Here is a 127,674-nt window from a genome sequence, read left to right as displayed (position 1 = left end):
AGCCACAGCTGCTGGTGAAACGTCAGGAACTACAATGCCAAGACCACGGCAATACAGCCCGGAAAACCCCCAACAACCATGTGTTCATTTGTTTGTGGTGCCGGTTTTCTATCTGCAAGAAGTTCTTAACTCAGGGCAGCTTTCCAAAATATGTTGCACCCCAAAACTGGAGTATTCCATGATACTGCTTGCCTCTGAGACCCATCCTTAAGAAAATCTTCCAGAGAGTCTGTTGACCTTTAGCTTGATTGGTTTTATTGTCTGTGGAATCCTAAATTATGGATTTAGGGCGTAACTTGCTTTATGGCAGGTTTGTGCTTCTTAATATGCTACTGTGGTTCCCAAGTTTGGGAAAGAGACCCCGATTCACAGTAGCATTGATGCCTGAGGTTTGGAAGAAGGTCGATTGATAGGTGGTGTGTGGTCATTTGAGTTTCTGTACAGAATTTGTTTAGATTGTTAGGTAGGGTTGCTGACTAGAGATGGGCACGAAACGGGGAAAAAACAAGTTTCGTGGTTCATCACGAACCATGAACTTTAACGAAATTGTCCGACTTTGCAAAACAATTCGTTAGGTTTGTGATTTGTCAGATCCCGGGGGGCCCTACAATGGCCCCTTTCATATCCAGAGATGCCGAACTCTCAGGGAGACTTCAGCAGGCTCTCCTCCAGCCACGCTCCAAGTTTGGTGAAGATTGCAATACATTGACTGGGAGACCGCCTCCCTTCTGTCCCCCCCGGGTGCAATGGGGTCAGGAGTGGGGAGCGGCCCACAGCATCCTCCCTTCCTTGTGCCCTAATGGGCGCTTACCAGTTTCACCAGATGGATTCTGTTGGTGGCTCATAGTACAGAATGGGAGCTCTCAGGTTGGCAGAGAGAGCTGCCTGTCAAGGTTATGTGGGCTAAGATTGGGGGTTTCCACAACAACAAAAGATTTGCAGACATTCTGGGCCTATGTTGCCTAGGGAATCAATGGATCAGTGCCAGCCTATCTGGCATCACGAAGCATTCACAGATCAAACAAATTGGCCCCAAAAGTTGTGGATTTCATGAAACGCATTTTTGCAATACACAAATTGGCACAATTCATCATAAAATTTGATTCGTGTTTCGATTCATGCCCATGTCTATTGCTGACTTTTAAACTGCTCTGCCCAACTGCCCTTTAAAATCAGTTTAATCTGCAAGCAATTATCAGGTGGTGATATTTTATCTTTTTTAAAAATAAAATTTATTTCACATACAATATAACAGATACAAGAATAAGCACATACAATAAAAATTTTTAAAATTCTTAAATAACATTGTAAAAACCAAACTTTTCCCTTATATTTTCAAAAATCGTTCCCATCTTGAAGATATAACTTCTCGATTATTTAAATAGCGTACCACAGGTGCTCATGTATCTTTATACTCTTAAGGAGAGAAATTTACTTTAGTCTAAAAAAAGCATTATTTATAATTCTACCCATGACATAGCTGTGCCAGAATTTTTCCTGCCACAATGAAATGGAGGGAGGGAAAGGTGATTTCCATCTAGCAGTTATAGTAAGTCTACTAGTATAGAGATCAAATTCTTCTGCTGTTTAGGGACAGCTGAAGAGGGCCAAAGAGCTAACAAAAAAAATTCTAGGGTAAACGGTACCACAAAATTCAACACCCTTTCAATTTGCACCGTCACCTCTTTCCAAAATGCTTGAATAACAGGTCAAGACCACCAAGTGTGTAAATAAGAACCTTCTTACTTAGGTGATGTTATTTTATCATAGTTTCATGCCATTAAAAGCTTCAGTTGCCCGTGACCGAAATAGAAGGGGCAGAACACTTTGTTTTCCTGTCCACTTGGCAGTCTATCACACGAAGCTGTCTTCTACTGCATCAGTCCATCAGAGTCAGCATTGTCTACTCAGCCTGGCAGGGTTCTCCAAGCACTCAGACAGAGGTTTTTTGTATAACCTGATACTAAATGGATTGAACTTGGTCCTTCATGCCAAGCAGATAATCTACCAGTGAGCCATGCCCCCTTCCCAGACTACAGATGCTTGGTGATTAAAGGAGATTACTAAAAACTCCCATTCATGAGAAAAGTCCAAATTTCTTACATCTTTGACATATTGTGCTGTTGTATTACAAACTAATAACATTAGATTCAAAATACAATGCCGTTGACAGATGGGCTCGGTTAGGGATCCCATTCCCCCGGTGGAGGCGGGGGTCCCTCGCTTTCACCCTCTACCCCCCTGCCACCACTTACCTGGCTGGCAGGGTGGGGGGAAGGTGTGGGAAAGGGTCTCCCAGATACGCTCCTGGGATGGCATGACGATGTCACTTTTGGGAGTGATGCCATCACACTGCCCCGAGAGCGCTCCCGTGCTTTGCAGTGGGCCCCTGCACCTGTGCGATCATGTCACTTTCGGGAAGTGACATTGTCAGATGCGTGTGCGCAGGGAGCATGATGAGACCGCTGTGCAGGTAAGTGCTGGGTTCCCCCCTCCTGCCCGGAGGATAAGGAGACGTGGTAATGCTAGTCTCGGTTCAGAGGCAAGGCAAAAACATGGTTTGTTTTAACTATGGTTAATTCACCTCACGAAACTCAGATTTGGCTGACAGAGCCTCATACAGATTCTGGTTCGAACTCTAACCGTAATTATTGAGACAGTCTATGTTTGAACAATCATGATCATAAATAGTTTAATTCAACTGTGGTTTCACCTGGCATCTGGACCACATCACAATATAATATGTACGTCAACGTGACTTCTTTCCTCAGCCTTACTCCAGGGGCTGTCTGGCCAGTAGCGTGCCTTGGCATTGCCTGAGGATATATGAAAACCTTGCTCAACTCCCTCCCCACTTGGAGTCTTGGTTTCCTTTGGGGCCTACAGTTTTGAGCAAACATTCTATTTCCAAAGGCAGAGTTTTGTTTCTGGCACCTGTTTCTCTAGTTAGGAGATATAAAATAGATAACATAGGGGCACGCTTCTAAAATCAGTATGTTTCCTTCCCAGCAGCCTACATTTATTTTTAAATGGGTATTGCTAAAACAAGAGACAAAATAGGAAGACGGGAGGTGCAGAAATGATGTCTGAGCAAGCAGTGAACTAGAGGATGGCATTTGGATCAACAGATGGTTTTCATGAGTGCTGAAGGTAAAAAAAAAACCTTTTAAAAAAAGTTTCAGTCTAGTGCATTTTAATCTATACTTCTATTAATCTTTAATCTTCTTTAATCTGTACTTGAATTTTGAATATTGAAAGGCAGTATAACTTGAGTCAAATTAAAGGTCATCTCCTGGGAACAGGAAATTTAAACCAAGTGATAATAATGCCTTGCTTACAAAATTTGGATAAAGCTGACTATAGGAGAACAGTTACCCTCCTTAGAATGGATATGTTACCGTCAGCGGTCATAGAGGATAAATACACAAAACAACCACTCGAGAAAAGAGTATGCGTATGTGGGGCTGGGAAGATAGAAACAAGGGGACATGTGCTTCTTGAGTGTGAGCTTTGTCAAAATATTAGAGCAACCTTCATAACTCCAATCTGCAATCAATTCTCAGGAAGAAATGATAGATTTTATCTAGATAAACTTTTAGTCGACAAGGACCAAGAAATTACTTTAAAGGTGGCAAAATTTGCTGTGCAGGCCATACAAATCAGTAAGTATTTTACAGGGGGAAATATTTAAATATATAACTTTAGGGATTTAAGTATTTAACAATTTAGTTTTAGGGAACTCGGGTCTTAAAGTTTTAAATATTTAAGAATCCGAATTCTGGAAATTTTATTGGACAGCTCTGTAAATAATATGACTTACCTTGATTGTAGGTTGTAATTACTTTTGGTCTCTGACCATAATAAATATACTACTACAACTACTTCTCCAAGGAGTTCAAGATAGTTTATGTTGCTACCCCCCTCTGCCATTTTTATCCTCACAACTCCTCTTTGAAATAGGTTAGGTTAGGTTAGATTGAGCATGTATGACTAGTCGAAGGTCACCCAGCATGAGTCTCCTAGATCCTAGTTCAGCGCTCACCACTATGCAGCACCATTACTTTTAAATTTCTAGTGCATTTCTTTGAAGGCCAAATGAGAAAATAGGCTTCAACAAATCTACTGTTTTTGGTGACAAGCTGAATTATATATAAAGTTTATCAAAATGGCTTGAACAACTAGCTGTCCCATCAGCGTGTGTCTCCCATGACCTCCCTTATGCACTTAAGTATTGTGCTTTAGTGCTAGAATCCATTTTTGCAATTTTGCAAGTTTCAGCTCTAGTGTGTTACTTGTTCTCAAGTCGCTTCCAACAGATAGTGACCCTATAAATTAATGACCTCCAAAACATCCTATCATTGACAACCTTGCTCAGGTCATGCAAACTGAAGGCCATGTCTTCCTGTATCGAGTCAATCCGTCTCATATTGGATCCTCCTATTCGGTTTTTCCTAGTATTATTGTCTTTTCCAGCGAGTCTTGGCTTTTCATAATGTGACCAAAGTATGATAGCCTCAGTTTTGTGATTTATAGCTTCTTGGGAGAATTCAGGCTTGATTTGATCTGGGGAAGTGCTGTCAATCATGCCAGACCTATGGAGACCCCTGATGGGTCTTTCAAGGCAAGAGACTAACAGAGGTGGTTTGCCATTTCCTGCCTCTACAGCTTGGTCTTTGTTGGAGGTCTCTCATCCAGTTAATAACCAAGGTTGACCTTGATGAGATCAGGCTTGCCCTGGTTATCCAGGTCAGGGCTGATTGGATCTAGAACCCACTTCTTTGTATCTTCATTAAACTCCTCCCACACTACATCACTTCGTAATTTTCAGCTCTTACCTGTTGTGAATGAAAGGAACTAGTTTATTTCGGGGTATTGGAAATCCTATGCATTGCTGTCATAATGTGAATTTTAATCCTCTATATTATTTTCACTGATTTAATAAATGCACTCTCCACGCTGTTGTGTTTGCTTTCTTTTTTAGCCACTTGAATTATATCTTGGTGTTTCTTCCAGATTGCATATGGAGCCAAGACGCCGTCTCGGTTAAGTCCAAACTCAGATCCAAGTATATGGAATTCAGCAATCCCTGAAGACAACACTATAAAGTGGTGTGCATGGAGACATCATCTTTGGGACTCAAATTATTCACAAACTTTGGGTTAACCAAGCTGTGGTCCTGAAACCATTTACTCGGGAGGGATTATCTCTGATGAAAGGTCTCGTTGGGATTGTGTTCCACCAGAAGCACTCTGAAAGGTGGGCTAGATCCAAAGGTCCTCTTCCAGTAAAAAGGAAGCCATCCTCTGGTTCAAGGAGACTTTCACCACAGGAATGATCCTTTTCTATTGGAGGACACCTCTTTATCCCAGAGCAAGAGTCCATTGTCAGTGGGAGAGGACCTTTGGATCCAATATTCAGAAACAGCAATGGGTGCAAACTTCGGCAGCGAATCTTGTTGCGAATGGGCCGGCCCCAGTTCTCTGTCAGCCTCATTGGGTACCATTTTGTTTCTGGGCATAAGTCAGAAGTGTTGATATGACCTTTAATGCTGCTAAGTAACCTAGGACTAGGGTACCTGATGGGCTGCTGCCACCACCTGGCTGGAGCCCTCCTCTGTATCAATCACAGCAGAGTGGGTATGTTGAGCAGGGCTTTGCCAGTGATCGTGCCCAGATTATGGAATGCTCACCCTCAGGGGAACCTGCTCATCTTCAGGTGACAGGTTCAGATGTTTATACTTCAAAAGGAGTTTTAGAACGGGGGAGGGGGGACGATTTTTGTTGGCACTGGAAGCTGCTCTGCCGCTGCTGTATTATCATTTAAATGCTGTACTCTTTTCATAGCTGATACCGTTTTTGAATTGTACTTTTTGAGTGCTTTGTTTTTAAATTAAAAGCTTGCTGGGTGATCTTGAGCCGTTTGCATGCTCTCACCCTGACCTACCTCACAGGGTTGTTGTGAGGATAAATGGAGGGGAGGAGAAGGCTGTAAGTGGCTTTGGATCCCTACAAGGGAGAAAGGCAGGGTATGCGTATAAATTAGTACAATCAATCTTAGGTGATACTTGTTTAGTGAAAAAGTAAGGTACAGGTGTTGTGAACAAATAAAACAAGTCTTGTATTTTGATTATTAAGGCTGCAGCCCGATGTGTATATACTTGAGAATAAGCCCTTTGGGAGACCACTTACTAATTAAACACACAGGGGACTGGGTTATGGAACTGCAGTCGTATTCAGGAGGATCAAATTCCACTGAATCTACTGGAACTTACTTTTGAGTAAACAGGGCTAGGATTAGATTAAAAACAGGGCTTTTGTTGTTTTTGGTGTTCTCTGTTTCTTTGTAAATAAAAGTTTCTTCTGGAACTTCAGTGATAAAATTTTTTAAAAGTATTTATTGTATATGTTGATTTTGAATGAGATAATGTGAAACAAAACTTGAAAATTGTTAATTAAGAGAACTTAACACCAATTTGAACCAACTCTTGTATTGAATTGAGTGTATGAACTACATCCAGTTTATTAGTCTGTTAAAGTTCACTTGCACTGTGTAATCCACCTTGGATCTCAGTGAGAAAGTCAGACTATAAATAAATAATAAAATAAATAAAAAGTTTGATGAACTCTATTATTTAATTATTAAGAGATAATTTTTTTAAAAAAGTTTCAAGCAATTTTTAAAAATGAAACATTACAGAGGGTTTTCTGTGGTGGACGAAGGAGAGAAACAAGGACGGAAAAAAGGGGGTGGGTGGGGGAAAAATCCCCAGAAACTGAACCCAAACAAGTAGAGGAACAAAATAGAGGGTTTAAGTAACAACACACACATTGCAGAAGGGCTGCGTTTCTTGTTTCTCTCTTCCCTCCGGGGGAACAAGATAGAGGGGTTAAGTAACTTAGTAAGTTACTTAAGTAAGTTACTTAACCCCTCTATTTTGTTCCCCCGGAGGGAAGAGAGGAACAAGGAACGCAGCCCTTCTGCAATAATCCATAAAGCAAGTATTTGGTTGGTATCCATAGTATAATTCAAGCGCCCTTGAAATATAGCCGCGAAAAGAACTCTACTAAACACCGCCCCTGTCCCGCATGCGCAGTACGATCAACGAAGCCGCCGGAGGAAACCTTTCCCTTTTTGGGCAAGCGCGAAGAGGGTGGTGGGGGGGGACGTCGGCGAGTTGTCCCTCGCCGGCGCTCGTAGGTGGCGGATGCTCCTGTCTTCGCTCCCCCTCCCCTCCGGACCAGTTTCCTGTGAGGAGCGAATGGCTGAAGCTGGGCCCGGCTTCGAGGCGGTAAGGGAGACGCTTGAGCCGAAGCCGGCGGGGTTGGGACTCGCCCCAGGCTCCTCGAGAAGGGGTTAGGGTAGAGCGGGCCGGCTGTGTGAGGGAGGAACGGGCGGAGGGTGCAGGCCGCGCTTCGCTCCGGCCCGCCTGAGGGGACCGACCGGGCCTGGAACGCGCCCCCCCCCCCCGCGGTGGCCTTTCGTTAACGGGGGCCGCAGAGGGACAAGAAAGGCCGCGGCTGTTGCAAACGCCTCCTTGGGGAGAGGAGGGTGCTTGGGAGGCGAAAGGAACGCGAGGGAGAGGAGAGCCGGTTGGGTGCAGCGGCTGGAGCGTCGGTTCGGAGGGACACGGGTTCGAATCCCCACGCTGCCCCGTGGTCGCTGGGTGACATCGGGCCGCTCGCTGTCAGCTTCACGCCCCTTACAGGGTTGTTCGGAGGATAAAATGGGGCGGAGAGAGCCATAAAGACACACATAATCCCCCTTATTTCATCTTCACAACAGCCCTGTCAGGTAGATGCTAGAGAGACAGACAATATTCGGTACAGGGCTGCTGTGGGGATAAAATGAGGCAAGGGAAGCCATAAAGGCTCACATGATCCTCCCTTTCCGTTTTTATTTTCACAACAACCCAGTGAGGTAGATTCTAGAGAACTAGGCATTTTCATTACAAGGTTGTTGTGGAAATAAAATGGGGTGAGGAGAGCCATGAAGATACACAAAATTCCCCTTAGTTCATCTTCATAACAGCCCTGTCAGGTAGATTCTGAAGGGCCTGGCATGCTCATTACAGGGTTGTGGTGGAAATAAAATGGAGTGGGGAGAGACATAAAAACATACATAATTCCCCCTTTGCTATTTCATTTTCACAACAATCCTGTGAGGTAGATTCTAGAGGGCCAGGCATGCTCATTACAGGGTTGTTGTGAGGATAAAGTAGGGCAAGGAGAGCCATAGAGACTCACATAATTCTCCCTCTCCTGCTTCATTTTCAGAGCATCCCTGCAAAGTAGATTATAAGGGGGCAGATAATGCTCATTACAGGGTTGTTGTGGGGATAGAGGAGAGGGGAGAGCCAGGAAGACACACATAATTCAGCATCTTAAAAGTTAGCCTGTTTATTATGGCACAAAAGGCTTTTTGTGAGCCAGTGCGCCTGATAGTTTCAAATGGGTAGCCTTGTTGGTCTGCAGTAGAAGAGCAAGATTCAGGTCCAGTTGCATCTTAAAGACCAACGAGATTTCCAGGGTAAGAGTTTGGGAACTTCAACTCTCAAAAGCTCATACCTTGGGAATCTGACAGGAGAGACAGACAAAAAAAATTGGTTCTTCTAGTCAGATGTACTGGCTTACAGAAGCTGTTGTGCCACAATATTATTATTATTATTATTATGTTGCTTAGTCTTTGAGGCACTGAGACCCTTGTTAGTTATTTTGGCTGCAGCTGATGAAGACAGCTGGCCCTCTAGAATGTACTGCGCATTGTTGTTGTGAGCGTTAGGTGGAGAAGGTGGAGTCAGGAGCTCCTTAGCAGAAGGGCAGGATGAAAATCCAAGAAACAGTTAAAATAGAGGAGGGGAGATTTATGTATGCTGCCTTATATTCCATGGAAGAAGAATGGGATTTTTAAAAAGATAAATAAAAACTGGGGTGGGATTTAGATATCATCAATGCCATCCTGTGTTCATTGGAAGAAGGGCAGGATAAATTGTGGCATGCCTCTCCCACCATTTCTTGTGTGTTTTATTATCCCCACTCGCTGCTGGCTGTTATCAAAGGTTGCTGTGCTTACATAGCTGTACTCCTCAGAAAAGTCACACCTTGTGCTACTTGCATTTCATGATCATTTGGCCCCACTGTTTACATTTTTCTTTATGGCATTGTGTGAATGTGTATATATGCAGTGTTACTATTAGTCTAGGCTGGAGCAGGAATAACCGCACAGAGTTGCCCTATTAGTTTTTACAGAGCCATCTCTTCATAGTTTTAGTTAGTTTCAAGATAGATGGATATAAAAGAAAAATTCAAAGAGAAAAACATATTGAAGATCATCAGTTTTATGTTCTTTCATACCATTAAAAATTTCTGTCCCATCTCCCTTCATTTTTCTATTTTTTCTGCCTTGAATTACTTGAATACTTGAATTAGTTATAGTAGTTTATAAATAGGCATATTTAACTTGCTAGAAAAAACATCACAGTAAAAGTGAGCATGCTTACACTTCGACTTGTCACATCAACTGTGAAATTCCTTAGAATTTGGTTGTCTGGAAAGTCACTATGAAGTATAACAGCCGACTGGCATGCTAGAAATGGTAGCTCTGAATCAAAGTGAAAGCCACGTTTTTTTCTAGGCATTTTTGTTGCACGTTGTCAGTTGCAAATTTGGCAGTCGAAAAATGTGAGAGACTTAAGGGTCCTCGGTAACATGTGCAAAGCTTTAGGGCACCTAGAAAACAGTAAGAAAACTTGACTTCTGTGAAACTCAGTATAATGTTAGGGACAAAACTCTGCCTGTATCCTGGAGAGTTTTGGGTTGATAGGTGACCACTAATTTAGGCTTGCTATGAAGATCTTAAAAAAAAAAACACAGTTCCCATTCTTTTGTGTCAGAAATTCTGAAGAGACACAGGCTTTGTAGATAACAAAAGAGTGAAAGTGAAAATTTCCCTTGTTTTCGGAGCAATTTGAATAGCACCTTCACATAGCACATATGTTCAGATAATTATTCTAATTAGTTTTGTGTTAACAGTAAAGCCAATTTAGTGGCATGTGTATACACAGACAGATGGAAATTAAGGAAAAAATGTTTACATGGTGCTTTATAGGGTAACACTCAAAATAGGAGGTTTGTATTCTGAGGAACTTAGAGTTTAACTTTTTACAGTAGCTTAGAAGATAGAGAAGGCAAAGGTAAGAGTGACAAATGGAGAAATAAGAGAATTATGTGGCCAAATGCAATATCTTTACTCTGTCAGAAGACTCTTTCCCTTAACAGAATTTTTAAAATTTCTTTTTAGAATTTGAGAACATTAAAAAGGTGATAATGCATCATGGAAACGGACCTCAAAATGCGCAACGCCAACTCCAAAGGTCCCGGTCTTTCACCGGCAGCGAGAGTGAAGATCAGCAGGGAAATCTGCCGCAGTCTCCTGCTGCACCGTTCGCTCCTTCGGCCAGCCCGTCTGCGCCACAGTCTCCCAGTTACCAAATCCAACAGTTCATAATGAGTAGAAGTCCAGTGGCTGGCCAGAATGTTAATATCACTCTGCAAAATGTTGGATCGGTAACTGCAGGAAGCCAGCAGATCACACTTACCCCTCTGCCGATCCCAAGTCCAACATCCCCAAGTTTCCAGTTTAGTCCTCAGCAAAGGAGGTTTGAGCATGGATCCCCCTCCTATATCCAAGTTACTTCACCGTTGCCCCCTCAGGTTCAGTCTCAAAGCCCCACCCAGCCAAGCCCTGTGCCAGTTCAGTCCATATCGAATGTTCGGACAGGTACCCCAGGACCCAGCTTGGGCATGTGCAGCCAGAGTCCAACGCGAGGCTTCGTAGATGCAAGCGTGCTTGTCAGACAGATCAGCTTGAGTCCTTCAAATGGTGGGCACTTTGTGTATCAGGAAGGGTCCGGCATCACCCAGATCTCTCAAGGCGCTGCAGCTCAGGTACAACTTTCCTCTCCAGGAGCACCGGCTACGGTGAGAGAACGCAGGCTGTCACAGCCCCACTCGCAAACTGGTGGCACCATTCACCATCTTGGACCGCAGAGCCCTGTTGCTAGCGGGGCAAATATCCAGCCTTTACCGAGCTCGGGTCACATTGCGACAAATAACCTGCCGCCGCAAATAAGCAATATTATCCAAGGCATGCAGCAGCAGCAGCAAGTCCTGCAAGGGCAGCAGCTGAGCAGACCCTTGGGATATGATAGGACTCCCAGCGGTCTGATCGCTGGTGTGGGAGGACCGTCTGCATTTGGGATGACATCGCCACCCCCTCCCACGAGTCCTTCCCGAGCCAGCATGGCCCAGGGGCTGACGAGTCTCCCCCTTGCTCCATCGGTGTGCGCCGTGGTGAAAAAGCCCAAGAAGTTGGAGGAGATCCCGCCTGCAACCCAAGAGGCAGCTCAGATGAGAAAACAATGCTTGGAGCACCACCTGAAGCAAATGGAGGTCCTGAAAGAAGCTTTCAAGGAGTACCTGATTGAGTTGTTTTTCCTCCAACACCTTCAAGGGAATATGATGGATTTCTTAGCATTTAAGAAGAAGCACTGTTTGCCGCTGCAAGCGTACCTGCGGCAGAATGACTTGGATTTGGAGGAGGAGGAGGAGGAGGAGCAATCCGAAGTGATCAACGACGAGGTAAGACTGTTCTTCATCATTTAAAAGTGTCTCTGTACATTTAGAATTGACGCTGGTTCTCTGATTCCGCAGTCCTAGGGATGCTGACTTGTTGGGACCAGTTGAAATCGGTTAGATTTCTTCTAATGAAAAAGGTTAGGATCGACTCGCAAGACTTTCTAGGCCAGGCGAAACCCCTTTGGCTGCTACTGCAGTGACGTGTTACTCTTTTGTGTCAACCAGATGTTCTGGGAAAGTGTTTAATGTATTCATTTTATTTAGTGTATTTGTAGGTTGCCTTTTAACCCCAGAAGCTCCCAAGGCAGTTTAGAGTACAACAAAAAAAGGAAAGATAAATCAGCCGTGGTATTAAGAGGCCGCACCAGGATGTGTGTGATGGCCTGCCCTTCTAGCTTTTTGGAGTGCTTCTGTTTTCCTGCTCAGAGAACCCGTGAGAAATCCACCCCACTCGCCCCCCCCCCCAAAGTGTGCTGCAGAGCAAAGCCCTAACAGGGTACAACTGGATCACAATGTAAACATTAGATATAACACCATGCTATGGACTAATGAAACTCAGTACAAAGTTTACCAGTAACAATGCTTAATTGTCTTATACAAAATATGCAGGCAGATATACAACCACAAACCAAAATCATACACAACGTACAGTCTTCAATCTTGAGAACTTGTGTTGATGAACACACGACCTATGTACATCCGATTGAAGCTTGCATTTCAGTGCCTTCCTCAGAGTCGTGTTTCACAAGGTGCCTGCCCACAGCAAACCTACGACTTCTAAGCCTGCTTGTGAGTTGTGTTAGAGCTGTTTAGCCTCTCCTTTCCTTTCACACTGCTCAAGTCGTTAACTCCAGAAATCTGCAGTACTGAAGACTGATATTGTGGACAGAATATTTTCTGTCTATTGTGAACGATTTTGGTTTGTGGTTGTATATCTGCCTGCATATTGTGTATCAGACAATTAAGCATTGTTACTAGTGAACTTTGTATTGTGTTTCATTAGTCCACAGCATGGAGCAACGCCCTAAAGCAGCAAATGTTGTTCTTACCTTGGAGGCAGTGTAACTTTGTTATAAAGACGCCACTGATTTTCAAGTTGATTGTCTGCATGCTTACATTCCTGGAGAGCCAGTGTGTTGGGCTTATATTACCCCAAGAACTGGGACTCAGCTCTTGGGGTAACTATTAAGTTTGATGGGGGACCTCAGGCTAGCTGCCATCTCTTAGCCTAACCTACCTTGCAGAGGTATAAAATGGGATAAGTAGGGGAAATTCTGTCCTCAACTCCTGGGAGAAAAGGGCAGGATATAAGTGAAGCAAATAAAAGTAATACTTGAAGGAAAGTATTTTTAGACCAAAGAAAATAAATAATAAGGCCTCAACTTTATGATGTTGAGATTTTTCTTCTTTTGATTTTCAGTTTCAGCCCAAAGAGTGTCCTGTCAACAGAAGGGATTTTAACATGTAAACAAAGTTTGTGGTGTTTTAATGCATAATTACATTCTCATCGATCACATGTGTTTATATGCGCTCTTGTAGTTCCTTTATAGAAACTTTTAAAATGGCAAACTTAACTGAATATTTTTTAAATGATGTGTTGATACTTCTTCCATAGTGACAAGAACAACAAGAAAGAACCTGGAACTGGTTTTCATTTAGGTTTCAAATTCTGCAAATATAAATTTTATTCCCAAGAACAATATCTGAAGAATCCTTTGATTTGTTCCATGTGCCCCATTGGATTTGTGCCTTTCAAATAGCAGCCCCACCCCAGTTGCATGGAAAAATCACATCTAGAAGCAGGCAGGGAAGAAACGTTTTACTTTTTAAATTTCCACTGGGGCCATTTGAGCCTGAAGATGCCGTTCCTGAAGATGACAAGCCTAAAGCCTGTTATTTTTAAAAACAGTAGTAATAATAATAATATAATATATAATAACATTCGATTTGTATATCACCCTTCTAGGCAACTTAATGCCAACTCAGAGCGGTTTACAAAGTGTGTTGTTATTATCCTCACGACAATCACCCTGTGAGGTGGGTGGGGCTGAGAGAGCTCTGAGAGAGCTGTGACTGACCCAAGCTCAGCCAGCTGGCTTCAAGCGGAGGAGTGGGGAATCAAACCCGGTTCTCCTGATTACAGTCCTGCCGCTTTTCACCACTACACTAGACTAAAGTAATTTGCATACATGTGTGAACTTGGCAGTGAACTAACCATAAGATTCCTTGAGCAGGCCTCTAAGAGGCAGCATAAAAATATCCTAAATAAGTAAATAACGTCTCTATAGAAGCTTATTTGGTCATCTCCATCTTGTCCCATAATTTTACAGCATTACAGTCCCATGGAACATAATGGAGTAAAACCTCTGTGGGTCATAAGAAATGTTCTTTACGTGATGCTGCAGCTCCAGACACTTTTTCAGATGGCTGAGCTACAGTTCAGTCTGGCAGCCTTACTAGTGTGTTGCCGATTCCTGAATTGTAAATCCATTCAGTTTTCTAGCTTGGAGTGGAACTACCACCCATTGCCGGAGGTTGTGATCACCCATCCCATCCATGTACATAGCTATTTTTATTTCAGTGGTTTGTTTTAACTTTCTGGTTATGGTTGTATGAATTAAAATACCACTTCAAAATTTTAGTGTGCATGGTGGTTGATTTGCAGGCAGTTGTTTCTGGAGAGGCATGTGTTTTGTTTGCAATCTGTTATAACGATGCTTCCAATTAAATATTCTAAATATGTTGCTGTTTTCAGTGAAATCTTGTGGAGCTCTTTAATGACGGAACTGCTAGGAGCTTAATGACCTATTTATGTCCATTAAAGTGGAAGTGGTGTTCCCTCACAGTTAAGAACATTGAATTAGGGAGGTGATATTCTTGGGTCGAGTCTCAGGGAGATGTGTGAATGGATTTGGCCAGCACTTCAGAAGAAAGAGCGGGCTTGGCCGGACCCTTGGTTAGTATCAGGGTTGTGATGGAAGGTGCTTTCCTAAATTCGAGCTGTATGTCTTCTCCAGGTGTCAGGTCAGGAGAGTAGCAATCGTATCTCACTGATATTATGTGCCTCTTTGATTTAAAACTTTTTAATATTTAGAGGCGGAGGCGCTCTGTGTTTTAAAAACATTAGACAGTAAAGTCTATTGAAATCCGTAGCAGGGTTTGAGTCAGTGTGTTGAAGATCATCCGAGTAGGTCAGATGATCTGTAAGAATAAATGATACCTTTTCTGTGGTCTGAATTTTTTTTTTTAAAGTAATCATTTCTTTATACACATGCTAAATGGGCTGGCTGTAACATTAACTTTTTTTCCTACGTGGTGTCAATCTATGCTTGTCAATGCTGAGTATGACGTTCAAGTCTTTTTGAGGCTTTTTAAAAAAAAAGTGCAGCAGAATTCAGCCACAATTCATCAAAATGTTTTTTTCGCTCCTGTATCCCTCTCTGATGCTGTTGTTCATAGGTCAGTTGCCAAGGCAGGTCTCCATTTTACTCTATAGTATTAGATGAGCTGTGTAATTAAGGCTTTTAAACAATACATCTGGTTGAGAGGTTTCATATAATTTATATAATCACGTGGAAGGATTTTGCAAAATAATAAAATGAACTTGTGTGTGTGCTGATCAGATTTCATTACCTTTTATTGCAGGGCAAGGGGCTTTCGGGGCACCTGCACCTCCTTTCTTTGTATTTTGTGGTCTTCTTCTCTTCCCCCCTCCCCCTTCTTTATCACCTTCTGCTAAAGCAATGCACCTCATCCTTTGCCTGGGTGGGCTGGTCACTGTGGGGTTTTGTTCGGGTGGGGGGAGAGAATGGAGGCTCTGCTCATTGCTTAATAAATGTTTGGGCTCCTCTGAGTGTGGACTGTCTGTCGTGCTAATTTTGTTGTCTGTTAAGAAAGCCAAGATGTCAGAGATTTACCCATGTTATTGCCCAGACTAAAACTGGAAACTTTTGGTGGCGAGAAGGGACAGTAGCTCCCGCTAGCCTGTCCCTCACTTCATGCTGCTATTTAATTGCAAAGCAGAACTCTTCATTTTTTTAAAAAAAAGGTTAATGGAACTGCACTGATAGATATATTGTTATAAACCCCTCTTCAATGAGAAACGATGACTACAGTGCAAAGCAGGGTGTGTTGACCGGATTTTAACCACAAAAACAAAAGAAAAATGATTTCCCTTTTTGTTTTTCCCCAAAATATCTTCTCTCAGGTAAAGGTTGTAACAGGAAAGGATGGGCAGACTGGTACTCCTGTTGCTATAGCAACCCAGCTTCCTCCAAATGTTTCTGCTGCTTTTTCATCCCAGCAGCAACCATTTCAGGTACTTTTCAACAGTTCTAAACTTGTAGTTTCATCCCAGATTATTTTTTTTCTTCATTCAGATTTGATATTGGATAGTGGAATTTATATTTCCCCAAGAGCCCATCCCGTCTCATCTCAAAATCAAAATCAAGCAATAAAAGACCTTTAAATTTCAGATGCATGAGTGTTTATGGAGCGCTGAGGAAGTTTATTTTTTTTCCTTGTCTCAAAGTTGCTGGCTTGTTTCATTAACTTTCAGCTTTTAATGTATTTCACTTTGGTTTGCCCGTCTTTTGATTTCCTTGTGCGTTCTGCCTAGTAACAGTGTGGGTCCCTCTGTCTGTGGCATTGTGACTGTGGATTCCTTCTAAAATTCTGTTCTTTTAAAAATTCAGACACAAAATGATGTCAGTTTAATATCAGCACCGTCTGTCTTTCTGGGACATTTGAGCTACCATGGTTTTGTATAAATAAATAATCAAATGGTTTTAATTTAGCATTGAACATTCAAACAGTCAAAGCAAGTTAGGTCTATGTATTGCCGAAGGCTATTATCAGTCAGGTATTTTTAATATTAACTTCACAACAGAAAGACACTTGAATCAATAACAAGAGTTGGTTCTCATCTAATGGGTTTTAAAAATTAAATGCTTTGCCGTGCTGTTAGCATTGTTCATTCAGCTACTGCAGAGCTAGAAGCAGTGATGCGGAATTTCTGGAAATGTCGAAGTCATGGGGAAGAAGCCTGGAAACTTGGGGGAAAATTGAAATACATGCAATACATATATTCTTATCAAGTCTAATCTTATTTTATGGCGTTAACAACGTAACAGACATCATTTAGAACTTAGCATGTAACATTGTACAATTGGGCATATTTATGAAATAGAAAAGTGTAAATGCCTTAATTTTTTGCAAGCAATATAGTGACTGGGGGAGGGCCCATGGCTTAGTGGTAGAGCATCTGCTTTGTGTGCGGACAGTTCCAGGGTCAGTCTCTGGCATCTCGAGCGAAGTGAACGACTTTTACCTGAGACTTTAGAGAGCTGTTGCCGGTCTGAATAGAAAATACTGATCTTGATGGACCAATGAGCCTATTCAGTATAAGGCAGTTTCATGTGCGATTAAGACTAAATACTGAAGAGAGACAGCTGCAGATTGCTTCACTCTTTGTTCCTTTCGCCATCTGAAAAATGGAAGTTGAAAATATTATTGTTGTAGTTATTTATTTGATTTATAGCCCGCCCTTCCCACAAGTGGGCTCTGGGTGGGTTACAACACTATAATAATACAAAAATAAACCATTGGATACATTAAAACCACAATCATCATTGTGTGTATACACACACACACGAAGTCCCAAGATGGCAGCACCTTCCACTCTTTCCCAATCAAAAGGTGGAGGAAAGGGGAATATAAACTGGTGTCGCCACAGTGGCTACACAAATGGGGGTCAGATGATCATGTAGCCCCTCCCCCGCCTTGACAGGAGACCACAGTAGGGAGGCATTTCTAAAGACCTTAGACTGGCCTCAGCTGTACGCCTGGTAGAACATCTCTGTCTTATAGGCCCGCTGAAAGGATATAAAGTCTTGGCGGGCCCAATTGTCCTCCGATAAAGAATTCCACCAGGTTGGGGCCAGCACTGAAAAAGCCCTGGCCCTGGTCGAGGCCAGCCAAAACTCCCTGGGACCGGGGACCACCAGTAGATGTTTTCCTGCTGATCTAAGCACTCTCCAGGGAGAGAGGCAGTATGATTATCAATAATATATCAAATATATTAATATAACATATTAATTGTGGACAAAATTAGTCACATTTAAGCCAATATATATGCTTGAAAATGTACTGCGCTTGTCTACCATGTACACAGGAATTATCATTATCTAATCCTCCAGATCGTCTTCATACTATGCATTGGCTTTTTCTTGAAAAGCATTTTGCACATGTAAAGACAGGAACTATATCAGAGGAGCCTCTTTAGTGCTCCTCCAAACTTTGGGCAGAAAAAAACCTGGAACCTTCTCTAGCTCCTTCCTCCCAACTGAACCTTCTCCCCCCCCCCCCCCCCCGCCCAAGTCTAAGTAGCCGCTACATACTGGCAGTTTTGGCTCTGTGAGACATTTAACAATATTGGACTGTAGTCAAATAATGGGCAGTCAGTTAACCTCTGTGCCAATCCTGGTTTTACTTTCAGATGCTTACACTATAGTGCCCTGGCAATTAATAGAAGTTTATCAAAAAAACAGTGTAGCTTCCACAAGCAAGTAGTAGGACTTAACTATTGTTTTTGCAGAAATTGCAGGTAACCAATTACATTGAGTTTGCTGCACTTTCAGGTATGCTTTAGAATTTGTTTTCAGCCCTTAGATATGAAAGAGATATAGTAAAATATTGAGTTTTAAGGTTTTAGAAATACATTTAATTAATTATAGAAATGAGAAAAAGGAAATGCAGATTCATTATCTCCCCTTTTCAATATTCCAGCTTCTACCTTTTTTTTTACATTTTAAAAAACTTTTTAAAACTTTTGAAAGCTTTCACAAATGTGACACTGTGCCCATGCTGCATGGATCTCACATTTCCCCTGCTTCCTCACTTAGCTGTATCAGTTATATAAATAAGGCCGCCAAACTTATCGCTTGTCCATGAGCTCCTTTATTAGAGATGTGTCTCCTAAAATAGGAAGAAAAACCTGCGAAGCTTTCTAAGTTTCGTTCCATGGGGGATTTGCAGGCAGTTCTTGTAGCTTGAGCTTCCTTTAAGGGTTCCATAAGGATTAGAGTATCTAAACTCTTTTTTAAAAAGGTGGGGGAAGCCCTCTATATCTCAACAGTATCAATGGCTGAAACAAATGACGACAGAAATACAATTGCACTTTATTTGATCAATAGATAAAACTGTTTATTTCCCTCCTCCCCCTCCCTTGGCTCTAGATGGGTTAAATACAAAGATACAAAAATTACTGAGAGGCATATGATCAATTGACCAAAGGAATCCATAGACTGACAACAAACTTCACCTTTAAAACAAAGCATCAGAATAGCCAAACAGTCCCAGATTTCCAAAAAAAATCCCTACATTAAGCTCTGTAAAAAGCCCTTCTGGATAGCACTACTTTACAGGACATTTCTAAACTTGAGACTGTCTTTTGACCTCCTCTAGGAGGCTGTTTTGAAGAATAAGACCTGCAACAGAAAAGACCTGCAAACAGACTGAGGCAGATCTCAGAGCACTGGTGGAATGACAGTAACAGCTGTTGGGAGGAGCACAGGAGTCAATGTGGATCCAGAATGCTGAATACTTCGAAGAGTATAGCCTTCATTCTGATAAGCTGACACTTGAAATGGAGACTAAACTGGTGGCAGACATTGACGAAAGGAAGAGCAAGTCAAAAAAAGGGCTCGGGAGGTAGATGTAGAGGAGGCCAGGTGGTCGTTAGAAGATAAATGATATAGAGGATACCTAAAGGGAGTGCTTGAGTTGCATCTGTGATCCAATGTACTTGTATGTGGGGATATTTTATTATTACAATGTGCATTTCTGCAAATGCTGAGTTGATAGAGTACATGTTTTACGTACAGGCAGTCCTGTGTTCAGTCCCTGCCATCTACCAGGGATTTTGGGGAGCAAATTTGGAGAAAGACAGCTTCATTCTTCCAAAATAGTTTTAATACAGTTTTAAATTGCAGATTCACAGATATTAAGAACTCTTTGTTCTGCATGTTCCGTTTTACTAGAGGAGAAAGACTTGGTTTGCTCTTACTGTTTTACTTGTTATTTTGAGCAAACTTACTCCCTTGTTGGTTGTTGTGGATTTTCTGGGCTGTATAGCCGTGGTCTTGGCATTGTAGTTCCTGATGTTTCACCTGCAGCTGTGACTGGCATCTTCAGAGGTGTAGCACCAAAAGACAGAGATCTCTCAGTGTCACAGTGTGGAAAAGAAGTTGGCAGGTAATTTATATCTACTCAGGAAGGTAGGGTTGGACTGAGTCATCCTGTAAGAGTTTCCCAGGGTGTGGAATGCTAATGGAGGGAGGCTTCACTGTATCCTGAAGAGGTTCTTTTGCATATGGATTGGTGCTTGATATGCTAATCTTCTCTGCCGGGCTATTGTCGGGTATAGAGTATTTTGTTAGCCTGATGTTTTTCAGGACTGGAAACCATGTTCTATTCATTCATACTAAGGTTCCGGTAAAAGACACAATCGCACTTATTAATCAGATTTTTCCAGAGGATGTAACAGCCTTATTCCACCATTGTCTGACAACCAGTTGCTTCCAATGGGATAACGAATTCTATGAACAGATGGATGGGGTGGCCATGGGAAGCCCTCTCAGCCCAGTTATAGCAAACCTTTACATGGAACATTTTGAAAAAACAGCTCTAGAATCAGCACCCCACAAACCTACAGTCTGGTTCCGGTTTGTGAATGATACCTTTATCATTTGGAGCCATGATGAGGAAGAATTGATGGAGTTTTTAAACCACCTCAACAATATCCACCTGAACATACAATTCACCATGGAGAAAGAAATCGGGGGGAAACTTCCATTTCTAGATACCGTGGTCATCCGCAAAACAAACTTTAAGTTAGGTCACAAGGTCTACAGGAAACCAACTCACACAAATCGATACTTACACGGAATGAATAGAGCGTGGTTTCCAGTCCTGAAAAACACCAGGCTAACAAAATGGCAAGATCCAGGTTGGACCATTTTAGCTTTGTGTTTCATCCTTGCTAAGGCATCTACTTCAGCATGAGGGGAAGGAATTGAATGGCTCTTCATATGCTTGGGAAAGTATATTGGGTTTTGGTGGTAATCACATACTATTTTAAGTTTATTTTTAGTGCAAAACAGATTTATGACTTGAGTACATGACCAAGTAGATGAGGGTTTTGAGCTCTTAACAGCAAATTTGTTTTGTTAGGAAAGAGTTTTTAAAAGACAAACATATTTATTTCCCTGAAACTTTAAATGTGTCATTTCGATCATAAGTGTTCTTTGTCAAACTGGGTGCTGTCCCTGTAAGTAATAAAAGCTGGGCTGAGAGCATTAGGAAGTGCCTTACGTTTGAGGTATTGTAGATGTTTTCAAATTCGCCAGCAGCTCTTGGACAATTTTTTTATCCTCATGCAGCTTTTTTAAAAAAAGAGGAATTTGTTGTAAAAATAGTCTCTGGGGCTTATGTAAAAGAAAAAAAATGTGAAGATTAAACTGTATTTTGACTTTTCTGTTTTCTCTTATAATAGCAGGCACATGCGGGGGCTCCGGTAACAGGAACAGTGAATGCCATAGAAATTGAAGCGTTTAAGAGACAGCAAGCACTTTCTTCAGCAGGTATGGTCCCTTAAGTAGAACGAAATTATCCTTTTAGGCTAACATGAGGATTGGTGCTGTCCAGCATTTGCTAAAAATGCTTGCTCCAGGTTGACCATTTTGCCAAAGCCTTCAGGCTGTTCGTTGCGATAGGAAGCTCGTTGTTTGTCATGTTCTCCCCTCGCAGCCAATAGACTGGATTTGGTGCTATTTTCTGTGTTTTGGGCATCTCCTTCCATGGTGCTGTACTCACACTGTAGAACTGTAGATATCAAAGCTGGGGCATCTTTGTAAACAGTATAACCTTGAACCCCTTCCGCTGTGCCGTAAACGGAATTTGAATATCACAGATTCGTCTAAGAGACCACGAATTGAAGTGGGCCGTCATGGGATGGTTTTTCAGCATCCAGGTGTGGCTTCAGGAGTCCCTCTTCAACAACTCATGCCAACAGCACAAGGTACTGTGTCACCACACGCCAGCTGCAGATTAATTAGCAAGTGGGATGTTAGTGCTGGAACCAGAAACCATGGAACATTTTTTGAGGTCTCTTGTTCCATCATGAGCTTCCCTCTTGTAAATTAATACTTGGTGTGAAATGCCTGGTTTGTGTCAGGAGCCAAGTAACGGGCTTTAGTGGTGCATGTGGGCATGTGAAAACCTGTTACAGGAATCATTGTGAACTCATGCGTTGTGGAGCCTGCCAGTTTGCAAATGGTCGGCGCTTGGATAGCGGACATGATTTTAATTGAGTGTTAGTTATTACATTTGTGCTGTTTTTTTAAAATTAACTGTCACCTGCATAGGAAGTATTAGATAAGTCCTTTCCCCCCCATTCTGTGTGTACTGACTCATTGCAAAACCCCATCTGTCTCTATGCATGATAGACTGTGGTATTGATTTCTTTTTAAACTTGTGTTTGTCTTACACCATTCTTTGAGAACGATGGTGTTGTGTGGGCAAAGTAAGTAGATAGTCGTTTCCTCAGTGTTCTCTGTGAAGTCCCAAGAGTCTAAAAGGCTTTGGAAATTCACCTCTTCTCCTTCTCTTCTTGCTTTGCAGGAGGAATGCCACCCACCCCTCAAGCAGTACAGCTGACAGGGCAAAAGCAAAGCCAGCAGCAGTATGACCCTTCCAAAGGCCCTCCAGTGCAGAATGCAGCAAGTTTGCACACTCCCCCACCGCAGCTGCCGGGGAGGCTGCAGCCAACCAACGTTCCCATCACGTCTCTCCCAGCCGCTCTGCAGCTTACCCAGCAGCCGCCCCAGATCACAGAGGCTCCTGTACAGCCTCAGGTTCACGTGAAGGCCCTGCCGCAAAACATATCCGTCAGTGCTGCTGTGTCACATGGCCAGGTTCAAACACCGCTTCAGCAGCAGGTTCAGCCAGCGGTGCATGTCCAAGGACCCGTCGCAGCGCAAATATCCCAGCCTCAAGCTCCAGTCCAGCAGCAGGTATTTGGACACACGTGTGAGCCCTTTGGCTATGGGCATGGTTGGGGGCGGGGATCTGTTGCTAAGGCCGAAGACAGAGAGAAAAGAAAAGGACCTCCAGTAAGAAGGAACAGGAGGAAAGTATCACGTACTAAAGAGCAAACTATAAAAGTGATCGATGGAGAATATCACTTGGAAAGTCAAGAGAGAAAACGCAAGTGCCAGTGGAACAAACATGTAGAGCCTGATGCCAATTAACGCCACACTGTCAAGTGCCAGTGGTGTCTATGTGATGAATACACTTTATCAAATACGGAACGAGAACAAGCATCACATCATCTGTCAGTAGTGAAAATAGACAGTATGTCCATTGGCAAGAGTTGACATTATATCACTGACAGAAAGCTAGCGAAAATCAGTTTGGATCAGTGTGTTCCTCCAAGGTGGAATATGTACACGAGGGCCTCCAGGGTCAGCTGATGCGTGTTGTCTGGCTATAACATTACTTCACAGCATTCGGATCAGTAGGCAAAATTCAAATGAACGTAATCACTTCAGCGCCCTGGAAGGGGGAACTGTATCTGCTAGTTCCTCATTCTTGCAGGGTCAGGTCAAAAGTGAATCCAAAGTGCTAATTCTTAAATTGCAGATATTATACATCGTATACGTGAGTCTAATATTTTCAGTGATATTAGCAGTACATCATATTCATGTTTTGACCTCTAGTACTTAGTGCTTTTTACTATTCCTTCTATGGATGGCATTTCTACAGGCGTGGGATGCAACATTAGAAATGGCAAACTTTGCAATTTGGAAACTTCGAGTTTGTATGGAGATCGAGAAGGTTATGCGAATGTGCTTCAACGGGTCTTCCTTTTAACGGGTGTTTTGTTGTGGGGATAATAGTAACATACTTTGTAAACCGCTCTGAGTGGGTGTTAAGTCATCCTGAAGGGCGGCATATAAATCAAATATTATTATTAGAATATGATATCAAACTGGGGATGCTTCTCTTTCAACCTGCCTCCCCTGGACCTGTTGCATACATTGTGCAATCAAGAGGGCACTTTCATTGATCTGTGAATGTGCCTGTTGACTTGGCACATTCCCTTTCAAGTGAAAGTCCGTGTTCCTTAGAATTGGGAGAGAGAGAGGTGAGAGAAAGCAGCACCCCACTTCTCTCTCTCTCGTTTATCTCACCTTCCATAATCTCCCTGACGTGATGATGTCACTTGAGCAATGGAATGGATAAGACAGAGCTCCATGTTGCTCAAAGTGACACTTGAAATACTTCCTAGAAGATCCCCTGACGAAGCTTTTAAGTTAAACTTGTAGGGATCTACAAAACTTGAATAACTTTTTTCACCTTGCACCTGGTTCTTCTTGTCTTCTGCATACTGATGCGGCCATTGTTTCAGCGGCTTCTGGTTTCACACCAGAAGTGCCATTGTATGCTGGCCCTATGCTGACACGCCTATCCCTGTCCCTCAGTTTCTGCTTGTGCACATTTCACGCATCCTATATACAGACATTTCAGTTTCATGAAAGATGCGCGTGAAGCAGGGTTGCCTGTTTCTGGGATGGTCCTTGGGGTTGCAAAGTTTGGGGCTGCTCCCCTTCTATTTTGGGAGGCCGGTGCCTCCTGAAAGCTATAGGGAGGGGGGTTCAGTGACTCTGTTTTCCTCCTCCCCGCATAGCTTGGCACAATCTTCAGCTTGCATTCTGGGGGTTGCTTCCTGGCCTCTGTCAGCAGGCTTTGCAGATTCCCATCTTCTTCCCTTCTTACCATTGAGCTCTTAAATGCTCTATGAGAAGACAGCCACAGAACCATGGCTATCAATTCCTCTGACCTCATCATCTGACCTTGCCCGCCCCCCCCAGTTGCCAGAATAACCAATGTTTTACAGGCCAAGTGGCTGGTGGCTTCTATATACTGCGGCTGCTGACCACAAATTGTCCGTAGGTAGAGTGCATTGGCCCCAGGTGGCAAGCTGGGGTTGAATTCCAGAAAGCTAGCATTTCATATACACCACTGCTCTAATTCCCTTCCCTTCCCTTCCCTTCCCTTCCCTTCCCTTCCCTTCCCTTCCCTTCCCTTCCCTTCCCTTCCCTTCCCTTCCCTTCCCTTCCCTTTCCTTTCCTTTCCTTGTACAGCTCTTTTGACCATAGCCTTAAGCCTGAGTCTAATACTCTAGCACAACCATGTCAAGAAACAGTAATATTTCCTTTGAAACAGCCTGAATTTACATAGTATATTTAATCAGTGCTTTTTGTACTGTAGACAGCATATAACAACAACAACAACATTCTATTTATATACTACCCTTCAGGACAACTTAACACCCACTCAGAGTGATTTACAAAGTATGTTGTTATTATCCCCACAACAAAACACCCTGTGAGGTGGGTGGGGCTGAGAGAGCTCCTAGAAGCTGTGACTGGCCCAAGGTCACCCAGCTGGCTTCAAGTGGAGGAGTGAGGAATCAAACCTGGCTCTCCAGATTAGAGTCCTGCCGCTCTTAAGTGACTGACCCAAGGTCACCCAGCTGGCTTCAAGTGGAGGAGTGGGGAATCAAACCTAGTTCTCCAGATTAGAGTCCCGCGCTCTTAACCACTACACCAAACTGGTTTTCCCCCTTACACTTTTAAACCTCCCCCTTTACACTTTTAAAAAAGAAGTCTGCCACTTAATAGATGTGTGTTCCTTTACAGACTGTGACCCTGGCAAGAGCTTCTGTAGACTCTGTCCAAAATTCCCAGCGTCTTCCAGCAAGCACCCTTCCTCCTACCTCATCCAACCCACCAGCAGCTGTCTCTGCAACAGCGCCGCAGTCCGCCTACCCGGTGCAGACCTCTCGAACCTCGCCAGCCACGAACAAGTCTGTGTCTCCTGTTGCCTCCAAACCCCCAGGCTTGGCAGTGGCGGCAGCACCCAAGACTCAGAGTCCAGCTCAGAACGCAAGTGTTCTGCCACAGGACAGTTCCCAAGAGAAGCTGGTGGAGCAAGTTAAACTGGTAGGAATTCTTCCCTCCGATGGTGGCAGTCCCGGTGTGCAAAAAGACTGAAACGTGCACACGCATGTCTAATAACTGCAATTCGCATGACTCTTGTTTGTTTTTCTGCTCCCTCTTTACAGCAATGTTTTCTGCATCTAGTAATATTGAGCAAGGAATAGCATTTGGTAACATGTTTTTTTTTTTTTTAAACAAATCTCAGATCCCACAGCAACAAAAAACATAATGTCTCACACCTGCTTAACGGGGGAGTGGCTGAGGAGGTTACTTGCTTAAGGCTACGCTACCCTAAGCGAAGTTATACCCTTCTAAGTCAGTTGAAGTCAGTGGGGTTAGAAGGATGTACCTCTGCTTGGGATTGCATGTAGGTGCAGCCAGCCTTGGATGGGTTTTGTAAATTAGCCTTTCTCTCTCATTTTTAGTCTATTTTGTAACTGTGAGAGCTCATCGGTGACAGCTGTTGCAGTCCGTGATAGACCTGTCAGCTTAGATTGTTTTGATCAGGCTTTCAATTTTTATTTATTTATAGTCTCCTGCTGAGACTAAAGATGGATTACATGATATAAAATAGTGCATTCAGACAGCACAAAACAACTCATGAACAACACAGTAGGGCTAGGATTACAGAGTTAGGGAACAGTACAAAAAACGAACTACCTGGGGGCAAGGTATACTATAAACAATACAGTATGTGGATTGAAAGGTATAAAACAATGCAAGAAAGGCGGGTGATCTTAGCACTGTCGATTTCCTGTAAGATATTTTTCCTCCCCATTCTTTCATTGAAAGGAAAACCAAGTCCACCAACGAATAGCAGAACTGAGAAAGGAGGGGTTGTGGTCTCTGAGACGGCTGCCCAAACTTCAAGAGGCCCCCAGACCCAAATCTCATTGGGACTATCTTCTGGAGGAAATGCAGTGGATGGCGACTGATTTTGCACAGGAGCGGAGGTGGAAGATGGCAGCAGCTAAGAAGGTATGCTGGGTTCCATGGGCTCTGCCTTGGCAGAATTTGAAATGGGGCTGGCCAGATACAACGTTCCTGGGGCTTTTTTTGCCTCTGAACGGGATTGCTTCACCGCTGGTTGGGCATTATCACAAAGGCACTACCATGTAGCAACCAGAAGTTCCAATTATGGAATTGATGCAGTCAGACATAAAATGGTATACACTGGCCTATAAAATTAAAGACAGTGATTATGCACATGAGTGTATCATCTCCCTTTATTTTTTACAAAAACGTTTTCCTCCATTAATGGAACCGTGAGCAAACTTTTTTAGTACTTTAACTATCCTATCTGTCAATTACATGCTTATCTCCTCCTTCCTCCAAGAAGCTGAGAGCAGTTCCCCCCTCCTGTGTTTTATTATCATAGATACCCTAGTAGGACACATTAGGTGACAGTGACTTGGCCCCAGGTTACCCAATGCACTTCATAGGTGGCAGGGTGGAGGTATAATCCCCAGTTCGAATCAAACCATAACAATGCTCTGGATTTTTGTCTCTGTAGTTTATTATAAACTGTAATTTGATCAGGTAAAAACACCTTGTGGGTTGTATCTGGCCTGCAGGCTGTTTCTTGTCTATCCCACATCTAGAGGATCATTTTAATCAAGTGGAGGCTTTTCCTGCTGGTTATCAGAACTGGATTTGTGGTCACTACTGATGGTCACACCTCTGGACCTCTGTACAGAATTAAATGTGAGGCCTCATATGGCTAATGATGAAGAGCAACATGTAGCATTTTCTGAAAACTGGCAAAATAATGGACGAGAAGAGCTCTGTGTCACTCTCCATAGGGACCTTGTACAGTAATTTGAGAAGTAACAGCTTATATGCTATATATAACATTGGTGAGAGAACCAGGACCTTTGTTGCTTTCTCTTCCCACTGTGACTCACTGCTACCCCCTTGCCATTTACAGCAGACAGGATGCAGTTAGAGTTTGCAATGGGAAGGTAAAATTGTATCCCCCCCATTGGTAACAGGAGTGCCCTTCCATCATTAGAAAATGGACAATAGGATACAAGTCAACTTGGACACATGTTTTGGGTTTTCCTTTTTCAGTCAGTTTTGCTGAGGTAGATTGCTTGATTGCTAAAGTGACTTCAGAAGATACGCCGTAAAGGATAGAAACCGTTCTTTCTAAAGAAAACTCCCGTCAACGGTTTTATTTTGTTAGATGGTCCGAACTGTGGCTCGCTACCACGAAGAGAAGAAACTGAACGAGGAGAGAGCTAAGAAAGAGGAGCAGAACAAACTCCGGCGTATTGCTGCATCGATTGCAAGAGAAATCGAGTATTTCTGGTCCAATATTGAACAGGTGAGGAGCCCCGTGGCACAAGAGTGGTAAGCTGCAGTACTGCAGTCCAAACTCTGCTCACGACCTGAGTTCAATCCTGGCGGTAACCGGCTCAGGGTTGACTCAGCCTTCCATTCTTCGGTAAAACGAGCACCCCGTTTCCTGGGGGTAAAGTGTAGATGACTGGGGAGCAAATGGCAAACCACCCCGTAAAAAGTCTGCCAAGAAAATGTTGTGATGTTATGTCCCCCCATGGGTTAGTAATGACCTGGTGCTTGCACAGGGGACTACCTTTACCTTTTCTAAAACCTATTGAACAGGTGACTTCTCTACCCCACTTTTCCAGCCAGCTGTCAAACATCTGTGTCTTATAAGCTCTTGTGCTGGGATCAGTCAAGCTCTCCCCATTTGTCATAATTAGATGATTCAGAGGGTGATTTCCTCTATACACAGGGAGCCAGGATTTTTTTTTAAAGGTTTGGGCAGGACTAGGAGTCACTTCCCACTTGCTCTCCAGAGCTGGTCTCTCTCCTGCCTCTGTAGCAAATGGTCACAGGCTAAAAAAGCTTTGTTGCCTAGTGGAGAGACCATATTTTTGCAGTCAGGGCAAAAGGTTATCTGTGCCCTCTTTCCATGATTTTACACTGCTATTGAGTAGCCCTGGGCTTTGGAATATGATCTGGCCCCAATTTTCAGCAGCAGCAAGACTTAGAAATTAAGTTTTATGCCTGCTGCATCTGTTGTGATGCTAGTTACCAGCTTCTTTCACTTCCACTGCCCTAGTTTAAGGGACTTAAATAGTTGTCTGTCTCATGCATGCTGCTTTATGTGTTTTAGGTTGTGGAAATAAAGCTGCAGGTTGAATTTCAAGAGAAAAGGAGAAAAGCATTAAATTTAAAGAGGCGTTCAAGGAAAGGTAATTTTCTTATGCAGGTAGCTTTTTTTAAATGGTGATTTTGGGTTTTTGCTGAAATGTAAGCTGCCAGCTGGTAACTACTGGATTGTAAAATAAGACGGGCGGTAAAGATATTTATATTCTGCAGGACATTTAGTATTGGTTAAGGAAGGCTGTTGGAATTTTCCCTATTCCTCTGTTGCTTTTGTATATTGGGAATGGTGGTTTTATATGACACTATTGATGTGTCCAGTGCTTTCAAGAGAATATGAAGTCCATGCTCTGAGGATCTAAAATTTGCGTGCATTTAGTTTTTAAGCATCGAATATACTGGGGCAGCTGGCAAGAAACTTTTTTTGCCCCCTTTCAGGGCTCTTTCTTTTAAAAAAAGATACATTAACATTAAGAAAAAAAGAAACTCCTAGTCTAGAAGTCTCCATTATCCTGATGAAATGATTAGTAGGGTGTTGTTTGGGCCTGTGTTGGCCTGCGCGGTCCCCACCCCACCATAGTGGCATTCATGCCTTATCCCCACCACTACTGTTTGCGAGACCCAAACATCCTATTACTTCTTCTCTGAGTCAGTGGCGTGGCCCAATCCTTCAGCTCTGCGTTAAGATCCAGTATTTACTCAAATGCCTTAACCTGGATAGCCCAGGCTAGCCCGATCTCATCAGCTGTTGGAAGCTAAGCAGGGTTAGCCCCGGATAGTACTTGAGATGAGAGACCACCAAGGAAGTCCTTGGGTTAGTACATGGAGGCAGCATTGGCAATCCACTTCCGTTCATCTCTTGCCTTGAAAACCCCACGAAGGGTCACCATAAATCAGTTGCAATTTTTAAAATGTCATTTATGACATGACAGCACTTCATTCAAACGCAAGACTACCTTGTTCCCCAGGTATGGATAAAAGGCAGGGTTTTTTTAAAAAAAAAATTTGCATACAGTTTACAGTTAAAGCCAATAATATTTTTTGGTGTATAATATTTGTAAGAGGGTTGTCTTGCATTCACAGTCATCTTCCTTTCAAATGAATCTGGTACTTTTCTTTGCTGGAGGCCGTGAAGGAGACTGGAATGTTTATACTGAGTGGACTTCATGATCTGGGTTGAATATCGTGCAAAGGAGATAACTTTGCCCATGAGAACTCACAGATAGTACAGCCCCCCCGCCCACCTCCGTTTTAGCATTTCCTGAATTTTGTACATCTGCCTTTGAATCAACAGCTTGCTTTTTTCTTTGATTTGCTTATTCGGTTGTTGTTTATGAGTAGATATTAGGCCTGAAAAAATGGGGAGCATGTTGGGAAATTTGAAGCATGTTGAGTGATTTACAGGTCACATAAAGCCTTCCCAATATTACAGACAAAGCTACAAGGCATCTGGAAGAAATTCTCTTGGAGAAAGAAAGTGACTTGGTAAGCCCCCTCTTTCTTTATTTTATGTTCTCAGTTTCTTTGATATTGGAAATATCAAGGCACATCATGGTAATTTTCCCCACTTAAATTAGTATATTATCATTTATATACATCATAACAAGGTAGCTGTGGATAAAATGAGTTACATTTAAACAATAAATACATTCTTGAAAATATTGTGTGTATGTCTACAGCATACACAGGGATTATCCTTAACGAAAGCTGTAGATTGTCTTGCGTCGACATCATCCTACACACTTTGAATGAGTAAACCTTTGTCTTAAATGGCATTTCACTCATTACAAAATAGAATGTTTCATTTGAATTTTTTCCATTGGAAAACAGGAATGTGTAGGGGTTGGGGGGCGTTGTCCCCAAATTTTTCTGGGCTTTTACACCTGTGCTTGTCAGGAGGCACAGGCTGGGAGGGATTTTGTAGGATGAGTGTTTGCACTCCTCCCGGTTTCTCTTTTCTTCTGCCGTAAAGGTGGAATGAGCTTCTACTTTTTGAGAATAGCTCCTGCTAAGCTTGTGTTCCTGCATAGCTTCAAGACAGGATCATTTGACAGGGGAGGTGAAATTAACTGGAAGAAGAGAGCATCATGTCTGAGTTTAAATTGGAGGGGCTATCGTTGTTTCAGTAAGGAACTGTTGATTGATATATCCTCCAAGGATTGCCGTCTTTTGTTTCGTAGTGCAAGCTATAAACACTTATGATGAAGAATGCTTCTGAGCGCGCTTTGTACAGTTTTGAAATATTTATATCTGTTATTATAGGGTTCCTGGCCATCCGGAAGGAAGAGGAAGGCAAGCACATCATTGACAGATGATGAAGGTTGGCTACTTCCTCGGTCTATTGAACTGCAGGCTAAACCGGTGCTACCTCTTCTGCTGGGGTCGCCCAGTTTTTCTGTAAAGATAAAATAGACAAATTGGTGGAATGAATCTTCTGTATCATTGGCATCCCCCCACCCTTGAGTCTCTCTTGCAGCTCTTCTTTGCTAGTCAGTGGGTGACTCACGTTCAGCGAAAGTATCTTAGTTTCCTAATCCCTCCAAATTAATACTTCAAGGGGAAAAACGTAGGCACTGGAAGTGTACATTACCTGTGGAAGTAATAGCATCTTAACCTGAAGCTCAGTATTGTGTGCTGTGGTTGGCAGTGGTTCTCCAGGGTCTCAGACAATGGAACATAGTACCTATTACCTGCTCCCTGTAACTGAGGATGCTGGGAGGTGAACTAGGGACCATTTTCACACAACGCATGCGCTCTGCCATGGAGCCATGGCCTCTCTTCATAAACATCATCATATGTTCATATGAAACTGCTTTGCCAAGTCAGATCTTTGTTCCACCCTGCTAAATATTTCCTCCTTTGATTGGTGGTAAGAGGCTGATGTCTCAGGTGGAGAAAGGTCTTTCCCAGCAACTGTTGCCTGAGATCTTTTATCTGGAGATGTTGATAACAGAACCTTTGGCCTGCAAAGAAGATTCTTTGACACTATGCTGCAGTCCCTGCCTTTTGTGGTCTCCCATTTTGGAGGGAAAGGAAGACGAACAATGTAACACATCTTTCTAACATTAGGTCCAATGTTAATCCATCCTGCATATATGTAGGTCTCATTGATGACAGCTGAACTTCAGCAAAGATCAAGCGGGGGATTCTTTCTTCTGGCTAGAACATGCCATTTCCTACCTTTATCCCATCTGTTTAATGTGTCTGTGTGCACTAGTTGAAGATGAAGAAGAGACCATTGAAGAGCAAGAAATGAAAGAAGGAAACATAAACCATCAGATAGAGCTGTCCAATTTGGCCAAGGAAGGTGAGCTCACAGATTTCGATGCATTTGGAATCAAATGTGATCACTGTTGAGAATGTGTCGGGGTGTGAAAGCTATTGTCGGAGCTGGATTCATTCAGCTTTTATTTTAAACATTATTATTCCTGTTTGCTTGGTATTTTTTTAATTTGGAGAAGTATTGTATTGAACAAAGATGAATTGCCATTATTTTGATAGCTATCCAGCACACAGAATGCTTTCTAATAATGTCAACATATTGTGTGGCTATGAAATACATTATAGGTCTGTGGTAAGGGGCATTAGCAGATGCTGTCTGGTTGGGTACTGTTGTGTGGATGGCAGGTGGAGTTGTAGGAATGTGGTTTTCTCCTCTCTGGACAGAATTCAGTAATGGAGTTCTTTACTCTGCCCCCTCTGGCATGATTTTAAAAATATTCTGCCTTTCCTCCAAGGAGCTCAGAGGATCATAGATGGTTCCTTGTTTTATCCTCAACAGCTCCGTGGCACTGCTTTACAGGGGCAGTGAAAGTTCTAGTGTCACCCAGGGAGTTTCACAGCAGAGTGGGGATTTAAACCTGGGTCCCCCACATCTTTGTCCAACTCTCTGACCATTTCCTCAGACTGGCCTTGCCCTTGTAATGTTGTGTACCGTTCTGTGGTGGACTGTTAAGTCTAATTTCATTTGAGATTTTCCTTACATTGGATTTTGAGCATCAAAGCGTTCTTAATCCCTTAAAAGGTCATATTCTTGGTTCGTGCTGCTTTGCTTTGGTGTTCAGACTGTGCAGTCCTCTCATGATTTCCTTCCGCATCATGTGCAGCTGAACTGCCTTTGGACGATTTGGTCAAGATGTATGAAGGTGCCTTTGCCGAGAATTTCCATTGGCCCCAGATGAAGAGGGACGAGGAAGAGACCAGTGAAGAAGGTATAAGTTGACACTGGTGTTTTGTGCAGATAAGTCCCTAGAAAGGCACTGAATTATTTGAGAGAAAATTACAGTGGGCTTGTTTTCTTGGTCCCATGGGGCTTTTTGTCCATGCGCTTAATGTAATTCTTGTCTGGATTTGCTGTCCTGGATTTTGACCGCAAGATTTGTTGATGGGTTGGATCCAGACAGCTTTTCCATTCAGTCTTCATCGTTTCCTTTCCTTCCTGTCGTCTTGGTCCCGTGTGGCTTTTGTCCACACAGGTCCTGTGATCCCTGGCATAGTCTTTGGGGTGGTCAAAGTGAACCCCTCCCTTCCTACCTCCCTTCCCTGCCAGCGGAAAAGCCGGTTGGCGCCAACCCAACATGTCAGATATTACAAATAAATTACAGCTTGTGCAAATAAATTGTCCGATGTTTGCTTGGCTAGAAATGGAAGACCATGCCGATGAAAGGGAATTTCTTCCAAAGGAGATTATTCTGATAGACTCCCTCCTCAGCATTGATCAGTATAAGGGCGTAGAGAGAGCGATCCCTCCCAAGAAACATGGCAGAGACATAGCAGAAGTGGCGGCTGCAGCCGAAACCCTGTTGCCGAAAGGCAGCGCCCGGATTACAACTGCAGTAAGTGTTCTCCATTTCATTTTTATTTATTTATTTATTTATTCAATTTATATGCCGCCCATCCCCAGGGGCTCTTGTAGTGGCGTGCAACTGTCTGTGCTTAGACGCGTCTACTACAGAATTTAATTGTTTTCATTCTCACAGGCTTCCTTCATACTTACAGTTTTCCTATGCAAAATTCTCAGACTCGTAGTTTTGTGAGTGCGGTAGTGTTCTCAAGAGAGGATTATCAGCACCTGCAACAAATAATTATTTAATTATTATTATTTATGTATTGGTTGAAGCCATAGCAATTAAAACGATGTGCTTCTGTGTTAGAATACTTTTCTCCGTTCTGTTGGTCTAATAGATTTTATTCATCCTGCCCTTCCTCCAAAGAGCTCAGTGCAGCATGCATGGGTTCTCCCGTGCTCATCTTATGAAGTAGGTTAGGGTGAGAGTGACCTGTCACTCAGTGGATTTAGGTTCACATTTTTGAACCTGCTGTGTATTTGAAATAGTCTTTCAGTTGTTGGACAGTAAGCTTGAAAGTAAATGGCTTCATCTATTGGTTTAACTCTAGGAGCTGAAATCACATTTTTGCTCCTTTGTTACTTTGCACCAACCGAAGGGGACACCAAGTCCAAACAGACCCAATTGTGTTACTTGAGTGAATATTTTCATTTACATGAATTAAACAGAAGTTGTATGGAAAAACGATTGGGTCTGTTTGGACTTGGTGACCCCTTCGGTTGGTGATATACGCAGACCTTCCCCTGATGCTTTATCCTTTGTTACTTTGGCCTCAGTTCCTTAGTTTTTCTAGTTTTTCACTTTTGTGTCCTGAAAGGGTTTGGAGGCAGGTTTGTTAAAGAGAAAGTGAAAAAAAGATCTCATTCTGTGAAAGAACTGCAGACCTTGTGAAGTGAAATTTCAGCAAGAGAAGGTAATAATTTCTTTGGAAAAATGCTTTGGCTGCCCTTGATCCATAAAAGCAAAGGGGGTTTATATTGTTGACAAGAATCCATCTGTCTTGGAGAGGTAAATCTGGATCAAAAACCCACATGTGATTTCGTTGCAGGTGAAATACAACACTCCGCCTCTTCTGTATGGCTCTCTTCGAGAGTATCAGAAGATTGGCTTAGACTGGCTAGCAAAGCTCTACAAGAAGAATCTCAACGGCATTTTGGCAGATGAGGCCGGCCTTGGGAAAACAGTGCAAGTCATTGCGTTTTTTGCGCATTTGGCATGCAATGAGGGTAAGCTGGCTTTGCTGTGCTCTCTGGTTTGGCTTTGTTGTTTCAGTTTGTCCAAATCCAGGGCGAGCAGTCGGCAAATTGCACACCAGGAGTGACCTTGTGGTGGGAGTTTTTTATCTGTTCTGCTCATTTTGGTTCTCTCACAGGCGATTGGGGTCCTCACCTTGTTGTCGTTCGAAGCTGTAACATATTAAAGTGGGAACTCGAACTGAAGCGTTGGTGCCCCGGGTTGAAAATCCTTCTCTATATTGGCAGCCAGCGAGAACTTAGAGCAAAGAGACAGGTATTGCGCTCTAGAGCTGTTGTGCCATTCTTTGCCAAGCGAGGCTCTTTTAATTTTCTTGTTAGATTTGTATCCCTCCCCTTTCTCAGACTGTGGCTTCAGCCCCACAACAACCTTGTGAGGTGGTTAGGCTGAGAAATCCTGACTTGCCCAAGGCCTCTTTCTGAGCAGAGTGGCTGGATTTTCACAGTATATTAAGTTTCCACAGGACTCTGTGTTCAGAGGTCTAGACAAAGGTGGACAGGATTCCTAGGCCCAGGGGATCTTGAGGTGGACAGGATTCCTAGGCCCAGGGGATCTTGAGGTGGACAGGATTCCTAGGCCCAGGGGATCTTGAGGTCCCTTTCTTCTCCTTACAAGGACTTCAGCAAAGAATGGCAGTATATTCTGGTTGTCAAATAATGCCTAGAGAAGCTGCTGTTCAGCAAGAGTCAGTGTAGCAACCTCTCCTCCCCAGCAAAGCTTCAAATGCGTTGCATTTGTCAAGAGGTGAACATAAGGATAGCCCTGCGGGACCAGACCAAAGACCCATAAGGGCAACCTCCTTTTTTCAACGATGGTCACTCAGATATTTCTGAGAAGTACTGGAATTCTGTAGCATTTTCTGAACCCGGAGGCTCTAGTTAGCTATAGTGTCTTGATAGATCTATAGTCGATATTTATTTAAAGCCTGCAGTTCAACAAAAAGCCTTGAAGGTGCCTTGCAGCAGAGCAATGAAACACAATAATAGAAATCAATAAAATGTCAGCATTAGAATTCAGAGTGTTGTAAATTTATGGATTTGCAGCGGTGCATTAAGTGCTCAGTTTTGTAAATATGGGTTAAGGTGCTAGAATAGGCAAGGGAGGGCTACGCACGGGAAGCATTCATAGGAATGCTGTATGAGGTTGCCCTTGCTCTCAGATAGAAAAGTCACCAGGAAAGCTGTTTTTCTTTAGCTTTTCAGCTGTCTCCCATGGTGACTACTACCTCTTCTTTAAACGTCTTTGAAAGGGGTCATATGTTCTGTTAGTTCTTCACCTGTTTTGAGAACTTGAACTTGTAGGGATTTGTTTGTTTTCTTTTTTTTTTGTAGGAGTGGCTGGAACCCAACAACTTTAACATTTGCATCACCTCCTACAAGCAGCTTTTCAAAGGCCACCAGGCATTCATGAAAATGCGGTGGAAATACCTGGTTGTCGATGAGATGCAGCAGATCAAAAACATGACCGAGAAGCACTGGGAAGCCCTTCTCTGTCTCCGCAGGTCCAAAGCCTCTAAAAGTCTCTCTTTCCTCTTTCTTCCTCTCCGACTGTGCTTTTGGATTTACTGATTCTTCTTTGTGAACAATATTTTCCACTGATCTGGGCCCCTGGCTGTGGCAAAACTCCTGAACTTTAGTATGGCTCAAATGTCACCTATTGCATCTGGGATCCTGGTTCCTTGGGGTTTAAATTAGAATAACCCCTTCATTCCCATTCCACATCAGGCAACCTTGCCAAACTTAATCCCTTTTGGACAAAGGACAAGCCAGTTTGGACTGGACCAACTGTTTGCCCTGGTAGCTCAGAGCCACGAGCAGCTACTTGGTGGGAGGGACTGTCATTTTAGAAATTTTTTGATAAGTAACTTTGGCCTCTGACATCAGAGATGGGGGCTTTACATTTGATTGGCTCAATCAGCTAGTCAGTACTACAGTGGAAGCCTGGCTTAGGTCAGATTCAATTACCTATACATTTCTGGGAGTTTGAGATCTGCTCTTGGTCATCATTGGAACAGCATGTGAAATCCGGTGACCCCAGGAGTTTAGAACTCCTCCATCATCCTGTTAACTACAAGGAACTCTGCACATGCTCTGAGGAATCTATGACAGCCTAGGGTAACATGTAACTAGCTATGTTAGGTCAGCTTTTTAAATATGAAAGTCCATATGCTGTGTTGTTGTGTGTTTTCCCCCTGCCTTTTTTGTCCCCTTTTTCTATCTAACCCTCCCCCTTTCCTCCCTCCATCCAATAACAAGCTTTTTTAAAAGACAGATTTCTTTCAACTTAGTTTGGGGCAGTATATTTTTGTGGAATATTTCTCTTAGTCTCTTCCCTATATGCCAGACTACACAGGATGCTGCATAGTTCCTGTAAGATATTCTCCTGAGTTTACACACTGTTAATTCTGTATTGGTCTAGGACCATGCCAGAAGGAAACCACCTTAGCAGGTCAGTCTAGACGTTCTCATGAGATTCTTGAGAAGCAGCAGCTATTACCAGGTCCCTTTCCAGGAACCCTTCGTCTAAGGGAGTTTCCCAGTCAAAGAAAGGCACTCTTCCCCCTTCATACTATCACACCGGTAATTGTAGTGTTGCCTTTTGAAAGCATAATTGGTGTGAGCCTGGTTTGGGTCAGTGACCCCTCTGTATGTGCAGATAGCAAGTGGAAGGAGATCCTGGGGCCTAATTTACTGGGCCAGTTTTGTTGTTCTGCGTGGCGGAGGTGAAATGTAGAGGTGCACAGATCAATGGCTTTCTACCAGAGTCATCTCTAACTGGCCTCTTGAATGCACGTTCCCCTTTGATACATGGATTCTTTTAACCCTGATCTACTTGCTACTTCTCCGAGAGTTCCCTGCTTGCCTGCCATTAAGTCCTATGATAAGATGCTTTTAGATAACTGGAACATTTAACGGATTAAGCTTGTGTTTCTTCACAGTCAGCACCGCTTGCTCCTGATAGATACGCCTCTGCACAACACCTTGATGGAATTGTGGACCATGGTACACTTCTTGATCCCAGGGATTTCCAAAGCTTACCTGGACTTCCCGGTAAAAGCAGCCAATGAGGAGAATCAGGATTATTGCCACAAGCTTGTCATAAGGTTGCACAGAGTGAGTCTTGCATTTTTGTTTGGAGTTTTCTGCGGCCACCTCAGCTTCATTCAAATAATGTTTATTTAACAAAAGATTATTTTTCCGTTTACTGGGATTTCCCCTTTTCCCCCTTCACCAGATGATCCAGCCGTTTATTTTACGAAGGTCAAAAAGAGACGTCGAAAAGCAGTTGACGAAGAAATACGAGCATGTGCTGAAATGTCGGCTTTCAAACCGACAAAAAGCCATGTATGAAGATGTCATATTGCAGCCAGGGTATGCAGCTGACTGCCTGATTATGAAATTTTAACCCTCCCTAAGTATTTCACCCAACAGAATCATCCTTGTCAACTTTTATATAGTATTCTGTGAATAAGGTCCGTCTGTGGAATGTGGCTTCAGCCGATCCGTGAAAAAATTGCTTGTTAACTCATTTGCACGAACACCTTTACGTTTATGCAACCCAATGAATTGGCTGCAGAAACCCACCTGCGGATATAATTTGTTACATTCCAGCTCCTGTCAGCTAACTTTTCTGTAGAATGGTGTTTGATACTCTACACCAAAGGCCTAGGTTTGTTTTCCTCCGTCCCTCCATCCCTCCCTCCCTCCAAGGAGCAGATGGGATCTGCCCTCACAATTTTGTCCTTACAACAATCCTGTGAGGTAGTTTATGCTGAGAGAATGTTACTGGCCTGAAGTCAGGTAGTGAACTTCATGATTAGGTGGGCATTTGATCCTGAGTTTCCCAAGACTTGGTCCGACATTCTTAACTGCTATGCCACATGGGCTCATTCCTTATGTAACTAATCATTCATACATAATGCAACTGTGAGCAAATCACTTGCCCACATAGATCTCTGCACGTCATTTAAAATGCCTCTTCCCTGTGTGCCGCTCCATTTACATGCATCGTTTATCTGCCATCAGGCTTGAAGCCCAGAGGAAAACTGTAAAAAACTTTTAAATAAGATATTGAGCCACATAAAACCCTGCACAGGAAGGCAGGGTTGCAACCAGTTCTAAAACTTAGAAAGGCTTCACGTTCATACAGAGAGCAGAAAGTAGCAGGCGCAAGCTAATATAGTTAGCGTAGTCCCTTCCCTTCCTCAGCATCCCCCCTCCAATCTTGAAACTTCTTCCTTGTATGTAAGGCCTTGTCATTGCCATGACCGTGGCCTTTATGATCCTAATGAAGCTTTATCATGGCTGTGGCCCCTTCCTTTATAGTCTGTGCTGACACAGTGGATCTATGAAGCAGTACAGGGGGAGCAGTTGAGAAGAGAACCTGGTACTGTAGGACGGCATGAGCTAAGCTAATGTGGGTTTGGTCATTGCCTGGATGGGGCTGGGCTTTCCAAAGCAGAAAGAGAAATAAATATTAGACAACAGCCATAATAGCTTGCAGTCCAGCAGTAAGATGCTGGCTGTAGTGATGAGTGACATGTCATGGGGCTCTATAAAATTCTTTGAACCTGACAGACGTCCCCCTCTCCCCCTGCTTTTGTTTCTGGCAGAACTCAAGATGCCCTTAAAAGTGGGCATTTTGTCAGCGTCCTTCACGTCCTGATGCAACTTCAAAAGATCTGCAATCATCCTGACTTGATCAATCCCCGGCTTTCCAGCTCCTCCTTCGTTTCGGACACATTGCAATACAGAACCACCTCCCTGGTCTTAAAAGCGCTCGAACGTGACCTTTGGAAGGTTAGTTAGTTGAATCATAGACCTTGAAGCAAAGTCTCCCTTCGAGATCATAGTTTTTTTAAGCCTGAGGTTCTCGCTTGCGGATCTAATATTACAAGTCGATCTACAGCATCTTACAGTATTGAAGTCCCTGGTTAGTCACCACTTCTATTTGAGGGAGGGCACATTAATGTGGAGATTGGTAATTGTAGGCTAGGGCTCTATAACTATCCCCGGAACAGATTGTCGACAAGTCCCTAGGTTGGGGCCTGTACTGGACATGTCAGGGGGGCTGAATTTGGCCTACTGGCCCTCCTCCGTGAAGGCACAGTATGCTACAGAGAACTGCAGAGTAGGACATCCAGCCTTCGTAGAAGGGTCTTGTATGATTTCAGAAGCTTGCACCCAGTGTTCTGAGCTCAGACTTCTTAAACTCGGCGAAATCTTTCCACATCAATCAGTCTGCCAGGCGATTCTTGTGCAATGCAGAGAGGATTCTGGGGAACACGCTGGAGTGTTCCCTCAGTTCAGAAGCAGTACTTCTGAATCTGTCTGGGCCTCACTGACAGCAAGTGCAAACCTCTAGGAGGCCCCGGGACTTGCCACAGTAATCCCGTGTGCTTCAGAGAAGACGTCATTAAGGGCAGGCAGAATATTGATTTTGATGCAGCAGAGGTGCAGAGCACAGTTTGAAAAAGCTCTGATTTATATGGGTATTAGGGGTGGGGGTGGAGAGTACTATTCCTATCTGCATAGTGTTGTTCCTCCATCCCGTAGTATCATCCTGGGTTGTGTTTCTTGGTCTTGTGCTGGAACAGTTGGATGACTGGTACAGCAGGTGAGTAATTTTGGCTTTTTAAAATGTGTGCTCAAATGCACACTTGCCCTTGACGTTTCTCTGCAACAATCCTTCAGGATGCAGACTTGAGCCTTTTTGATTTGATCGGGATCGAGGACAAAGTGACCCGGTACGAGTCGCAAGTGCTACCCAAACAAAAGGTCACCCGGAAGCTCATAGAAGAAATCTATACCTCTCCTCCGCCTCCCCCAAGACCTAATCCGGTAAAGCTGAAGCCACGCAGGTAAGCAGTGTTGCAAAGAAACAAAACAAAACCCACACAAAGACAACACAAGATTTTTTTTCCCATTTCTCTAATAATTAGGATAGGAAATGCAATTTTGCTACTGCTGAAAGAAGAGTGTTCAAAGTACCATTTGTATTAAGTTGGACCCCACGTATCCTTTCCACTGAGGGTGGTGCTTACCCTGTCCGAGAGGCTCTCTTACAAGAGGGGGGGAAGCACCACCATGAATAGGATGGGTCTGCAGCATCCAACCTGCTGCAGGGTAGGCCCTCCTCCAAATGCATCTGTCCTGTGAAGTCTTTGGCCTTTTGCTGTCCTTTACTGAAAGTGTGTGGAACTCCACCCCTCTTTTCTTCTGGAAGTGGTAAAACATGTATCTGGGCTGTCCTGCTTCATGCGAGGCCTGAATTTTTCTCCCTTTTGTGGAAGTTCTCTGCATATAGAAAACTAGGAGGAGTCCCAACTAGGCTTCTTTTTGATATTTTTCTAAGTGAAATGAACATTTTTCCTAATCAGGAGATTCTAATCCCAGGCTTGCCCTGCAGTCTAAAGGAGAACATTTTAGAGGCAAGTTTATCAATGCAGCAAGAATGAGACCTGAAACAAAGCTGCCCGCCTGTTTAGATTCATACCTCATGCCCTCTTCCCCACTCTGGCAAAATTTTATTTTATGAACTCCATGGGACTTGTCCTTTTGCGGGGGTTACTCTATAACAACGCGTATGCATTGACAGTCTTGTGTATATAAATTGCAGTAACAATGAACAGAAATAATTAGTTGGTCAAACTCTGACTTGGTTCAGATGTTATAGGGCCAAGTTTGTGAATCGATTTAGTAATCAGGAGCTCATGTGCTTCTCTTATGGTCTTCTCCCACAGGCTCTTGGGTGCCTTTTGCCAGACTTCTATGGTTTGAGACAACCGATGTCCATTTTAGGCAAATTGTGGTTGATTACTAACCGGACATTGACTCCATACTGGGTTTTTTAAGCCTGGAAGAGAGCTTCCAAACCGTGGTTTGGCAGTCGGACTCTGTGATCAGGTCTAGGGGTATGATTATGACACCATACCAGTATTTAGTAATAACAGTGTGGTTATACATCGCCCTTCTGGACAGATTAGTGCTACACTCAGAGCAGTGAACAAAGTATTCATTTTCAAGTCATGGGAAGTGTTTTTTGTCACTCACCTCCAGGCCTAAAAACATAACACCAGAGAAGATTTATATCCATTTTTAATTTATTGAGCTTGCATTCTTTCTCTTGATCTCCTGAGATTTTTTATGTTTTGCTGGATAATTAACATTATGCCTCTACTTGTCTCAGACTATTCCAACCAGTTCAATATGGACAGAAGCCTGAAGGCAGGACTGCGGCGTTTCCAAGTGCTCAGCAAGTGCAACGAGCGGCAGCCACAGCAACGGTGGCTCAGCAGGGACAAATGCGGGGAAGGTCGCCAGTAGCTACCGTGTCTGCAAATCAAGGTAAGAAAGGTATTGTGAATCTTGTTCTCTCCTGTCTGTGGATGCCATGCACTAGCCTGTTACATTTTTAAAATCCTCTGCTTTCCTCCCAGTTGATGGGCCAGTTCTTTCAACCAGGTTGGCGCGTTGAGGCTGCGGGTTGCAATGGACAAACAGAAAGTTCAGTATATTATATGGCAGTTTAGCAGTTGCATCCCTCTATGCCCAGCTTGTGATTGTACGCATGTGTGCAAGACCATCATAGAGCAGACCCAAAAAGGGTTGGCTGTTTGCTGTTGGTAAAGGTTGGCCTAGTTTATGATCTGGGCAGAGGGTGAAGCATTCAGAAAACCGGCTCCACTTCCTGATGACCTTTGCAAGGGTCCCGCCAATCCACCTTCTGAATGCACAAATCCAAATTGATGCTTAGTGGTTTAGAATTGTGATTTTCAACATGGTAGGTGAGCCTCCCCAAAGAGACCTTGTCCTGACCCTGCCATGTTGGTTTTTGTTTTGATGTCTTGGTTGGGTCAGGGGACAGAGTGCCGACTTTCTTCCCCTCCCTGTATCAAAAATCCAGGTCATTGTAGGCCCCCATGCATGACTGTTTATCTTGACTGATGGAGGGTACCATTCCAGAATGGTTCACGGGTCCCTCTTTTTGCAAGGTGCTTCTAGGCAGCTGTTTGACTCTGAGGTCCTTGGTGAACTGACATACGGGAACGATTCTCCTGGGACTATACTGATTGAGGATCTCATTAGGCAACCAAATGCCTGAATACCTTTTCACAGCTAAACCTCCGTGTCTGAAAAGCAGCAAAGCGTTCCAGCCAAGCCTTTTTTGTTGATAAGTTGTGTGCAAGAAATCCTCAGTGCTGGAACAGCGGAACACTTGAGCAGTTTCTCTCCTGCATTCTCCTGGGAGAACTGTATCATATACCTTTCTTTGAGGTGTTTAAGTATGTTCTGAAACGGAGAACTCCAGGCCATGCAAAGCTGCCATACGCTTGGTCATTGGATGGCTCTAACCTACAGTGGGTTTCTGGCAGAAGAAAGATCTTTTCCCAATACTAGCTACTTGAGTCCTGTAACTGGAGATTTAGCCTGAGGTCTTCTGCACAAAAAAACCTATATTGACCGCAGAGCCACTGCCTATCACTCTTTTTTGGTTTGTCTTGGTTGTGCTGGGTGGTTGGGGCAATCAAAGTTTTGAAGGCATGTCTCGGTATTTGCGCTAGGCTCACCGATGCCAGCGATTGAGAACTCCAGCGTTCTAGAATACTAATGGCTTTGACATCCAAACTAATAGCCAAGAAATGTGTCTGTCTATGGCTGCAGTGGGGTGCCCCAAACTGCGCGTAATACACTGGCCGAGCAAATCGATAATGCATGGAATAACCTATGACACGGTTTGTATTTAGCTCCTGATTTTGGGTGCGTGTGTGTGAATATAAAGTTTGCAGAGATTTCACAGGCTCTGACTCAATAAATAAAAGCGATCCAGTAATATATAAGCTCCAAATCTGGGACGTGAGTCTAACGGGTTGCACAACCCCACCTTATTGATTGCAGCAGCCGTCGCCGCACCCCAGTTTCAGACCTCTCAGGCTTCCGTCAATGCTCCGAGGCAGCAGGCAGCAGCGACCTTCGCCACGGCACCTAGCCCAGCCCATCCTGCCAAACAGCGGGCTCAGACCACTGCGCAGGCCTTACAGCTAGGCCAGGCCCAACCACAAGCCCCCCCACACACCATCCAACAGAATGTGCTGCCTCAGAGGCTGGTATTGACCTCTCAGGCCCAGGCACGGTTGCCTAGTAAGTGCCGTCACCCTCCCCCCCCCCCAAACCTCCCTTCTAGGTTTCTCCCACCTCTTTATTTTTGAAACTTCCCTGAGGTTAAGTTATTGGGCACCCTAAAAATGTGTACAGAACAATTTGTCGTTGTCTCTCTCTTCCCATTCTCTCCCCTGCCACCAACTCTTCTGAGAAGCCTTGCTCACCATTCCCATTGCTTATAGCACCAAGTCTAAAATTCGGATAAGAGAACAATGGAAATGTGCTGTGGACATACGTTAGTGGTGTCAACTTAATCTCCCTGTTTCTGCATGCTTTCCTCTGCTGGCTGGACTTCCTTTGGACCCGGAGTCTTTATACTTTTAAAGCTCTTTTCCTAATTTTATACTCCCCCCCCCTTCCTTTTTTGGAAACACTAACCTCCCAAACTGCTAAGAAGTCCTCTAGACTTTCTTGGAGACGAGCTGTGACCGTTAGGCAGATGGGGACAAGAGAGCCCTGAGGTGGCTTTGCTTCCGACTCGTACGTGCACTGCCTATTAGCATGTCTAGAAAATCTCCAGCACTGTTGTACTAATGTTTTAATTCCTGGGGGGTGACGAAGCCTGCCTTTGCAAAAGCCAAACATCTCATAAGCTTGGGAGACCGTTCCTCTAGAAGCTTGATCAATGTATCAAAGCACCAAGCAATCGTTCAGATTTAAAACATACGACTAAGGTGTTTTCAGTTGACATGAAATGCCGTTTTACGTATACAGATCTTAAAAAGGTCAGACAAACCCCGATAGTGAAAGGCATTGCAAAATGCTTTCCACAGAAGTTCTGTCTTTTTCCTAGCCTGGACCAGCAAATCTATAATTACATCAGTTGTGATCCCCCCTCCTCAAAAGTCTGTTTACAGGCAACCTCTTGCTTCAGCCGCAAGTGACTAACCTCGACATACCCATTGGCCACCTTTTGAGCTTTTGCCGGTCTCTTGAACAGGTCCTGTGTTGCTTTTGAAAAGGCAGTAGAGGTTGACCTTAATGACTTTCTGCTCTCTGGTTTTTATAAAGTGTCACATGAGTTTTGCCAGGTCGCTCTTGTCGCCCGTAAAAGTGGAAGACTTAACTTTTTTTTTCTTATCTAAAACATTTTCCATCTTTTAAAAACCAGAACACTCTTTTTTTTGTCTGTCAACTGGATAAAGCCAGTACCTGTGTAATGTTTATATGACACTTTTCTCCATGCTACACATAACTTTCTGCATGAGGGGTGGGTGGGTGACTTCAGCATTGGTTTTACTAACCCAAAAGGAGAAGGCAGGCACCAGCCACATCTGGAAGATGTACCCTGAATGTGTGCTTCTGTCCCCCTCCTGCAGGCGGCGAAGTGGTAAAAATAGCCCAGCTGGCTTCCATTGCAGGCTCACAGGGCAGGATTGCGCAACCGGAGACTCCCGTAACACTGCAGTTCCAAGGGAACAAATTCACTTTATCTCACAGCCAGCTGCGTCAGCTCACGGCAGGACAACCTCTGCAGCTACAAGGTAACGCACACACCTTTGCACACACCATACTTCTCTCCTTCTCGGGATGATGTTGTTGTCAATCTATCCATAGGTCTGTTTAATTTTTATCCCTCCCTTTCTCCGTGGAGTTGTTCAGGGTAGCATCCCCTGCCACCTTGTCTATACAAGAACCACGTGAGGTAGGTTAGGCTGCGAGGGCTCACCCAGGGAACTTTATGGCTGAGTGGGGATTGAAACCTGGGTTTAAGACAGGTGAGGGTTTGAACTGGGAACTGAATTTCTGGTTTGCAGATCTTCTTGAGATTGAAGCTGAGCCAGTTGCGGAAACCGCTAATGAAAGCTGATTTTGGCTTTGTTCATCAGCATGTGCTCCGTTGCATATCCCAAGTTTTTTCCCCAAAAAGATGACTTTCACCTTGTTGGATTCTACCTTTTTTCATGCCTAGATAGTCCCCCCACCCTTTCATTATTATTGCCTTTGTTGCCATTTGCACTGTCTTCTAGTTCTTTAATCTTAGCCCTTGTTTGTCAGAGGCCCTGCTGTCTAACTGAAGAGTTTTTAAAATGTAATGGTCCACCTTGAGTCCCGAGAAAGGCAGGCTGTACGTAAATTGTCCTGGCGAGCCTTTCAGGAAGCCATGCAGATAGAGAGGCTGGTGTAGTGCAGTGGCTAAGAGACTGAGCTTTGCGTTGGGAAGTCCCTGGTTTGAATCTGACCTCTGCCATAAGGGGGTCCTCAGGTGGCCTTCAGCAAGCTGCTCTCTCTCAGTCTCCACTCTTGCCCCCCCTCATCTGCAAAATAGTGGGGATTGATAATAGTGACCTACCCCATAAGACTGTTGTAAGGGCTGTAGCAAGAGAACACAAGTAGTTTTGAATACTTGAAAGCACTATACAAATATTATGATTATTACTGATGGAAAGTGCCATCAAGTCACAGCCAATATGGTGCCCCTTGCTGGGGTTTTCAAGACAAGAAACTAACAGAGGTGGCTTGCCATTGCCTGCTTGTATGTAGCAACCCTGGTCTTCCTTGGTAGTCTCTCATTCAGGTACTAACCAGGGCTGACCCTGCTTAGCTTCTGAGATCTGATGAGATTGGGCTTGCCTACTAGGCCATCCAGGTCAGGACGTGATTATTATGACCATCACCAGATTTCGAGGATGGAAATCTGACAACCTTTTCCTTACCTTTAAGTGATATTTCTGTTGTTACAATTTTGAGAGCCACACTGGTCCCCTGTACAGTACATCTTTTTAAATGTGGTTTCCCTAAGAGTCTCTTTCCTTAGTCTAGGGAGTCATTTTTTCTCTTCTCTGCCCCCTGCCCCCATTGAGGAAGAATTTAGGCTTCCTTTACTCCTGGCAAAAAGTCTTGAATTTATAAACATGGTAAATCAATAATACTAATTAGTATTATTGGCTGCTACTGATAAAGGGCCAGAAATCAATCTGATACAGTTGTGGCTACACGTTGCTCCCCCCCCCCCCGCCCAAGATGATTTCCTTGAAATCCCCAAATTATATGCTGAATGCAACATTTTTTAAAAAACAAAAAGATACATAATATTTGTATATAGTAAAGAATTTCTCCCCCTTAATTTACACGATCCACAGGCAGCGTTCTGCAAATTGTTTCGGCTCCCGGCCAGCAATATGTCCGTCCTCAGGCTCCGGTTGTGATGCAGACGGTGTCTCAAGCTGGCACCATACAAAATGCACTGAATGCTTTGGGAAATCAGCATCAAGCCAGCTTGCCAACTTCAGCAATGACCCCTCAAAGTAAGGGTTCCCCCCACCCCTGCAAATCTGTCCCTAGGACATTGTAAATAGCAGTTTGAGATTATTTGCATGTGGTGGGTTGGATCCAGCGGGAATTTCCACTGCAGCTCAAAATACCCTTCAAAATGCTGCTCTTGGGAGACCTCCAGGAAATGGAGTCAGAAATCTTCAGTGGGAAGTGGGGATATGGAAAAAATGTCCCACCCCCAACCCCTTTCATTAGCACAAATCAACTGCTGTGGCCTGGAAAGTCTTTGTATTGTTTTGGGTGGCAGTCGTTTGTTATCTGCGGGGCTAAATCAGGCCCCTCAAACAATAGTTTGCAATGTCTTTTGGAAAGTGTTATTCGCAATGGGTGTAAACACGTGCTTTATCCTTAAGTGTATGTTCCAGGTAGAACAGTGGGTTCTAATTTATCATCGGGGGACTGCGCTTCTGCTCTGAAATCTGGCCTTATCCATGGAGGACATTCACAGGTATGAGAAAGTTGTCAGATTAAGATTCTTCCCTTTCAACTTTGTGGGCAAGAGTTGCGGGATACACAATCTCTGTTCTTATGTTTGTGTGTAGAGAGAGAGAGATTGGAAAAATGGTGACAAAATTTCAGGTGCTTTCGTAACAAAGAAAAAAGAATGACGTTAAAAAGTTTACAAGTGAGATGTTGAACAGGTGCATAAAAACTTGAGAGAAGCAACGATGCATTCTGAAAAAAGAATGTCTAGAAAGTATCTTCTGAAAGTATCTTTGGAAGTAGCATAATGTTTGGTGTGCTAAAAATATATTTACGCTATTTATTTATTTAAAATAGTTCTGTGCTGTCTTTCCACCCGATTTCGAGCTCCCAAGATAGCGAATAATTAAAACAGCCATTAAAACCTGTCTGTGTGATGTGCTATCAAGTCGCTTCTTATGGCAACCTTATGAATTAATGACCTCCAAAACATCCTGCCATTAGCTGCTTTGCTCAGATCTTGAAAACTGGGGGCCGTGGCTTCCTTTATTGAGTCAAGCCATCTCGTTTTGGGGTCTTCCTCTTTTCCTGCTGCCTTCCACTTTCCCTTGCATTATTGTCTTTTCCATTGAGTCTTGTCATTTAATGATGTGACCAAAGCACAATAGCTTTAGTTTCATCATTTTAGCTTCTAGGGAGAATTCAGGCTTGACTTGATCTAGGACCCACTTACTTGTCTTTTTGGCCATCCATGGTACCTGTAAAACTCTCCTCCAACACCGTATTTCCAACGCCCCATTAAAACAATTAAAAAGACAATTAAAGACATTAAAACAATTAAAAAGACAATTAAAGACATTAAAACAATTAAAAAGAACAATTAAAAAGACACAAAAACAACAGAGCCCAGACCATTGGCCTATCTAGGCCAGGTTTCTCTGCTCTGGCTGGCAGCTGCTCTCCATTGGATCAGGCGGAGGAAGGTCTTGAGATTGCCAGGGACTGAACATGTCACGTTAGTGAGTCTGCCACTGGTCCTGAGTCAGACCATGGGTCCACCTAACTTCAGCATTGTCTGCTCTGACCATCAGTGGCTCTCTGGGCTCTCACAACTTAGAAGGTTCTTTTCCCAGCACCTGCTGTCTGAGATCCTTTAATTGGGAGTTGCACATGGGGCTTTCTGCATGAAAAGCACGTGCTCTGTCCGTGAGCTATAGTCCCTCCTCAGCTGAAGCCTGGAACAAAATACAGTGTGCGTAATTTTAGAACTTAATTTGAGAGAAGTAGAGCAAGGTGGTCCATAAACTTGCCCTTTCAGCTAGGAATGCATTTGGCTATTTTGGACAGAGTCTACGTGGAGGACTTCATCTGTGAAAGCCCCACGGAAATCAGCGGGAACGGAGCGGCATCAGTCCGATTTCCGTTGCACTTGCAAATGCGGCAACTGATAGTTCTGGATTAAAAGTATGTGACTCTTTTTTTTTGCCTCAATAGTAACAAAAAATAGACGTTATATCTTTGGCATTCTTTTTTTGGCAAAAGGAATCATTTGAAGAGAAGAACAGGCTTCTAAAGGAGCGCCTGGATAGGATATTTTCTTGCAACGAGCGTCGCTGTTTCAGGACACCCATCTATGGCAAAGACCTCGTCGGAGTATGTTCTGTAGTGACCGACAGAAAGATGCTCCCTCAGTTCTCCACCGGAGTCAGCAAATGGAGATGGGCTGGCTCCACAAATTGTTCTCTCTCTTTGAATGCCTCTGTGGACTGCAACAATCCACTGCGGGAATTGATGTGGACGTTGACACAGCAGCAGGAGTCCCTGACCGATGCTGTTAAGAGGTGACTTAATAACTTTTGTGCATAATTTGAATTTCGGCCAAGTACTAAGCTTTCAAGGTCATCCTGTCATCATTCCTGAGACGGGTGCTCGAAATATGAGTCAGCAGTATCCCAGTTTTCCATCCTGTGCCTTTCCTTCCTGTCCCGGAAACCTTTTTGTCCCTTTCCTTTACCTTCTCAAGTTTTCCCCTGCCTTTGCCTCCTTTGTCCTTCTTCCACATGGAGCACTTTGTGGGAGGGCTGTTCTCTCCTGTTCCCTACCCACCGCTGAGGGAGAGCAGGGTACCAGAAACTGGAGTCTGACCCAGATTTGTTGCAGATGGCCTGTGTAAAATGCATCTCTGCAAATGAGCACTCTCACATGCTGCTTTTGCCCTGGGTGGTGATGCCCTGCCTTGCCCCAGGTTGGCACAAACCTCAGGACTCTGGCAAAATCAGAGGGATGTATTCTACTGTTTCATGTGCCCTGCCCACTCCCAGATGCACTTCCTTCCCTTCAGGAAGTATAGGGGACGAATAGGGACAGGGTAGCTCTTGAAGGTGCGTCAGGTCCTGCTTTGTGGCCTAGCAGAAGCATTTGCAATGTTTTTCTTTTTTTTCCCTTAGAGGGCTCTCTGTGCTGCCAGCGGCTGTAGCTGCGCCTCCATCTTTGCATGCAGCAAAGCTTCCTGCCTTGTATAGCCACAGAATGAAACTCCTCAGGTGTCGTCTGAAAGAAGAGGCCTCCCCTTACGTGTGTCAGCTGCAGCGGATCACTGCTCCGCAGTTGCTTCAGTTTCCTGACCTTCGATTGGTGCAGTGTGACGCAGGTACTGGGAAAACCATTTTTTCCCCCTTGCCAGAGTTCCAGAGGCCTGTCCCGTATTGAACGTCCCGTGAGAAGGCTTTGTGCTTTCTTTCTGAACTGTAGGGAAGTTGGAAGCTCTGGCCATCTTGCTTCAGAAGCTGAAGTCGGAAGGGCGTCGGGTGCTGATCTTGTCTCAGATGATTCTCATGTTGGATATCCTGGAACTGTTCTTGAATTTCCATTTTCTCACCTACGTGAGGATTGATGAATTCGCTAATCAGGAAGAGCGCCAGGTAAGCCTGGCGGGGGCGGTTGCATCGTTCTTGCGCCCCTTAAGAAGAGTTGAAGCATGGCGCTCTTCCTTTATGCTGCTTTGCTCTGATCCACACCATTGCAAGGGTTCTGTTGTGCATTGCTTGAACTGGTGCTGATGAGTTTCTTCTCTTCGCTAGTAGTTTTTGAGAAGCTGCTAGTTTGCATTTCAGTGTACTATTGAGATACTGACCTGCTGGGAGAGTTTAGGTGGGAAAGCGGAGAAGAGGGCCTCTACAGTATTTCTGCTTGGGATGTGAAACTCCCTCCTTTCAGAGACTCATGGACTAAACTTTTTATTTTTCTCATGTTTTTCGGGACCTCCTCTTTGGTGAAGTTTTCACCCATCTTTGTTTTTACATTCCCGCTTTCATTATGCCATCATGGTTTTAGAAAGGGATGTGGGTTTTTTTAAGGCTGTTTTAAGATTGCTATCCTCATTTTAATATGATGTTTCAGTGGCTGTATATTTCATTCAGCGTGTGTGTACAGTCACTGTTTTTATCGTTTCAGGAGGGTGGCTGTGTGGGTCTGCAGTAGCGGATCCAGATTTCAGTCCAGTAGCACCTACTTGTGTCTGACGAAGGGAGTTTGACCCTCAAAATCTTCTTGGTCTTTAAGGCACTACGGCCTAAAATCTTGTTGCGTTTTGGTTGTGTTTAGCATTTTATTGTGTATTGTGAGGCCTCTTACAGATATATGGCAAGGCAGAGTATACATCTTGGTTGGATCTGGACTAAATTTTCTATCAGCAAAATAGAACTTTCTTGCCTTCTCTGTATCACTACAGCCTACTGATCTCTGCAAAGTGCTGCTCTTGGGGGACAGGAGAGAGAAGATGGGGATGGGTTGTCTTCAGTGGGAAGAGGAAATCAGTGGGAATGGCCTATTTAGTCTGGATCCTACCTATTATAAATAAATATGTGGTTGCATCCAGAGAGCTCTTCTAGTCTAATCCATATTTTGCACGTTCAAGTTTCACTGTAGCAGGATCTTATTTCAGACATCAGTCCTAAGCCCCACAGTGGTAATATTTCTCGATAAATACCACATGATTGCCAAATCATCAGCAAGTGCTGAACACCGTGTAGTCCGCCCTGCTTTTGCTTGACAGTTTTGCTTTTTCCTCCCCTTCTGAACCAGGAACTGATGAAGACGTTCAACAGAGACAAGCGCATCTTCTGCGCCATCCTGTCCTCCCACAGCCGTTCCACGGGAGTCAACCTGGTTGAGGCTGACACCGTTGTGTTCTATGATAACGATCTAAATCCAGTGATGGACGCTAAGGCTCAGGAATGGTGCGATCGAATCGGCAGGTGCAAGGACATCCATATCTACAGGTGGTCCTCAAAAAGTTTTTAAATAAATAAATGTCCATGCCTTGAACTCCATGATGGAAGAAAGGCATAATAAAATAATATAATTTGATCCCCCTTTTTTGCTGGGGTTTCCCATCTTTTAGAAACACAGTTCTATCCCAGTAGAATCGCCCTGCCTGTACTCTTAAAATGCCCACATGTTAGCCTTTTCTGCTGTAAATTTTTTAAAGACACCCCGACCCCTCCAGTCCAGGGCTGCACCTCTAGGCTTTAAGATTTTGGCTGATATCTCTCTTCTCCAGGCTTGTCAGCGGGAACTCAGTAGAAGAGAAGCTTTTGAAGAATGGCACAAAAGATTTGATCCGGGAAGTTGCGGCTCAGGGAAATGACTACTCGATGGCCTTTTTAACACAGGTATGATAAAAGAGAGGTTGCTTGATGGGTGAGAAGGAGAGAAGAAAACTGGGAAGGGGGAGAGGGTACAGGGGCTGCCAGGAGGAGAGGAGGAGGGCGGTGTATGGATAAGGGATGTGTGGCAAAATGAAGTGTCCCCTGCAAGTCCCCTTGCGGGTTCCCCACTTGGTTTTTTTTTCTGGTTTTTTTTTAATTGTCTGTCTTTGTTTTAAAGCAGAGGCTCCTGAGTCTCTTTCTTGTTCCCTGGCTAACAGAACTTTGGTTTCCGTGGCCTGTGTGAGAGCCTTCTTCTTGAGTCAATTCACTTCCCTCACCCCTTGTCCAGTATTAACCTCCCAACCGAAACTCGGAAGCCCCTCCCTCCAGTGGCGTGATAAGCCCCACACCCCACCCTGGGGAATACCAAACACCTGGCCCTAGTTAACTGCACTGGAGCACTTGCTTCTAGTGCCACACGTGGCTTTTGCCTGTTTGTGGGGCAGTGGAATCGGCCACCTGCAGATGAGGCGCAGGTTTCTGTCTGCTTGTGAGGGTATGGTAGAAACGGAGAGTTAACCTCCCTTTTTTTTCTGGCCCATAAGCTTCCCCCAGAAGATGGTTGTTGTGGGTTTTCCGGGCTGTATTGCCGTGGTCTTGGCATTGTAGTTCCTGACGTTTCGCCAGCAGCTGTGGCTGGCATCTTCAGAGGTGTAGCACCAAAAGACAAGAGATCTAGAGACTGTGACACTGACTGTGACACTGAGAGATCTCTGTCTCAGATCTCTTTGGAATATTTCCAAAGAGGGTTTTGTTTTGTTTTTAAAGGAAGCTCTCCTTTTTCTTTTTTCCTCAGCAAACAATTCAGGAACTTTTTGAGGTCCATTCTCCAATGGAAGATTCTGGCTTCCGAGTGAAAGCGGAAGAGTTTGTGGTGCTTTCGCAGGAGCCCTCCCCGGCAGAAACGATCTCTCCCAAAGTCGCAAGGCCTTTCATAGAGGTAATTAAGTGCAAATTACATTAACAAGAATGACAGAAGAAGGTATTGTCTTTCTGGAGTAAATGTTGCCATTTGTCTATTGAGACGTTCTGAATGGTCTGTGCCGCAGGATAATCTTGTCATGATTTGCTGGATCTCTTTTCAAGGTATATTGAAAGTTTATGAAGTATTCATGGCGGTAACACATAGGGTTCCCCTGAGAACCATTAGAGCCTGTTTAAAAATGCATATGTTCAATTTGTGTGTGTTCAGAATATAAACAGAGCAATTTTCTTAACACATTAAGGAGATAAACAGGGAAATCTTTCATGACAGAGGTGTCGATATGCTCCATGCAGCTTGGACGCAGCAGCATGATCAAAAGCTTAGGATGGGGCATGCTATTGCGGACTACCACAAAAGCTATAAAAGGGCCTGCCCATGCAACATGCAAAATGAATATCCTTGAAAGGATGAGCGCTGCAGGTTTTGTAACTAGCTTATTACCCAAGAAACAAGTGCCTTGAGTATTTCCGCTGGTGCTTCATCTGCCATCAAGGTGCATGATGCTTTACAGATTACTACAAAATGGGTCCCTGCCCTGAGAAGCTGACTGTCTAAAAAAAGAAAACCTCAACAGTGGGTGGGGATAAGGCATGAAAAAGAACAGTAGCCTGTGCTGAGATGTAATTTCAGTACAGGATCAAGCTCTCTGGCCTGTACTCCACCCAACAAAGAACAGATCTAATGCAGAAAGATGGTGAAGCCTGAGCAAGACCATATGCTGTGTGCACCAAGCCATGTGCGAGGATCGACATACGTGATTTAGGATCTTACAGCTTGTGCCCACAGCTGCCTGTATGCTCCTCACAGCTGTTAAGTTCGGTGACGGGTACAGATTTTACCCTGGGATTCTGGGCTTTCATTTTTTGAAAAGCAAGCTTCTAGTTCCACTGGCAAGCAAGATGGATTTGAAAGCATATGGGCAATGCATGGTGAAATCTTGACAGGTGGCGGGGTGATTCACTAAGGGGAAGGGCCTAATTGCTCTTGGCTTCTCCTTGCAAGTGACCTCAGTTTGCATAATGTATTGGATAACTCAGCTGTTTTGGACACACAATTTTTTTTAGCATGGTACACAAACAGCTCTGTCAGTCATATATATACACAGATATATCTTTATGTTTTTCGAAGGCTCTCAAAAGTACAGAGCGAGAAGAGGAAGAGGAGCCCCACAGCTGTGTTCAGTACACGGAGACTGAATTGGCTTTAGAACCTCTCATTTCGGAGCTCAGCAGGTCCCGCTATATTTATGAGCCCTCTCAACTGCAGGAGTTGGTTACTGTTGTGGATCAGGTACCGTCCCTTTCCATTGATACCTACCCTAAGTAGCTTCCTGATGGATCAGGCTAAAGGTCCATCTAGACCAGCATCTTGTTTACACAGGGGCCAACCAGATGCTCCTGGAAGCCCCCAGGCCAGGAAAGAAGAGACCCCAACCGCTGGTGTACATACATGCACTGCTTCTGGATATTGGGGTTCCATTGATTGATGTGTCCTCTATGAGTTCATCTAGTCCCCTTTTAGCAGCTTCCAAACTAGTGGTCATCTACCACATCCTGTGCTTTGTGTGGAAACAGTACTTCTTTTTTTCTGTAGGGAATCTATTCATCGAGTGCCCCTTAAGTTCTGTTATTATGGGAGATGGACAGAAAGTTCTCTGCTTTTTTTTACATAATTTTTTTTCAAACTGCTGACTGAAGTCAGTGTAGTGAGGCAAGAGGTTGTCCAAATGTACGGTATCCGAGAACTGGGAAATTCCAAATGCCCTTTATGTTTCCTAAAATGGCCGGTGGAACTGTGTGGAGGATGCGCTTATTGTGTTGTAAAATAAATGGGGAAATAAAAAATAAACCCACAGAGACTTCCTACAGGTTTACAGTTTTTTTTCATTCAGTACCATGAATCTGTTGCAAATAACACATTAATAAATAATTTGCACCTGGTTCTCATAAAATCTTGCACGGTGTTTTTCTGTAGTAATCCATACAGTAATAATTTTGACGAAGACAGTAATCTGCAAGCAGAGGGAAATGGTATAATAAAAAAAACCCATTTATAATTAAAAGAGTGGTTTTAGCTGTGACTAACAGTGCAGTCTTATGCAGGGTTACTTAAGTCCATTGAAACCAGTGGGCTTAAACTGGAGTAAATGCGTAGGATTTCACTGCAAGTCTCTTAAAAAGCACATCTCCGGACTGTTCAGCTGGTCGGAGATAATCTTTTTAAATTATTTAGGTCATTATTTAACATTAATTAAAAAAAAACTTGCATGAAGCTTGCCCTTAGTCTGGATTTCTCTCTGCTACACAGCACACTCTTGTAAAAGTTTTTTTTTTTTACAGACATAACAAATATTGCAGCATCTAGCATTGTCTGTGCAGCCTGGTGAGATGGATGCCTCCGGACTGTTTGGCAGCAGCTTCTTAGTTTGCTGTGGAACTGTAGTGTAGCAGCTAGCGTGTTAGACCTGGGACCAAGGAGACCCCAGCTCAGTGGGAGACTTTGAGCCAATGACAGTCTCTCTCAGACTTCCTTGCAGGGTTGCTGTTGAGGAGAGAATTGGGGCAGGAGATCATGTCCTGGGACCCAATCTCCTTGAAAGAAGGGTGGGATAAAAATGTATGAAAAGCGAGACATAAGATGAATCCCAGTGGATCAGATCAATGGTCCATTTAGTCCAGCATCCCGTTTCTGCAGCAGCCACCCAAATGCCTGGGAAGCTCTTAAGAAAGGCTCTCTTCTCAATCCCTGCTGACCCTCTGTTTCTCATTTAAATACTGTTTGCTGGACTTTTTAAATCTAAAAGATGGTAATTTCTGCTGCAGCTCCCTAATGTTATGTTGGACTGACAGTCCCTTCTCTGTATCTTCTCTTAGCTCACCCCCATTGAAAAGTATGCCTTGAATTATCTGGAGCTCTTCCATATTTCCACGGATGAAAGTGAAACGAAAGAGAATCAGGTATAATAAATATAAGTTTGGCCCCGGCAAGCAATCATGGGGGGAAATAAATAATTGGGAAATCCCTCTCCCAACACAAAGGTTCTCCAGAATATTTTATAATGCTGACAAAGCCTTATTTTCATCCCCCTCTGTTCCCCCCTGCTGTTGCTTACCTGCCTTTGCCAGTCCCTGGCAGTTAGGTCCCTCAAGTTCTCCACAGTTAACACACAGGTGTTCCAGTTGAAGCAACTTTAGTAGAGATCCATACAGTCCAAGGTGTTCACACAAAGGTAGCAATTGGCAGAAGTGACTATTCAAAAAAGTGTACTACTAATTATAGGGAAACTTCCCACCCTTTGGGTCCCTTGACATTCTGGCGCGAAAACCCCAAAGGGTTACATGGGGACTGATTAGTTTACACTAGACATAGTACAGAATGAAATCATCCCACACTCTGAGAAAAGATACATTGCTCGCTGCCTGCAGCTTGCGTCCAAGGACACTTACCCTCAGGGGTCGTTTTGTAGAAAAAGAGCTGGAGGAACTCATTAGCATAACTCATTAGCGTAACTGATTTGCATATGCCACACCCCCTGACATCATCTATCTTGGCTGTTTTGGACAGAGTTCTGGCCATTCAGGGCCGAAATTGGGCCCAAAATGGTCAGGATCGGGCCGCTGCTGAGTGGGAGAGTGATCCACCACCCGTCAGAGGCCTGATGCAGGCCGTTTCGGCCCCAATCCAGGCTGAAACGGGCCAAAAATGGCCGAGAGTCAGGTGGGCGGGGCCACCTGACATGCGACCTCTTTAGGGAACTGCCAGAACTGCATTCCTGTGCGTTCTCCCTCGAAATGAGCCCTGCTTACCCTAGAAGTGAAAGTAAATACTTTCACGAGGTAACAGCCAACCCCTACTGGCTCAGTACATTACATTAGCAGTTAACAATACTTTCAGATGATTTATACAGTATACCAAATACAGTCTTAGCAAACAGTTATGATCAGCACAAAATGCAAAACACATTAACGGCAGGTATGCAGGCATACATGACAGCCTTCGTCATTCCTTGCCACCTGGAAAATACTCATCAGGCCCTTTGGGTGGGGAGGGATGAAGGAGATTGAGAGATGCTTTGTGCCCCGGAAAATGCTTCTGGAATCATAAGACCATTTCGGTTGGGGGGAGTCTGAGTGTCCCTGGACATGTTTGACTTTAATGCTCCTCTCTGATTGTCTAGTTGGAAGTGAAAACTGCAAAAAAGGTGTGGGAGAGCCATCATCTGAGGGAACGGAAAGAACAAGAGGAGCGGATGCTTTTGGATGGGGAGGAAGAGGAGCTTCTCACATACACCCGGGAGGATGCCTACAGCAAGGTAAATGCATCTTTCCGCTTTCATATGGTTCTTAAAACGAGTCCCAGCCGCTGATCCTGTGGTCTCCTTTTTCCTGTACAGGAATATGTCTATGAAGGCCCAGATGGACAGACGGAAATAATGCCAGTACGTCAGAGTTACTGTTTTATTTTGCGTCTGAAATAGGGGCGTAGTGGTGGGGGGATCAGTAAGCGAGCAAGGGATGAACTCTCTCATGATGCTTTGTGCAGCTTTGGACTCCCCCCACCCCACCTCAAGATGACAATGACATTTACATCGACTCGGTCATGTGTCTGATGTATGAGACCACCCCGATCCCAGAATCCAAACTGCCTCCTGTGTACGTCCGGAAGGAGCGCAAACGCCACAAAACGGATCCATCTGGTAAATGTTTGGTTTGGTTTGGGATCTGGGCTGATAGAAGGGCATTGAGCTTTTCCTTACTTTGCGAGGAATAAAGGAATTTCTGTAAAAAGCAAAGTTGACAGATGGGCTTTGGCATCAGTCGTTCACTTCAATGGGTTTCCTTTAACAGTATGTGGAATGCTGAAACTGCCATTTATTGGGGTAGCAATGAATTGCTTAAACATGACCCCTTTGCAAGTAAAATCCCTGTTTTAATCTGAGTGCCTATGAATGTAAGACGTGGCTCAGAAGGATCTCTTCTATTCATGCAGTTTCATTGTTAAAGCTAAGCAGGTTTCAGTGGGGCAGTGCCTTGATGCGAGACCTCCAGGAAACCTCTCAGAAATGTCCAAGGATTGAATATGTATAGCTGATCAAATAAATCAGTCCTTAGTTCAGATAATATGGATGAACGGCAAAGACCCTGAGATGTCGCAAAACCAGTAAGTTCAGCAGAAGAAATAAGATCCAGTACAGGAGGTGTTGCTCCAAATATCAGCCAAATATAATATGTATGTTACCTTATCAACTCTTAACTGCCATGACTGTTTTCCAGCTTGCTTTGTTTGTTGGAGAGTGGTTGTGGCTCAACAGTAGAGCATCTGCTTTGCATGTAAAAGGTCCCAGGTTCGATCCCCACCATCTCCAGTATCTGGTCAAGTAGTAGTTCATGGGAAAGGCATCCACCTGAGGCCCTGGAGAGCTGCTGACCTTGATAGACCAAGGTTCTGCTGTGTGTGTTCAAACTCAATTGTCACCTTGCGTCGTCAACCTTACTGGAAGCACGCTGAGCACACAAAGTCCTTCGTTTATTTTTACAACACCGGTATTAGATTGGCTATTATGAACCTCCCCCGCCCGAAATTTTATGGATGGTGAACTGAGATGGGGAGAGGGTTCATTTTTGTGGAGACCCTAACACACATGCATGGTTTTTCACTTCTGTAGAAATGCAGAAGTGTTCTTGTAGGTGGGCAACAGAACTCCTGCGTGTACAGAGAACCTTCTGTAGTCCCTAAGAATTGGCTTGGGGCAGCACAGTTAACACTTGCCCTAAACCATGGAATTGGTGACTTGGGGACAGGAACCCAACCCCGTGGCTTTTCTCTGCTGCAGTGTACAGTTGAAGTCGAGGCTGTTGAGGTGTGCTGCTATGGCATGAGATGTCAAAGACACACTGCCACGCGACTCTTGGCACTAGAACTCTTTCATTCTTTTTTGCGCCTGCCATATCGGTTGCTTACTGAGCCTGGTGTCCCTCTTCCAGCTGCAGGGAGGAAGAAGAAGCAGCGCCACGGAGAGACGGTCATTCCTCCCCGGTCCCTTTTTGACCGAGCAACTCCAGGGATGCTGAAGATGCGGCGGGAGGGGAAAGAGCAAAAGAAAAACATCCTTCTGAAACAGCAGACGCAGTTTGCCAAGCCGTTGCCCACTCTTGTGAAGCCGGCAGCAGAGGCTGGCCAAGACAACCCCGAATGGCTCATCAGTGAAGACTGGGCTCTGCTCCAGGTGAGGTGGATTAATGCCTCCCCCTTCCAACAGATCTACTAGCCAAGTTGGTACAGGTGTTTTTTGGGCGTCCTTGTGCCCTGAGTCATTCAGGAGCAGGTGCAATAGAGCCCTCAACCAAGTATGCCAGCCTGTTTCTCCCGTAGGAGAAAATGGCAGCTGTGTATGTGGGAGAGTATAAAGCCTGTACACCTGAGAACAGGAGCATGGTTTGGGCTAAGCCTTCCCCTTAGGCTAGCATCACCAGTTTCTGGGGGAAGGGGAAACAGCGGACTTTGCCAGTTGTGGTTCATTTAAATGCCCATTTGCACATGGTTACATTTACAAGCCAGCCTCTCTTCTGCATGCCCCACTACAGACTTTGTAGCAGATTATTGGGCATAAGTACCATATAAAACAAGTAGGAGGCCTGCCAGGAATTTCTGGGAAGGGGAAGGCTTAAACAGTTGGGAGATTTTTCTCTTCACTACAGTGTAAGGTGGCAGAGCTTAGCAGTGCTGTAGAACAGACTGCTGTGGTTGAGGACTGAGTGAAGAGGAAGCACACCTCTTTCCCACGAGGATATTGTGAGCGGTTAGCAGGCTGATATTTCCATCATTTGCTCTTTTCTTCGTGTTCCCCCCTCCCTTAATTTTATTTATTTACTTACTTTATAGCCCACCTTTCTTGCTGAGACTCATAATCAGACAACACAAAATCTCCAATAAACAGTGCAATAGGACTAGGATTACAAAGTCAGAAGATAATGCAGACCAGAGAACAGCCTAAGAAATGACTTACCATAAATACAGAAAATGGATTTCAAGAAATAGAAAATGCTTATAAGAGCAAGATGATGCATACAGTAAACAGAGCAATATAGGCTAAATTCTATTCCCTTATGACAATGGCCCCCTGAACTGAACAGCCCTATTCCCTTTTTTTGACATTCTGAGAAAAATGAACACGCTCAGTCCTGATAACGCATGGGTGACGATGGGGGATATTTTTTTGAATATCTGAAGAATTTCCCAAACACACACATCCTGAAAAAGCAGGGCTTCTCCCTTATCCACCACCAGCCCCGTTTTGCTGTCTTTCTGTAAGGTATTTGACCACGTTTAGTACCGAAGAGATGAATGATATTGCTAGTAGCTTCTCTCTCTGCTACCCTCTCTTTTTCTCTCTCTTCTCCTGCTTGTAGGCAGTCAAACAGTTGCTGGAGCTCCCGCTCAACCTCGCTATCGTGTCCCCAGCTCACACACCCAACTGGGACCTTGTCTGTGATGTGGTGAACTCTTGCAGCCGCGTGTATCGCTCCCCGAAACAGTGCCGCAGCCGCTACGAAAACGTCGTCATTCCACGAGAAGAAGGGAAGGTGGGTGTTGGCAAAAATACACACCTTGCTTGCACCAGGTTTGGGGTGTTAGCGATGTCAGCTTCCTCATATTTGAACTTTTAAAAAAAATCCTTTTTTTGTAATATTTGATGTGGCACACTCCTTTAAAAAAAATATCCAGCATGCTTAACAGGTAGGATACCATTATGCCCATTTTACAGGAGGGGAACTGAGATATAGTGGCTTGTCCAAGGCCTTCTGGCATGCTTCCCCCCCCCCTTTTCTTCAATTGATCAGGGATGTGACCCCTGATCTCCCAGGCCTTTGGGCTCCCCCTTTGTCCACTGTGCAACACTGGCTCTGATAGAGACATCCTGTTTATGTCACTAATCTCCCCCAAACCCATCGCAGAAAGTCAAACTTTGCTTCTTATTTTACAGCTTATGTATGAAGCGAATCCTAAGAAGAAGACAAAAAGCATATATAAGGTGTGCACTTATAAATTGTTGTTCCGGTGCAGACAGTCTGGCATCTTAAGCATCCGCAGAGGTGGACACCAGGAGAAGGAGGCAATTTGTGTTTTGAGTCCCCATTTGAATGCTCCGTCAGCTGTTTGAAAGCCTTCGCGTTCCTTTCGCGTTGGCAGAGTAGATCGTGGCGCCAGGCGTCCTTGTCTCAAAAAGCAATTAATTAAAAGAGCAATTCTCACCACGAGCCCCTTTAGACAGTTTGCATTCCTTAAAAAAAGAAAAGAAAGAAAACAGTGTTTGTCCACCTCCCAGAAATGCCACCTCATTCCGCATGTTTATTTCAATTAGTACTTTTTTTTTTAAACGTTCTGTTGCTAGCATTTTTTTTACTTTTCATTTTGAAATCTGATTGCTTTGCAGACATTTAATGAATTAATCCCTGCAACGCCCCATCAGGTAATGTATCACCCCCAATTTTCAGCTGCAGAAACCTAATTTCAAAGTAGTGGTGGTAGTTGAAATAAGTCTATATATCTAAATAGTTTTCTGTAGATCCTTAATGTGAAGAAGGGGTGGGCGGACCAGGTGGGTATAGCTCCTGTTTAACTTCTTTCAGATGAGTAAAATACCTTTAGGGGGAAGTCCTGGGGGTGTTGCAGGTTAACATAGTGTTGGGAAGCCAGGCTTGTAGCAAGCATATGTGCCTAGTACATGTGCCTAGTACATGATCTAAGAGCACTGGAGACCAGGGGAAACTGAAGAGGCAGACTTCTGGGTGCAAAACATTTTTCCTTCACCACATTATCTTCTCATCATGTGCCTTTTGAGTTTCACATAATCTTTCATCAAAGGCAAACGCTTCCCCTTTGGTCCCCTTATTGCAGAAACTAACTTTCCTCTAAAGCATTCTCTGAAAAATAAACGGCATCCTTTTGAGATTTGCCTCTTCATTTGCTGGCCATAGAGGTCAGGGCTGCGCTCCCGTTTCTCCCTCCAAGGGGCTTAGTAGCTCTCAAGTTTATCTTTTCTGAGCTGTCCTTGGAAAAATGGGAGTTAAATAGAAGCAGCAAACAGCACCAGTGTGCTTGTAACGTGGGGCCATGAGATTCATCTGGCAGGTCTGCTGTGATGCTAAGGCAGAAGTACCGCAGTCTGTCTGGTTTGGATCTGAGGATCCATTCAGTCACTTTAAGAACATTTGGGAGCTGGAAGCAGTTTCTAAATTCTCTCTCTCTTCAAATTCTGTGGTGTGTTCTGTTCCTGTAAGCCTTCTGTTATTGATAACATTTTGATCAGCAGCATGCAGGCCTAGTGCTGGCTATAACATTTCCCAATCTCTTGGTTTGTTTGTTTATTTACTTACTTCATTGATACCCCCATCTTTCTCCTCAGTGAGAACACATCATTCTCCTGTCCTCCATTTTATCCTTGCAACAACGCTGTGAGGTAGTTTAGGCTGTGTGTGTATGACTGGCCGAATGTCACCCAGCAAGCTTCCATGGCAAAGTGGGGATTCAAACCGGGGTCTCCCAGATCCTAGTCTGACACTCTAACCACTATACCATACTGGCTCTCTGGGGATCAGGAGCTGGGTGTGTGCTTACTGTTCTCCTTTCCTCCCCTTTTAGTTTGCACCCCCCATCCTCTTTACAGAGTTAGCCACAGGTATGGCTGCCCAGATGTTGGCACAACTCATGTGGACATTTATTTTCAACAAGAGTTTGAAATCGGATTCAAACTCTAGTTCCAAAAGCTGGTTTGTAGCTAGTCTTGGTCAGTGTAACGCTGTACTATGATTGGCTCAAAAAACCAAACAAACCTAAAAGAAGGAAGGATAAATTTTCACACGAGGCTTGGAGGGTTGGTAGAGCTTGCAAGTCTGTGGCTAACTTCCCAACCCCCATGTCTGAACTGTCTTTTAAGAGATTGGGAGTACTGCATCTGCTCTGTACCACAGTAGCCCAAGGTGATGCATACAGTAAACAGTAAATATACAGTAAATATTCTGGTATGTGTCCAGAATATTTATCCCATTCTTAGTATTTGCACACATTTTGGGAACTCTCCTATATGTAGATATGAAAGCAGATGCTCCTCTATGTGTTTTTGTCCCTTCTTCTCTTTGCTCCACATAAAACTCCTTGTTGTTCATTTGCCTTTAGACAAAGAACAGCCGCCCACTTCGAACCAGTCAGCTGTATGCCCAAGACGAGGGTGCAACGCACACCCAGCTTTATACTAATCATTTTGAGATCATGAAAATGATTGCGGGGAAGCGAAGTCCCCCTATCAAACCATTGTAAGTTTGTACCTTTCCCATGACCGTGTTCTGGAAATGCAAATATGCTCTCTGTGTTTATAGCAGGCAGGGGTGGTTGGTTGTCTTTGAATTCTGTTACACATGTGTTTGGGCAACCTTGACAGGGTAGGCATGGAAAAGAGTCCAGCACGAGGTTTGAAAATGTCCTGTCATGACCAAGGAATCTGAGTGACTGTTCTTAACTCTGGGCAGACCTGGAGTTGGATGATGGATCCTTTATTTAAAAAATAAATAAAGAATGATGCTTCTTTTCCAACCCTGATGATTAGGGGAGTGCAGGGACAGAAAGATTCGGTTTTCCCACTTTGGAATTTTCCGAAGCGGGGAAAAGAATCGCAAATAAGCAAGCTGCTTCAGAAACCACTTATTGCCCCACTTCGGTATGCTCCGTGAAGATTCAGAGCACACTGAAACATCCTGCCTCACCGCTTATTTTACTTGATGGGAGGGGGATGAGGGGGGTTTCCTCCTCCCCCCCCCATCAGGTGAAATAAGTAGGGGCAGGGCTTCCTGCACTTCATCTGGCCTGCGGAGGGGGATTTCCCCTGTGGACCAGCTGAAGTTTAAAGGCCCTTTCCGTGCCGCTTGGCCCATTAAACTTCAGCTGGCCGGCGGGGAGGATCCCCCCCTGCCAGTCAGCTGGAGCCAACCGTGGGGTTTGAAAAAACCCCAAAGCTTCTTGGAGTGACCTGAATCGCTTCGAGAAGCTTTGATTTGGCATTTCTGAATTGGGGCCTGCATGCTGGGCCTGATTCGAAAATCCCGAATCTTTACAAATCAGGTACGATTGGTGTATTTATCCCAAATTGGAAACCCGAATCCCACACCCCTGCTGTTGATGCCGTTGCTTGCTATGTCATATGGCTGCAGCATGCATACCATTATCTTCAGCAAAGTATGTTGGAAGGGTTGTGACTTTGTCTGTATATGCCATATTCGGTCCTGTGGAGGTGTACATACTCTTGTGCATGCATAGGGGTGTGTGCATGCATGCAGCCAGACATACAGGTGTAGTTTGGTGCGATCCTGCTGCCCTTTAAGGTGCATTCAGCATGGACAAAAATCTGGAGAAGGCTAGGGTTGAGGTAGAACTTCAAAACATGTGGGATAGACCTCATGGATCAAAAAAGGCACAGGATCGATCCTCTTGGACTATCTTGGTCTTTTCTTTTTATGCAATTGGCCAGCGTTCCTCTGTGTGTCGTTCTCCCACTTGCATCCACGTGCCTTTCCATCAGAAGTCAAAATCTGGAAATGCAGGGATCAATCTCTTGCTATGTGTGAGTTAGCCCTTCCCTCCAGGTGTACTGGTACGGTAAAGAAGCCTCCCAGAAACAGTTATTTCCAGCACACTCGAAACCCATATCTTTCAGCAGGCTTCCCATGTTTGTGTGTGTTTCCGTACCAGCAGTTTTTTGTGTGGAAGTACAAGGGCGATTGTGCTAGGCCTGCTACCTATGCCAGGATTCCTTCCCTGAGAAGTGTGCCGTTTCGGGGTTTTTTGTCATAAAGGATGTTTGAGATGTTGCCTTACAACAATGTATTTTGTGTTTTGTTTCAGGCTTGGTATGAATCCCTTTCAGAAGAATCCAAAGCACACATCTGTGCTAGCAGAGAGGTAGGCAGCTTACTGGTACTTGCGCCTGGGGCAGAGATGCTGTTGGCACCTTCCCTGGGTTATGAGATCATGGAAATAAATAGAGCCGAGATGGAATAGACACATTGTTATTTTCCAAACTTCTAAGCTTAATTTATCCTGCCTTCTTTCCAGTGGAATCAACTATGATAAGCCTCTGCCTCCCATTCAAGTTGCGTCTCTCCGAGCAGAGCGTATAGCCAAGGAGAAAAAGGTAGGATGGAGGAAGGGCTAACTTTGCAGGTTTTAATTTTTTAAAAAAAAACCTGTATATGAGATGCTGACAGATCTGTGATCAGATCTTCCCAGATTTAAAGGGGGAGAAGGGGAGAAAAAAAATAACTAAAACTGTGGAAGCTGTTTTTTTGTTGTCTCTCCTACTATGTGCAGCAAGATTTATCTCTCCATGGAAGAAAGGAACAAAAGAATGGCCCCGTTGTGGGCTTTCAGGGTGGGTGTTTGTAGGTGTAAGAGCAAGCAAGGAGGGACTTCGGCCTTTTTAATGCATTTCTTAGTCGATACAACTCCTAACGTGTTCAAAAAAATTTCTTCTTGAGTGTTTTGGTGCAGAAGATACTTAAGTTGCCGTTGGTTTGAGAGGAGAACCGTGCATTACCGGGATTCTTTCCCTTTTTTATGGCTCAGGCTCTGGCTGAGCAGCAAAGAGCCCAGCAGCAGGCGGGTCCGCAGCAGCAGCAGCAGCAACAGCAAGCCGGCCAACAGCAGGCTCAGCAAGCAGCAGTCCCGCAAGCCCAGCCGCAGCCCCAGGCTCAAGCCCAAGTGGTCCAGCAGCCCCAGGCCGTGGTGCAGACGTCCGCTACCACTGTGGCAAACACCGCAGTGCTGGTAAGACACATTCAGGGCCAGCTGGCTCGGGAATGAATATTCGTTTGGTCACCTTGGGCGAGTGGGATTCTCCTATAGGTGAACCAAGCAGGGAAGATGTACAAAAGCAAGATGCTTGTTGTTGTGGCCTTTAAAAAAGTGCAGGGTAGCAGATAAAAAAAGAAACGCTGTAACCGTAGAACATAAGAAGAGCCCTTCTGGATCAGACCGGTGGTCCATGGAGCCTCACTCAGTGGCCAGGCAGTTTCCTTGGAGGGCTATAAAGCAGGGCGTAGAGGCCAAGGCTTTCCCCTGATGCTGTCTCCTAGCACCGGTATTGAGAGAGATGCTGCCTGTGTGTGTAGAGGTTCCCTTTATTCACCTTGGCCATTGATGGGCCCTACCCTCCACGAATGTGTCTAACTCCCTTTAAAGCCATCAACGCTCCTGACTATCACTGCGTCCGCCAGTGTGATTATTCATTGAGTAAAGAAAGCGTTTCCTTTTGTCTGTCCGAATCCCATTGCCCACCAGCTTCATTGGATGCCCCCAAATTCTAATATTAAAGGAAGAGGAGAAAAAGGTGCTCTGTATCCATTTTATCCAACCCATGCATAATTTCATAAGCCTCTCTCATGTCCCGTCATAATCCACTTTTTTCTGTACTGAAAAGTCCCAAGCTCTTTCCGCATTGGATTCTGAAGCTCTTTGAGGTTTATCTTGTCTCTCTTTGTTTGTAAATATCTCCAACATAACTCTTAGCCGTGATGACTAAAGGAATCCCCGTGTTCAGAGGTAGCATATTTTCAAGGAGAGCAGGTAGAGGATTCGGCCCCGGTGCTCTGCTTGTAGGAGTTCCGAGTTCATCTGGCGGGCAGCAGGGTGCTGGGCTGCATGGACTTTGGATCTGTGCCAGTAGTTGTCTTCTTACGTTATTTCCTCATCGCCAATATAATAACGTAGTCATTCGAGCATCCTTTGGAACTGCCCATCTGAGCTCACAGAGGTGGAATCTGAAATTCTCCTCAGGGCAGACTTAGAGCAGAACCACAAGTGACAAAAGGCACAGATTGGACCCTTGTCAGCTTCCCTCAAGTTTTGGCGGGAAATGTAGGCAGCTTGGCGGAATGTTGGACAAGTGACAGTTGAAAAGTCCGTTGGACAGCAGTCGGAGAGCCAAGCTGCAAGGCCAGGATGCCTACATTTCCCATCAAAACTTGAGGGAAGCTGACAAGTGTCCAACCTGTGCCTTTTGTCATTTGTGGTTCCGCTCTTAGACAGATTGAGTAAGTAGCTTTTTGATTTCCAGTTAAGTTTATTGGGACTTCTGCTAATTGTCATGAAGTTGCTTCATGAACGAGCACTTGTGAGTAGTACTGTAAATCTATGCAGGATCAATTCAGTTTCTCACTTGAGGATATATTTTTTTTCAAACCAGGCTGGCACAATGAAAACATCAGTCACTGGAACAAGCATACAGACAGGTAAGCGATATCTGGTGTAACGAAACATTGTGGGTTGTGAGAAAACGAAAACCTAGGATGTCCGTTTCTGTTGTGGTCCCTGAGTGACGTTGGCTTTGCTTTCAGCTACTGTGAGTGGGAATGTTATTGTGAACACTGTGCCTGGAGCCCCTGCAGCGACCTTTCAGCCGATCAACAAAAGGCTGGCATCACCCGTGATACCCGGGACTCTGGCAGTGAGTAACTTGAAATACCCCAAGTGTCATTTCAACATTAGGTCAGTGGCAGACAGACAACCCTTTAAAGAAGTCAGACGGGTGCATGAAATACATATTGGCTGGGGCATCCGTTCCCTGGAAATAATCAAACTCTGAAAATGGGGCTGCCTTTCAGTCATGTCGCTGTTGAGCCAGGTGGTTTGTGTCTCCTTGTAAATGTAAAGCACGCCAGAGGTCTTTTTTGATAAGTGACCGCTTCGTGCGAAGAAATCTGGGATGTGTGTCTCTGTGCATGCACTTGTACAGACATGATAGCTGAGGCCATGCTGACTACACTTGGGGCCAATCCTGACCAGGTGGCCTATGCAGTCAGAAGGCTGCTGTCCTTGCCATCTCATTCAGAGGGACGTATGCTTCAAATCAGTGGTAGCCACCAGGAGGCATGGAAGCCCTGTGGTGGTCAAAGAAGGAGGCTACGTCTATTCTGGCAGCTATAAAGACTCTTTGAAAAAACATACGGATGTGGGCAGGACACCCAGAGCTAAGGAGCAAGAAGAATCCTGTTTAGTATTTGGCTGCATGTGTCCTTGGGTGTTTGGTCAGTATTCATTGCAGGGTTGGGACGCCACTGATGATGTGTCACAAATGCTGGCTACATGGCCTAGCCCACTGACCAAGTAAATGTCATGGAGTACTATGGAATTTTCTATAACAGAAGGCAAATGTATACGGTCAGAAATAGGTTTATCAGTAAATAATTTAGCATCGTGTTGCACGATCATTCACCCGATGGCAGTTTCTTTCTCCAGCTGTGGCATTAACTTTTTATCTTTAAGAAAAATAGGACATTAGAAAGCACACACATGCACTAGCTTTCAGTTTCAATCTTGGGTGAGTGACCCATCTGATGAAATGTTTTCAAATCTATGAGAATAATTCCAGAAGAGAGATTATAGATACAAGATGTTGGCTTGGTTCAGATGTCACGCCGAATCGTGACTACAGAAGTCTAACTTGGGTACAGCTTAATATCTGAACTGATGAACTGACAGGCCATGCTCGGAGATTGGCCAGCAAGCCAGCATTGCTTACCATGAGTTTGCAAAACCTTGGGTTTGTTCTGGTCACTGGGATTTGGCACAGTGTCTGAATCTGCAGCCATGGTTTCAGCCATTTAATCTCCAGAGGCTGCTATACCACAAAAATGTGAATCAATTTATGACCCTGAGCTCTGAGCAGATGGAAGACCAAAGCAGACAAGCATCTGTAAGCCATGGTTTTGTGTGTGGAAAATGCAAATTGTGGTTTGGTGTGATGTCTGAAGTGAGCCAATAGGATGCTGTGAGGATTAATATCTTTCCTCCTCCTGTAGGCTTCTGGTGGTACTGCCGCAGCCCAGGTAGTACACACTCAACAACGAACAGCTGCAACACCTACTGCCTCTGCGGAGCTGGTGACCATAGCGTCTACTCCAGGGGTCCGAGCTGTCACCTCTGTGACAGCATCGGCTGTGGTGACTACCAACCTCACCCCGGTTCAGACTCAACCAAGATCCTTAGTCACTCAGGTCACACCAGGTAAAAGAACGTTAATTTTCAGAATTTTAATTGTGACTTGGAATATAGCATCATCTGCCTGTTCATAATTTACTACTAGATCGGCCATAAGGTTTTTACATTTCAAGTTTCTCTAGTTTTCAAGTGATTGCCAGTGAGCACAACATGTTTGTGGATCACATTTCTTTTTTCAGTTTCTAAATAGGAAGAGAAAATTGGATCAAGAACTATTATTTAAATAAACAATAAAATCCCAGCTTGTATTTTTTTTCCTGGAAAGCCACTAGGAAAGGATTTTAGTACTTTTGTTCCTGTGCCAGTGGACAAAATGTCCAAAGAGGAGGAAGGAATGGGCCCAGCTCCCTGATCAGAATGAATCTTCAGCCCCAAAAGGCATCTCGGGAATTAAAATTACATTAACCACACTCAGATGCCCATTTTGAATTGAAATTAAGCGAGTTTTAATTTTTAACAAAATTTCTCTGTATATCTGTCTGTCTCATCCATCTTCCAGACTGCTCAGGATGGTATATTTATTTATTTATTTCATTTGTACTCCACCTTATTTTCCTGGGGGATCCCAAGCAGCTTACATCATTCTCTATTTTTATCCTCAACAACAACCCTGTGAAGTAGGCTAGGGTGAGAATGGGGGATGGCCCAAGGTCACCCAGCAAGCTTTCATGGCAGAGTGGGGATTCAAACCTGGGTTTCCCAAATCCTAGTCCACTCCTCTAGTCCAGAGGTCCCCAAACTTTTTGAGCCTGTGGGCACATTTGGAATTCTGACAGTGTGGTAGGCACAGCAACAAAATGGCTGCTGCAGGAGACAGAGCCAGCCACTAAATGGCTGCTACAGCTAAACTTCAGTCACTCAGTGAACATCCTTGCGCTGTGGTGGAAGCAGCTTCTTCCAAAGCAATGTTTTTAAAAATCTGCATGGCCAATCAGCACTCCAATGACCAATCAGAAGCCATGCTTTGCAAAAGCCCCAGCTGGCCCCACCCACTTTCTAAAATCACTTGGTGGGCACAAGGAAAGGTGTCAGCGGGCACAGTTGTCCCCATGGGCACCACATTGGGGACCTCTGCTCTAACCACTATACCACATGTGGTTCTCTCCTCTGCTATTTTATCCTTCCAGCAACCCTGTGATTTAGGTTAGGGGGAGAGGGACTAGCCATGACCTTGATGGCCCAAGCAGGAACTAGAACTCTGGTCTCCCATGTCTGGTCTTGTACTCTAACCATTACCCCACACTAGCTCTTAATGTGTCTCACATTTCTCTATTTCAGCAGCTTCAGCAGGCGTTCAGCTTTCGGGGAAAACCATCTCTCCAGCTCACTTCCAGCTCCTGCGGCAGCAACAGCAAGCAGCAGCAGCGCAAGTCCAGGTCCCCCAGATTCAGGCCCAGGCTCAGGCCCAGCCACCAGCCCAGATAAAGACTGTGGGGAAGCTGTCGCAGGTGAGTCCTTGTCATGTTGCTGTGGTCTGGAGCATTGCGTGAGTTTCTCCTTACGGAGTCACTCAAGTGTTGCTGACTCAAAGGGATGGCAGGATGAAACCCTGCCACTGAATTTGACTGCTGGTCTCAGCTCTGTGAGTCTATCTCAATTTTAAAAAAAACCCAGTGCATTTTTATCTTAGCATATACGGGTCTCCCTTTCCCCTTTTTCATTCTGCCAACAGATTCTCTGTGAGAATCACTGGCCTGAGGTCATCCACTGAGATTCATGGCCAAGTGAGGATTTGTACCCATGTCTCCCTACTCTCAGTCCAGCACGCTAAATGCTAGACCGCGGTGCTTCTCGAACAGCTAGAGGCGATCAGAGAACGGGTGGGAATTTGCATGTCTGTGACGGTTTTCAGAAAAATGTGTGCTTCACCTCCTTTATAGTCTCACATTTTGTGCTTTGGAGAAAAGGGTGACCCACGCTTCTGGGGCAGAGGACACCTGCCCAGATACTGTGCCAAGAAAATAGGAATTCTGTGACTGGTACAGGTTTTATGCAAACTGGGCATTTTGCACTGTTTTTGTCATGCGTAATTTGTTCATGGGCTGGGGGAAGGCGGTTCAGTTCCTTGATCAGCCTGTATAATGAAAATACGACAGTAAAATATAAGACTAAAATTAAAGAGCAATAAAACCTATTACCGATTATCAACTTGCCAGTGGACCCGGTGAGTCTCCGCAAATGCTTTCCTGAGTTTTTGGGTTCTCACAGCAAATATGGTTGCCTCCCATGCTGCATGGCTTGTCTTAGAGGGAAGGAGCCGCACACCTTGCTCATGGCTCTTCCATTCCCTTGCCCATCGTGGGTTTGTTACAAATTACCAATTGTTGTGGTGTCTGAATTCATCTCACAATGAATTGTACTTTCTTCCTTGCCTGCCACCAGGAGTCAAAACGGTTGTTTGTGAAGTCTGAACCCCCCAACTCAATAAATACGTAATAGAAAGTAAAAAAAACCATGATCTCAATGGGTTGGGGTCGCAGATCCATACTGGAGGTGCTTTTTACGTGTCCCTTTCCTTGCTGCAAGAGGCTGTGCTGCCACCCAGCACCACTGCTCCCCGAACAGGTCTCCAGGATCCAAGGCAAGATCAGCCTCTCCCCTGACTCCAGAAAAAGAAGTCTGCATGTTCAGAGCAGCTTCCAGCAGCAGGCTCTTCTTTCCCCTCTCTAAAGCGCATGAGTGGCGCGGACGGCAAGGGGTGTATGGGGGTGACATGTTCTCTCCTTTCAGGAGCAGCTGATCAAGTTGCAGAAGCAGAAGCTGCAGCTACCCCAGCAGCAAGCTGCCCAGCAGCAGGCGCAGGCGGGAGCCCCGCAGCAGAGCTCACAAGTCCAAGTGCAGCAGCAGCAGCCCCAGCAGCTCACAGCGGTCGCAGCGCCAAGGTCCGGGGCGGTCCTGACGGGCACCACCGTCACCAACCTGCAGGTTGCTCGCCTGGTGCGTTGCCTCGTTTTTTGCAGTTAGCACCTCCATTGGGTACCCCTCACATGGCTGTACTTTGGAGTGAGATGGGGGAGTGCTGCCCAGCTGACATGATCAATGGCAGAATGAGGCAACTCAAAGGTATGTGTGGGAAAGTCCCATGGAGGACTGAGGATCTGAACTGCCTTGGAAAACACACCAAGTAAGTATCTAGCCCTCATGATTCAAGAGGGTAGCATGAAACAGAGAGTGGTTCATTTTGGCATTTAATGCTTAGCAACTAAGTGAGGGGTGGAGCTTTTAGGTTGGGTTTTCAGCAGTCAACATGCAACGTTATTTCATGGGACAAAGGTTGCAGGCCTCCTCCCACACATATCCCATTGCTGCCCATTCCACCACTTCTAAACAAATCCCTGATTCATGTGTTCTCTTCGAGTATTATGAAAATACTTGCATACGTCCCCTTGTAGGAGAGTCACAAGCTGGGTACCTGTGTGGGGCATGTAGGCATCTCCCTGCACAGGGAAAATGCATCTTGAATTCAGTCTGTCTCACTCAATGTCGTCTGCTCTAACTGGCAGGCAGTTCTCCAAGATCTCAGGCACAGTGAAGTTTGGCCCCTCTTTCCCGCACTGCTTATCCCTGAGTTGAATAGGCTGCTCTTCTGTACTCCTGTGCAATAATCTGAATTCCTTACTGCTTAGACTCGTGTTGCTGCTTCCCAGCTTCAAGCACAAGGTCAGATCCAGGCCCAGACGCCACAAGCGGCCCAGGTGGCTTTGGCGAAACCTCCAGTCGTGTCTGTGCCGGCAGCCGTGGTATCATCTGCTGGAGTCACCACACTCCCCGTTACCGTCGCTGGAATTAGTGTTGCTATTGGGCAGCCGCAGAAGGCAGCAGGTATCTCAACAGTTTCCTGAAACAGAAGGCATTTTGAGAGGAAGGGGAAAAGGAACCATTCTTTCTGATTCATCCTCCATTCTCTTCTTCCTTGAGAGCAATGAAACAGACAGATGAGCTCCTGTTTTGTAATGTGCTTTTTCACAGCGACATGGATTGGTTGCAAGGCTGTGGTGGTACAGAATGTTCTTCTGGCCAGCGGAACTTACACAGATTGAAGTCCAGCTTCTGTGAGGAAAGGGAAATGGTCAGCTAGACTTGGGTTAAAACCTCAGAGGCAAGATGAGGACTGGGAAGTAGTCCTTGAAGTTGGGAGGGGGGAAGGGGGGGCTAAGGAGTGAGGCAAGGGAAAGCAAAAGATATGGGAAGAACCTGATGCAGCTAGGTGGGGTCGATAGCTTGAGGGAGATGATGGAGATAGGAAATTGAGTCTAGAAGGGCCCAGAAAGAGAGGAGCCGTGAAGAAACTACACAGCTTTTAAAGTCAGGAGAGGGAGACGAGAGTGCCAAGGAAGAGGGTGGCTGGGCTATGTAGAGTCAAGCCACTGACCCAGAGGAGTTCTGCCAGGTGAACCTTCTACTGTCATTTCTGCACTGGGACGTGGCAACTTTAAAAGGGGAACAAGACCTGAAGAGCTGGGGGGGGGGGAGGTGGTCAGCGGAGGAATCTGAATTCCCTGTATTCATTTGAGCTAACTGGTCAGTTGTTGGGCTGACCAGTAATGGTGAATCCTCCTCTCCAGCCCCCCCTCTGAAATTCACCCTAGTAGCTGCTGTTTCGCAGTTATGAAATCTTTGCTTCAACACAAAGTTGGACGGCGTTCAGTGAAGGCATCAGAGTGACTAGCTTAAGGAGTCTGCGAAAACGCCTCTCGTAGTTTTGCTGTGTAACATCCTAACCTCAGTTTTCAGGGTCGGAATCGCTGCCATCCTATAGCACCGAGCGCTCTGTTTTCCCCACAGTCACCTGTTAGAAAAAAAAACCTTGCATGCTCCTTGGGGGGCATGGCTCACTCCTTTCCCCATGGGTCAGTGATTCATAAGCTTAGTAGTAATTGTGAGTCCCTAGCTTTGGGTCCTGTGTTCTGTTTGGACCACCACATTTTCTTACCATTCTGGCTGCTGAGCAGGAAGCTCCCTGAAAATCCTGCAAATTAAAATTCAGGGCCTTCAGTGTTTCATTGCAGGAAATAGCATCTGGTAGTCTGAAAGGGACAGTTCTGTGTTTCGTGTATACCATTCCCCTCCCGACCCCTGCAAGTTCGATAGTTTGATGCATCTGTATGTGAGAGTCGATGGAGTTGGGGCTGAATGTGGCATTTGACTCCCCGTGTATTTCTGTGCTGTTGCTTTTGGTGGCGGTCCTGCAGACTGCAGTGTAAGCACCCCTGCCCCGCTGGCAGCCATTGTCAGTCCTGGGTGCTTTGCGTCCCTTGGGAATCTCAGGCCTCATCTTGGAACGAGCAGAACCAAGCACATAGCTCTGTTCTTTTTCGTCCCGTGCAGGAGGGCAGACGGTGGTGGCCCAGCCCTTGCATGTCCAGCAGCTTTTGAAGCTCAAGCAACATCACCAAGCAGCCCAGCAGCAGAAAGCCATCCAGCCCCAGGTCGCCCAAGGACAGGCTGCTGTTCAGCAAAAGGTCTCTCCTCCTGCTCTTGCTATCTTCCTTATGCTCCTTTTCCACTCTGGCAATTTGTTGAAACCAGCAGCTCTTTTGCAAGCCTTGCACGCGCCTTCTCCGGGGAAGCTGGATTGGGGCTGCTGTTCGATGCCAGCCAGAGGTGGGGAACGAGCCTGGATAATCGCACTGAAAATGAAAAGCCCCATTACACCTCAAAGACTAACGATGTTTATTCCAGTATGTGTTTTTGTAGGTCACAGCCCACTTCATCGGACAGATACGTGATTGAGAATTATATTGGGAAATATTACGGGGCAGAATTACACCGCCTGCCCATTCTACAGCAACCCCTCCCTTTACCCTTTGCATTTAAATGTACTCCTGAAAGGCTGATATTAATTTACACCAAACCTTCACTCCCCTCCCCTCCCAACGGCCTCATAAAATTTCCCAGTGCAGTTTTCCATCATGCTTCTGTGTGATGATGCAGTCTGTGACCCATGAAATCTCATATGGAAATAAATGTTGTTAGTGCTGAAGGTGCTGCCGGATTTTTGTTTGATTTTGCTACGACAGACTGACATGGCTCCCCTTTTGCATTCTGGCATAATCATGGCTTACTTTTGAAGTCAGCGGGCTAGACGCCCACCCTTAAGTGCACCTTCAAAATTGCCCTGGACTCAGAAGGCTTTGTATTGAGTGCAAAAAAAAAAAAAAAAGTGTTCTACAGCTGCTACATACCGTTATTGATAACTAGCCTGTTTAACTGTGTATTGCCTCTTCAGATAAATCCACAGCAAGTCACTGTCCAAGCTCAACAGCCGTCGTCGCAGCAGCAGAAAGTCACCTATGCCACGCAGCCAGCCATCAAAACACAGTTCCTAACTACCCCCATTTCTCAAGCCCAGAAACCTGGTGGAACCCAGCAAGTCCAGACCCAGATACAGGTACAGGAAACTTGGCTCCCCCCTTCCCCCCGACGGAGCTGGTAGTCAGTACTGACAATCCATACCACAAGCCCCTATGCTGTGCCCTGCTCTGATTCAGTGGCCTTTCCCCCCAACCCCCAAAAGGACTCGTGTGGATCCTGCAGTCCGAAAACAAATACTTGCAGAATACAAGTTTTATTTTGACTCAGAGCCCTTCTCTGCACTCCCTCCCATTGCATCTTTTTAAAGGTTGCAAAGATTCCTCAAGTGGTCTCACAGCAGGCGGCAGTGGCCAATATTCAGCAAATGGTGTCCGTTTCCCAGCAGGTAAGAGTCACAGAATGGTTTTGTTTCGGCTAAGATAGCTTCGTGTATTCCATGTATTCACTTTCAGCATTATGTTTATTATAAGAGAAATTAGTTATTTTTATTATGTTATGTGTAGTCTGCCTTTCTCGCTGAGACTCAAGGCGGAATACACAGTGTAAATATGATCAACAGCTGGGACATTCAATAAACAACACAAATATACAAGTGCAAAATTTGCAGAAATTTGGAAAAAAGCAGAAGCCCAATATAGAACTGAGACAAATCATGAGTAATTTACTCATGACATATTAAACAGTGCAGAAACCACCCAGCAGAACATACAGTAACAGACACTATACAGTACTATAATCTGTAGTCCCTGTCTTTTGCGTCTCTTTGCACCATTTCCTTACAGTTACAGCCTTCCCACCCGTGTAAAAAGACCCTCCTGATAATTCAATTTTGCAGAGATTGCAGAAAGCCAAGAGAATGGGAGCCCTCCTAACTTCATCAGGCAGGCTGTTCCATAAGGTGGAATCGTAAGGGGATTTGCAAAATCTATTCCAGGGGTCCCTTCATGGTGTCCATGGGCTCCATGGCACCCATCAACACCTTTCCTGGCACCCACCGAGTGTTTTTAAAGAGTATGGGGCCAGCCAGGACTTTTGCCCAGCAAAACTTCTGATTGGCCGTCGGAGATTTGATTGGCAGAACAGATTTTTTAAAACATTGCTTTGGCAGCAGCTGCTGCCACAGCACAAAGATCTTGTCTGTGTGAGTGAAGGTAAGCTGAGCAGCAATTTTGTGGCAGCCGTTTTGTGACTGCACCCACGGCTCTGTGTCAGAATTCCAAAAGTGCCACAGGCTCAAAAAGACAGGGGACCCCTGATCAGATCCTAAACTTTGCAGTGCTTGGGTGCAGAATCGTGTGTGTGTGTGTGGTGTTCTTGTGCATTTTCTTCATGTCCTGGATGTAAGATGCACAGCCAGAAATCTAGGATGCCCACCTTGACTATTTCCATTTCCAAATGTTTGGGGACTGTGACTAGAGCAGCGTCCCCTTAAGAGAAGGACTGGAAGCGTAGAAAGTGAGTTACTCCCTAGGGAATTGATTTGTCTCCTCCGCTTCCCTGATGCAGGTTCAAGGTCAGCCACAGACGGTGACTTTGTCCCAGACGACAGCTGGACAGCAGCAAGTCCAAGTGATCCCGGCCACCCCTGCCACTGCTCAAGTCGTCCAGCAGAAACTGATTCAGCAGCAGGTGGTCACGACAGCGTCGCCCCAGATTCAGGGTCCGGGGGTACCGAACCCAACCCAGGCATCGGCACCTGCCGACAGCCAGACGCAGCAAGCGAAAGTGCAAATGAGGGCCCCGGTCAGATTAAAAGCACCCAGCAAGCCCAGTTGAGCATAAAGCGTGACCGGTGGGGAGCAGGGAAACGCAGCTTTTTGTGCTCTCCCCAAGTGCCAGGCAAGTTTCTCGCAAGAACCGTTTCTTCCACGAGGCTGCGAGCCCTCTCCATTGTGCAGGGAGATAATGGATGGCGGCTGTGGAGAACATCTTTCCAAGCTAGAATATGTGTTGGGATTAAATCCTCGCTTCCACATTGTTCCAGAAGAACTTTGTCCTATTTTTCTCTGCTTGTTCAAACCATATATAGTGTAAATATTTAAAAATTCGTCCTCTGCCTGTTTCCAGAAAAATGTAACAATGAGATTGTTTTTGAGTTTCTGTAGAATTTTGTCTGCCTATTCTAGACAATTGTCATCACTGCCAGAGTGACTTGCCTGTCTCGAGTGAGAAGGCAGCAGGCCCCAGATTGCAGCTGGCCGAACCGTCCCCTCCATCGGAAGTTGCATTCTAGCAAGCCCTTTGTTTAATGAGGAGGGGGCAAAACTGGACAAAGCGAAAGCTCTCCCTGCATACTTTTTGCCAATAAATGTGAAGATTTGTAAATATCTGTAATTATGAACCATATTCCAGGCTCCATTTTTGGTAAGTCTTTTTAACTAAACATTTGCTAGTTTGAATTTTGTTCTGTTGGAGTTTTTGTTTGTTTGTTTGATGTACAGTTTTTGAAGCCCCTGTCCTTAGGCCCTCATTTTCCATTTTTTACATAATGAATATTGTAGGCATGTGGGTTTTTGGAGAGACAAAAAATATACTGTGTGATAGTAGCTGTGTGTTGAATTGTAACCCCATCCTTCCCACTCGCCCCCCCCACCCCCATAATTTGTAAAAGGAAATGTTTGATTGATATTGCTAAGCAAATGGTTTTTGTCGTCCTTGTTTCTCTCGGGCCATCCAGACTTTGGCAGGGAGGGAGGGGATGTGGATTTCAGATCTTTTTAAAAACATTCGTTACCATTTCTGCTCTGGAGGAAGAAATGCAAAATTCCAAGTCTATTCGATTCTTCAGTTGAATAAAGAATAAGATTTTAATGTTTACTGTTCCTTTCCTGAAGGTTTCAGTTGGGTATTCGAGTTCCTAATTCTGCAGAGCGTTCCACTTTGCTGTTCTGAGTTCCTGAGCAGGGAAGAATCCGTTTGGGATAGCAGCAGCTTCTCCCCCCCCCCCCCACTTTCTTCGTACTGTACAGATTTGCTTAAAAAGCTAAACATCTTTCTTAGCCCACGAATCGGACATTGCTCTGGGCCCTGAATTAGTTTTGGCTGCCACACTGCTCAGCGGGCCATTAGGACAAAAAGGTAGGGGTGTTTTTTTTAAAAACAAGTGGCTTATTTGAGGAGTGGGGGGAATGGCTTTTTAATTCTCCCCTCCCTCCCCCCAGAGATGTAGCAAAAGAGTCTTGCGAGAATACAGAGACGTCTAAGGCCATGATCCAAAAGAGGAGAGCATGTGCATACCGTGGAACTTCTGAGCACAGCTGGAGACGTGGTTAGCCACTCCTGCTACAGATGGGAAGGGCGAAGGCTTTAGATTTTAAAATGAGACTGGACCGTTTCCAGGCTTCTCTCCTGGTGCTGACTGCAGGAAAGGTCCAAAGCTCACGGTTCCCTAGGTGGCCCACACTCGTATCCTGCACATCATGGTACTAGTCAGATTGGTTTTGGTATAGAGGCACAATCAGTGGCCCGCCTCCTAGGTATCTGAGTTAGCTCAGAACCTGACCTCTCTGCAGAGTTCCTGCCCTTAATTCACTGACATGTTTTCCTCCTGCAGTGTCATTCTTTTCTTGGAGGATCATTTTTAGATATATGTGTGTGTGTGTGTGTGTGTGTGTGAGAGAGAAACTATTTGTATGTTAGATCCTCCCTCCCAACGCTGTTTTTGAACCCGTCCCCAAACAGTATCGGTTTGTATTTTGGAGAACTTCTAGTATGTGGAGTAGTTAAATTGCACAGTCCAGACAACTTCAGACATGGGGCAGAAAACTGCCTGGGGCAGTTCCTGCGTCAGTTACGTGAAATGAAGGGGGGCTTTGCACAGAAGCAGGTTTGAGATTTAACAGCTGCTTGTGTTTTGTTTCAGTTGGGACTTGCATAGGATGCCGTTCTTGATAAGATTTCACCCATTTCTGTATGCTATACTGACATTCATCTGTTTGTTTTAATGTGTTAGGTAGCCCTGGTTTTACTTCTCATATTGTTTTCTCTTGTTTAAAAAAATTCCTGCGTGACTGCAATGTAGTGTGCAAAACAGAGGTACAGCCCTCCCCTTCTGCCCCCCCCCAAACCATTTAACCGTGTCAAGTGTTCTGGTTTTGATTATGTCAACAGAGGCAATTCCTGCTTCCACATACAGTGAAAGTGATGACTTCTCCTGCCCCCTTTCTTCCTCCCTCCACCTCCAGAGTGTGATAGGGTTTTGTAAATATCTTTATGAACATAACACATTTGTACTTGACCAGTAGGATTGTAAGAACTTGTGCTGTATCCTACCTGAAGGTGTAATAAAGTGTACATTTTTATAACTTCCTCTCTGTGTTATTTGGTCAGAACTCAAGACGGTCCTCTAGAACATCATTTTTAGAAAACAAAGGGTTGGAAGGGATCTCCAGAGTCATCTAGTCCAACCCCCTGCACAATGCAGGAAATTCACAACTACCTTCACACCCCCAGTGACCCTCGCTCCATGCCCAGAAGATGGCAAGACACCCTCCAGGATCCCTGGCCAAAATGGCCTGGAAAAAATTGCTTCCTGGCCCCTCTTGAGGGAGTTGTATGAAAAGCAGGAAATCAGCATCTGTAGTGAGAGAATCCAGGGTTACCAGTTCCTGGATGGGCAATTACTGGAGAGCTGGGGGCAGAGCTAGGGGAGGGACCTCCGTGGGATATACCGCCATAGAGTCCACCCTCCAAAGCAGCCGTTTCTTCCAGGGACGCTGATTTTTGTCGCCTGGAGATCACTTCTAATTCCAGGAGCTCTCCAGCCACCACCGGGAGGACGGCAATCCTAATCCAATGTCCCCATTAAGCCTCGCAAGAATTACTAAATGGGGGCTCGAACTGAACCGGAGGAGGGCAGTTGCAGCGTGACCTAATTGCCCAAAACCGCAACGCATAGGGCTTCGGTGTTTTGCACGCTTACTCGAGAGTAAGGCCTACTGCGCCTGCTGGGGCTGCGGAGCGACCGTTCAGCCAGCGACCCTGCGCACATGTACCCCTCGGGAATCAGGCCCATCGTTTTGAGCAGCATCTACTCCCGAGGAAGCATTCCCCACCCCGGGGCCGGGGCAAAACCAAAGCCCTAAATCTAACTGCACGGCGTTGGGACAAGCACAGCGCTCCGCCTCCTGGCCATGCCCAAGAAGGGAGGAGCGAGCAGGCGCAGGAAGGCGGAGCCGGGCCGCGTTTCCTTCCGTGCACGTGGGGGAGACCCGGCAAGGGAACCAGCGATGGCCGCTGCGGAGAGCTTGTGCGCCGAAGCCGCCCTGGGCGCCTGCCTGGAGGCGCTGCTGGGCAGCCGGAGTTGCGCCAACCGCGTCTTCGAGATCCTGGAGCTGCTGCAGGTGGGCGGGCGGAGCAGGGGCCGGCAAAGCGGGGAGGGGTTCCTCTGAACTCGTGCAGAGTGCATTTGGCGGCCGGGAGTTTAGGAGGCAGAGAGAGAGGGAGTCTAGACTTGTGAAATCCGGGAGCATCAGGAATGGGAAAGTGGGTGGAGACTCGGAGCACGTGCAGAGTTTTATTTAACGACTTGGGATTTGCTAGGGTTGCTAGCTCCAAATTGGAGATTGGGGAGCGGAGCCTGGAGAGAGAGGCAGGAGTTGGGGACGGGAAAGACCTCAGCAGGGTATAAAGCCGTAGAGTGCACCCTCCAAAGCAGCTGTTTTCTTCAAGGTAACTGATGTCTGTGGCTTGGAGATCAGTTGTAATTTTGGGAGATCTCCAGCCCCCACCTGGAAGTTGGCAACACTAATTAAATGTAACTCGGAAGCCTGGAACTCTCCACACATTACATACACCCACCAGTATAGTATAATTGAGGCATCTCTGTTGTCTTATTGATTACATTAGAAGTCTGATTGCCATCTTCCAGGTGGCGGGTGGAGATCTGGAATTACAATTGATGTATAGACTGCAGAGCTGCTGGAGAAAATGGCAGCTTTGGAGGGTGGATTCTATAGCATTATACCCCACTGAGGTCCCTCAACCAAATCCTGCCCTCCCCCAGGCTCCACTCCTCCCACCCACCCCAAAATCTCCAGGAATTTCCCAGTCTGGAGCTGGCAACCCTAAACTGAACTATGCTAAATTACATTTCCTTCTGTATTTCTGTGTTTGGTGGCTCCTTGATCCTGTTATTGGTTTTTTTTAATGCTCTTTGGTGTAGTCTTTAAGAGCGGCAGGACTCTAATCTGGAGAACCGGGTTTGATTCCCCACTTCTCCCCTTGAAGACAGCTGGGTGAACTTGGGTCAGTCACAGCTCTCTTAGAGCTCTCTCAGCCCTACCCCACCTGCCTCAAAAAGTGACTGTTGTGGGAAGAATAATAACATGCTTTGTAAACCGCTCTGAGTGGGCATGAAGTTGTCCTGAAGGGCAGTATATAAATTGAATGTTGTTATTTGTAGTTAGAATCTTCTCCATACTGCGGAAGAAGCAACTTCAGTTCACAGAAGCTAACAGTAGGATAAAAATGTTGCCTTTAAGGTTCTGAAAAACTCCTCTTGAAAGACTCCTATTGAAAAGCAGGAGAAAGAGACCTGAAAAGCTCAATCCCAAAAAAGAGTTGGCTCCTTCTAAATCCATTGACCTCAGTGGGTTCGGAAGGGTGTAACTCAAATTAAGACTGCAGCGAAAATCAGCCAGTCTCAATACTTTTTTTCAGCTCTGGTGTTTCAGTTCCTCATTAAACTGGCCTTCTACCTTTCTCCAAATATTTAGTAGTACATTTAAAAAATATTTTTCTTTCTGCCGCCTTATTTTCATCTCCTGTTTCCTGCAGGCTGAAGACGAAGAGATTGTTCTGAGCGCCATCCGGACGTGCAGCCGGCTCTTTGGGGCTTTTCTGGAGAGGGGAGAGCTGTTTGTGGGGCAGCTGCCTCCGGAAGAGGGATCTCTGCCAGGTGAGAAGTTAATACAGGGAGGGCGGTTTATAAATCAAATAAATAAATAAATACAGGGATCTGATGCCAGGTGCTTCGGTGCCTGACGTGGGAAATCCACTCCAAAATCAAGGCTTATATGAGTTCCGTTAGCGGTATCTGCCCGGGTTACGGCTCCTACCTATGCAAACTAAGCTTGTGGGTCCACCAGATTAGTAAAGTACATTATTTGAGCAAGAGTATACATTCAAGGACGTGTTTGTAATTTTTTCTGCTTTTTTTAAAAGCTGTCTTGCATTATGGTTTTTTGCTTGATTATAAAATCTGTAATTGAAACTGTGATTCTAACAGCCCTTTCCTATAGAGAATATTACATGGTCATGATTGCAGGGGGCTAATCTTGGCCCAATTCAGGTAGTGAGCATCTCTCTCTCTTCCCCCTAGAAAGCTTCAGTGCAGAAGAGAAATATAAAATTTGGATGCGACATCGGTACAACAGTTGTGTCAACTGCCTGGTGGAGCTGATGGGCCACGAATCTTTCCAAGTCAAAGTGAGTTTTTGGGAGTTTGGGCTGTACCAGTTTAGGCGGGGGCCTTACAAAACTGAGAGTTCCTGATTACCCACTTGTCCTTCAAACACGCCACTTCCCTGCATGTGGAAAACTAGTGTGTTTGGTCTTGCCTCTTTCCTCATTTGCATTCTATGTGCAGGGAGTTAATTTCGTTTTAATGGAGGAAGTGAAATAGCCATTTTGGAGAGAATTAGGACCGATTGACCTTCTTATATCCTTACAGTGCAATCTTAAACAGTTACTCCATTCTCCCATTGAAATCAATGGGCTTAAACTAGAGTAACTCTGTTTAGGATAGTAAAGAGTCCAGTAGCACCTTTAAGACTAAACAATTTATTTGTAGCATAAGTTTTCGAGAACTTCAGCTCTCAGTTCTGACGATGCATCTGACAAAGAGTGCTGAGGTTCACAAAAGCTTATGCTACAAATAAGTTGGTTAGTCTTAAAGGTGCTACAGGACTCTTTACTATTTTGCAACTACAGACTAACACGGCTAACTCCTCTGGATCTGTTTAGGATTGCACTGTTAGTTAGCCAAGATGTTACAGCTGAAACTGAAGAAAGCCAGAAGCTGACCAAATGCTTCGTCGGCAAACACCAGATTCCATGTGCAACTCCGTGCTGATGACATAAATTCACAAAATTTTATCTCCCTGTAGCTCTGTTGACATACATGTTTTTATCTTGCATGATCCAACTGCTCTTTCATCCTATCTTCACAACAGCCCTGTGAGGTAGGCTAGGGACCGGCCCAAGCTGCGAAGAAAAGAGTGTATTTGAACCTGGGTTTCCCCAGTCCTAGCTTGGTACTCTAACCACTATACAACACTGGTTTTCAGCATAAGGCGGTTGTTAAATGTAGTGTAAGCCCTGCAGGGATGGCAGCTTGAATTTTGCTCTTGTAAAGAGAGCAAAACGATGTGATATGGTGTGTCTGTGTGTTGGGGGATGGAGGGCTTTCTTAAAGTACCTTGAGGACTAGAGTGTTGTCCTTTTCTGTTCCAGTCCTGGGAATTGACTCTGAGAGCCGATGTCCCTAGGACAGTGTTGAGAGCCAAGACCCCAAAGATGTCAACATGCCTGTGAAGTACATGTAAAGGAAATGTTTCTGCACAGTTTGTGGCATTTAAAGTTCTCTTTGGATCTTCTCTTTTGAAAGGAGTCTTCCCTGTGTACCTTGATGAAATTTGTCGAGTTGGAAGCCAAACACCCCCTGGTCAAAGTCGAGTGGAGTTTCAACTTCCCACAAGAGCTTTTAAAAGTAAGTAGCGAGAATTGCTTTTGTGGGTTATTTGGGGCTTGGAAAAGGGATATTGGGGGCTGAACTTCCTTCCTCTGGATTGGTTAGCAGTTGCTTCTCTACCCTTGCCTTTATAGCAAGCCTGTGATGATTAGATCAGAGTTCAGCTTCTACTTACAGCAAACTAGACAGTTTGGGAAGTTCCCATGCAGGATTGTCCTGTTTGCTTGTCTTCTGCTTGTAAGGTTCAGAGGTTAACTGCTTCTAGCCATGGAGGTTACATTTAAACTAGCATAGGTTATCTAACCTTCAAGGGGGCAGCTTCCACTGGGGAAATATAGGTGCAATAGTAGTTTAATTTAATATTTATTGACATATTTTATAGTCTGTCTATCTCACTGAGACTCAAGGTGGATTACAACTAAAAACAATTTAGTCAATAAATTGCATCTGACAAAGAGAGCTGTGGTTCTTGAAAATGTATGCTACAGTACAGTTGGTTAGTCTTAAAGATGCTACTTAGAAAAGAGTCCAGTAGCACCTTTAAGACTAACCAACTTTACTTTACCTTGCATCTGACGAAGAGAGCTTTGGTTCTCAAAAGCTTATGCTACAGTAAAGTTGGTTAGTCTTAAAGGTGCTACTGGACTCTTTTCTATTTTGCTACTGCAGACTAACACAACTAACTCCTCTGGAAAGGTGTTACTCGACTCTTTACTATTTTGCAACTACAGACTAACACAGCTAACTCCTCTGAATTTAGCCTATAATAATTGTAAACAAAATTGGAGCACTAAATTGCTGCACTAAAACAGAGTATAAAAATAATAACAACAATGTTCGATTCATATACTGCTCTTCCGGATGACTTAACACCCACTCAGAGCGATTTACAAAGTATGTTATTATTATCCCCACAACAACAATCACCCCGTGAGGTGGGTGGGAAGAGGAAAGAGCTCCTAGAAGCTGTGACTGACCCAAGGTCACCCAGCTAGCTTCTAGTGATGGAATGGGAAATCAAACCCAGTTCTCCAGATTAGAGTTCCACGCTCTTAACCACTACACTCAACAGTGAGTAAAGCAGAAATTACACGACTGTAAAATAGTGCAATATAAAACATATACTAGGCAATGCAATACAGCTAGATGGTAAAAGGAGAAGACAGTCCAACAGCAAGGACAAAAAAGGGGGCGTGGGAGGAAAATCCCCACAAACTCAACCCAAACAAGCAGGGGAACAAAATAGAGGGGTTGAGTAACAACCTAAAAATACATACATACATACATACATACATACATATATATATATACATATATATACATATATATATACATATATATATATACATATATATATATACATATATATATACATATATACATACATATACATACATATACATACATATACATATACATACACATACACATACACATACACATACACATACACATACACATACACATACACATACATATACATATACATATACATATATATATATATATATATATTAATCTGCACCAATGCAGATTAAAAACAAGGTTAAAACATAAGGCTTGAATGGCAGGCTACATATATATACACTAAAACTTGCTAAAACATCTCAAGATACAGATGATGGTACAGTGCAGTGACCAACACAAATTGGCCAAGGTACAGTAAAAACCGACCAGATGTGTTTCGGCCCTAAGGCCTTCCTCAGTGGTCAATCGTAAACAATTTATGATCAAACACACACACACATATAGAAACCAATCATGCAATGCTCCCGGTGTTTTATCTAGAGCTGTAACAAAAGAAGAAGGGGGAAGGAAATTTTTTTAATATAATATAGTCCATTATTAAGTGCTAGAATTATTCTAGGTAAAATACTGGATCAGAATTTACCTCTAGTATTGTGTGATAAACTACAAATATTGCAGTAGGTCCAGGACTGCATTCACACCCTGCTCTTTATTTATTGTTGCACTCTAAAGAAAAAAATATACCAAATTAGGGTCTAATTCCACGGACATAAGTTACAGTCTCAATTCACTTTATAAAACTGCCCTTTGGAGTAATTGTAACAATACCCCTGATTTCCTTTCTTCCTTGCTAGTTGGTAGTGAAGGGCTTAATCCCAACAGAAGAGGAATCCTCCCTCCTGAGCTCTCGCTTCCAAGAGTACCTGGAACATGACGATGTCCGGTTCTTCGCGATGAAGGCGGTGGCTGAAAACATTGGGAATGTCATGCAGAAGACCAAAGAGGTACCGGAAGTGTCACGGTGGAGGAGCCCACGATTGGCCCTGTGTAGATGAAGGGGTAGAGCCAGCTTGATGCCCAGTAGTTTGGGTGGGCTGGAGCGGGCGTAGCATTGACTCCAGCAGCCTCCCTTTTCTTCCTGCCGGTGAATTGGTTTGACTTTCGGAGTCAAGTGCTCCGCTTGGGGACCATAAGAAAAGCTCTGCTGGATCAGACCAGTGGTCCATCCATTCCTGCATCCTGCATCAGAGTAGGCGATATCCCGTGGTCTGACTCGGTATAAGGCAACTTCATCTATTAATGTGTGATGGACCTGCAAACCACTAGCCATGTTGACTAAAAGGGCCCTCCACAGCTAAACCCCTGAAACCCAGTGCTAGGAGGCAGCGTTAGGGAAGGATCTTGACCTCTGTGCCTTGTTTGTTGGACCTCCAGAGTAAGTGGTTGGCCATTGTGTGGAACAGAAGACTGGACCGTTGCATCGAAATCGCAGGAGGTCATAGCCCCTCTCTATGCTGCTTTGGTCAGGCCACACCTGGAGTACTGTGTGCAGTTCTGGAGGCCCCACTTCAAAAAGGATGTGGAGAAAATCAAGGGGGTGCACAAGAGAGCGACGAGGATGATCAGGGGTCTGGAGACTGAGCCCTACGAGGAAAGGCTGAGGGCCTTGGGAATGTTTAGTTTGGAGAAGAGGGGGCTGAGGGGGGACATGATTGCTGTCTTTAAATATTTGGAAGGCTGTCATTTGGAGGAGGGCAAGGATCTGTTCCAGTTGGCAGCAGAGGGTAGGACCTGAAGCAAGGGGCTTAAATTATGTGCAGAAAGGTACCGGCTGGATATTAGGAAAAGCTTTTTCATGGTCAGAGAGTTCAAAGGTAGAATCAGCTGCCTAGGGAGGTGAGTGAGCTCCCCCTCACTGGCAGCTTTCAAGAAGAGGCTGGATGAATCTTTGTCAGGGATGTATTGTCGAAGGCTTTCACGGCCGGAGAACGATGGTTGTTGTGGGTTTTCCGTGCTGTATTGCCGTGATCTTGGCATTGTAGTTCCTGACGTTTCGCCAGCAGCTGCTGGTGAAACGTCAGGAACTACAATGCCAAGACCATGGCAATACAGCCCGGAAAACCCACAACAACCATTTGTCAGGGATGCTTTAGGCTCATCCTGCATTGGGCAGGGGGTTGGACTAGATGGTCTGTATGGCCCCTTCCAACTCTGTGATTCTGTTAGAGGGGTCACAGATCTGATCCATCAGGGCTGCTCTTATGTTCCTAAGTTTCAAATGTGTGTGGGTGCGCCCTTCAGTAGCCCCTTTGACAAGCAGCTCATCTATGGCCTGTTGTAATTCTACAGGACAACCTGCAGTTATTTTTGTAGGGAGGGATAGGGAGGCAGTTCAGGAAAAATGTAGCCTGTACCCCCATCTGACAATAGTGATGACCCGGGAGTCATTGGTAACACCCCTCCACACTGGGTAAAAGGAACTCAGTGTATCATGGAATGGGAAGGGGCTTGGTGGGTTGGTCAATCTGTGATTGAGGCTGCTTTGGACATGGTTTAGAGGAAGACTTCCCACCGTGGAAGCAAGGATTAGAATGAGTTCTGGAGGACAGATATTGTCGAGGACCTTCAAAGGCGGTACCGGTGCTGCTGCTGGCTTTGGTATTGGTGGTGAGGGGGAGGCTTGCTGCTGTCTGTGCTGTCTTCATCTATGACTCCAAGCTCATACCCTACCACAAATTTCTTGGCAATGACTCCAAGAGTCCGATGGCTCTGCTCTTTGGCACTCTCCCAGGTGGAGACTTGGGAGCATCTTCCACTGTGGTTGAGATGGGTGGAGCCTCAAGCGTGTGTGGAGTTCAAGCATGTGCTGTTTTTTTCCCCTCCACCCACACCAGGTGCCACTTCCTGTTTACCAGAAGAACGTCTTCGCCTTCGTTTCGTCCATCACCATGCCGAGCGACGAAAGCGAGATCAAGAACTTCCTGGTGAAGCACGGTGAGGGAGCTGTGAGGTTAACGGTGATAAACTTTAGCATCCGTATAGAGTGATCAGGATTTGCAGTGCTTTGAGCAGGCAGTGTCGTGTAGTGGTTAGAGAGTTGGACTAGGATCTTGGGGATCCAGATTCCAATCTCCAACCTGTCACAAAACTTTATTGGGTGACGAGGGGCACATGTCCCTAATCTACCTCATAGGGCTGTTGTGGTGATAAACGAGGAGGTGAGAACCATGTACGCTCTGCTGAGCTCCTTGGAGAAAGGGCAAGATAAAAATATACTAGGTTGATACTTTAAAAACATTTTAGGACTGTATCCCATTAATGGATTGATTCCCCTATCAGCACTACAATTTGATTCATCGTGAAGTCCCTGTAACTACTTTTAAGGTTAAAAAATACTTTTTAAAACCCCCAAATTTCCCATATAATGTACAGTTGAGCTCTGAGTATTCTTAGAACTGAATTATTCAGGGGGGATTTTATTACACAGGTTGGAGGGCTGTAAGGAGATGGTTCAAAAAGATGCCTTGGTACAGGGACAGAGACTGTAGAGTCTACTACTGTGTTTTGTCTGTTGTTCTAAGTATCTAACATAATTGTTCGTGCCTTCAGCGCTGTATCAGATTTCTACTTGTTTTCAGATATCTGCAATCCAGTTTGGCATTGTTTATCAGCTGTCCCAGGCTGTCGATTGGATTGACTCATGCTGTGTAATCCACCTTGAGTCTCAGTGAGAAAGGTGGAGTATAAATAAAATAGATCAAGATGGTTAGCCGTGTTTGTCTGTAGCAGTAGAAAAGAGCAAGAGTCCAGTAGCACCAATAAGACTAACAAAATTTGTGGTAGGGTATGAGCTTTCATGAGCCACAGCTCACTTCTTCAGATACAGCTAGAATGTGAGTCCGTCTGTCTTTATATCTTGGAAAGCACAGTGATTTCAGATGCCAGATGACAATAGCAGGTAAGTGACAATGCCCGGCATGATTGAATAGGGTGGGGTGTGCAGAGGGGTAGTGGTGTGTGGAGAAATCAGCATTGGTAATGAGACAGGAAGCCTAGGTCTTGATTCAGTCCAGGGGGATGCATTGTCTTGAGCTTCGTTATCAGTTGCAATTCAGCAGTCTCTCTTTCTAATCTCCCTTTGAAATTCCTCTGCAGGATAACGGTGAGCTGTGACTCACAAAAGCTGATACCCTACCACAAATTTTGTTAGTTTTATAGGTGCTACTGGACTCTTGCTCTTCCTGTGGCTTTTTCTCATTGCTGTGTGGCTCGCCCAAAGGAGTGTTTGGGACGATGGTGTTCTGTGCAGTGCAAACCCAAGAACTGTTCTTAAAAGAAAAAAAAACCAGTCCCGAAAAACGCTGTACGTGTATGCATGAAATCCTTCCAGGCCAGCTTTTGAGATGTTAGCAGCCTTTCCCTGCGTATTTTCAAGTTTGTCTTTGCAGCCTTGAGGATCAAAATCTTGTTTTTTAAAAAAATCTGAGTGCGGAAATGTGTACCTTTTATCAAATATTATGGTGTGATTGCGGGCTCCAAGAAGATGTCGTTCTACTTAGCTGTTATTCAGTTGTGTTTTCTTTCTCTCTTTTCCTTTCCGCAGAAAACCAGGAGGAATGGAAAGTGTCGAAGCTGAAGGTACCTTTTGATTGACAGAGTGGAAAATCGCTTGTTTCTTTTAACCTTAGCCAGCTTGGTTTAGGGCTGCCATATTTGAAGAGTCCTGTGATCCACTTAGTTCACCATCCTCTTTCTCACGGTAGCTACGTAGATGTCTTTGGAAAGCTCTTGAGCAGAGCAAGATAGCAACAGCTCTTGTTTAAACTCCAGCAACTGGCATAGGAGGGGTATACTGTCCCGGTACATGGAGGTTTATAATCGTCGATAGGCCTGTCCTTTCTGAATGTGGAAGACTGGAACCAGCGAATTGTGTGTGTGTGTGTGTGGGTGTGTGTGAAGACCTTCGCCATGTCAAACCCAACAGAAGCAAGATGGCTGCTGTGTAGAGATGGGCATGAACCGGGAAAATTCTGAACCGTGTGGTTCGTGGTTCATCATGTTTGACTAACCACAAAATTTCATGAACTTGCCCCGGTTTGTGAACCGGTTCATTTGGTTTGTGAAAATGTCACTTCCGGATCAGCAGAAGGTCTGCAGAAGCCCGCCCCCCCCCTTGCCTCGGAAACTGATTGATCAGCACCAGGCTGTCTGCAGTGGCAGACCGAAATATGAACCAAACGAACCGGGCTAAAGTTCATCACAGTTCATGAGAAAGGAACTCCCGCGAACTGGCTCCGTTCGTGACCAACTTCAGTTCATATTTCGGTTCGTGCCCGCCTCTACTGCTGTGTCATTATACAATCTATTCTTTCTCTCCCTTGTTTTCAGGAACACAAGCGGGCCTTCGAGAGGATGTGGCTCGGGTTTCTTAAACATAAGGTGAACGTGGGAGGCCTCGTGATCCTTTGCATTCATGTTAAAAAGTTCTGTTCCCCTCTGCCTACAGGGTAATCCAAAAAGCTGAAAGAAAAAAACCTTTTACATACAAGTGCCAAGGCTGATACCAAAAGCCCCCTCCCCAAAGTACCAAAATCTTTAATAAAATTCCAAGACTTAAAACCATCGCAAAAATAGAATATCAGCGTGATATTGTTTTAATCATACACTTAATTTCTTCACATTTTATTAAAGATTTTGGTACTTATTTGGGGGTTTATTTTGGTCTTGGTCTTGGCACTTGTTTGTAAAAGTTTTTTTTTCTTTCAAACTTTTTGGTTACCCAGTTCTTTTGGGGTTGAAGTTTCTCCCCCTCCCCTTTCCTTTTTTCTCCCCTCTACCCCCATGCAGTCCATGTGCCCCTAGATGCTTTTTGTCCTGGAACTTTTGGGACCTATTACTAGTAAACTCTGTATGTTCTCAAACAGCAGGCTGTGTCCCAAAAGTGAGTCATGATTCCCTTGTGTGTGGGTAGCCAGGCTCAGAATCCTGAGCCAGGAAAGAAGGCGCTGGGTCCCATTTCTCCCAGTGGTGGACAAAAGAGCTGCTGTGTTCCCTTCTCCTTCCCCCCTCTCCTCCCACGGGTTTGGCTTATTCCCAGGCAAAAGGCGTATAGAAAGTGATGTACATACCTTATGCCTGCTGTGTCGTGGACTTGCATGGCTGCCAGCTCTTCTGGAATGGGTCCCGACACGTTGAGGTAGTTTAGAAGCGAATCCTGCTTCTGAAAATTTGCAACCCACTGCTGCAAGGTGATGTTGAGCAGTCGGCAACCACAGGACTCTCTTTTGTGGTGCAGTTAGGTTGTTTAATTTGCAGTGTTGTCCCCAAGAAATGCTTCCATTAAAGGTTAAGGTGTCGAACTCGGATCAGGGAGACCCAGGTTCAAATCCGCACTCTGCCGTGGAAACTGGAAAAGAAAGGGTGTGGAAATGGTTTCAAGTTACCGCCAGTCTTACTGAGTGTTCTTTGCAAAGTGGTTGCACTGTTGTTTCAGTAGGCCTGTGGCTGATTCCAGAGCCACAGTCATGAACCGTTACCATGCTCTGAAGCTCTCTCTGCCCAGAATAAACCTGACTGCGTATGATGTTTGTCCTTTCTCTCTTGCCGTCACCCTTCCAGCTACCCAGCAGCCTCTACAAGAAGGTGCTAGTGATTCTGCATGACTCCATCCTGCCTCATATGAATGAACCCACCCTCATGATAGACTTCCTGACAGTCGCCTATGACGTAGGTGGGTCAAAAATGGCTTGCCGCGTGTGATGGATCGACCACCCGAAGGAGGTTAATGGATTGCTTGGCTAGGGAAAGCTAATTTATGGAAGAGTGCTTGCAGAGGTTTATGCCAGCTGTAGCTAACAGATCTTCCAGAAGTTCTTGATGGTTGGCCAACAGGAACCCTCTGGAGGTATTTGTTGGTTCACATGGAGTCTCCAAAGCTGGTAGATGAAGACAAGGTTCTACTCGCCTCACTGTATGACCTCCGTTGAGGTGGTGGGGGTCATTATCCCATGAGAAGTTACTGCTCTTTCAGTAGAAACTTTCATTAGCTAATCAGTCAGTCATTTATTATTACAGCAAAAGCCAGTAAAACAAAACAAATCTGCGATAGAAAATAAATTATTGCATCAGAGCATAACAATAAGATCAGAGCATTAGTGATGGAAGAATTGATGAAATAAAAACTGAAGATAAAAGAGTTAAGAAAATATTGCAAAAGCAGTTATAGCACATTTTCAGCTAAAAGGAGTCTGTGTTTCCTAATGGCTAAAGAACAAAATCTGGCCACGGCATAAGTCACTGAGCTCTGAGTGTCTTCTAAAAGGAAATTGCGCAAGATTTCTGGTCTAAAGTCAAGATAGGACTGCAAGGGGTTGTTTACGGAATGAAGTTTTTATTGCCTGTATCTTAATATGAGACACAATTGTCCTCTGAGCTCCTCTCTACAGCTATCCTGAGAGGTGTATTTTTATCACACGTGGATATTGGTGGAACTTCCTGATCTCGATTTTGCAGTCCTAATTTAAACTGCGTATTTCTCAGCTACCAGCTGGTTCTAGATAGGTGTGAATGTATCCAAGGAGAATCAGGATTACCAGCTGTATGTGAAGATACTCTATGATGCAGTCGTGGTATACCACTTGAAGAAGGTTTTAACTGTGTGCATCTTATTTGATCCTGTATCTCCCGCTGGCCTCTGTCCACTGCTTCCAAGCCCATCTTCACACGCAGTAAACACTAGAAACTTGTTCATTTTTATAATGTGAAATTTCCAGGAGGAAATCCTATATTTGGGTGTGGATTTGTGGAATACACACATCCTCACATGCTTTATTACTGACCTCTGCCAAGAATATTCTGTGATGCCCCATTATGTAAGAACCAAGCAAGCATAGTTACCTTCCAGTGCTGTTGCTGCTGTAATCTTGATCTATTTCCCCCTTGAACTTTAGACTAAGTTTACTGTGCCTCTCTTACAGGTGGAGCCATCAGCCTTCTTGCCTTAAATGGATTGTTCATTCTGATTCTCCATCATAATCTGTAAGTTCCTCTTACTCTCCAATAATGCTTCTGTGGCCATGTCTACATGAGCAGTGGTCATCGAGTGGCCTGTACCACATCAGGCATTTGAGGTGTCTGATGAAAGGAACTCTCAAAAGCTCATACCCTGGAAATCTAGTTGGTCTATAAGGTGCTACTGGACCCGAATCTTGCTCTTCTACTATAGACCATCATGGCTACCCACCTGAAAAAAAAATGATTTCTTGGAGAAAGAGAAGTAATACAGCATATCAGTTGAAAAACATTTTCCCTGTTATGCAAGTTCTCTACTTGCAAGGAGCTCTTTTTTTAATTGCAGGGAGCAAACAGTATCTTTCAACAGGGGTTTGAAGTGGTACAGTCTACGTTACCACCTCATTCTGTTGCAGACTCATGAATAGAGATGGGCATGAACCGAAATACGAACCAAAATTTGTGATGATGTGTAGTTCATGAACCAGTGGTTCATCAGGTCTCATTTCTGATGAACCGCCACGAACTTTAGGCTGGTTCGTTTGGTTCGTTTTCAGTTCATCACTGCAGTCAGCCTGGCACCAATCAAACAGTTTCCTAGGCAACAGGAGATGGACTTCCTGTAGACCTTCTGCTGACCCGGAAGTGGTGATTTGCTGGTCTGGAAGTAACATTTTCACGAACCAAAACGAACCAATTTGTGAACTGGGGCAGGTTCGTGAAAGTTTGTGGTTCGTGAAATGTGATGAATGACAAACCACACAGTTTATTTTTTTTCCTGGTTTGTGCCCATCTCTACTCATGAAAGATGGCACTTTTGAATGCCTGAAGTGTGCCTCTCTTAATTGGTGTCTGTCTCTTAGACTTTGCAAATTTCCAGGCAGGGGTTAAAATCCAGCTTTATTGCCAAATGCTGTTTCACGGTGACTTCAGTTAAGATGATCTGTGCTTATAGGTTTTTGCCAATTTGGAAATTTGTTAAGACTTGCACAGAGTGGTAGAATTCCAGCTGGTGAAGAGAGATTCAGAGGCCTGTGTCTCTGTATCACAAAAATTACTGTAAGGGGGCAATCGCAAATGTGTCTGAAAATATATTTAATATAATTTCTCTCTTATTTGTGGTACCTGACAACTGTGTGTAACAAACCCACGTTGTTCATTGCTACTGGGACTACTAGACTCCTGATAACTTAATAGAGCGCAGTTTTTTACAATTCAAAATATGTCAGGTGTCTGAATTAAAAGCCCAGTACTGAATAGGGAAAGGTTGTTTATCTGAATGGATCCAGCAAGTGTAAAAATTGTGTCACCTGTCCTCTTTGTGTAGGGAGTATCCTGACTTTTATAAGAAACTCTACAGTCTTCTCGATGCCTCCGTCTTTTATGTGAAGTACCGTGCCAGATTTTTCCGTTTGTTGGATCTTTTCTTGTCATCTTCGTAAGTACAGGCGTGATGAAAACGCTTCAAGTCCTTTGAAACTTTTTGCTTTGATTCCTACAAGCAGGTGGAAGGCTTCTTTTCTGCCTCCGGAGGCCCAGCCTACTCTCAGAAAGCTGTTTTTTTTTTTTAAATCCAGGAGCAAGAGAGAGCTGAGATGACTTTGAGGATTAAAATGCCCCCCAGTGCATTTTAAAAGAGTTACACTTAAGCCCAGTTTATTTACTTGTACCACGCAGCAGAATAAGATGGGGGAATGCTCAAGGGAGAGAATAAACTGCCACTTCAAGGTGCAAGTATCATTTTCAAAAATTTCCTTGCATCCTTGCTTGTAGAAAGCTAGCACAGAAATTTGCATGTGGATTTTCTGTTCCAAGAACCCTTTTTTAAAACAACAACATCAGATTTATATACTGCCCTTCAGGATGACTTAACACCCGCTCAGAGTGGGTTACAAAGTGTGTTGTTATTATCCTCATGACAATCACCCTGTGAAGTGGGTAGGGCTGAGAGAGCTCCGGAGAGCCGTTACTAGCCCAACGTCACCCAGCTGGCTTCAAGCGGAGGAGTGGGGAATCAAACCCGGTCCTCCAAGAACCAGAATACAGTACATGCAGTCTGAAACAGTGCTTAGATATCTTTGAAATGGGTTAGATACATGCCTGGAGGACAGGTCCATCAGTGATGATTAGCTGTGATAGCTAAATGGAACCTCCATATTCAGGGACAATAACCCCCCTGAATATCAGTGCTAGGGGGAAGGCATCTCTGCCCTGCTTGTAGGGCTTCTGTAGCATCTTTTTGGCCCCTATGGGAAACAGGATGTTGGATAGGACCAGGAGGCCCCAACACGGTGTCTTGTGGTTGCCCAGGTGCCTGCTCACATCTTTTCTGGTGCCCACTAACTGTTTTTAGAAAGTGGGCAAGACCAGGTGGGTCTGTTGCTCATCAAGGCTTCTGATTGGCCATTGGGGATTTGATTGGCTATGCAGAGTTTTAAAAGCACTGCTTTGCCACAACACAAAGATGTTCACTGTTTGAAGATAAACTGCGACAGCCATTTTGTGACTGGCGCGGCCTCCTTTGGCAGCCATTTTGTGGCTGTGTCGACCACACTATATCAAAATTCCAAATGTGCCTGCAGGCTCAAAAAGGTTGGGCACCTGTGGACTAGACAGTCCCTTGAAGTTGGTCCAGCAGGACTCCTTAATCTAAAACCTAAGCCTGGGTTTTCTTGGATAAATTTTTAGAAGCGTTGTGTCATCAGTTTACCACAAAGGAAGAAGAAACAGCTTTGCTCTATCTTTTCCAACAGGCACTTGCCATCGTACCTTGTAGCGGCCTTTGCCAAGCGGCTGGCACGCCTGGCCCTCACCGCCCCACCCGACGCTCTGCTAATGGTCATTCCCTTCATCTGCAACCTCTTGCGCAGGCATCCTTCTTGCAAAGTCCTCGTCCACAGGCCCAGCGGCCCCGAAGGTGAAAAGAAAGAGGAGGGAACCCCTAGCTGCTTCTGCAAGTCTGGCATTTGGACTCCCCCTTCCTGCGGGGGGTGGGGGGGCGTGGTGTGTTTGCCTTTGTGCAGTTGCAGGATGTATGTTTTGAAATCCATGCATCAGGACTTCCTGTCCAAACAAATGACGGTGCATTGCTGACATGTGAGGATGCACTGAGACTATGCTGTGCATTTCTGTGTATTTTTCACCAAGCTGCAACATGGAAACTAAAGGAAGAGCTATAGCTCAGGGTGTAGAGTGTCTGCTTTGCATGGACAAGGTCCCAGGTTCAATCCCTGGGGTCTCCTGCTAAAGGACCTCAAATAGCATATGCTGGAAAAGGTCTTTACCTGCCTGAGAACAGTGGTCTGACTCAGCATGGGGCAGCTTCGTCTTATTCTGAGAAACAAGAGTGGCTATTCTTCTTAATCCCAGTTTGGGGAAATGTCTTCCTCTCTTAGTTCCCATCCAGTTTACTGAGTCCTTCTGATGTTGTTTTTTGGGCCCTGGCCCGGAAGTAGTCTGTGACTTAGTTCCCATAACCCTAAATATAAATTTCTGCCTCCAGGCAGTCACTTTTTTGTAATCCGTTTCTCTGTCTTCCACAGAGATGTCAGCTGATCCGTATGTGATGGAGGAAGAAGAGCCTTCAGAGAGCCGAGCTTTGGAGAGTTCCCTCTGGGAAATACAGGTACATCTCTGAAAGAGTTTTTAGAGAAGTCTAAGGGATAGTCTAAAAAAATTATACAGAATGATGCCATGAAATTCTTGGCTTGTGCTCCTTCAGACTGTGTGAAAGATTGCATTTTTAAATGCTTGTTCCAGTTAAAAGACAGCAACTCCTCCCTTCAATTAGAAAATTAGTAGATCAGAGATGATTTTACGTATCCTTTCCGTGATGTGCTAATTTATGACACTCGGGGAACAATTTGGATGGGAGATACGATACCACGCCTGCCATCTGTAGCTGTAGAATTTGGAGTTCTACCACCTAATACACAAAATGGTTCTAAAAGTTGTATAGGGAGGTGGGGCAATTGCTGAGTAGAGTGGGCGCATCTCCCTAATTCCTCTTCTTCTCAAACAGAGCATATGCCATGCCTAGAAGCTGGCCGATTTTCCTGTGCGCACCCTTGAGCAAAACCTTGCCATGTATATTGGTGCCAGCTTTTCAGCAAGCCCCTGTGGCTGTACCTTCAACAGCAGTGTATCACTACACATAAAGGAGGAGGGTGCATGGCTTCATGATAGAGCACCTGCTTTGTATGCAGAAGGTCCTAGGTTCAGTCCTCAGCGACTCCAGTTAAAAGGGTCCCACTAGTAAGTGATATAACAGACCTTGACCTGAGAGTGTGGAGAGCTGCTGCCACTCAGAGTAGACAGTATCAAACCTTGATCAATCATTGGATAAGGCAGCTTCATGTGTCTGTACGCAATATCTTGTGACAGTGAGTTCCCCAGCTTAACTACTAGGCTGATTAATGTGTTCCTATGTACATGGGTCTAATAGTCAGTACTGGCATTGGACTTATTTGAAGCCATCCATGATGGGCCCTCCTTCATTCCCCCACTCTGAGGCAGATTTTCCCGCCAAAATCCAAGTTTTCCCCGTTGTTCTTGGTTTCTCAGACTTTGCAGAGCCACTACCACCCAGAAGTGGCCAAAGCGGCGGCTTCGATCAACATGGAGCTGTCTGAGGTGGAAGATGACTTGATGGAGCTCATGGAACTGACTGCTTATGAGGTAATGGTGCTCCATGTGTGAATGGGGGTGATTTTCTATGGCGTGACTTTTGAGCTCAGTGGGAGAAGATAGGAGTGTCTCCTGACGGAACACAAGATTTGTTTTGCTTTCTCTCCCTAATGATCCAGGGCTGGTTTTGCTTTGCATCCCCCAGTGTTCTGAGGTTAGTTTTTCTCTGTCTCTCCACCGATCCGAGGTTAATTTTGCTTCCTCTCTCTAATACTTGCCCTTGATACATCAGTCTGGAAGGGTGTGTGTGGCTGTGCCGTTTCCTTAGTCCCCTCGCTAAACAAAGTGGGAAATGCTGCATGAAATACATTTGCAGTCTGGAAGTGGTCCTATTGAATCTTCCCTCAAAATTCCCTGGAGAAGGCTTTATCAGGAGATATGGGCAGATTTATGCTTTACACCTGCTCCTTCTTGTAGTTACGCTTTGAAGCACCACATACCTTGCACTAGTCTTCCTGGGCAGGTTGGTATGTTAACACTGAAGGGTTCGCCAGAAGATGCTTTGCAGACAGAAGTGTCCGTTGTTGGTATCTCCGATTCGAGGAACTCAGGGATTTGGTAGTGTAGCCTAGGGAGGGTGCGGTTTGGTGAGTGGAGGGATGTCAGTGAGGTATAATGCCATAGATTCCACGCCCCAAAGCAGCCATTTAACTGATCTCTGTAGTCTGGCGATCGACTGTAATTCTGGGAGAACTCCAGTTCCCACCGGCAGGTTGGCAACCCTCAGGAGCAGCTTTTGAGCGAGAGCTTTGTCTGCCTAGAACTTGGAGAGCTGCGGCCAGTCAGAGAGGGCAGTACTGAATGAGATGGATCAATGGTCTGATGATACAGAGCCGCTTCAGGTGTTTTCTGAATCAGGGGCTTCCTGACTGGCAGGTAGGGGTGTTGGCCTCCAGGTGGTGGCTGGAGATCTCTCAGAAATCTAGCTGATCTCCAGGCCGTTGAGATCAGTTCTCCTGGAGAAAATGGCTGCTTTGAAGGGTGGACTCTGTGGCCTTATACCCTGCCAAGATTATACCCGGAAAGGACTGCGGAAGACTTTTATCTCTCTCTTTGTCTCTGCTAGATCTTTGATAGGGATCTAAAGAAAACGGCCACCACCTTCCCTTTGGAATTCCAACCCACCACGGGTCTGTTCGGCCAGAAGAATGATCTTTGTGCAGAGTACTTTACGTTGGAATGATTCACACTTTCCTTGGTAAACACGGAATAGTAAAACCTTTTCATTAACTTTATGACATCAGCATATCAGATGGTTCGTAGCAACTGCATGTCCCAAGAACTCTGGAGGAACACAGCTGGATCAGTCCGAAGGTTCATCTGTTTGGACGCCCTGCGTCCTTCAAGCGGTCTGTCACATGCTCCCGGGAAACCCACAAGCAAGGACTGCTTCCCCTTCCCTCCCGTTTCCTGTTGCACCCAAGCAAATGGTGCTCAGGTACGCTGTGTCCAAATAAGTCATTCTGGATTTCAGAGCTGTTCTCCTCCATGAATTTTATCCAATCCCCTTTCAAAGCCCATCGTTGGGTGAACCTCATATAGAAACATCATAGGATGTGTGTGTCAGGGTGGTGTAGTGGTTAGAGTATTGGATCAGGACTTTCAAGTCCCCAGAAAGCTCACTGGGTAGACTTTGGACCAGTCACACACTAACCGACTTCTTTCGTTTGTTGTGAAGATAAAACAAAGACCTCTAATAACATTATCCACCCTGAGCAAGCAGGGTTTAGAAAAGGGGTAGGCACTGTTGACCACTGCTTGACTCTTTACCAGCTGGCTCAGCATAGCTTTGAGGGCCCCACCAAGGCTATGTTCACAGTGCTTTTGGATCTGACTGCTGCCTTTGACTCTGTAGATTGGAACCAGCTGTGGGTGAAATTAGCCCACAGTATAGTGCATTGCTGTGCCTAAGATCGATAAACACCTATTGATAAACGCCGAATTGTTTCTGATTCAGGAATTTCATTCCACTGTATCTGCTAGAGTTAAGGTAGGCTCCCCACAGGCTCTTTAACAGAGGAGATTCCAATTAACCGTGTTTGTGTGTGTGTGTGTGTGTGTCTCTCTCTCTCTCTCTCTCTCTCTCTCTCTCTCTCTCAAACAGGGATGTGTTTGGGCTTCCTTGCTCTGGAGGTGATTCTATGGGCCAAGCTACACATGACGAATGACACTTGAACGGCAAGTGGATTGAGTGGAGGGCAAGTGAACAGGGAGGAATACACTTGCCGTTCAAGTGTCATTCGTCACGTGTAGCTTGGCCCTCTGACTCTAAATATCTTGGGGTGACATTTAGTGAAGCCCTCTCATGGAAAACCCCCATAGCCATAACAGAAGCCGCAGTTTTGAAAACCCACTGGGGCCATCTTTAAATTTTACACCTCGAAAGGACGTTTTTTAGTTGAGCTGGCCTTGAAGCTGTTCTTGTGTAACGCCATCCCACCCCTTCTGTATGGTGCAGAGATCTGGGACTGGAATGAATATCTGACTTTGACCCTGGAACCAATTCAATACCTCATTTTAAAGAGGATTCTAGCTTTGCCTCGTGGCACTCCAGGGGCTTTAGTGCCGGCTGAACTTGGTTACCTTCTGTCAGAGCCCGTTTGCAGTTGTCCTTATTTAGATTCTGGAGAAAGCAAAGGAATCTCTCTGCTAGTTTGCTCTTAAGTCAAAGCAACGCCCTGCTGCATTCAGACGCCATTTGCTTCTCTGGCTGATAAATATCCTCCGTCGTTATTCCCTGATGGATGACTTTCAGGGTGTCCCCTTGCCCGGTCTCAATATACGAGACCGAATCTTTAAGTTGGCTGCTGCATTGGACAGAAGTACGACTCTCTATTCCGAATTTACTCCCTGGTTCAAGAGGGACCATGGCAGAGCCTCTTATTTGACCAAAATCTCCTTTCCTAGTCTTACGATGGCTGTAACTTCTCCGAGGTTTCAAACCATTCTAGACAGTCATTACACACAAATGCCACGTGAGGCCCGTCTCTGTATTTGTGGGGCTTCAGTCCCCGAAAACGTTCCCCGTTATCTTTTGTTCTGCCCTTTGTATACAGAGCCCAGAGACAAATTTCTTTGAGAAAGCTTAAAAAACGTTGATTCTTCCCCTGTGGTGGAAAAATGAACCCTCCTTTCTGATCTGGATCTACACGTCTCATAGAGTGGTACAGCTTGCCCTTGGAGCAAAGAAAATCAGGGCTTGAGCTGTGCTTGAGACTCCTTTGGCTATGTATTAAAAAGATGCTTATATCTTTTAAGTAATATTAATATGTTTTGAACATCATAGTTTGGTGTTTGTTTTGCTTACATATTTTACTTAATTTTATTTGCTTGATTGTGATGACCTTTGGCCACATGCAATAAATATTTTGTGTGATAAAGAAGGTAATTTGAACACCACCCTGAGTTCCTTTTAGGAGGGGTAGGATAAAAGTGTGATAAATCGTATGTTTTGTGCTGCAAGGCCTCGTAACCCACAGTTTACAATTTCCTCTTTCCCATGTGCATCCATAAATTGAAGTGTCACTTCATGCCTTTGCCAGAGTGGGATGTAGCCCGTAAAAGCTACTGTCATGATAAAGTTCTTATTCTTTACTCCCTTACTGTCTTTGCCGCAACAGATTAGCGGCTCCCTCTCTGGAAACGATATCCTTTCCCCATACATCCTCTTCTCCCAAACGCAAGATCACAAGCCTTCTCCCCCGTAAAGCGCCACCTGCGCATTAGTGGCGCAATACCAAACAGATCCCGTTGCTTTAGTAAAATTGTCTCTGTGTTGAGTCAAGAATTGGCATGAACGAGGAGCCCAGATATCTTACAACCCCATCGTGACCTTCCAGCCCCGTTGATCTACAACAGCTTGAAAACTTCTCTCTACCCTTTCCCTGGTTTTAACCATCTTGCCCTTGAAAACAGGTATGTGTTCTGCCTTCTGAAAGAGTTTGGCTTATCTTTAAACTTTGTTGCGGGGGAAGGAGAGGCAGGCTTGACGCGTTCTCCTTGGGTGCATTGGAAAGCCAGCTGTTATAAATATTAAAAGTGTGGGCCGCACCGACGGAGCGGGTCCTTATCGGCCAGCACACCCGCTTGCTACTACAGCTTCCCGGGTCTCTGCAGGCTTGGAGATTAGAGATGCTTTAATCATTTCTGGTATTAACTGCGAGGCGCGACGGAGGCAGGAGCGGAGCATAAATCACTCCTGCTGCGATTTTGATTTTGATCAGTTTTTTTTAAAAAAACACTGAAATTATGATTATTGCACAAAAGGCACTCCTGTGGAAATGAAGCTTGGCCCGCTCCTGTCTCAGCAAGAAGTAACTGGTTTCTGTGCAAGGACAGAACAGGGTAGAGAGGTCATCATTAGTCATGTCTGAACTTAAACTTTTGTCCTATCCCCTTTTCCAGGGAGTATGGTGGGGAATGTAGTTCCCTACTTTAATTTTTTGTCCTGGCCTTCCTTCAACCTCTGGGAGGCATGGCTGGTTCTCCTTTTCTTACTTTAACCTTACAACAACACTGTGAAGTAGATTAGGCCGAGAGTGTGTTATTGGCCTACGGTTGCCTAGCAACTTTCACGGTAGAGTCAGTTTTTGAAACCAGTTTCTAGTTCCGACCCTAGACCAGTTCCCCATACTAGTTGCCTTTCTTTTCGCCAAACAATGGTTGGATGCTGGTTAGGCTGAAAGAGAAAGGCCTAACTTGCGGAGTTTCATGCTTGAATGGCGGATGTAGTAATGGCTGCAGGCACAGACAGCTTTAAAAGGGGATTAGACAGACTCATGGAGGATAAGTCTTATCAATAGCTGTTAGCCATGGTGGCCAAACGGAACCTCCACAGTAAAGCTCTGGATACAAGAAGGCAACTTCAGGGGAAGGCCTCACCCTCTGTGCCCTGTATTTGGTCCCCCAGAGTAACTGGGTGGGCGCTGTGTGAAACAGGATGCTGAATTAGATGGACCACTGGCCTTATCCAGCAGGGCTCTTATGTTCTTAACGGGAATTCAAAACCAGGTCTCTGAGATCCCAGGCCAGCACCTAGGGGGGCTGAACCTTGTTCAGCCCGTGAGCTCTTTTTGAATTTCTAGAACTGATAGTAGGTACAAGGTCACAAAATGGCTGCCGTGAGATCTGGGGCCTATTACAGAATGTTGGAGATTCCGATCCAGACGTCCTCCTGTGATGGAAACGGCCGTTTCCCACATTGGTGCTCTCTGTAGATCCAAAGGTGATGCCTCCAGGGCTGTCCTAAAGCCCCTCTTGCTGCACTGAATGGGAAGAACGTTCAGACTGAAAGTGATGCTTTGGGCAAGAAGAAAGTAGGCACCAAAAAGCACAGTTTTGGGCTACAGTTTTGGGATCTCTACCCTACAGTGGCTGTACAGTGGTGTAGTAGAGCTGGAAAGGGAAGCGTTAAACATATAGACAGCTCCAGCATAGACAGCTTCAAGAGGGAATTGGATAAACATGGAGCAGAGGTCCATCAGTGGCTATTAGCCACAAGGTGTAGATGGAACTCTCTGTCTAGGGCAGCGATGCTCTGTATTCTTGGTGTTTGGGGGCGGCAATCAGTGGGAGGGCTTCTAGTGTCCCTTCCCCACTGGCAGACCTCCTGAGGACACCTGGTTTTTGGCCACTGTGTGACACAGTGTGTTGGACTGGATGGGCCATTGGCCTGATCCAACATGGCTCGTCTTACGTTCTTAAACAGCCACTGGTTCTGCTCCCACGCATTCTGCCTAAGGCCATCTCTGGCCATTTTGTCCCCCTCTGACCTCTCTCCCCCTGCATTTTTAAAGGTTTTATTATTCATAAAGCATCACACGTGTTGTGGGAAGGGAATCAATGAAAATCTCAAGAACATCCCGTGTAAAAAAGCAGGGGTCCACAATCTTGTTGAGTTTGCAGGCACGTGGGAATTTTGAGCAGGGGGGAGTGGGCAGCATGGCAAAATAGCTGCTACATGGTAGGGACCAACACAAAATATTGGGAGGTTCCAAGCCCAGCTTGTATCTAGTCAATAAGATAATACCTTCTGTGTTCTTTTGAAGCACCCCCTGCACTGAGGAAGCAGAGAGAAGCCTGCATCAGCTGTTTGGTTTCAGTTTCCAAGGAAAGGGCCTGGTTGCACCCTCCACGCACGCATAGAAAGGTTGCCAGACTCCGAAACACAAAGTTTGTACCTATGGCCAAGCTGAGGGCATTTTGTGTGCGACACCTCTGCCTAGCGTGTATTCATCTCCGTGCTCTTTGAGAGTGACTCAAAGCCGTTTGCTTTTTGTTTGTTTGTTTCTGTTCAATTCAAGACCCTCAGGATTTTATTTCCAGGAAGCAAGTGGGCACTGGGAAACACATTGACTCAGGGCCAAGCTACACATGACGAATGACACTTGAATGGCAAGTGTATTTCTTCCTGTTCACTTTCCCTCCACTCAATCCACTTGCTGTTCAAGTGTCATTCGTCATGTGTAGCTTGGCCCTGAGGATCACGGCGGTAGCGATTGTACGGCACTTTCTTTGAAAAAGATTCCTTGATGTCACATACAGTAATAGCATAACACCTTTTGTTGGAACAAGAAAAAGCACATGTGTCTAAGGTTACAATTTTAGGGGGGCTTTGGTCAGCAAAGAAGCCATGATCCCCAACTTTTTTGAGTCTGCGGGCACCTTCAGAATCCTGAGAGGAGAATGCAGAGCCAACCACAAGAATGAGATTATGTATAACTCTAATAGTAACTCTTCAGCATTTCAGACAGAAGCTCTGCTTAACAGGATGCCTTTTTAAAATGAAAATATGGTATTAAAATATTACAGCCGCATAGCTTATGTTCAGTCATGCTGTGAGGATCCTTGTCTTACGGTGGTACTTGCTGCCAAAGCAACGCTTTTGAAGATCTGCAAAGCTGCTCAGAAGCTCTGCTGGGCAAAAGCCGCGTCCAGCCTCACACGCTTTCTAAAACTCTTGGTAGGTGCCAGGAAAGGTGTTGGGGGCACTGTGGCGCCCCAGGGCACCATGTTGGGGACTCCTGATTGAGACTAGCCTACTAATATAAACATTGCAGTTGGGGCGGGGGGAGGGCCTAGGTCAATAAATAAAAACAAGCTGCTGTCCTGTGAGAAATCAGAGGGTGAATAGGTTGAAATCCCAACCTCACCCATCCAGAAGATCTCTTTCTCCAGGACTCTACAAGGTCTCGTAGGCACAAGCACCACCTAACCTTTAACAGATGCTCAGCTGCTTTCAGTCTTCTGAGCTTCATAGAATATGGCAAGCTGTTTTGTTTTGGGGTTTGATTTGCAAAGTAATTTTTTATGCATACCTGGTGAGTCTCCAAAACATGTAGAGACTCCTGGCTAAGAATTCAGACCTGTGTTTTTCTCCCATCATCCCGACTGCTGCTTCAATTCTCTAACCAGATAGCCTGGTTCTAGGGGAACATGAAAGGGGTGGCATAAATAAATGTATTTTTGTTATGTTTTTCAGTCTCTGCTCTTATTTTTCAGTATTGGTTATCATTCATTTGCAAACAAATGTACGATCCCAGAGTACTGGAAAACCAGTTGATTATGTTTCCTTAAAAGCCATTGTATAAAATTTGTGCACTTTTTAATATGCAATAATTAATTTTTCATGTGTCTGCATGGTTGCACGCAATTTTATCTAAGGGCTAGTAAGACTCTTACGGCTATTTTAGAATAACATTGGCATTTCATGGTGCATTGAACAAATGGCCATAGTGAGAAATTGTCTGCAATAACATTTATATATTCTTGTGTGAGATTAGGGTGGTTATATGGTTTAGTATGTTTTTTTAAAAAATTATTTGGGTTTTGGTATCTCCTGCCTTGTTCTGAACATTGTTGAGAAGGTATCATTTTGGAGATGTATTTAAAATTCATCATTTTTAAGCCTATGATATCAAGTTGGTTAGCGGGCCGGGGGGCAAGTAGGTATCTTGCCTCAGGCGCCAGAAACACTGGCCCTGTGTACAAATGAAGAAAACTGTATCGTGTCATAGTTGCCATGAGCCTCCTATCATACTGGGGAGAGATCTTAGCCTTTCTATACTCACGACTCACTGTACATGGGGATCATCTGACCTTAAGTGCACTTGAAGTCAGAGTCACATAACTGGAGGAAATGGAGCGAGAGTTAGGACCACACAGGTGTTAAGGCTGGGGTGAGGCGAAGCACTACAAGGTTTATATAATAATAATACTTGATTCAGGACAATTTAACACCCACTCCCAGTGGTTTACAAAGTGTGTTGTTATCCCTACAACAATCACCCTGTGAGGTGGGTGGGGCTGAGAGCGCTCTGAGAGAGGTGTGACTCACCCAAGATCACCCAGCTGGCTTCAAGCAGAGGAGTGGGGAATCAAACCCGGTTCTCCAGATTAGAGTCCCATCGCTCTTAACCACTACACCAAACTGGCTCTTTACCATAGTGAGGAAGGGTTAGGACCATGGAGGACTCTAATGCACCAAGAGGAATTCTCTTCACTGCTGAGTACGATTGCCAACCTCAAGGCAGGGCCTGGAGAAATTCCAGAATTACAACTGATCTCCAGATGACAGAGATCAATTCCCCTGGAGAAAGCGGCAGCTACAGAAGGTGGAGTCTTTGACATCATATCCTGATGAGGTCCCTCCCTAAACCCTGCCCTCTCAAGGCTCCACCCCTGAATCTCCAGGAATTTCACAACCTGGACTTGACAACCTACTGTGCTTAGTAATCTCACCTTACCAGCCTGTTGCCGCTTAGTGCGTGTGTGAAGAGAGGTGGGGATTGCCTGGCTCTTTTTCTCCCTGCGTGGACCGTAGTAGCGGATCTTTCCGAAGAGCACCATCGATAAAGATGGCAGCTATATACAGCAAATTCCAGTGGCACCTTCAAGACAACACTTCAGTGTGAGCCTTCATAAGTCACAGCCCGCTTTATTAGATATGTGAAGGGGAAATCGTATGGTGCGTGTGTGTGGAGTTAAGGCTTGGTGTGAATTACATTTTGTCAAGTGTAAATCTCGACGTGATGGAGGGAGGAGCTGATATAGAAAGGCTGGGTGAGCGCCCTGCCCTATTCACCAAAGGTCAGTGTACCATAGTGCATCCTTTGTCATGAGCTTGACCTTTCACCACCACCATGTCCAGCTTTCAGTCACTTTGGCTTTGCAGTTCATCTAGGAGATGGTGAATCATGCAGTACATTCTAGAACGTATCCCAGAATCCACAGCAGTGCCCGAGGGTACCCTAGAGGACACCTCATGGGGAGAGTGTCAGACAATATCCTGAAGGTAGAGTATTTTTGAAAACCTGTTTGCATGTACCTTTTCCTGGCCATCTGGTTGGGCTAAATAACTGCTCCCATCAAGGGAGCATACGGTGGCCTTAGGCAAGCCTCTTTCCTCTCCCCTCCACCATTTGTCATCTCAGAATAATTGATGCTTAGCACTTTTGCCCACACACAAACCACACACCATTGTTGGTTCTGGAAAAGGCAGGGCTCACCTTGGTGCACCTCACATTTTTTTTTTACATTGTCTAGTCTAGTGGACTATTGGAGAACGTTTTGGAGGTCTTTAATTCATAGGGTTGCCATAAGTCGGAGACGACTTGATGGCACATAACACACACACACACAAGAGTGGATGCACAAAAGTCAGGAGGCAACAGGGCCTACCTGTCACGGGCTGGGCCAGCCCAAGCAGGGTGGTTCAAGTCCAAACCTTAAAGCCAAAGTCAAAGGGGAGTCCCAAGAGCAAAAGCCAAGTCAAACCGGTGGTCAGAGCACGAGATAAAGCCAGGAGTGAGTCCAGAGTCCAAAAGCAAGGTCAGGCACAGTCCAAGGTCAGTCACCGATAGTGTCAGGTCCAAAAGCAGGCACGGGCAAGGTTCACGAAACACGGAGTGGTTGCAAGCAGTAGACACGTTGCTTCCACGCCCAGCAGTTCCTCCAGACTGGCTCTTATAGCCAGGCGTGGTTTTCATCCAGCTGCTGGGGCTCTATCCTGTCACTACTCATCATCACTCTCCAGCAGCTGGCGTTGGCTTAAGAGGCGAGCACTGCGCCGTCTCTCCTGCAGTTCCAGTCTCTGGCGCTGCCTGCGGCGTTCCTTGGGCGTGGGTGAACCTGGGGGGGTGGAGGCTCTTGGCTGCGCTGCACCTGTAGAAGTCCCTGGCTGAGCTTCCTCTGTAGTATTGGAGCTTGAGGGTGCTGGTGCCTCAGCTGCTGGCTGTAAGCTCTGATCAGCCAGCAGCTGTTGCTCCTGATTGCTGGCTTCTGCTGAATCAGGGCTAGGGCTGGCTACACAGGGCTCCTCTTCTCCAGAGGAGTCCTGGCTGGCTACACGAGGCTCCTCTCCTCCAGAGGAGACCTCACTCTCAGACTGGGCCATGACACCATCCCCCCTCCCAAGGCCCCCCCTCTTCTGCGGCCCGGGCAGCCCTGGTTTCTGAGGATAGGCCCGATGGAACTGTCAGACTAGACGGGGGGCATGGATGTTCACGGCAGGCTCCCATGAGCGGTCTTCCGGCCCATACCCCTTCCAGTCCACCAAGTACTGTACTTGCCCCCGCCGGCGACGTGAGTCTAGGATCCGGGCAACCTCATATTCCTCTTGCCCCTCGACGGTAATCGGAGGCGGAGGGGGCGGTGGCCCGGGATGGTGCGGGTCCGGGGGTGAAGCCGGGACTAGAAGGGACCGGTGAAACACAGGATGGATCGGGAGGGTTCGTGGTAGTTGCAGGCGGTAGGCCACAGGGTTCACCTGGTCTGTGATCACAAAGGGTCCAAGGAACCGGGCATCTAGCTTTTTGGAGGGCCGTTGGCTGCGGATATGGCGGGTGGATAACCAGACCCGATCACCCACAGACAAGGGAACACCAGGTTGCCGTTTCCGATCCGCAGCCTCCTTGTAGCTTCCCTTGGCAAGCTGGAGTTGTTCCCGCAACAGCTCATGCATGGATTGGAGTTCCTGGAGGCGATCATCAGCGGCTGGAATTCCCGACAATGGTGCTGTGCTAGGGAAGAAACGAGGGTGGTGGCCATAGTTTGCCATGAAGGGGGTCTGCTGGGTGGAGGAGTGCACTGCATTGTTATATGCGAACTCGGCCAAAGGCAGTAGAGCTAGCCAGTCATCCTGTTGATGGTTTGTGTAGCATCTCAGATATTGCTCCAGGGTTGCATTGGTGCGCTCTGTCTGCCCGTCAGATTGGGGGTGGTGTGCTGAGGATAAGTGGACTTGGGTGCCAAGAAGGGAGTGCAGGGCCTGCCAGAACCGAGAGGTGAATTGAACTCCCCGATCAGAAATTATATGATCCGGACGCCCATGGAGTCGAAAGATGTGCTGAAGGTACAGGTGTGCCGTTTCCTGAGCAGTGGGGGGTCCAGAACAGGGAACGAAGTGGGCCATCTTTGTGAACAAGTCCACCACCACTAGGATGCAGGTGTGGCCTTTGGAGCAGGGCAGGTCTGTAATGAAATCCATGGAAATAGTCCTCCATGGCCCAGTGGGTGTGGGGAGTGGATGCAGGAGACCAGAAGGTTTGCCGGGGACGTCTTTGGCCCGTCTACACGTTTCACAGGCTGCCACATACCGGGCCACATCCGATTGCACCCGGGGCCACCAGAAGTCACGGGTCAAGAGATGAATTGTCTTGTGGCGGCCGAAGTGCCCGGCAGGTCTAGAATCGTGGACCAGCTGCAGTACCTTTGTTCGTAGAGAGCCTGGGGGTACATAAATCTGGCCTCGGTGGGTCAGTAGCCCCTCTTCCTCTGCAAATCCCTCTGCCTGGGGATGGGGAGATCCCCGGACGTTCTGGAGGTACTTCTGGGCAACGGGGTCCAGCAGCTGTTGAGTCTGTATCTCCTCCACCAGCCCCGGAGGGGGTTGCGTGGCGGCGAAAGTTTCTGGAGCCAGGATGGTCATTGGAGGTTGTTCCAGGTCGGGGGATGTGTTGTACTCTGGCTTTCGGGACAGAGCATCGGCCTTCTTATTCTGGGAGCTGGGAACATAGGTGATCCTGAAATCAAAACGGGAAAAGAACAACGACCAGCGGATCTGTCTCTGGTTGAGACGGCGGGCAGTTTGGAGGTGTTCGAGGTTCCGGTGGTCAGTGAGCACTTGGACTGGGTACCGAGCCCCCTCCAGATGATGCCGCCAAACCTCAAAGGCTGCCTTTATTGCCAGCAGCTCCCGCTCCCAGATGGTGTAGTTCCTTTCAGCGGGGGTCAGCTGGCGAGAGTAGTAGGCGCAAGGCTGTGGAGAGCAAGAGGGGGTTGCCCGTTGTGAGAGCACCGCTCCAATGGCGGTGCTGGAGGCATCTGCTTCAACTAGAAAGGGTAGCTGGGGATCCGGGTATCGAAGGACTGGTTGCGTGACGAAGCGTGTCTTCAGGGTCAGGAATGCCTCGCTGGCTTCCGGTGTCCAACGGAAAGGTTCTCGAGGCCGGAGAAGTCGAGTGAGAGGGACGGCTATGGATGCAAACTGGGGGATGAATTGCCGGTAGTAATTGGCAAACCCCAGAAATCGCTGCACATCCTTCCGAGAACGGGGGGCTTGCCAAGTCTGTACAGCCTCGACTTTAGCTGGGTCCATTTGGATTCCGTGGGGTGATAGCACATGGCCAAGGAATTCCACGGTAGGCCGGTGAAATGCACACTTTTCCAGTTTGGCGAATAGGCCATTCTGCCGGAGTCTTTGCAGCACCGTCCGCACATGCCGAGTATGTTGCGACGCATCACGTGAATAGATTAATATGTCATCCAGGTAAACAATGACAAACTGATCCAGGATATCTCGAAAGATGTCGTTCATCAGTCTCTGGAACACAGCTGGCGCGTTAGTCAGGCCAAAGGGCATTACCCGGTACTCGTATTGTCCATATCTGGTACTGAAGGCGGTCTTCCATTCATCGCCTTCTCGGATACGCACCAGGTTGTAGGCTCCCCGAAGATCCAGCTTGGTGTAGATCTGGGCTCCCTTGACTTGCTCCAAGAGGTCGGAGATCAGAGGCAGTGGGTACCGGTCGCGAACGGTGATCTTGTTCAGGGCCCGGTAATCATTGCACAGCCGGAGTTCTCCACTTTTCTTATTGACGAAGAGGACTGGGGCAGAGGTAGGCGAGGTAGAGGGCCGGATGAACCCTCGCTGCAGATTGGTGGTGAGGAAGTCCCGGAGTGCAGCCAACTCAGGCTCTGATAACGAGTACAGGCGTCCCACTGGCAGGGGGACTCCAGGAATCAAGTCTATGGCACAATCATATGGCCGATGAGGGGGAAGTTGGTCTGCTCCCTTTTCCTCAAACACATCTTCAAACTCTGCGTATTCCTCTGGCATCACAGAGGCCTCCTGTACAGCGGCTGCAATGGGACCTGGGCATTGATTTTCGTGTGGGCATGGGTCCCGGAAGCAGAGGTCCAACTGGCCCCACCGGATAACCGGGTCATGGCGGCAAAGCCAGGAAAGTCCCAAGACCAGCGGGAACTGAGGGATGCCTACCACATCAAAGCAGAGCCGTTCACGGTGCTGCTGGATCTGCAAGAGGAGGTCCTGGGTCTCCTCGACCACGGGCCCAGAACGTAGCGGTCGCCCATCAATGGCCTCAACTACGGTGGGGGTCTTTTTTGCCCGCAAGGGAATTCGGTGCTGTGCGGCAAACTTGGCATCCATGAAGCAGCGGGATGCCCCTGAGTCTATCATGGCATACACAAATAGCCATCGGCCATCAGGCAGGCACAGCTTTACTGGCACCAGGAAGGGTTCAGGAGGAACACTGGAGGCATTGGCCGTTCCCACAAGTTGTTTAGTGGGAGTCTGCTCCTGGACTATAGCTCAGGTCCTTCTTTTGGCAGGGCACCCATCGGCAAAATGGCCCACCCCACCACAGTACCAGCAGAGGTTGTGGGCATGACGCCTCGCCTTTTCCTCTGGAGGCAGGTGGGTAAAAGGCATGTTCAATGGTGTGGGTTCCGCTGTCCTTTCAGGCAAGGTCTGGGGCGGGGGTGGCTGGCGTAGCGCACGTGCTTGCCGCCGGCTCTCCAGTCGTCCATCAATACAGAGGCATAGGAGAATGAGCGCTTGCAGCCCTCCTGGTCGTTCAGATCGAGCCACTTCATCCAATACTGCGTCAGACAGTCCTTCCAGGTACTGGTCGACTAAGGCTGCTTCGTTCCAGTCCAAGTCCTGAGCCAGTAGCTGGAATTCAGTGGTATATTGGGCCACAGTCCCATCTCCCTGGGTGAGGGCACGTATTTTCTGGTTTGCTTTCACAGCTTTCAGTGGGTTTGCAAAGGTGGCGGTAATGTGAGCCACAAAGCTTGGAAAATCCCCCAGCAAAGGGGATTTGGCCAGTAACAAGGGTGTGGCCCATCTTGCTGCCTGCCCCTTTAACAGGCTGAGGATGAAGCCGACTTTGACTTGATCTGTGGGGAAGTCTCTAGCCCGGAGTTCAATATATAGCTGGCACTGGGCGAGAAATGCTGGGAATTCTTCCACATTGCCCTCAAAACTGTCAGGAGGCTTCACTGGGCATTTTGCAGGAAGAGGTGCAGCAGGGGCGGCAAGGAGAGTAGCAATCTGCTGCTGCAAAGTCACCAGTGCTTGGGTTAGTTGTAGTACCTGGTCCTGCAGCATTGCCAGGCTCCCTGGGGTGGGTGTTGCCATGTCCATGCCAGGGAGTTTTGGTGGAAGCAATCTGTCACGGGCTGGGCCAGCCCAAGCAGGGTGGTTCAAGTCCAAACCTTAAAGCCAAAGTCAAAGGGGAGTTCCAAGAGCAAAAGCCAAGTCAAACCGGTGGTCAGAGCACGAGATAAAGCCAGGAGTGAGTCCAGAGTCCAAAAGCAAGGTCAGGCACAGTCCAAGGTCAGTCACCGATAGTGTCAGGTCCAAAAGCAGGCACGGGCAAGGTTCACGAAACACGGAGTGGTTGCAAGCAGTAGACACGTTGCTTCCACGCCCAGCAGTTCCTCCAGACTGGCTCTTATAGCCAGGCGTGGTTTTCATCCAGCTGCTGGGGCTCTATCCTGTCACTACTCATCATCACTCTCCAGCAGCTGGCGTTGGCTTAAGAGGCGAGCACTGCGCCGTCTCTCCTGCAGTTCCAGTCTCTGGCGCTGCCTGCGGCGTTCCTTGGGCGTGGGTGAACCTGGGGGGGTGGAGGCTCTTGGCTGCGCTGCACCTGTAGAAGTCCCTGGCTGAGCTTCCTCTGTAGTATTGGAGCTTGAGGGTGCTGGTGCCTCAGCTGCTGGCTGTAAGCTCTGATCAGCCAGCAGCTGTTGCTCCTGATTGCTGGCTTCTGCTGAATCAGGGCTAGGGCTGGCTACACAGGGCTCCTCTTCTCCAGAGGAGTCCTGGCTGGCTACACGAGGCTCCTCTCCTCCAGAGGAGACCTCACTCTCAGACTGGGCCATGACACCACCTCTGCGATTCTACCCTTGTCCCATATGGGGAGGTTGCTATGGCTCAATAGGAGAACATCTGCTTGGGAAGCAAAAGGTTCCAGGTTCAATCCCCGGCACGCCCAGTTGAAAGGACCAGGCAGGAGGTGATGTGGAAGATCTCTACCTGAGATCCTGGAGCATTGCTGCCTGCCTGAGCAGACAATGTTGACCTTGTTGGACTGCTCGTCTGTCATATGTATATATGAAAGAGTGTATTTCTCTCTGCCTGACCTGATGGTCTGAAGTTGGCAAGCATTTTCCAAATGTGGACACTAGGGGTCAGTAATGGCTTTTCTAAGCCTCATGCATTGCAGCATACTCAAGGTTCTAGCTGCAAGGAGAAATGCGTTTTCAGAGAAAACACATATTTTCTCTTGCCAAAGTAAATCATGTTTTTCTGGGGGAGGCTGGGACAAATTAGGACTAAGGTGCAGCTATTCCCAGAAAACTTGTGGGGCAAGGGCAGGGGGCGGCACATTTCCTGGGCCATGAATTCAATCATTGGATTGCTTTTTCTTGCCCCCACACCCCAAGATTTCTCCCTTGGTTTTCTCTCTAGGAAGATGGGGTCGAGGGGGAAGGCTTTAATGCATACGTTTCTATATAATGACTTCAGAGACTTGAAAAGAAAAATTTAATTTGTAAAGTAATTAAAACCATCTCTTTGACCCACTGGTTTTGGGAGTGGGGTCTCTAAAAGGGAAATAGTTAAATGTGATAAATATTACAACAGAATGGGAGGGGGACGTAAAATGCTTGGGTGTGCTCTCGGACAGTAAAACTAGGCCTTCGTTTGATGCAGGGTTGAAAGAAGAGATGCTAATTTCTATCGCTGATTTCTTAAGTCTCCGAAGCGGGGCCAGTTAAAGATTCTCAGCTGTGGCTTCCAGTCTTTTTTGTCAGGAACTTGGTCAAACGCAGTTCATTCTCTTCGCCATTATGCTGCAAGGCTGGGTTAAAAAGGGGTGGAAGGCTGTGGGCATTCTGAAATAGCGTCTAGCTTGCCTCTGAATGAGTTGAAGTCTGGCAGGGAATTGTATTGCAGAGCACAGGAGATGGTGGGGAGGGAGGAGTTCAGCCCAAAAGCAATTCTCTGGCGGAGGCTTTGGACTGTTAGCGGGAGCCGTCTCATGACTGAACGTCCACACCAAAAGCCAGTTTGGTGTAGTGGTTAAGAGTGGCAGGACTCTAATCTGGAGAACGGAGTTTGATTCCCCACTCCTCCGCTTGAAGCCAGCTGGGTGACCTTGGGTTAGTCACAGCTCTCTCAGAGCTCTCTCAGCCCCACCCACCTCACAGGGGGATTGTTGTGGGGATAATAATATACTTTGTAAACTGCTCTGAGTGGGTGTTAAGTTGTCCTGAAGGGCGGTATGTAAATAGAATATTGTTGTTATTATAATAAAAAAGTGTCTTCCAGGTAGAAAACGGGTATGCCAAGGAGCAGGCTGGGCAAGAAACATTGTTCCTGAGATCCTAGCTTTATGTATCCAGAAGAGTTAGCTGTGTTAGTTTGTAGCTGCAAAATAGAAAAGAGTCCTGTAGCACCTTTAAAACTAACCAACTTTATTGTAGCATAAGCTTTCCAGAACCACAGTTCTGCATCTGATGAAGAGCGCTGTGGTTCTCGAAAGCCAACGATGCACCTGATGAAGAGAGCTGTGGTGCTCGAAAGCTGACGATGCACCTGACGAAGAGAGCTGTGGTACTCGAAAGCTTATGCTACTATAAAGTTGGTTCGTCTTAAAGGTGCTACTGGACTCTTAGCTTTATGTAGTGCAGGGATAGTTTTATATACAGGAGAATACAAGTATAGGAGCTCCTTGCAGTCTGAAGTTTGTCTGGATGCAGTCTCATTACAATAGCAACAACAACAACAATAGTGCTAAATGATGCCCCTCTGTCATCGCTTAAGGCTCTGATGGAGAGGTTCCCTCCTCTTCTGGTGCCCTTTCTCTCCTTTGCAAATGAAAGTCCAGCTATAATATGGGAGGAAACAATGGCTCAGGTTGGTTGCCCGGCCTTGTTGAGGAAATGATTTTCTTCAAATGAATTGCTGGTTACTAGCTGAGCTGCAGCTGCTTTTAAAATCTGGCTCAGGGAAAACAAAGCAGAGCTCTTGATAGATTTTTCTGATGGACTTGGCTGGCGAACTGGCTAGATATAAAAATATACTTTTCAAAATAGGCCAGCGAGGAATTTAAGGACACTCCCGGATGGGACCAATGGTCCATCTAGTTCAGGATTCTGTTCCTCCCACTGGCTAATAAAATATGCCCTGGAACATCTCCAAACAAGGCATGAAATCCACCACTCTCAACCTGCCATTACTCTGCAGCAAATGATATTCCGAGGTACACTGCCTCTCACCATGGAGGTTCCATTTAGCTGTCACAGCTAGCAGCTATTGATGGATCAACAGGAATGTATTTATTTTCATTTTTTTAGTCCCTCCAAGTGGGTAGCCATCACTTGGGGCAGTAAGTTCTAGGAGTTAAGTATGTGTTCTGCGCAAAATAGTAATAACTGTGCTAAAACTACGGCCCATCAACTTCAACGGGTGGCCCTGACTTCTAGTATTTGAGGAGGGGGACTTCTCTACAGCATGCATAATTTTATAAACTCAATGGACTGTGAATTTGAATCCTGCACTGATGTTGATACGTGGCAATTCTTGAAAACCCAGAAGGGGAAAGTTTGGAAAGGTGGTTGTTACCCAACCAGGATTTTACTCTCCCAACTGGACTTATGAATTTTTTAGTTAATAGGATGCAAAAAGCCAGAGGGGGAAAATTGCCTTTCTGCTTTTGCTACAGTGTGTGCTCTCATAGCACATGCCTGCCTATTGAAGCATTACATGAGCAGGATTAGCTGCTGCATTTGTATTGAGTGTACATCCTTATGCAGTGCTAGCTGTGCGCATGGAGGATACAGACGCATAGGTACAGTTCTGACCCCGGGGCACTATTATTTCATCTGGAGATCCCAAGAGGCAAGGGTGGTCTGGGAGGCAAAAACAGACCAGTGGAAAGGGCCACACCCTTGTCCCTACTGCCCAAACAGAGTGGGGAGGAAAGGAGAAAGCTTACCGTGGATTCCCCCGGATCGTGCCTGGCTGCACTGTGGGAGCTGCCAGCTCACACCTGCAGCGGCTCCTGCCCACCTCACATAGCAGGGGCTGCTAGCTCGCGGTGGTAGTTTGTGTTCTCTGGCTCCCGCTTAGTTCACGTGTGGCCATCCCTGGGTTTTGGCAGTCCTGGTGGTGGGGCAACCTCCCAGACCACTTTCTGCAGTAGCCTTAATGGCCAATCTGCCCCTGCAGATGGGAGGGGATAATGTGGCCCAAATATTGGGGAGGTGGGTTTACTTTGTCTAAGGGCAGCTGACCTGGGCTACAAGACTATGAATATTTGTGACATTTCATAAACAAGCTAGAAAGGGCTCGAGACCCCAAAAGGATCACCAGGTGGGGGTGGGACGAATGTATGATACTGAAAGACCATTTCCACACACGTTGAATAATGCACTTTCAATGCACTTTAGCAATCCTTTGGAAGTAGACTTTTTGTTCCACACATGGAAAAGCAGTTCCAAATGTTCACTAAAGAGCAGGGCTTTTTTTCTGGGAAAAGAGGTGGTGGAACTCAGTGAGTTGCCCTCGGAGAAAATGGTCACGTGGCTGGTGGCCCCGCCCCCTGATCTCCAGACAGAGGGGAGTTGAGATTGCCCTCGCGGAGGGCAATCTAACCTCCCCTCTGTCTGGAGATCAGGGGGTGGGGCCACCAGCCACATGACCATTTTCAAGCGGTTCTGGAACTCTGTTCCACTGCGTTCCAGCTGAAAAAAAGCCCTGCTAAAGAGTATTGAAAGTGGATTATCCAACATGTGTGGAAGCAGCCAAATTTGCTCACTGACCCCAATCTCTCTCTTCCAGGATTCTATAATCTCTCTGTATCAACCAGGCCTGTTTCTTTCTTTACTTTTTTTCTCCTATAGCTGATTTTCAACTGCTGTCAACATTCTGTGCCTCTTGGAGCATGCTCGGTCTTCATCAAGCTGTTTCCCTCTTCTGGTTAAGCGGCAAAATCAAATTTTTCTGCCAACCCTCCCTTTGCAAGTGTCGAAACCTTTACCTTGGTTGTGGCTATCCTGCTTTCATGATTGGCACTCTTAGCTTTATGTAGTGCAGGGATAGTTTTATATACAGGAGAATACAAGTATAGGAGCCCCTTCTTGCAGTCTGATGTTTACCTGGATGCAGTCTCATTACAATAGCAATAACAACAACAACAATAGCAATAACAGTTCTAAATGAGGCCCCTGTGTCATCGCTTAAGGCTCTGATGGAGAGGTTAGATGCAGAAATGCCCCCCCCCCCCATTTCGTGACATGTAAGATTGGATTATAGGATGGGATCGCAAAAGTGGAATGTGTGTGAGATACGTTTGTATCGCTCTGGCTAGGGAAATGATGCTTAGGCTTTGTCTAGCAGAATTTTGCAGGCAGCTTTGGGTCCAAATGCCCACCTGTGGATTCGCAACGGTTACAAAGCATGTCACTTTGACAGGCAATTCTTTTAGGAGATTCCATCTGCAGTGACAGCAAGCGTCCCAATTTGGCAGATTGCAACTTGCCTTTGGTTTTTGGTATATTGACACTCTTGCAGGCGGCGTGGAATGAAACCGATCTCATGATGAATGGCTACATTTTCCGATCCTCTGGAATGTACTTGAAGATTGCGGTGAGAGCATAACATGATAAATGTCTCTTTGCGAAACCAGAGTCTGTACTTTCTAGAACTGGCGAGGCATAGCCTGGCGAAGAGCAAACCGAGCAAGCTGTTTGTTCCTGTCGCCTGACGTTCCCTCGGTTTGTTTTATGTGAGTGATGGCGCCGTGCTGGCGTTTCAATTTCGCTCTTTCTCATTCCTGCCCAGCCACAATCCGGGCATTAGGCTGGGTGTATTGCAGCTACCGGTGGGTTGCAAATAAACTCAACGGGGTAAAAAAAATCTCTTTAAGTACAGGATTAAAGCATAAAGATTAGGAATGCTAGAAGAATGACACGCAAGGGAAGACAATGATGTTGGAAGAGGAGGATTTAACACTGTCCCTTTCTTCAGGTTTTAGAGGGGGACAAACCAAAGAGAGGCAGAGAGGTCAGCACACTCTGTTTACTGCTCTGACTCCTTTGATATGTAGATTGCTATTCTCAGGATTTCCTCCTCCTCCTGACTTCCTCCCTCTCACTTCTTCTCTTCCTGGCTTTGTTCCAGGCAACACCTCTCTCCTCCTCCTCCCTCCATCTTGGCAGCATGGATGCAGGCCTTGTCCTAGCATCCATGTCCATCCTTAGACTAGATAGGTAGTTAGGATCTATCCTCCTTTCCTATCAGAGTATGGAGTTCCCACAATAAAGAACTCTAATTTCTTTTCTAAGTATGAGCAAGTGTATGCTTTTGTTATTTTCATTCACACACACACACACACACACACAAGCCAGCAGAACCAGCTCACAACCACCGATAATCACGCTCCCTATGCCAAACGATAGACTCTGCTAACGGCCCAAACATGGAATCCTTTAGTTAGGTTTCTGGGGCCTACATAATGATTTATTCATCAAATGAAATCAAAGAAAGCAGGGCAATGCTGGCCGTGGGCAACCAGAGGTGTAGACTCAGGTTGAAGATCTGGGTTGTGGGTCCCATAAATGATGGGCAGCAGCTCGTAGTATTGGTCCAGAGGATGGGCTGGAGACATGGCAGGGTTAAAGTGAAACAGGCCCGCGCCCTTGGAAGCTTTATCTGGCTGGAAAAGCCAGAGACGGCTTGTGGGGAGAATGTAAAAACCCATGATTATTTACACAACAGCACTGCTCACACGTGAATGTGCAGTTCTTACTGTATCCTTGTAAGGTGGGCCACCCACTGAGTTCGTGGCAGGATTTGGACACCCCCAGTGACAGTCACGGTGGAGCTATCCCATTTCACAACCGTAATAAATAGCGACCAACCAGATGGGGCAACCTTTCTTTGATTAATCTGTTCTCTGATTAAAACCTTGTAGAGACTAAAGAGATGGCGGGATGCAGCAGGCTTTTAAAAAAATGTGCCTTTTGTAACATAAAAGCAGATGCCGTCTTAGAACAGGCATAGGCTCTTGGGTGAGCAGAAAGCAGGGTTGCCAACCTCCAGGTGAGACCTGGAATTCTCCTGGAAGTGCAACTGATCTCCGGACAACAAAGATCAGTTCCCCTGGAGAAAACGGCTGCTTTGGAGGGTGGACTCTATGGCATCATATCTCTGCTGTGCTCCCTCTCGAGGCTCCACCCCCAAATCCCCAGGAATTCCCCACACCAGAGTTGGCAACCTTAGCATAAAGGCCTCTTGTACATTTCACCTTTCCTCCAAGAAGCTCAGAGTGGCGCACACGGTTTCTCCCCTTCTCCATTTTATCCTCTGACAACGCTGTGGGTTAGGGTGAGAGCGAGCGACTGGCCCAAGGTCACCTGGCCCAGGCAGCCTCTCCAGTCCTGGTCTGGCACTCTAGATGCTGCACGAGCCCTCTTGCCTGGTTCACACACACAGTAAGGTTGTCAGCCTCCAGGTGGGGGCTGGAGATACCCTGGAACATCAGCTGATCTCCAGGCCATTTTCTCCAGTTCCCCTGGAGAAAATGGCTGCTTTGGAGGGTGGAGTCTATGGAATGATATCAGGCTGAGGTCCTTTCCCTTCCCAAAGCCTGCCTTCTCCTGGTTTCACCTCCCAAATCTCCAGGAATTTCCCAGCTTGCAGCTGGCAACCCTATGGGATGCAGGAGAATGAGGTGGTAGAATGTGGAGCTCGTAGTAGCACGGGTTACACTGCTTCTGAGTTCAAGTAGACAGTCACATTTGGAATGCCCCCCGCCCTGCAAATACGAAACCAGCAAAGAACATGGGGAAAACTTCCTCCCTGGTGTGTTTGTTTTCTATTAGCAGGGAGCTTTTTTCCAAGAGCTTCTAGCGTTTTTGTTTTCTTCCCCCTGCTTGAGGTAAATGAGGCATGTGAGCACAGCTAAATCAGGGTCAAAGAGACTACAGAGCAAGCAAACCTGTAAAAGTAAAGCCGCCTTGCTCGTATGTCGAAAACGAAATGGTGAAACCTTAGAGGAGCCTCTCTAGCAAACTTGTGCGCAATCCGCAAGCCCCTGCTGTTTTGAAGGGGCTTTCTTGCCATCTCCACAGGCAGCTTTTCAAAACTCTGCATGTGTGTTTAAAAAGCAGATCAAACGTGCTTGCCCTTGCTAGCACCCACCACAACGCACAGTCTGCAGCAGCTGCCTCATTTTGACCAGTGTTTAAAACTGAACTCTGAACTCGGAATTATCATGAGATGGACAGTAAATGAGTTTTTGTATCTGGATGAATGCTTCCACTCATTTCCCCCCACATGAATAATGAGGAATGTGGTTACCAATAGACATGGGCACGAACCGCATTACGAACCAAAAACCCCCACGAACTGCCTGATTGTTCACGAACTGGCGGTTCGTGAGGGTCCATGGCCAATGAACCAGCTTTCGTTGGAAGCCCGGTTCATTGCGTTCGCCCGTGGTTCATGAAGCCAGACAGTCAGGCACCATCAATCATTTCCCTTGGAAACAGAGCTGGGGGAATGCCTGAACTCTGTCTGCACTCCTTCTGTCGCCCTGGAAACCCGAATCGAAGCCCAGCTTACCTTGATCGGCAGTTCTTCCTTCCAACCATGGAGCTGCAAATTGGTTACATGGGAGAAGACACCCAGGGGGAGGGAGGGGGGGAGGGGGGTGTTCTGTAGCCATGGGCACTCCAATCTCATCCCTGCAAACCCTGATAGGCAGTTCTGACAACCAACCCCTTGTACACTGGGCCAACTTCAACTGGTGGCTCTAATTGTATCGAATGGGAGTTTCCTCGGGGCCTTGGATTGGAGAAGGTATAACTCCAAGATCCCTATTGCAATCTTGACCAAACTTGGGTGCTGGCTGGAGGAGACCCTGCTAAACACTCCCTGGGAATATGGGCTCTCTAAGTCCAACGGGGGCCGTTCTGACGCCCACGAACCTTGAACCAGTTTGTCAGCGGGAAATGTTCGTTTCAGTTCATTAGTTCGGGTTCGGCGACGGCACCGAACCATGAACTGCTGGTCTGCTAATTTTTTTTGGTTCGTGCCCATGTCTAGTTACCAACTCTAGGTTGGGAAATTCCTGGAGATTTGGGGGTGGAGCCTGGGGAAGGCGGGATTTGAGGAAGGGAGGGACCTCAGTGGGGTATAACGCTATAGATAAGAGTCCACCCTCCAAAGCAGCCAAGGCAACTGATCTCTCTAGTCTGGAGATCAGTTGTCATTCCAGGAGATCTCCAGGCCTCACCTGCAAGTTGGCAATCCTAATAGTGAAGCTCCCCCCTCCCAATATTTGGATGCATCAGGCCCAAACCAAGGGATGCCTTTTCTGGCCCCGGAAGACCCAAAACAAGATGGCTTGACTCAATGAAAGAAGCCACATCCTTCAGTTTGTAAGATTTGAGCACGTCTGTTAATGACATTTTGAAGGTCATTTAGGACATTTTGGAGGTCTTTCATTCATAGGGTCACCCTAGGTCACCCTAGGCGACTTGACAGCACATAACACACACACCTCATTTTAAAACCAGATTTAAAATTATCCAACTATAATTTGTCTTAAAGGGGAAGTTTGGGGAGCAGCTGTGGATAGAGCGCCCATCCACACACATGCACACCTGTAGGGAAGGGAGATGGTTCTAAGCTTCATTGCAAAATGGTGCAGGGTAACCGAGCTCACGGGAATGAAGTGTACGAGCGGCTTGCGCTGCACACAATCATTAGTTTGCCTGTCGAGTGATATATTTCCAGTGTGGGTCTCAAGGCTGAACCAAGTCCCCTTCTTTTTGTGTGTGTGGGGGGGGGGCGGTGGTACTAACTGCTTAGGAACTGATGGACGGAAGACAGAATCAGAAAAAAAAGAAGCCTGGAAACGATTAACTTTTCCAAGATGCATATGCATTTAAATTGCTCATTCCCTTCCTTTTTCAAAAAAGTATTATGTGTGTGTGAATTATGGTTCTCTCCCTCTCTCTCTTTTTGCATTTATAATTACATAGCAGAACAGATGGCAAAGGCTTCTTTTGAATCAATGTAACCATAAAAATGCCATCGGATATTCAATTCCTCTCAGGTGGGGGGTGCAAAAGAAGCGCGTTCCTCTCAGGAACGCCCCGACTGCCTGCTCAGCTATTTCTTTAAAGGGAATGGCATTTGCGTGTCTAGGTGGAGCTTCCCCACCTCTGTGGGCAAACGTTTCCGTGTGCCCATGCCACACGTGCTTTTCTTTAGGCGCACAGGACTAGCATCGAGCATCAGCAAGGTGGAATATGTGCTGAATCTCACCATCAGCCTATCTCCCAAGGGCAGGATTATCTGGCAGCCTTGGAGAAGAAAGACTGCGGAAGAGTCATGCCCAGCTCTTCTGGGCATCCTTTCCACTGGGACAGGGAAGGTTGCCTGTCTTGCATACCTGCAATGGGGTGGAGTGGAGAAATGGAGTAAAAAAACAGGGGGTGGGGTAGATATGCAGGAGGCCCAGCGACACCTGTGGCTAAAAGCTCCAAATATCAGCAGTCATCCGTGCCATGCAGTCTCAATGCATTCGCTTCTGCATACATGGTCCTTTGAATGTACACAACCACTGGTTATACCTTGGTGTGGACATACCCTCAGAAGCTAAGAGCCCCGTGGCGCAGAGTGGTAAGCGGCAGTACTGCAGCCCAAGCTCTGCTCATGACCTGAGTTCGATCCTGGCGGAAGCCGGGTTCAGGTAGCCGGCTCAAGGTTGACTCAGAGCGGAACTACAAGTGACAAAAGGCACAGATTGGACACTTGTCAGCTTCCCTCAAGTTTTGATGGGAAATGTAGGCAGCTTGGCGGAATGTTGGACAAGTGACAGCTGAAAAGTCCATTGGACAGCAGTTGGAGAGCCAAGCTGCAAGACCAGGATGCCTACATTTCCCATCAAAACTTGAGGGAAGCAGACAAGTGTCCAACCTGTGCCGTTTGTCACTTGTAGTTCCGCTCTCAGCCTTCCATCCTTCCGAGGTTGGTCAAATGAGTACCCAGTTTCCTGGGGGTAAAGTGTAGATGACTGGGGAAGGCAATGGCAAACCACTCCTTAACAAAAGTCTGCTAAGAAAATGCCATGATGCGACCCCCCCCCCCCCATGGGTCAGTAGTGACTCGGTGCTTGCACGGGGGACTACCTTTACCTTTACCTTCAGGAGCAAGATTCAAGATGATCTCGACAGGCTAGAAAACTGAACTAAAACTAACAAAATGAATTTCTACAGAGATAAATGTAAATTTCTGCATTTAGGTAGGAAAAATCAAAAGCACACTTGTAAGATGGGGGAGACCTGTCTTGACAGTAGTACATGTGAAAAGGATCTAGGGGTCTTAGTAGATCATACATTAAACATGAGTCAGCTATATTATTTACTCAGCTGTAGACATCTATTGGCATTATTATACCTTACTTGATGTTATTGCTATGTTGCTGGTTGAATGTTATGTTATTTTTGTTTGGAAAAGTTTAATAAAAAAAAAACATGAGTCAGCAATGTGATGCTGTAGCTAAAAAGGCAAATGCGATTTCAGGCTGTATCAACAGGAGTATAGCATCCAGGACACGGGAAGTGATGGTCTTGCTGTACTCTGCTCTGGTTAGACCTCACCTGGAGTACTGTGTTCAGTTTTGGGCACCGCAGTTTTAAAAGGATGTTGACAAGCTGGGACGTGTCCAAAGGAGGGCAACAAAGGTGGTGAGGGGTTTGGAGACCAAGTCTGACGAGGAAAAGTTGAAGGAGCTGGCTATGTTTAGCCTGGAGAAGAGGCGACTGAGGGGTGAGATGACAGCCCTCTTCAAGTAATTGGAGGACTGTCGCATAGAAGATGGAGCGGAGTTGTGTTCTGTTGCCCCAGCAAGTTGGACCAGAAGCACTGAGTTAAAGCAAAAGAGTTTTTGGCTAAACATTAGGAAGAATTCCTGACAGAGTGGTTCCTCAGTGGAACAGGCTTCCTTGGGAGGTGGAGGCTCTCCTTCCTTGGAGGTATTTAAGAAGAGGCTAAATGGTCATCTGGCAGCTATGATGATTCTCTGACTTAATATGAATGCACACAGATCAGGAAAGGGAGAGCATGAAGGAATGAGCCAGTGCTAGGCTCTTGTGGCCCTTTCTTATATGCCCAGGGTAATGCTGATCACCACCTTGGGATCAGGAAGGAATTTTCCTCCAGGCCAGATTGACCAGGGATCCTGGAGGTTTTTTGCCTTCCTCTGGGGTCACCGAGGGAGGTGGGGTAGGAGGTCCTGTGTTGTGCAGGTGGCTGGACTAGATGACCTTTTAGGTCACACTCAGCTCTATATTTCATTTTCCTTTGCATGCATAGATAGCCATGCTTGTTCCTTTGTGCCCCAATATCTGCTCCCTTCAATGAATGGGGTAGCCGCATGTATTTTTGCCCCAAGTCCCCCACCATGTGTTCGAAGTACCCGAATGGCATACTAGCAGAAACTCTCTTAGTAATTTCCAGCTTAAACACTGTTACACCCTCGTCTTTTCTTGGCCCTCTGGTAGATGATTCTAGAACAGCGAAGGCGAGAAGCTAATCAATTTTCTTACTGACACAAATCTTCCTTTCTTATCTGTGTTTACAGGCAGTAATCCCATATTTACATAGAAAATGCTGTCACGCTAGCCTGCTATCCCATAATATAATAGCTAGGCTTCAGGGATCAGCGCAGGATGATGGAAACCACTGAATATTCTAATGCTGTACATAATAACCCAAATATCTTGAAGGGTAGCTCTGCAACGGAAAAAACAAGCAAACATGCTTAGCATCTCTGCAAAGTGCGGCGGCAGGAGCAGGGAGTATGCGGGAAACTTCCACTAGAAAGGTTTATTAAATTTATTGCTCAAGCCAAGGGCAAGAAGAAGTTTCATTGCACAAAAATATGAGAGAGCGAAAGGTAAAATCTGCCTAGAAAACACATTTTTAGCCATAGTCTTGTGTGTTCTAGGATGGCAGCATGTAATCGCTGTCATGCACAAAGAGTGGTCATGGGCCACACACAACAATTTAAAGCGAAGTGCTTCAGTTCCCATGGATCGGTGGCTGAATCTCATTTGCACCTCTGTGGCAGGTGGTTTGATCTCCTAGGAAGAACCGGGCGCAAATCTTCACTCTGGAAGTTACTCTACATGTTACTTCTTTTACGAGTTCTCCATAGAGCCAACCTGTGCTCTGTGCAGACACACGTCAGGTCCGGGGATTGGCTTCTATTAAAAAAAGAGAGTGCAAATGGGCTCAGAAAGCTGCCGCTAGGGAAGGGAGAGCTCCTGCCTTTCTCCCAAGCATTTCCCCCCTGTGCAGAAACATTGTGGAGGGGAGGCATTTCCTCATTTCTGCAGCTCCACGTGGAGGCATTGTGGGCACGTGCAGCAGCAGAAAGGGGAAAACTCTCCCATCCTGCACTGGTTTTGCATGGAGAAAAATAGGAGCTCTCCCTTCCCCAGTGGCAGCTTTCTGAGAGCCAAACTACAAGTGACGCCTTACACAGGTTGGACACTTGTCAGCTTCCCTCAAGTTTTGATGGGAAATGTAGGCATCCTGGCCTTGCAGCTGTAATGGAGAGCCAAGTTGTAAAACCAGGACGCCTACATTTCCCATCAAAACTTGAGGGAAGCTGACAAGCGTCCAACCTGTGTAAGGCGTCACTTGTAGCTTGGCTCTGAGTCCATTTGCACATACCTTTTTAAATGGAAGTCAATCCCCCAAGCTGACATGTGTCTGCACAGAGCACGGGTTGGCTCTGTGGAGAACTCATTAAAAAAGGAACGTATAGAGTGACCCTGAGCGTTAGCCTAGGATCTGGGAAACCCATGTTCAAATCCCCACTTTGCCATGAAATGCCCTGAGTGACTAGGCCAGGCACTTTCTCTCAGCCTACCTGCCCTTACAGAGTTGTGGTTGTGAGGAAAAGGTGTGTGGTTATCCCATATACATCAAATTGTGCTCCTTAAAAGAAATATAAATGTGATTTAAAAAAAAACTGACAAGAAATGTGTTTTCAAGCCAGGAACTGATCGCTGTATCCAACTAATGGTCTATGGCATTTCTTTCTTTCTTTCTTTCTTTCTTTCTTTCTTTCTTTCTTTCTTTCTTTCTTTCTTTCTTTCTTTCTTTCTTTCTTTCTTTCTTTCTTTCTTTCTTTCTTCCTTCCTTCCTTCCTTCCTTCCTTCCTTCCTTCCTTCCTTCCGTCCGTCCGTCCGTCCGTCCGTCCGTCCGTCCGTCCGTCCGTCCGTCCGTCCGTCCGTCCGTCCGTCCGTTTTATCCTCACAACAACCTTGTAAGGTAAACTAGGCTGAGAGTGTGCAGCTGGCCCAAGATCATCCAGTAAGCTTCCATGGCAGCATGAGGACTTGATCTTGGTCCTCAGGTCCTAATCTAACCCATTATCCACATCGGCTCTCCTAATACTTAGAGTCAGTTCCTGTATTTGAGTAAAACTATTCCCTCCTTGTCAGGGCAAAGCTGTTGAACAAAAGAACAGAAGTCTCCTTGGCAAGAGCCTCTTTGTTCACTTCGTGCTCGGTCAATACAGAGTTGCTCTACCTGGAAGTTGGCAGTCCTGATTCCAGACCATAGCCTCTGTGTTA

General features: G+C 45.7%; 2 protein-coding genes and 1 non-coding gene across 4 annotated transcripts; all 3 read left to right on the top strand.

The window, feature by feature from the left end:
• Positions 1-2,762: 2,762 nt before the first annotated feature.
• On the top strand, positions 2,763-2,901 carry LOC129341792 (small nucleolar RNA SNORA49). Its single transcript, XR_008598167.1, has one exon. It is a non-coding gene; the product is annotated as a small nucleolar RNA SNORA49 (small nucleolar RNA).
• A 4,307-nt stretch (positions 2,902-7,208) lies between these two features.
• Positions 7,209-80,149, top strand: EP400 (E1A binding protein p400). 2 transcript variants are annotated; one of them, XM_054996000.1, is made up of 55 exons: positions 7,209-7,288; positions 10,297-11,636; positions 21,187-21,274; positions 21,604-21,711; positions 22,314-22,705; positions 25,397-25,699; positions 26,489-26,674; positions 27,882-28,022; positions 28,839-28,917; positions 30,261-30,313; positions 31,091-31,148; positions 32,046-32,135; positions 32,935-33,039; positions 33,470-33,663; positions 34,724-34,901; positions 35,048-35,184; positions 36,261-36,430; positions 37,868-38,042; positions 38,164-38,300; positions 39,542-39,728; positions 40,623-40,789; positions 42,118-42,275; positions 43,827-44,069; positions 45,410-45,574; positions 47,174-47,338; positions 47,732-47,814; positions 49,332-49,630; positions 50,237-50,439; positions 50,541-50,710; positions 51,873-52,069; positions 52,351-52,462; positions 53,295-53,438; positions 54,612-54,773; positions 56,357-56,440; positions 57,661-57,795; positions 57,877-57,921; positions 58,026-58,179; positions 59,468-59,709; positions 60,893-61,066; positions 61,468-61,515; positions 61,918-61,953; positions 63,660-63,796; positions 65,379-65,435; positions 65,589-65,667; positions 66,099-66,299; positions 67,717-67,762; positions 67,868-67,977; positions 69,332-69,536; positions 70,809-70,978; positions 72,261-72,467; positions 73,157-73,352; positions 74,859-74,992; positions 75,760-75,921; positions 76,153-76,230; positions 77,352-80,149. In XM_054996000.1, the coding sequence occupies exons 2-55, from the start codon at positions 10,323-10,325 to the stop codon at positions 77,619-77,621; spliced, it is 9,333 nt and encodes a 3,110-aa protein (XP_054851975.1). In that variant the 5' UTR covers positions 7,209-7,288; positions 10,297-10,322; the 3' UTR covers positions 77,622-80,149. The 2 variants fall into 2 exon arrangements, with proteins under 2 accessions (XP_054851975.1, XP_054851977.1); XM_054996002.1 differs by lacking the exon at positions 43,827-44,069 and having other exon boundaries at positions 47,720-47,814.
• Positions 80,150-81,063: 914 nt separating this feature from the next.
• Positions 81,064-101,875, top strand: NOC4L (nucleolar complex associated 4 homolog). The gene is made up of 15 exons (XM_054996427.1): positions 81,064-81,187; positions 82,623-82,743; positions 83,167-83,273; positions 84,454-84,555; positions 86,640-86,789; positions 88,680-88,779; positions 90,389-90,423; positions 91,174-91,224; positions 92,404-92,515; positions 93,762-93,822; positions 95,123-95,233; positions 96,549-96,712; positions 97,338-97,420; positions 98,359-98,472; positions 99,548-101,875. Exons 1-15 carry the CDS (start codon positions 81,074-81,076, stop codon positions 99,662-99,664), a joined length of 1,542 nt encoding a protein of 513 aa, XP_054852402.1. The 5' UTR covers positions 81,064-81,073; the 3' UTR covers positions 99,665-101,875.
• Positions 101,876-127,674: the final 25,799 nt, after the last annotated feature.

Source organism: Eublepharis macularius, chromosome 13 (assembly GCF_028583425.1).
Source record: "Eublepharis macularius isolate TG4126 chromosome 13, MPM_Emac_v1.0, whole genome shotgun sequence".
NCBI classification, from domain to species: Eukaryota; Metazoa; Chordata; class Lepidosauria; order Squamata; family Eublepharidae; genus Eublepharis; species Eublepharis macularius.
The sequence above is the reverse complement of the archived record's forward strand: the minus strand, read 5'-3'. Positions and strand labels throughout refer to the sequence as shown.

Excerpts from the sequence above, each read along its gene's own strand:
- EP400 (XM_054996000.1), top strand. The coding sequence starts at position 10,323 with ATGCATCATGGAAACGGACCTCAAAATGCGCAACGCCAACTCCAAAGG. Across the intron at positions 26,675-27,881 it reads AGATGGCAGCAGCTAAGAAG|ATGGTCCGAACTGTGGCTCG; the intron begins GTATGCTGGGTT and ends TTATTTTGTTAG. Across the intron at positions 61,954-63,659 it reads TCCCTGCAACGCCCCATCAG|ACAAAGAACAGCCGCCCACT; the intron begins GTAATGTATCAC and ends ATTTGCCTTTAG.
- NOC4L (XM_054996427.1), top strand. The coding sequence starts at position 81,074 with ATGGCCGCTGCGGAGAGCTTGTGCGCCGAAGCCGCCCTGGGCGCCTGC. Across the intron at positions 93,823-95,122 it reads CTGATTCTCCATCATAATCT|GGAGTATCCTGACTTTTATA; the intron begins GTAAGTTCCTCT and ends CTCTTTGTGTAG. Across the intron at positions 98,473-99,547 it reads TGGAACTGACTGCTTATGAG|ATCTTTGATAGGGATCTAAA; the intron begins GTAATGGTGCTC and ends TGTCTCTGCTAG.